The sequence below is a fragment of the Mya arenaria genome, chromosome 14 (assembly GCF_026914265.1).
Source record: "Mya arenaria isolate MELC-2E11 chromosome 14, ASM2691426v1".
NCBI lineage: Eukaryota > Metazoa > Mollusca > Bivalvia > Myida > Myidae > Mya > Mya arenaria.
The window spans coordinates 44,544,657-44,688,835 of NC_069135.1; the positions used below are offsets into that span (position 1 = coordinate 44,544,657).

The following is a 144,179-nucleotide window of genomic DNA, read 5'->3' on the forward strand; positions in this document are numbered from 1 at the left end:
TTATAATGCAGGACCTTTATTACCTGTTGCAATATTAAAAATTGTTTTTTTTCTTCTATTCTTTATTTAATAACATCTTAATCATATTTTGTATAACGTATGAAGTTTTTAAGAAAAATAGCGTTTGCTTCATATAAGCCATCTGCTTCTCTTTAAATCTTATTTACTGTTATGTTCTTCACCGGATAAAAACATACGGAAACAAATCTTATAACGATGCCTGACATTTCAAAAACGATGTTAACATTCCATGAAAGAACAATGCAGGACTAATGGGGATACAGACAACGGATCAAAGTCGTATTTTGTCACAGCGGATGCCTTTTTGACAACGGTGTACGTTGATGGTGCTAATTAATTCTACACAATCAACCACCACGGAGACTTTTTTATGAAAGACAAGGGATAGAGGCCACAGCGTTGTGCTTTGACACTCTTTTAACCGATCATTACAGCAAGATGTTTTATCAAGATTATGTGAGGCAAAGTGAAAATATTATTGACATTGCTTAAATGACGGTGATGGAAATTTGGAAAAGTGAGGCGAAAAGCGATTAATAGACCTAGTTAACATGATTTACCCATCAATCCGACTGTTAAAAGATGTGGATGATTTTTTTTTTGCAAATGAAGGCATTTACGCAGAACAAATAACCTTATATGGTGTTCTCAAGGATGGTCACTGACTTCCACCAGAGCTTAATTCCGGTCACATATGAGATAAAAGTAGACATTGATCGGACATGTCTTGAAACTGAGACAAATATGAAACATATGCATGTAGCAGAACCTAAATATCCAATTTCGTTACAAGCGTGTTTCGTAAAAATCGAGCGTTCCTCTCACAGCTTAGAAAATTTTCAATAACAGTGCCATAAACTGCTATATTGATAATGATAAATATATATAATTTAATATTATATTACATCCATGTTCATTTTTCATTTTTTATATTAATTAAAATAATACTAACATACAAACTATTCAACACAGAGTCAACATCTTAATGTCTTACTTAAATTTAAGATTAAAAAAACAACAAAAAAAACATTTCAATCTCAGTTTAAAAGCCCTCGCGGTTATCGGGTACATTTAATAGTTTTTAAAACTTATATTTAATATTCATTAAATAAATTTAATCCTCGAAAAAGGTATATGAATTTAAAAGAAAAAAAACACAAATCAAATGACTCACCTTGCTTCCAATGTACAACATACACTTTTCATATATATATATAATGTTTCGATCAGTAAAACTTTAACAAAACGATATTGACAAAGAAATTTAACAAACAATTAACGTTGTTTAGTCATTAAACGGTAATTTTTAACGTCACGTTTATTTAAGAAGGTACGAACAACCGGATAATTGTCTCTCGGCCTCGAATTTCAGGTTCTTTCATTATAACCCCGAGGAGCGCCGCTGAGCACCTACAATGCAAAAACAAGCATACAAATCAAGGAGGTGATGCAGTTGGACCATTAAATAGTAGGTTTTGATAATCGAACAAAAACTAGAGACTATTTCCATCATTCATTGATTACATAATCGATACTGATTCATGTTAATTAAAAATTTCTTCTCGCCAACACTTCAACAAAAGTTATGTAAATATTTTCTAAAAAATAACATTCCGGATCATTTGGTGCACAAGAACTACAATTCTAGCCTTGTTGGTCTTGATTTAACACTTATGAACACATCGTTTTGGCCTAGTTAATCAATAAAAATTCATTTTATTGTAAAGATTTTAATGGAAGGGAATATTAAGCAATTTTAACCGATAATCGATTCTCGTTCATCGTAATCGACAAACGACGGTTGTTACGATTTTTGAAGCGATCATCGTTTAGTCGCAATCAAATGAACTGAAAGAAAGTAGTCGTTTTCTTTTTTCCATGTCAGTAACAAATATCTAAGACATGGCAAGTTGATTTTATGCTGAGCACAATATTGCTGGTATGTTTTTGATGTTGAAGACCGAAAGACCAACAGTTCATGGAAACTGCATTTATGACGCTATTTAAATATGATGGTAGAACCTCTGTAAAAGTGTGTTATAAACGAAAAAAACACGTTAAGATACCTGGAACTGTATACATTTGTCTTTAACTTTCACACTCTTTTGCCGGATAGCTTTTGGAAGCGCCTGCTACTTACATGTCTCAAAGAGGTATATATAATCAATTGTGTATGGCCTTATCATTTCTCTATATCCACTTAAAGTGAATACGAAATCTCCTGAATATTACCTTGGATCTGATTGCCGAAGATACCATTTGAGCTTGTAACGCGATTTTGGGCTTTCGGACATAAATTTGCTTTCACTGTTTTATTGGGTATTTGAACTAACTGACATTTCAGGAAGCAATACTGAAAATTACATGAAATTATCACTTAAATTGCGTTAGATACGTGTTTATATGTGAAACAATGTATTGCACATTTTGAATGCTAAATATGACGTCACATACATGTCGTTATTACGAAAGTACATTATTGAAATTACTTGCACAATTTACGATCAATCATTATTGCAACTAGCAAATAATTTATTTATTTTTCCAAACACAGAATCTTTCTGAAACAATAATCCAGATAAAAAGGATGATTCATTTGTGTATTTTTTATCCATTGGGTCATTTTAAAAAACAGACAAAAATGCCTTCAAATTCAGTTAGAACGAAATTCGTGGTTGCTATGGAAACATGATTAAAATACTCCTGATAATGCGTCTAGAAAAAAAACTCGAATACTGAAATATACATAGAAAAATTCACTATTTTTGGCATTTTTCATGAATGATTAATTCATTTGTAATAATTATGTCCGAAGGCCCAAAATTGCACGATGCGGCTCATTTATCATGTCGTTTCACACAATAGGTAGGAAGAAACCCGGCCGTCATTATATAACATGAAGAAGGTTGATTTCAAATCCAAAAAGCTAAATATTTACAATGGTATATACATGAAAAGGAGAAGGCACGCAATAATTGTTTAAACAAGCGTGAAAGAACGAAAGAAAATAATAACTATATAAGTTGTGAAACAGTAAAAATAATATGTGCTTCATTTTTTATTATAGCAGTCAGATTTGAATTTATTACAAAATGTAAGGTTAATTCATTCAGGAATAAAACGTTGTACTGGCTTGCTTCAGAAGATAACATGCTTAGAATTGTGACAGTTTCATGATGTATTAATCAATACCGTTTGGTTTAGCTAACAAACTGTATGAGTATTATCGACTTACATAATCCAAACCATGTAATGACAGTCCAAATTATTGATCGAAAACAAAGATTAGTCTAGGACTTTAAACATGATGGCATTAAAATACAAACACACACTCACTACATTGCGTAAAACAATATCATTGCCTAAATGATAGTTATTGTGTTTTATCAAACGATCGAACAAACAACATTAATACTAAGGCAATACAAGGACTTTCCTAAAAATCATGACGTGTATAGAGGAGGACCACTATTTTGTAATATAGTTATACCTCCTGCTGTACAAAGCAAAATGGGGGCTATATCGGAATCACGCAGGTCGTCACGTCCGTCCGTCCGTCAGTCTATCCGTCCGGTTGAAATCTTCCTCTTTCATAGTCGGATTTAAGAATTAGTTCGCATAAGTTACCTCCATAATATATAGGATGTGTCGCGAATACGACCCTGTGACCATATAGTTAAGGTCAAGGTCGTAGCAATCTTCTTAATTTAGTTTACCTTGCTATTTAAGCCTCACCGATAATTGTTCGCGTCCATATCTGTGCCAAGTAATATAGGATTTTAAAATTATCTGTCGAAGTGACCACAATTATATGAGGGTGACATGATTTATCAAAGAATTGTCTTTAATCATGTGAAATCTGCTGTGTTATGTATTACGTTTAACGTGAACGCTGTGGGTATTTTTCGAGACAAATGTTATGTATATCGATATAAATAATCTAGCTCCCACTTCAATATGACATTCCGTCAGATAACAATCAATTTATGATAGTGTAAATACTGGGCGAAATGTCCCGGAATCAATCAAATGATATCATTAATTTTCAATTATATGACGTTATTGATTGAGACAGTGCGTATGAACATGTCTTTTACCTCATAATCTCTCTTGTCTTGGTCTTGATTAAAAGTTGTCAAAGCCCTTCCTTATTATGACCTCCAATTTCACATTGCATGCTCTCTGTAAATTAGTTGGGATATCAACGTACACTCTTACAAAATGTACTAACTAAACAAAACAAAAGAAATACATTTTTCTATTGCCAAAACCATTCGGATAAAAGAAATTTTTCTTTTTCTAAAGGTTGAAAAATACGTTAATTTTGAAATTCATCAAAAAAGTTTGATATGACATCGAAATTGGAAATGAACTAGGTCATCCTTTACAACATTGGTTTACAACACAACTCAATACAACTTACTTAGAAACATGAAGAAAGGCCACCTGTTGTTTCATCGGTTGACTGTGTTTTCACACAAATATCAGTATCATCTCTTAAAATTTCACAAATTATAATTGTTTTGTGAAATATGTATACTGTCGAAGGTTAAAACAATTCGCACTTAATACCTCCATGGTTTCATGGTGTCAATTCACTCATTCAAAGACGAAAGGCAAATACAAGAGCCAGACGCTCGAACAATGAACACCTGGTGAATATACAGGAAGATACAACCCTGTTAATATTACTATTAGAACCGCCAAGCAAACCTATTATGACTAACTTTCTCCGAAACATGGAAATAATACCTTCTCATATCAACAGAAATATGGTAATTAACAATCTTACGCAAGCTGACGAAGAGGACTAAGAGAAAGTTCGGTATGAGCCAGCGCGAATCATCTCCGGAGCAACACGACTCTGTATATTGAAGCATAACTTTAGTCTCTTAAATAAGGAATCCGGAATTAATAAACGTACTTTTTATAATCAAGTATGTACTTAATGACTAGCAATATCACGACGAGATATTTAAAGCAAAAAACATAAGCGATCGATGTTGTACTATCATGGATGTTAAAACTCGAGACCTGGTCCCAGTATTACAAAGATACTTATATATTTCGTCTCAATCTCAAATAATTTGATAAAATAACAGCATATTATTATTCAAAAAGGATCCGATCATGTTGCTGTGATATTGACCCAAACAAAACAAGGCCAAAACAACAATATTGTCTTTCATAGCAATAACGCATAATTATTGTTACAAAACGGACGAGCCGAGCTGCTTGAATGGGCGTGTTTAAAAGCAGAAGACTTAGGAACAATGAGAGATACACCGTTGGTGTTTATAAACTTCGAAAAGGTTAAAAGAATACAGACTGTACTAGAGGGTATTGCTAAATTGTAAATATTATTTTAATTTATGCCATTTTCGCTCGATGACTCGTATTTGTCATTTATTAATGCAAATTTTTATTTTTACGAAAGGACGGATCGACTACGATGTTCTTGTATGACACAGTTTATATTGGTAGTTTAGATTGAAATCTCAAATCTTAGATAATTAAGTTTGGCCATTGCGACTGTCTTAAACTACGAGACAAACGTTTTCACAATGAAAATACAGGGATAAGCCCTCTAGCCTGATTAAAACTTTCAATAAATATTCTGTGTAAACATAATATAACCATCGAAAACAACTTAAATAACCTTTCAATGTAAACCGTATTTGTTCAAGAAGAATTGGTAACAGGTATGCACTGATTTTGAAAATTATTTAATTTGAAGACAAGTGTTATGCTTAAGGCAAAAAAAATATTTTTATTAAATCATAGTTGACGAAAAGTGTAAATATACGATTTCCATAACGCAGATTATCGGTAAAAATATACTTCGTAGTGTATTGATACCACTGCATCTTCCAAACAGATACAAACACGTTTAATTGCAAGTACATGGCCATTTAAATGAGAGGGACATGTAATAAACCTTAACCCACGTCTTCGCCAAAACGTTACACCAAACAAGGCTGTGTTCTAAACCTTTCACCAAAGACTCGTATTTATTGTCTTCCCTGCTGTGGAATTCGAGTTTTCCTGGATGAATAAACAAGTCATGAAAAAGCTTTGTAAGAAGAATTCGTAACAAGCTGTAACATTGTTTGTTATTAACAGGATCAAAATGACACAAGAAACATGGTCATATTAGAGGTAAATCTTTAAAAAAAAATGATTTAGTATCTGTATTTGAAGATCCATTAATTTACTGGTAACATTTTACTTCGTTATAGGTTTGTCTTAGTTTGTGTTTAACTGTATCAAGTTACTGAAGTTTATTAGCTGCAGAAACGGAAAAAAATAATTTAACTATATACAATATAACTCTTTTCTAAAATGAAAACGTTCTGTATAACTACTGAACAACAAAATGTATGCAATTATTGTAGTATTATGGTTTCAACATTTCGACATGTTCAATGCTGAGTCACAAGTTCTTGTTATACCATATGCTTTGTGTACGTATAACATGATTCTTGTACGTATACCAAACTGCAGATGTACTAAATTTGGTTAACCTCATAATTGATTTACGCCAACCTGTCATCTTATGGTATGAGAAATGGTATGGAAAACTGAATATGGAGAATATTAAGACACATCAAATTTGGCGGTCATTTAAAAAACCCATAGAGCTTGATTAACTTAATAAAGCGGGATATTTAGGATAAGCATAGTGTAACATTTACCTATGCAAAAGGAGAATGTTAGCAACTATAATGGACACTGTGCTTGTTGCAGCCCCTATCACACCAGAAACAGTCAAAGTTGGACCTATTTAGGAGCCTAACCCTAATACTGGTAAAAATAAACTTCTCCCTGATTATTGGTGTACGAAATCCGCACTATTGATATTGCATATATATCTATTTCGAAGAGAGAAGAGCAAACGAAACGAAACTAATGTTATGATGTCGAACTTAGTTATAATAAAAAAGTTCTTACCAAATTTCTTTGAATGCACAAACATCCTTTTCGTCGTAATTTCCTTCGCCAACAAGGGTACTAACATAGCTCCAACCAAATAGTGTAGCATCGTGAACCATATCGCGTGCTTGGAACAAATCAGGCGGCACAGCACGGGTGAATTATTTAAATCTAGTCTTGTCGCTTAGATCGATACTGGTTGACGCGTAATTGATTATAGGACTCTCAAAATAGCAAATATATATAAGGGAAAGTTATCAAATTGCAAAGGGTAAAACGCATACATCAGATATTGCTTTATCACACATTTGTAAGAAATGCAATTATAACGAAATGTGTTTCTTAATAACACACGCTAGGTTTGGTATGTATTTTTATGGAAGGGCGAATACATCTTTATATCTGAACACCATGGTTTTACTTTTTAACAATTCTATAATTATTTCAAAATCAATCAATCGAAAGCCACCTTTAAACAAGCTTACTTTCCGAAGGTGATTCTCTTCAGTACCAATAAAATAACTTGACACATAATGTTTTCTTACGAGATTTGCAAATCAACGCCTCAAACGGCAATAATAGCTTTAATTTTAGACAAGTTTGGAAGATTTGAAGATCTATTATACACATAAAAAATTTACTTTCGTCGATTGTTTCAAGTTAATGAAATAACGGCACTGAGTGTAATGAACAAAAACTTAAATGAGTATGCATAAAAGGGTTTACTGTTTATTGTTTCTGGCATCCAATCCTCTATACAAATTGCACTAATCTTTATTTAACATTATTAATGAACCGCACTAATTCTGAAAGAGCCTCCAAATCTAGGGGAAGCGCTCTTTTCTTTATAACGAGGTGAAAAAAGCATTGTTGGTAACAGTTTTGCAGGGATTTCGCACACTTCATTTTTACAGAAATCTAAATGTCAGGAGTTATTGTTATAGTTGTGATAGTACAGTAAGTTCATGGCCATTTTGAAAAAAAAACAAACACAAATCTTACTCTGTCATTTAAAAATCCGAACACTCTCAACCACTTTGCAGATATAAATGTTCATTTTGTAGAAATCTAGCCTCTGAAATAACAAACGTCCTTTTTTCAAAGTCAATACTAAAACCATATAAAGGCTAGTATACTAAAACAATATAAAGGCTAGTAGAGGAACTTGGCTGTAATATACAATCCATTATAAATTGGTAATGCATACAATGTTGCGACACTCTTTCATGCTTTAAATCGGCTCATGTTTGAAGAAATCTTGACAAGGTCTCACTTTTTGGCGTTACTTGCTTACTTAAGCGTTTGAGTAAACAATGTTTGAAGCACATAATTGCATTAGAAAATAAAATAATAATATACTATATTGTATAGAAAAGAGATCTTTATGAATCAGAATACACTTCCGAATTATGAACAAAGCATGTTTCATTGGATTGAAACTGTTTGTTGTCAGAACACTGCCAACGTTCCTTTATATTAATTTTGTTGCGTTAGGATGTAGAACGGGGCGCCTGCTTTCAACCGCAACTAATCAGGGTCATGGTACACCAAATGACAATATTGAAAGATTTCTAGTGCTGATGGTAAATTACATTAAGCCATATTGTGTTGCAATGCAAACCATTCTTCATCCATTGTGTACACAACGATTTAATCAGACAACAGTGTTCTACCTGCATTTAAAGACGAGTTGTACAATTTTCAGCCATCCATTGTCAAGTTTCGGAAATAGTATCGTATAAAACAGAAAATATGATACTTATTTAATAGTATACGCAGGAACGACTAGAGTATAGGGGAAAGCAAATATGAAAATAAAAAATACACAGATTGGTCCTGCTCCTGTACACGATACTTGATCCTTAGTATGCATTTTTGATACCAAAAATGAAAAGACGACAGCTACTATAATATCGTTTCCAATAAATGCTTGCTACAATTACAATTATTATTATTAGTACCATTCATAACTCAAACTCGATGAATGACATCCATTTAAAGACTTGAATGAATTTGTAGCTTTGTTTGTGAAATAATTATGTTGTAGGAAAAACAGACGTTCATTACATTGGCTATATAATACGATAACATAGAATGTGAAGGGCGTTCATTACATTGGCGAATAATACGCTAACATAGAATGTGAAGGACGTTCATTACATTGGCGAATAATACGATAACATAGAATGTGTAGGAGAGTGATAAGGTTCGCTCATATATTTGAAATTTGAGTGGAATTTTAATATGAACACATGAATAAAGAGCAATTCTGGGTTATCCAAAAATATGTTCTAAAGCAGTAGGGTTAATCTGTTTAAATCATTGAATACTAAGCATCCGTCAATCCCTCCTCGTTTGCCAACCGATAAAAAAATGTTCAATTCAGTATTTCCATCACCGACAGCAAAAAACGTGCGGTCAAAGAGTCTGTGTTTTGTAAAAAAACAAAAAACATGATAATGTATTCCCAAGATAGGAGATTTAAAAGAGATTTCGTATAAGATCTCTATACCATTATAGTGAAGATCTGAAGTCATGATTAATTTAAACATTTCAAGCTAAAGGGTCACATATTGAAGACCAACTTTTGTCCTCTTCTCGGCTTCTTTTTACAATGTTTAAATGAGAAATTTTGGGGGCATTACGCTTCCCATTTCTAGAAAATTGACGTTGACCTTGGGATAAACTACTCCTATAAATAAACTATATGGCAAATGCAATATCAATAATCAGCGCAAATTGCTATAAAAATTTAGGAACATTTCATTTAGACGAAAACATATGTACTTCTATTTCAATTGAGCTCTCTGAACAACTCTTTCGCTTTCGCTTTAATAACATTAAAGCTGAGTTTGAATATTGTAATACAAGGCTTATACTAGAAATGAAACGATATTTATTCTTGCCGCACAGTTCAGCCTTATTTAAATGAAACATTATTTTATTTAAAGGATTAAAGAAAAAAAAAAACACTTTCCAAAACCTCAATTGTTCAAAATGTCGATGCAAATACATCTGAAAAGTATCAAATACATTTATTTGTCTGCAACATCGCATGCATCACATACAACTCATAAACGTTGTCTATGCTAAACCATCGCATGATCCATTAGAGACCAGATTAATGTAGGCTCAGGATGCTACAAGTAAATGACAAAAACATAAAAGTCAATGTCGAGACGTTGCATAATGTGAAGCGTTCTGCTTAATTTATCTGAAATATCTGCATTGCATTATGCATCATTATAAGTTCCTCTTAATTATTCATTGCATTTGTTATCGCTTGATTTATTAGGCTTAATGATTGTTTATCTTTCGTTGTACCATTTATTAAAATATATACTTTTACAATAAAACGGAAGTCTAGCCAAACGATGGATACAGTTTAAAAAATTATTCTCTCATTGTATAATGCATTCTTTATGATTTCAAATACATGTTTTCTCATTGTCTTTACAGTGGTCATGTTTGTACTTCAAAGCAATTCGTGTTTGTTAATTTAGCATATTTGTTTATACCCGTTCACATTCTCAAACATTTTCCATTCTATCTAAAAGTACAATTTACCTAAAGCATCCTTTCTAAATTATGACGTGTATTTCCGCTATTAATGATCAACTGTATTAAATTCACCCTATAAAGTAATGTATGAACACTTTTTGTCTATAAATATATCGTTTGATATTTAATATTTAACAATATACGTCCACGTAGATTTCATTCATGCTAAATAATCTGTATTAAACTATTGAAAGACCTTTTCATGGGGGAATACCTTGTATACCGTAATGACAAGTGAAACCTTGCTTATTTTTATATATAATTAATTATAATAATATCATGAAAACTACGGGATAAGACAAGAAATGCAAATACAAAGCAAATTTAGAGGCACAAGGTAAGGACTTAAACGATTTCAAACTAGACACAAGACTAGACACAACAATCAGAGAATACACGCCTTTACCTCTAAATGAAAGTATAATCGCCTTGAAAAACAATGAAAACTACAGAGACAAGCACAGCAGTCAAAAAATAATAAATGAAACCTGTTAAGAGGCGCAAGACAAGAGCAAAAAATACTGAAACATGAATCTACTATATGCCAAGTGTTATATTAGTATCGGTGGCCTCGTCATGTGAAGGTCTTCCTTCGATTTACTAATTCCTCTTATTGTGACACTCCACATGGGGTTGGTCACACCGCCAGTGTTGAGACCTCCACACCGCTTTAACACAGTTCGAGGGGAGTACGAATGGACATGCTGGACTCGCGACTGATGTTTTGTAATGCTGTTTGGCTGCTCATAGAGCTCGTTGTTATTTAAGAGTCTATGAAAGCATTATGGCGTGACCCCAGTGGCATACATAAATCGAACTGCACATCTGTTCTAAACATTCTTATTCAAGTATGAATTTGGCATAACATCGGAATTATATCGATTCAGTTGACAATGAAAAGCGTCAAGAGTGATTCTATGCTTTAAAAAAGGAAAAAAATAGTAAAGAAGCGCTTATAAAATGTTTGTAATTACTTGTTTAGAATTAAAACACTGACCATCACTGGCTTCATAGCATTTTGCGATTGGTGGTTTCAAATGAAGCCGGTTTAAAAATAAATAAATATAAAAACACTAAAATACTTAATTTTGTTTGAAATAAATAACTCAAATTTCTTGTCTTGCTCTGATAGATATATCTCTTGCTTTTTTCACAGTTAGTACGTTCTTCTTCAAAGATGTTACGTCATAGTATGCGAGAAAGCAATAAGTACAGAATTTAAGTTATGCCTCCGCCATTTATATCATGTGTACGTCTGTAACAGAATATATGTTCTGTACAATTGGTCTAAAAAGGCATCCGTTTAACCAATGTAAATTAAACTACATTTTCATTAATTCAGTTAAATATAATGACTCATGAATTTGCGGAGGAAAAATGAATTTTCTACTATGTAACCTATTAATGAACATGAATATACAGAAAGTTGAGAGACACAATCCAAACCATAGTTGTCCTTTGCCATACAATCAACGAATGATAACGAAGCTAGTATAAAAATAAACAGATATAGGCAAGATGATTAATGAACCTCCAATTTCTTGTCCTAAATTGGCAAAAAGACAAATTTGTTAGCGAAGCTTTTCTCATGAAATTGGAATCTTATAAGAGCAGTTTCCATTACACCAGTTTGTCACTTCAATATGGTCTAAGAGTTCAATATGTACAAACACTTCATAAAAGCGATAGACATGCAGGTCTTACGGCATTTTAAAGTAAAATGTAAGTCTTTGAGTTGCTCTTGTATTTTGGAACACTTTATCGATACTGTCTGAGTCTTAAAAGTTACGCACTTACATGATGATTCTTTCTGGCAATTAGTCAACATAAAAACATGCACAGCTGTGCTGTATAAAGAAATTATATGGCATTATGACGTACCATGTCATTGCTTCCGTTCCGTATTTTTATTAAATATTTGTTCAACATATGTCTAATCTCCTGCTATATGTGCCTAAGGTTATAAACATTTGTTTAAATAGACAAAAATCCACTTCCGTCGAGTTTGACCTTTACAAAACATATATTGTCATAAAATGTCGACAACCATCATTGGCATAATCATGTTTACGGTACATGGAAGAAACTACGTCTAACATAAACAGGCAGTTAACTATTTAAATGTTATTACCATAGTAAAAATCATATTACGCTTAACTACGTACTCAACTGTTAATTAAATTAATTTATACTGGGTACGGTTTCATTATTCAAGGCGATGTTGTTGTATACTAAAATAACAACCTCTTTGTTCCAAAAGGCCTTAACAAGAATCCAAGAACAAATAAAAATAAGAAGTCTTCTTATTTCGTTTTAATTATTCAAATTTCATGTTCATTTTTGTAAAAAGTGATTGATAAATTTTGAATGTCAAAATATTTATTTGAATATGTACATTTATATACATAAAAGAGAGTTTTGGCTTTTCAGATACATAATATGAGCATTTATGATCTACATCACAAAAGGGCACATGTATATTTACACACAATACATAATATACAGCTAGACGATTGGTCCGAAGTATGTGTGTACATCACCTTTTTACAAATACATATGACAATGTGAAAAAAGAAATGCTATGTCTATGTACATAAAGTTTCACTAGTGTATAAACAGGGCGTTAACATCATTTATCCTTACGAATAAGACAGCGTTTGCTTTTTAAAAAATATCTTTTTATCAGTGAAATCAAAACTGACCAAGAACGACGATGAAATTATTATTTAAATATAAACATAACTTGTAAGCTGTTCAACACAACATAAATGTACAAAATAAATGTAAAACAACTGCAGGCGACGGATTTTTTATCAATAAGAAACATAATTTTGGGATATAAAATGCTCAATTTCTTGTTAATTAGTAACATTTTAAAGGAGATGTTGTCAAACTATTACACATAATATTATTGGAAAATTGTATATATAATGTGTTTGTTTATACAAATTTAAAAAGACAATGATAGAAAACATTTACAAATGCGTCATATAATTCGTGAGCAAGGCAATATTGTTAATCTGAACATTACCCTTAATCGCTTCTTTATTATTATGAAATTTTCTAAAGTGCGCTATATGAATTTTTTACCAATTGACACCCTAAGAACTTCAATTGCTGTTTATTGCGGTAGCTTCAGAATATAATATGTTTGTAAAAATGTTAAGCTCAAAGTCATGGACATAGTTGGAAATATTTTAAAAGTGTCTAAATTTCAATACTTGAGAATCATAAATAAGACAATGAGTTTAAAGGATATTGTTTTGTACTTGTTTGTTTTTTTTACAAAATTGTACACATGCTAAAAATACTACGTATTACAAAAGATTCTGAAGCAGGTCTTAAGCTCACGATCAAACGGCAGTTCCACTGCTTCGAAACAAAGTAAGTAGGTCAAAATGTCATAACCAATGTCATCAAGGGAAAAAAATGAAATTTGTTTGCAAAACTCTTCACAAAACAATAAAACTATACACTTTCTACAAATTCCAATGCCTCATAGTAACAAATATTCAAAATACATTTGAAAGGTCATGCTAGAGGTTATCTTTGCAGCCATGTTTTTGACAAATTTGGTTGGTGTTAGCACTTTTGATTACGATAATTTCTTTCAAATTACTTTCAATTTTGACTATCGGTTCCATCGAAGTGTCCTTTAAATTCATTGAAAGAAAGTAGGTTCTGCCTCTGACGGCCATATTTTGTTGGCAAGTCTGGTTTGACATTCATGAAAAAGGGGTCACCTTATGATTATATCCGATGTCCGATACAGATAATTAGTTTCAGTGGAACGGTTTTGTTTAAAGCTTTAAGGGGGAATGCTCCTTATGACAATGCTATTATTACTTAATTATTTTGAATTTATACAATAAATTTTAGTGAAGAATATTTTTTCTATTGAGTCGAAAAGCGGAAAAAGTGGCTCGATCTCTTTTTTCAACGGATAAGATTTTTTTTTGCCATCATGAAGTAATCTCATGATCATTTCTCCAATATGAATCTTAAATGATATTGCTATTGCCACAGCATCAAACTATTTCTGCATGGAATTATTGTTTCAATATTGTAAGGGGCTGATATATGCAAAGCTTTTTTATCAATTTGACAATGTGGTTATAGTGGAGATCTTTGTTTTTTACCTTTTGCTAATATGTGTTATGCGCCAATTATTAATCAACCGAATGTGCTCATGGGGAAGTCGGTACTCATGTTGAAATATGTTTATCACGAATCATGTAGTCTTAAAACATTAAAATTGCTATAGTTCACAATTAGTTATCGGGGTGGGTTAGATTAGATTATTATTATACAATATATGACAGTTTTCATTGAGTGCTATTGTTCTGAAGTTGAAGTGGCTTTATCCACGGTTGGTTTTGGAATGAACGGTTCGTCACAAAAGTCATCATCATCTTCTTCTAAGCTGTCTGAAAATACATCATTTACAGTCTCAATTGTCATAGTTGTAGTAAGTGCCGATGTCGTGATTTTTTGAGCGTCCTTCACATGCCCGTTGTGGGTCTCGTAAGAGGCATAAGACGAGGCGTTGCACAACGCTCCTGGACTGTTAACGCTCGGTATGAAAGGTTTGGCAAAACTTCGCCCGGCTGCCTGTAAACCTGGCGTTGCGCCTTGTCGAACGTTCTTGTGTGGTTGAAAAATCACAATGTAAACCTTTGGTCCAAATAAACACACAAGCGCGACAGTAGCACTTATACTAACACACATACACAATGAAGTCACTTCGATCTGAAAAGTAAACAAATCTACAGTTAATGTGATGTAAAATGGATCAATAATTTAAAACAAAATAAATCGACGATTTTGACGAATTTAAAAAAAAGCATTTATTTTTTCGTAAGCTACAATCGTTGTTTAGAACTATTCTTATTGAAACTAACATTTCTCGCGCCTGTGTGAAAAGCATGCATCTAATGTGTAAAAGAGTATTATTGAATGATGTCGTTACCTTAAAGTCATGATTGGCACCAAAGTATATTGGAATGAATGCTAACCACACGATACACGTGCTGTACATGGTGAATGCTATATACTTGGCCTCATTAAAGTTTTGGGGGATCTTTCTCGTTTTGAATCCAAACACCGTACACAGAATAATAAGAAGCATGTTATATACGAGCGATAGAAGGATTGCTATCTGGCTCGCCTTGCAAGTTAGCACGAGGAAGTCCGTGTAGTGCTTCACGTATAGTGTTTCTGGCTTCTCGAAACCAATCCATGTTAATCCTCCAACTATTTGCACGGATACAAGGCTTAAACAGATACAGATTTGAGACCGCGGACTCGTGTAACTTGGTTTCTTGACCATCGCCTTCACTCCGCGGTTAAATATCCTGTATATTCGATTTGTTTTGACGAGCACCGATGCGTAGATGAGACAAAGAGATATGCCAAGCATGAATCTTTTTACTGTACATAAGATAACAGTCGGTTGTGCAAGAAGTATAAATGTTGTTCCGTATGACATGAAAATCCCACACAAAAGAACATAACAAAGTTCACGGCCCGAAGCCATTATTAAAGGAGTGCGATTAAACTTGATAAACACGTATATAACGTAACCAGCCGCCAACATTCCCAATGATGAAACAGAAACCGGAAGTAGGACCCAGAGAGAGTCCCAGTTGAGATGCATGACAGGAAGGGGAATACATAAGGTCAAATTTCTATTCGGTGTGTAGTCATCTGGGCAATCCTGACAAGTGTACTCATTCTGAAAGATCATAAAACAAAAATGTTACATGAGCGTTATGTGAAACCTAGCATTATATGCACATTCATATCCAATCAATTGATCATGATCATGGCCTGACAAATACAGTTATGAGTAAGTCTCAGTCTAGCTATGTAGCTTAAAATTTAAATATTACTCTGATGCCTGTACAACGTAAAATAAAACCATTGCTCAAAAACCACAACCGTTATAAAGAAGACCATGTAAAGTCTATATATTAATGATGAGGTTGAACATATCCAAAGGAGGTTAAACTCTTGTGTTCGAATAGTTACACATCGTGTTTTTGAAGTATAAGGGCTACCTTTAACATCTGATTTTCCCGGCATCGTATGCAGACCCAGCAACACGTGTCGCTCTCCACAGTGTTATTCTTGATGTATCCAAACGGGCATTCTTCCGAACAAACAGACCTCGGAACGTTGGTAGTGCGGTTTCGGAAAAGTAGTGTGTCGTTGAATATCACCAATCTGAAATTAAAAATTGTTGAGTAGACTTTGAAAAAATCTGTAAACAACATTTCCTTACTATTTAAAAATAAATAAGGCTGTTTTTGCAGAATAATTTTAAATGGTAGTAAAATAAAAGCAAAACTAGATAATTAATTGTGTATTACCCTGGTTGTCTAGATTTCTATACTTTAATATATCTTAATGATTGTTTCAAATTAAACAATGCATAAGCCCGTGCTCATGGACCGTTAACTGTGGTATTTTTGCACTGGTTAATTCAAACGTTTTCCATACATTGGATGTAGTTTGTTCTTGTTTTTCGGGAAAGATAATTTTACCAGACAATATGAACGCGAGTGTGCTTTCGAGGGAGAGATACTCCATACCTATCAATCCACTCGCCCACTCGGACATAGTCGTATCTGTCTCCCGTGAGATGCTGGTATTGGAAAATGTCATACTTGCCCAGCCCGTCTCCTTTTGAATCAAACTTCACCTCATCTCCTCCGATACCTAGGGTAAAACGTAAACAATTGACTATACTACAATAAGAAACCAAAAACTCAAAATCTGAGTTTTGAGCTTATTGAAATAATCTTTGTAAAAATAGATATAATTTTCTTCCATTATATTAAAACCAGCAAGTTTTCCACGTTACAAAACTAAAACGTTTGTACTGTAGAGAAGAACATGAAATGGATATTTATAAAAAGAACAAGATAAATATATATCTTCTGTAAGTTATTGACAATCTTCATCAATAAAAATAGAGACAAACTTACTTTTTCAAACATATGGAGGTCTTAACTGATATAAAGGCTTAAAGAGTAATTGATTCTTATTACACAGATAAAAATAATTTACCAACGAAAGAGACATTGCGGATATAATTCAGCACTTCCTCTCCCGTTATATAGCCAGCCTCGAGGCATTCCCGAGGACCTAGCGGACATGAGTCCGTTAGAAGGCTGTGCACGGCATGGGCGAGGGCATAGACCGAGTCTATCACAAACTGAACCAGGCCTTCCTGCTCGTAGTGGGCCTTGTTGAAAGCTGATATGTCCTCTGTACCTGATATCAAATAAATTTATACGGTTACAATGTCACAACTGCTTGTGTTTTATCAATTCCTTTCTAGTTTTTATAAAGTCTTTGGTCATATAGGGATAGGTTCACAAAGACTCATTTTTGGCTTTGCAAATTTGCAAAAACAAAAAATAACTCAACGTTTGTATTTAAAGAAGTGCTATAAAACTAAAAGCCTTATTATGTAATGCAAATAACACAATCGTTTTGCGTTGTGTTTTTTTGTATAAAAGCAATTATAATTTTTATAAAAATGATAATTATGCAGTTGATGAAAACAGCGTACATTCGCATCTAAATAATGTTTTTAGATATCATATGAACACCTCTCTTATATTCAATTTATTATATATTATTGATATTTTTAATAAGTGACCACAAACTCTGAATGCTGTACACTACTCAAACGCTCGAAAAGGATGTAGTCACTCCGAAATAAATTAACAATAGTTCCAAAAAACCTAAAATATGGTAAAACATTTTAACTCATAGAGTGTGGTTACTATTTTTATTTGTATTTGTTAAGGCTTATGTAAAGCATATATTTCCTACATCGAAGCTGCGGTAGCAAATAATTGAGCTTTTGTAAACCATCCTATTCGAAAAATACATAGAAAACACTTTAATGATAACTTAAAAACCCAAAAACAAAGTTTGAAGACACGGGTGTACGAATCCGATAAAACTTGACATGTATTTCATATTAGCGTAAACTATCCGTCATTAATACAAAAACCGCTACTTGAAAAGATTTAATATTTTTAAGTTATATATAAGTTTTCTCGGAGAGAAATTCTATTAATACACTATACTATTTGAGAAACAAAACAAAATGCTATATAATCATAGTAAAAATATATTACTTCCCTTTAATACATCATATATTAATAGTAACGTCATTATGGTGTCATTCAAAATGTAATTTATGGAAAAATGATATAATGGTGAACCAATTTAAATTCAACGAAAAAAAACAACGATGTTGATATCTTACATGCACTAACACATCATTGCATCTTTATGAAGAAATGCTTACCTAGATATTTCTTGACTCTTTCATCATATAATACTGCTTTTTTATGAAAATTTGCAAATTAACACTATCAGTGCACACGCCTTTTAAGGCAGGTGACAAAAATCACGCTATTTCAAACTACGGTTATTGTAAAGGTTATAATGAATAGTTGTTAAGGAACATGGCATTTCTCTGGTTGGCGTTGACAAATAGTTTAAAATTATTGCAAAATACGACACCTATCATTATTGAGTGCATATGACAATCTTACAGGCTTACCTGTCTTCATATGATGTATATTTTGGTGGGGTTCAAAGCAACGCAGTTGTTTACATTATTTTAGTGAATACACACTCATAATCATTTAACCAACTTAGTGTTCGATATTATATTTTGTCATCTGACCAAGGCTCTGTCCACCTGATTCATATCAATAACGGCTCACTGTTGATTCACCAACATAATTTCTACCGCATATTTAAAAAATACAGTCATCCCATTTGACTAAATATAATTTCGAACACTAACGCACTTTTATGCGTTGGTCTACCTACCAGAGCAGCGTGTTCTGTTCGGCTTGTCTTGCATGGTGCAGTCGAAGATAGACTCCCAATATTCACTGAACCATGGATCAATCTGGGCATGAGGCAACGTAAGACCCAAAAAGTACTCGTCGAAATCTGAAAAAGAGGTGATCGGATATTTTAAAGATATATAAAGAATTATGCACATTTTGTGATGGTGTGAATATTTGCTCCAATGTACTACAGAAACAAATTCTTAAGGTAAATGTAAAATAAAGAAAGTATGGGCTTTCAATGTGTGTGTAGGGGGTGTTACACATTGCATGCAGTATACTCTTAAGATGGTTTGTCTACCGGAGTTCATATTGGAAATAGGCACTTACATAACACCACTAGTATTTTCTCTTATAATAGTTGGAGTGATACGATTGTCCTCAATCAACTAATATTAACGCCTAATCATGGAATGTTAGAAAATCAAGTTTATGTTAAGGATCGTCTTGACATTGTTTGGAAGAACAATGATATGAATACGGTCACATGTTCATGTCTGAGATTGTGTATGTTGATATTTTTCACGAAATAGTTAGGATAAGTTTGCTTTGTAGGTTCTTTTCAGCGCAAAAGTGATTGAACTGATGAAAACCTACAAATATATCATTACTGGACTGGAAAATAACAAAGCTTCAAAATTAACGTTTAGACGAAAACCACATGGGATTATGATTATCCTGTGAGAGTGCAACAAACACAAATGTAATGCATGGAAATTTATGTGGGTGTATTAAAATAACCATTCTGAAACGTGTCCTGCTGTTTTTATGACAAACTAACCGACGCACTTTCATAAAGGACAGCTCTTTATAGTGGTTTTACTACCGAATGACATTTCTTCTTTAATAAATCCTTGTATGTTACTTACTTTTTTCGCGAAGGTGGTTTTTGCAACAAAGCCATCCGTTTGTACGTCGCAAATTTGCAGTGATTTATTTTGCTTTAGACAAACATCATCATAAATAAGAAATATTCATTATTGTCGGGCGAATTCCAGAAATAACGTGGGCATAATTTTTATGGGAATAGCTTTTTTCCAAGGCACGCGTATAAATCACCGTCGCCAATATCTAGTTAATTTACTTTACGATTTTTAATAGCGGTGATATAATTTATTAAACGGCAAACATTTTTGCAATCGTGAATTTTACATAAATAAGTAATAAGAATGGGCACATGGTCGAAAGTGTCAGTTGCTTTCAATAATACAATAAAATCTATATGGACACGCCCTGTAGTCGACACTTAAATTAAACCTGTTTAGAGGCACAAGGACAGAACCAAAACGTCAATGGACTAGAGACACAAACGTATAAACACTTCATACACAACATCGTCAACTTTGATTAAAACCTACGTGAAAATGGTTTTCGAAAAACCATGAATAAACTATCAATGACTAGACAACACATAATTAACGCTATATGCTCGGAACACACTACATCAACACAATGAAAACTATTTGAAAACAGCAATACATTATTAAGATATAAACAAATCGTATTCACCTGCAATAACCCGACGCTTCGGAAGCAGACTAAGCGTCCCTTCTGCGAAAATTTCCTGTCCATACACAGGATGTATCTTGGCACCCCAGCTGTCTGACGCCAAAAACGTCAACTCCATCGTTCTGTTACGACGTCGTAACGTCAAAAGCAGTTTACGACAGTTGTCTTCGTTGACAAACATTACCACAGCTTTTGCCTATTAAATTTAAACAGAAACATCATAATACATATTAGATCATGAAATGTATAAGACATGGCAGCATTTTATGAAATATATACATATATATACATTAACCTGTTGGGTTTTTTGTATATATGCAGCTAAATGAATTTATTGTGTTATAAATTATTCACCAAATGCTTAGGAATACACTCCGTTTGGAAAAATTCCACATTATCAAACTGACTATCCTAATAAATTTAAAACTTCTTATAATAAACAGATTTGCATGTGGTCCCACGGGTTCGACTTATCTGAATAACCTTATGAATAGAGATGAGATCGTCCACAATTTTGTCGAATTCTTCGTCCGTCGCCATCCGTGATATCTTCAACGATTGGGCCACACAGATGCCTGAAGTGAGATCAAAGCGTTCATTTTCAGTATAGTCATGACGCAATGGAAATGTCATGGACACGAAGTTTACACCCACCTTGTTAACAGGCACTTGGGGTACACAGGATCAAAAAGAATTACATCCACCATGTTAAATCTAATGCACTTGGGATATACAGGGTCAAGAAAAATCTTACTTCCACATCCTTTAATAGCAATGGAGATAAAGAGGGACAATCTTATTCAAACGCACTTGTGTTATACAGGGACAAGAAGCTTACCTCCATCTTGTTCAAAGGCACTTGAAGTATACAGGGACAATAAGCTTACCTCCATCTTGTTCAAACGCACTTGCGATATACAGGGACGAGTAGCTTACCCCCATCTTGTTCAAATGTACTTGAGTTATAGAGGGACAAGAAGCTTAGCTCCATCTTGTCCAAAGGCACTTGAGGTATACAGGGTCAAGAAGCTTACCCCCATCTTGTCCAAACGCACTTGAGTTATACAGAGACAAGAAGCTTACCTCCATTTTGTTCAAACGCACTTGAGGTGTAAAGGGACAATAAGCTTGCCTCCATCTTGTTCAAACGCAATTGAGGTATACAGGGGCAGTAAGCTTATCTCCATTTTGTTCAAACGCACTTGAGGAATACAGGGACAAGAAGCTTACCCCCATCTTGTTCAAATGTACTTGAGTCATAGAGGGACAAGAAGCTTACCTCCATATTGTCCAAAGGCACTTGAGGTATACAGGGTCGAAGCTTACCTCCATCTTGTCCAAACGCACTTGAGTTATACAGAGACAAGAAGCTTACCTCCATTTTGTTCAAACGCACTTGAGGTATACAGGGACGAGAAGCTTACCCCCATCTTGGTCAAAGGCACTTGAGGTAAACAGGGACAAGAAGCTTACATCCATCTTGTTAAACAGCACTTGAGGTATAATACAAGACTGCTAATTTCTGATACCTAGTGCCCTATTTCATTCTGCATAGATTGAACGAGTTTACGTCCAAAGAAAATATTTTTAAACATATACTCCAAAAAAGCAGTATACACACTATTGTTTGGCTTTCAGAAAAATGCTATTATAAGTCAATCAATGATATATTTCACATTTTAGTAATTAATAAGCATATATTTTCAAATGATTATGATTAGACGGGGTAACCAAGCACCTTATTTAACATTTTCGTGAATGGCTCAGTGAACTGACAAGCTCATTTGTACACCTCTCCAGAACAGACATTCAACACTTCACCCTCTGCACAAAACGGTCATAAATATTAGGATCACAGGCTAAAATAAATGTATTTTTCACATGTACGAAGAAACGTACATTTACTTTACTTATGGCGGCTCTTTCTGTAAAAAACATACAATCCAACATAAATTATATATTTCTATGTGTAATATGTAATGACGGACGCTATTGGTGTACCTGTATTGTGTTCATTGGAAGACATTTCGTAAAGACGGGCTAGATGAAAGAAATATCGTTTCGAAATATTTGTATACTATTGATATGATACTTTATCAGGACAAAAATAACACCATTATGATTCATCGCCAATTCGCCGGAACATTTCTTTAGCATCCCAGACACGGCATCAAAGAATTGACAGTATTGTTCTGGATTGCATGTAATAGTTCATCCAAGTTATTCTGTAACCGAATTTATTATCAATAACGACGAGAAATGCCCCGTCGCAAATAATATAAGTAACGATTGACGAACTACGACAGAGCAGTGCTTGTCAAGTTGATTCTTTAATGTAATAATTGTGGTTATTTCAGATGTTCCATGTAATAAAAAAAAGTTATTAACGCTCGTGTTACATGATATTTCACATCGGCCCCTGGTACGTAGTACTTGATACAAAGTTATCCATAAATTAATTGATAAAACAATGAAAAACGAAGGGACAATCCCAGTGTCCCAAAACTTATTAAGTAGAAAATGACCCAAGCGATAATGAACAAGAGACACAAAGGTATAAACACCACATATACAAGATATACCACAAACAGACCACATACGCATCAAAACATCATAACCGAGCCTTGCCTTATGACAATTTGAACATTTACTTCACGTGTTCTTATTTTTAGTTTCATTCATTTTGAACATTCCATTCTAGTAACATGTTCTACATAAAGTACCATGTCTATAACTTTCAGAATACGAGTTACAACTTACAACTTGTTTATCCGGTGGATGTCATAGACATTTGCGGTGGATGGGCTAAAACATATACATCGCTAATTAAAAGACAAAAATGCATTAACGATCATTTAAACGCCGTGATTTGTAAATTCAGTTATTCAATACATCAGCTATGGACAAGTTTCCCCGAAACACAAATTCAATTGATTTTAGATCGGAAATCATAGTTCTTATAGTCCCCGTGTAAATCAGACTGTCTCGGAACGACATCTACAAGATTCGAACGGCATGTAAATTTACCAAATTTCAGCAACCTTTTGCCGACATTTCTCCAGGCACTTGTTAAGGCGACATGCTTCGACATGCTTAGGGATTAATATTAAGATATTAGGATAAGATAAGTAGAAACAATTAAGACACTTGACGCCAGTGGTATGACAGTTATTCGTATAACATTAAGCTTATTAACGATTTGAGACATAACTAATCACGACTTGAACATTGTTTTCCTAATGCATGTCAAAATCAAGGTAGAAATAACACGTCCGCCATTCTAAAAAGACGAAACCGATCTTGAATTGTATTCAATATTGGTCTTAATTTGATCTAAGAACTATGTAGCTGATCGGAATTCGTGATGATGAAAGGTGACTAATACAGTGAATGAAGTCAGTGATGTATAGCTTATACTAGTGTTGATTAACTTTATAGGCTCAACCACATGTTTTGAGTTTCACTCTTGTAAAACAGTGTTAAGCTGAATAGCATGTGTAAGTGCCAAATGTAAAGACTTTTAATGATGTATAAGCAACTCGAATACTTGAGTATCATAATTCTTATTCAGATATTTCGGTTATAATAAATCAATGTCATGGCAAGCTATGCTGGCAATTAATAAACACTTACTTGAAATCATAAACATGTTAAACTTCACCCAACCTGTCACCCAAATGTCTATTGAAATAGGGAGACTTCGAATGAGCGTCGGAATGTTCTGCTACTACCAAATACGCACAAAAGGGACTAAACCGCTTACGGAAATGAACTGATTTGATGGATTTCGATGCTTTAAATCATTTCGATCGACGTTCATAAGATCCATGCCTTGCACCTTCTCTATCGTCCTTCGGTTCTGATGTTTCTACTGACATTGATAGTAGATTAATATAGTCCTAAACAGTGTGCAGAGCTTTTCCAGAATGAAGGACTAATTGTATGTGGATCGACGTAACTTTGACATTCCAGCTATCATAGACACGTTTACACGTTAAATTGATTCATCCCAGTTAGTAAATTATATTTTCACATTCCATCTGAATGTAATAAATATATCCCTCCCAAATTCTAGTGAGTCTGATGCTCATTCATAACAAGACATTTATATATCCCGCCAAGTAGTTCTAGACTCTATAAACATCCTTAAAACCGAAAAGGCAACCGTGCCCGATTGTGTTAATAGCTGTGTTTACCGGTTATTGCATTGGAAATATCGCAGCCTCTTCGGGAACACTTCAATTACTCTCTTCGCTCCGGTAAACTACAAACACAATGAACGCTATTTTAAAACAGTCTCTTCTCCACGAAGTTGGTTATAAATATATCCCTCCCAAATTCTAGTGAGTCTGATGCTCATTCATAACAAGACATTTATATATCCCGCCAAGACGTTCTAGACTCTATAAACATCCTTAAAACCGAAAAGGCAACCGTGCCCGATTGCGTTAATAGCTGTGTTTACCGGTAATTGCATTGGAAATATCGCAGCCTCTTCGGGAACACGCTCCGGTAAACTACAAACACAATGAACGCTATTTTAAAACAGTCTCTTCTTCAAGAAGTTGGTAATTACCGTCGAATATCTTCACTGAGCGCTTTAGAAAGAATTATGCACAAATATAACTTCTTTCACCATGATGATTTCCTTACTAATCCTTCAAGTCAGGTTTTATTCCAAAGGACTCTACCGTCAAGCAGCTTGTTTCGATTTATCACTCGATTTTTCTTGCATTAAATCAGGGAAAAGAAGTTAAAGCAGTTGTCTCGAAAGCCTTTTATAGTGTGTGGCACGAAGGTTTTCTTTTCAAGCTTCGAGAAAGTGGCATTTTCGGATCTCTTTTGGTGTGAATAACTGATTATCTTAGTGAAAGAAAGCAGTGCATTGTTCAATCTGGGACCAAGTCAAACACCGAAACAATACCGCCTCTAGGCTCAATTTAAGGTCCCTTAATTTTTCCATATATCAATGATATTGCTCGGGAATATTAATCACCCAAACGTCATTTTTGCGGATAACACTACCTTAAATAGTTTTGTAGATGACCCTTACGATACTGAAAGGGAAAGGATTCACACGTTGGTTTGTATCATTGAGTCCGGCAAAAACAGAGACACTTCTTATCCATCGTAAAACAAAAAGACCGGTATATCCGCCTGTTTTTATAAGTAACGTTCGAAAAGCTGACGTTACATCACACAAAAAATTTTGTGTCTCACTTTCTAGTCAATGCTTATGGCATGACCATATATATCCACTCCGTCAAACAGAAGGCCTGGCAGCGTATCTACTTCATGCGATCCTTTAAATATATCATTGATCTGAAATCTCTGTCATTGCTTTACACAACACTAATTTGGCCTTTGAATATGCAGACATTGTCACGGAAAACTTATTTCTCTAAAAATAAGCGAAAACATAAACCTTTAAAAGAAATATTCGAGATGTTTTACTCTCTTACACTGACGTATTTTTCAACATGTAATACATCACGAGTTGGAGATAGAAACACGTACAATCTTTGAAACCGTATCAACCTTCGAAATATTGTATGTTATTCACAAATACTATCGGCCTCCTTTTTTCAATCTAACATCTCTTCTTGGATTGCTCTATCAGAAGATGTTTGTTCTTCTCCATCGTTGCATTTTTTTCAAGCAAACCCTTATTAAGAAGAGAACTACAGTACCCAAAGCCTATTATAATCGCAAATCTAGTGCTGCTAACACACTACTGCGTATGCACTGTAGCATTTTTTGCCTTATGGGGCATCTTATTCATCATATTACATATTCTTACTATTCAATTAAACATAACGTCCGTTTCACCATTATTACTAGCTTTGCGGAGTTGTAAAACTCTCTTCTCTATTCTATATATTTATTGTTTTGTGCATATATTACGTGTCTGCTTTTTTAAGTAATGTCACCCATACAAAAAATCATGTTACCGTTATTCCCTTTTATGAACACGTGTTTTTACATACACTAATGTACAAAATATGTTGGTGCACGTTGGTGAACGTTGTTTTATTACGAAAAGAAAAAAAAACTTATTTATAACGTACGTATAATGAAAACAATATATTTTAAATTCAAATTTCAAAGACAACGAACTTTTACAGACAAGTTAGTTGATCGGACTTTCTTACCTAAAGAATATTGTTATTTAAAATCGTTTTTCATTATTTATGTTTAGAAAAAAACTCATTCAAATATATTCCGATGACCAATTAAATACAATAAACTTTTGTTTGCTTGGTTTGTCCCCTTAAAACATAATTTTCATACGAACAAATATTTTTTTGTTCTTTAAAGAGACGAAATTATTTGTTTGTTTTTTTCAACTCAAAGAGCGAAGCACAAAATGTCTTACCGAATTTCTTAGCAATCTCTTCGAATGCACTAACGCCTTTTTCGCCGTAATTTCCGTCGTCGGCAAGGGTACTGACATAGTTCCAACCGAATCGGGCGGCAATGTCAACCATAGCGCGTGCTTGAAACGAGTCAGGGGGCACAACTCGTGAGAAGTATTCGAATCGAGACTTGTCACTGAGATCGATACTTGTTGAGGCGTAACTAATTTGAGGAATCTGAAAGACAAAGGTAAAAAATCGTATGGATTGGTGAGAATTGCAATACTTATACAATTTCTTTGATCAGAATGTATTTAAGAAATATAACTCACCACTGAGGGTCATATGACATTACAAGGCCCGGCCAGTCGGCCAACGAAGGTGTATATGGACAGGGGCGTTAGGCGAGGTCCATTCACCTTCGGGGACTGACTGACCGGTCCTTATAATGTCATATGGCCCGAAGTGGTGTGTTATATTTTTTATATTATACCGAACACTTTTCATTACAATTTAATATTTTTAAAGCGATTTAAATGTGTTTTATTGAACAAAGCTAATAATGTTTACTTGCGAAAAGTTTTCGCCGTTGTGAAAATAGCAAGCCGCACTTACCAGTTGTATGACGTCAGCGGTCCATATTATATTTTTGGTCGGTCCGGACCTCGCCAAAAATGTAATATGGACCGCTGACGTCATTAAACTGGATTTTCATCAAAATACAGTGATATACGGACCGATCGAGTTTATATATACAAAGAAGGGACACATCTATGTGAGGTATAATACTCATAAATAACACACTTAAGGTGTGTTGATATTTGTACGGAAGTGCGAATACCTGCAGCATACGTTGGATGATGTAGACATATGTACGAAAGGTTGAATACCTGCAACACACGTTAATTATGGTGGATATTTGTACGGAAGGGTGAATACCTTCAATACATGTTAGGTGTGTTGGTACATTCGTACGGAAGTGTGAATACCTGCAACACACGTTAGATATGGCGGACATTTTTACGAAATGGTGAATACCTGCAACACACGTTAGGTGAGTTGGGACATTAGTACTGAAGGATGAATGCATGCAACACACGCCAGGTGTGGTGGACATTTGAACGGAAGGGTGAATGCCTGCAATACACGTTAGGTGTGTAGGGACATTCGTACGGAAGTGTGAATACCTGCAACATACGTTAGATGTGGTCGACATTTGAACGGAATGGTGAATGCCTGCAATACACGTTAGGTGTGGTGAACATTTGTTCGGAAGGGTGAATACCTGCAACACACGTTAGGTGTGGTGAACATTTGTTCGGAAGGGTGAATGCCTGCAACACACGCCAGGTGTGGTGAACATTTGTTTGGAAGGGTGAATTCCGGCAACACACGTTAGGTGTGTTCGACATTTCTACGGAAGTGTGAATACCTGCAACACACGTTAGGTGTGTTCGACTTTTGTGTGGTAGGATGAATACCTGCAATACACGTTAGGTGTATTAGACATTTGTACGGAAGGTTGAATACCCGCAACACACGTTAGGTGTATTAGACATTTGTACGGAAGGCCGAATACCCGCAATACACGTAAGGTGTGGTGGACATTTGTACGGAAAGGTGAATACCTGCATCACATGCGGGATAGGGTACGTGAAAGTGGATACATTAAATGTCCGCTATGATTTTCAAATATTTGTTGAATACATTTAATGCACTCTTTGGTAAATAAAGGTATGGCAGGTGCAAAACATTTGTTTAATTTCACCAATTTGTATATTTGTGTACATACATTGTTCACACGCTATGTGTAGATATTTGTATTGGACCGTTTATAAATCGCACGCTGAGTGTGGTAAGTAATTGCATTGAAGTGTCATAAATCGCACACAAGGTGTTGTTAATATTTATTTGAGAGGGTTAGTTCATACAGCACACACTAAGTGTCGTAGATATCTGTATGGGAGGTTTTATACGAAACACGCTACGTGTGGTAGATTGCATGGGAGAATCCATATTTCGCACGCTAGGTGTGTTGATATTTGCATGGGAGGATAAATACAAACAATATAAGCTACGTGTATTTGTATTGAAGTTATTATTCTTACCACAAACTGTGTGTAATAGATATTTCTATTGAAGTTAATACATTAACCAAACGTACCATGTGGTTGATACTTTTATTGAAGATTGCATATATTTAACACATGCTAGATGTGGTTGATATTTGTACGGGAGGGTTAGTTCTTACAATTCAAGCTAGGTTTGTGAGGTACTTGTGGGCCAGGGTAAACATATGACACACGTCAGGTGTGGTTGCTATGTGTGTGCGAAGGTGAAGATATTTGTATTGATGGGTTGATTATTGCTCCACACGATATTTGCAGTAGATATTTGTAAGGGATTGTTTATACAAACAACACAATGATTTAAAGGCTTGGAGAGTCTTCATTCTCATATTTAACAATCAATAAATCGAAAATACAAAAACCTCGGAAATGGAATTTCGTATGATAATGACATCAATCCAAAACAATACTTTATTGTATGCTTTTCTAAAGTAAATGCAGTAAGCCCACTTTCCCAAGAACATCTCTTCAAATAACAATGTGAAAAACCACGATGCTTCATTACGGAAACGTGAACGGCATGGAGAAAATTTACGCCACAAATGGATAGAACGGCTGTTATTTTGCAGTCTGGAAGATTTGAAAAAACTAATTGACAGAATTAATTGCGACTTTCCTCTATTGTTACGAGAAAACGAAATAACGAAATGAAGCAGATTTACCCTTAAAAAGCTAATTAGGGTGCATAAAAGGACCTACGAAATTGATTTCTACTGTTCTACCCTCTGACTAAAAATTTGTATTTATCTTTATTAAATACCATTCAAAAAGCACTCTGCTATTAATGACTATTTTAAGCTTCAATGAAGAGTTCTATTTGCCATCAACAATAATAAATTAAAGGTAATGATTTAGCACTGATTTCATACAAAACCAGAATTTCTGAGAACATCTATATGTCAGGGGACTTCTTGCTTTAGTTTTAATATAACAAATATTATATGGGTGACAAGAAAAAGTTTGCAAATATTATTTTCCCCTTTTAAGATCAAAACAGTATGTTTTTCAGCTTCTTTGCAGACTAACATTGATCTGAATATCTGGGCCAGTTGTATAAAACTGGATAAGTAATCTGCAGTTTATCTTCTGGTAAGTTTGCAGATGCAAGCAATTTAATTGTCCAAAGTCATTATTGGATAAATGTTGACAAATCAAAGAACATATCGACTAGCTTTCACCAAACGAAAGAATTACTTGGCTTTATACAATATACTGCTGGCGTTTTTTAATCGATCCTGGACAAATACTAGAAGAGTACTTGACTGTAATATCGAATCCATTACACAATGTGTTACGGATACAAGAAAACTTCATTCGTTCAGCCTTTAAGTCTGCGAATATTTTAGAAATGCCGAAACTAGACAATATCTTATGAAAACATGTTTGATATTAAAGCTCAAAGCGGCAATGAAATATGCAAAAAAATGTTTAGCTCATCTGATCCTTTGATCAATTTAATTTCACCGTGCAACCTTTCTATTCGACAATTGTCTATAAACAACTTGTTAAATCGTTTAAAACTAGATAATACCGTTAACTAGTTTAGTTTGCTTTTGCATACAGACAATTTCTTATTGATATATATCTGGAAAAAAAAGAAAAACACACGAGTGTGTGCATTTGCCCCGCTACGCTCTGATTTAACAAAATCGTCAACGTAGTAACACACTATATAAAACAGAGATAGTTGGGAAGCACAATAAACACCTGAATTATGAACATATCATACCGTTAATTGCTATGAATACGTGTATATATGCTCTGTATTAGAGAATGTATAGGATAAAGGCAGTGTGTGTTGACAATCGCCACTTGTTGATGAACATGCGTTATTGAATTTGTCTTTAAGAATAAGGCTATGAACAAATAAAAACAGATTTACGGATAGAAACTTCCTCTTTATTCCCCAAATAATCTTCATCCTTTAACATTCATTATTAAACAGATATTTCTGTACATGGTACATACTCATTCGTATGCAATATTGACACTTTCCCCGGCTTATCAACCATAAAATTGTAGACAAATAAAATGTTGCATTTCGATTCCCTTTTTTCTATAATCATCAGCTACTGGTGGATATAAAGAAAAGTAAATTAGAAACTTGTTTCCTCTGAAAAAAAAAACAATAAGAAAATAATACAGTTCAATGTATATTATTCTGACAAAGAGAATATGAGTGATGACTCCCATTGGAAGATTCTATAATAATAAAATTCGGCTGTGGAATAAATCATTTGTTGACTACAACAAGCTCAGAATGTAAATGACAACAGCCATCAAAGTCAATGTCGTGACATTGCATAAGCTATGTCCTTAATTCCGTCTAAAATATCTCATATCATTAAGCATTGTTATCATGTCAACTCAAAAATTAATTCGACATATCTCCTCATAATGAGATATGAAGCCTTAATATCAGAAGATTCGCGTTAATACTCTCAATGCAAAAACTTTGTATTGGGAATAGATCTATGACAAGGCTGTTATGCAGTTGTCGTAAATTTGGAATAATGAAATACGGAACCCGGTAAACTTGCATTAACATGTGTCTGAAATTGCTGTCTTAAATACAGAAAAACAGTTTCGACAAACTAATTAGTTGGCTTTTCTACGGAGAAAAATAATTATTTTCTGTTTTAATCTAATATATTGAAACATTGAAAACTTCAGGATAAGCCAAATAGACATACATTTGAAGAAAACCTTGATAAAGTCCTAATAGGCACGAACTTAAGACACATATGTTAGATAGTGAATGATTAGTTATGTTTTACGTATACAAGCTTCACTCATACATAATGATCGCTAATTAAATATTGGATATGACTGTCCTACAGTGAAAGACCACATATCAAAGTGTTGGCTGTGTTTCGATAATAGAAACACTACGCTTAAATAGATTTGCCTTATCTTAGTCAAAGCTTCAATCCTGATCAGTAGTATCCAATCATCAAAATCCATGTAGTTTCACATCTGATGCGTTCTCCTCTATGTCAATAGCGAGAGAGAAAGTAATAAATTCAGACTAAGTAGTACCTTCGTCACAAACATTGATACGCCTGCGACAGATGAGCTGTACGCTACTGTACAAAAGCATGCTTTTTCAACTTCGCTTAACAATTACCAATTGAAAACATTAACATTAACCTAGATAAATGTAATGACGCACGAATTTGGGAATAAAAATAATAGTATGTAAAATCTAACTATATTATTGTTTCGCAATACATTCAGCGATCCCATGAACCTGATTCATAAAGGAACAGATATAGGCTTGCTGATACTTGTCCCCGAATTTAATATAATCTCCAATTATTTGTCCTAAATTGGCAAAACGATGAATCATCTGTTAGCGAGGCTTATCCCTCTTGAATAGAAACTAAGATAAAAAGTTTTCATTTAATACAAAGAAGCCAAAATATAATCCTTATTTCTAAAACACAACATATCGACTTCAATTTCTATTGAAGCCTTCGAACGAAGTAAATGTTGCTTGGTTTTCAAATGATTACACATTTTGTACGCACTTCTTTTTTTAATTTTCATTAGGCTTAAGATGCAGTTTATGTATTTCTTATCGCTGTATAAATAATGCATTACAGCATCGCATACACACCTCAAAAACCAGCGTGCACTTAGATTTACATAAATAAACTTTTATGCGAGATGAAATTTGCATATTAAATAAAGACAAGGAAGTCGGGATTCATCATAATCTATCTTAATCGAAAACAGCCCATCAATTGAGTAAGATCTGTTTTTACAGTATCAGCAGCAATTTGTGTAAAAGAACTGCGATCGAACTTGGTATAGTGATATAAGCACATCTTAGTGTTTTTTAGATCATAGAGTGACGAACAATGTTAATTATGATTATTTCATTAAAAAAAGATAATCCAATCCAATAATATATGTATTGGCGAATAATTGCATTGATTTTTGTATTGGTGTTCTTTTGCGTATGTTTCATTATGTTTATTTATTGGACTATTGCTTGTATCAATGGGTGGGCTACTGTAAAGGATTTACTTATCTTGCCTTTATATGGCCATATGCAGCCTGTGTCATAAACAAAATATTGGTATCGTTTGTTTTTTGGCCTGCCTAAGTTGTTTCAATAGATTTAGGGTATTTGCTGTGGTGGAAATGTTTCCAGTATGATTTTTGAAACATCAAAACTAGGGGCTCACAGATATCAATGCATTAATTTTAAAGCATTGACATCCTTAAAACATTCACGTTAAGTGACAAACTAATTCACATTCACTTTCAATGCAAACACGTTTTAAATCTCTAACCAGGCTATATATTAATCACATGAAATGGCAAATGCCGCAAGTACAACAAACACATGCATGAGTTTATGCAGGGATTAAATTATTTGTCTATTTTAAAGTTATCATTTGCTTCTAAACATCTATAGTTTAAAGCCACCGCAATATGCGTTCACGCACTTCTATTGGACTGGGGTTTTAGACAGTTTTATTTTACTGAAATAAATAGTTTCACAAGTAAGATGTCTTCTCAATTTTCTTTAAGAAATTATTTGTGTATGTGTTCTGGAATATGTATCCTGTATCACAGGTAACTTGTTTTTAGCTCGTCTGCATCACAATTCCTCTTTTGTTACTTGTTTAATAATCCTCAACGTAATCGTATTTCACTGCAGATTGATTTGCCTGTATCTAAGCTCGGTCAGAATGTCTTCGTTTAACTATCAAGGGTTTATATAAGGATTTTTTCCAATACTAATGATATTGTTATACAATCATAGTAACACAAGTATGATCATATGTATGAATATTTATTATCCAGGTTTTTTGGTAGTTATGAATCGATGCCTTACAAATAAACCTTTTAATCGCCGAATACAGCCTGTTTTCAAAATTGCCACTATAGTAAATGTAAAATTGCATCTACAAGGTCGAATGACTAATTGATCTTGCATTTTTAAAATGAATTCAGTTGTTGCTCGAAATTTCATATTGTTTGACAGTTCTTCATTTTACAGAGAAGTGTTGTTTGATTATGATACATTCCTAGCATATTTCAAGGCAATCTGATTGTTAAAGCACTTTTGTTATTGATGTGCAGGTACCAATGTGAAATTAACTTCCCTCTGAAAGGCCAATATAACACTTCCAATGAAACTAAAGGTTGATCGATTTGCACTGATGATGTTTGTCTTCACAAATAAATCTTCGCCACATAAACCCCTCTCATAAAATCTGCACAGAGAGACCCAGGGTTGCTTTTGATATTGCCTTTAGACTAAGTACAGTACATACATAATGATCGATATTTAATCATTGAATGACCGTCTTAAAGGAGAGACATTGTATATCACGATGACGGCCGTGTTTCTGCCTATATCTCATATGAACGGACATGATTAATGAAGAGCGAATTGCCTGTTGATGTTCGTACTACGGTTTAAGACATTTGGTTTGTCTGAATCTAAGAATTTCTTTTAGTGTATATAAACGGAGAAAATTTATAAAATTGTGACTTTAAAAATAGAAATTATTACTTCGTACATTCCCTTTGAAAAATAATCCTCAACAGAACGTAAACAAAGTATTGTAAAATATCTTCCATGCTCAATAAATTTGTCGGTATTTTATCGCTTATTACCATTATCAGTTGGTTACAAAAGTAAAGAAGATGTAGAAGCATTGATGGCCAATAACAACTTGAAGCCGACAAAAAATGCACATTCTGAGACAGAGAATTACACATCGTTTGGATATTATCTCATTTTGCATGGATTACGGGATGTTTCGGGATTATTTGATCCTGATTAAGATACAATTAAAACATAAGGACAAGCCCAGTAGCTTACACTTAATAAGAAGAGTATGTTAAGTCAAAGGGTTAAGGCCCAACAAACACTTAAAGCCACAGTGCCACTTAAAAAATAACCAACGAATTTCCTGGATCACTGACTCACTGTAAGCTAATGAGGTAAAAAGAGGGCGGAACATAGTGCTTTGCAAACACTACCTAAGCAGTTGACGGATTAGACTGGATAAATAAGAAGATAAATACCGTACTGAACATTTTCAAATGACATTTCACGTAAAGAAAATTAAGCTCCTGTTTCCAAAATAGATGTAAAACATATATTTTCGAATGAGAAATTATCAATTTTGTTTATTGAAAAATCACAGATTGGTTCATGTTTTTGCAGAATGCACTTTTTGTGTTTGACGTAAAAAAGTGTGGCAAATTATTAGGAGTGTTAAAACTAAAATGCTTAAAGCTGGAATCCTTAAAAACATATTGATATTTGCTGAAATATCGTTTTTGAAGACCACAATTTTCATATTACTGTCAACAGCTTTGTTGCTCTGGAAGAGGACCACCCATGCATCATTCATACGAGGTTTAATTGAAATTGTCCTAATTGATATGGAAGAGATGTTTTTGGCAGGAAAATGTTGACGACAGACGACCATCGGACGACGACTGACGACGGACAAAAACCCTATCATAATCTCACGCTGAGCTCTTTGCGCTAAATTGAGCTTAAAATACACAACAGTGCTCCGGGGAAAGTCCTGTTTTGATGTCATGTTTTGTCTATGTATGGGTTTTGCATGTGTTAAAGAACTAATGTTGGTTTAGTTTTAAGTGGTCCCTTTTGCGAATTTCTAAGTTTTTGCCATATTTGGGATGTTCAAGAAGACTGAATCAGGCAAGCTTCGACACATTTATATTCTGCTACGTTTTAAAGTTTGTCCTGATCAATTCTCAGCAAGTAATACCATATAAAGTATTTAAACTTGTCTTCGATATTTACACTCTGGAACTCAGTATTTATCTGTCGAAAACAATCTATGAAAATACACGTGTATTTTCCTGGAATTGATACATCTGATCATATCTAGTGTACATGGAATGCCACACTGTCCTTAAGTCGTAATTCTAAAAGCGTGAGAACCAATCGTCCACTGAATCCTATGCCTCTGGAGATTAATTTGTCAATACTGAAAGAGGTGAGGATGCTGGGAAAGCAATAATGATTTACGCCCAAGTTTAATTACATTTATATCAATTGTACATATTTTGCAGATTGTTACCTTATTGCATCATATTTATACAGATCCAAACACAATATAATTAAATTACTTGCCCATTACTTCTTTTTGTCAGATTTAATGAGCAATAATTACTGACTACGAAATCAGAAGTACAACTCCATCAGGCACACTAGGCCTTTAGGGAACATTTTCAATCGTATGCTTTGCATTCATAATGAAAAACATTAATAAAACCAATGGAATCAATCCCTATTAAAATGACTCCTAAGATGATTCTGTTCAACTACTCATCTAACAATTAAATCAAGAATGGTGACAATAAAGCTCTTCCTACATAAATTGTATTGGTCATGGATTACTAGAATTGTTGTACTTATAGACAGATTTTACACGTTGTCTTTTGGCTACTGGCGATCGGTGACGCTACTGATAGCTGTTTATAAAGTGAATTGGTCCCACAACCACAACTGTCGGGGGATTTTGACATTCACTGCTGGTTCGGTGATGGTGTGAAAATTGGTCAAAGACTTAAACTTTCATTACTTGCATATACTAGAAAGATGTAGGTATAACTTAGTGCGATCGCATTCGTAGCCGTAGTAGAAGTACAAACTTTGCCTCAAAACCACAATAAAAGCCCCTTGTCGTCCGATGAACATGTCGAACGACTTCGTTTTAGTTTGGCTTGGAGAAAATACAAAGCCATATATGGTCATGTAGTAAAATTGGAAGACGAAATTAAAGGCGCATGAATAGGAAATGTCTGAAGTCTTGTGCCAACAAAATTTCGTCCCATAATTGGAATGAAATCTTATTTCACACTCGAATAATTACGAGGTGTTTTCGCCTATTTTTTACGCCCATAATTACATTCTTTAAAAGAGGTCATTCGAAGACTACGCAATACTTAAGTAGGCTCAGGATTATTTATTACTGAACTGAATGTATGTAGTTTGAACAGAAACAAAGAATTCAACACGATCTGGTCTCTTTTTCAGAAAGGCGATATTGAGGAAAATAATTTAAAAACTAAGAAAACTCCGACAATTAGATTAAAGAAACAAACAGTTTTGGGTCGTAGTTAATTTCACTTATGATCATCGAAAAGCTTCGCTGCTAGTGAAAATATGTTTTCCTGTGACAATTGTGAAATATATACCATCTTATACTAAATTCAAAAGTATCATCTACGAAATAGTTATTTCAAAGAAATAAAGTTAATAAAATAGCAGTTCAATGTAAGTGCCGTTTGTCTTCCTTGGCTTAAAGTGTACACATATTTATTGGGTTTAAAGCATTCTAGAACAAATATATCTCACCATGTAGTAGTACAAAAGGTTATACATATCCAGTAGAAAGTACTGAGAGATACAAGATGATTTTGTTTAATAAATAACACAGAAATGAACACGCATTTGTTTTTGTCCTGGTGCTGATCAATAGTGACCAGTTACCATTCCTACCTCATATGTCACAGAACATGATTTCTGTTACAATCTGATGCATTCCATTAATAGTCTGCAAGTACAAGATTTACATAGTGTTTTGTTTATATCGCTGTATTGAGTTAGTAACAAGCAGAACAAGGTCTACATAGTGTTTTGTTATATCGCTGTATTGAGTAAAATATCAAGCAGAACAAGATCTACATAGTGTTTTGTTCAGCCGCTGTATTGAGTTAGGTAGCAAGCAGAACAAGGTCTGCATAGTGTTTTGTTCTATGGCTGTATTGAGTAAAATATCAAGCAGAACAAGGTCTACATAGTGTTTTGTTATATCGCTGTATTGAGTAAAATATCAAGCAGAACAAGATCTACATAGTGTTTTGTTCTGCCGCTGTATTGAGTTAGGTAGCAAGCAGAACAAGGTCTACATAGTGTTTTGTTCTGCCGCTGTATTGAGTTAGATAACAAGCAGAACAAGGTCTACATAGTGTTTTGTTCTATGGCTGTATTGAGTTAGGTAGCAAGCAGAACAAGGTCTACATAGTGTTTTGTTCTATCGCTGTATTGAGTTAGGTAACAAGCAGAACAACGTCTACATAGTGTTTTGTTCTATCGCTGTATTGAGTTAGGTAGCAAGCAGAACAAGGTATACATAGTGTTTTGTTCTATCGCTGTATTGAGTTAGGTAGCAAGCAGAACAAGGTCTACATAGTGTTTTGTTCTGCCGCTGTTTTGAGTTAGGTAACAAGCAGAACAAGGTATACATAGTGTTTTATTCTATCGCTGTATTGAGTTAGGTAACAAGCAGAACAACGTCTACGTAGTGTTTTGTTCTATCGCTGTATTGAGTTAGGTAGCAAGCAGAACAACGTCTACATAGTGTTTTATTCTATCGCTGTATTGAGTTAGGTAGCAAGCAGAACAAGGTCTACATAGTGTTTTGTTCTATCGCTGTATTGAGTTAGGTGACAAGCAGAACAAGGTATACATAGTGTTTTGTTCTATCGCTGTATTGAGTTAGGTGACAAGCAGAACAAGGTCTACATAGTGTTTTGTTCTATGGCTGTATTGAGTGAGGTAACAAGCAGAACAACGTCTACATAGTGTTTTGTTTCCGCTGTTTTGAGTTAGGTAACAAGCAGAACAAGGTATACATAGTGTTTTATTCTATCGCTGTATTGAGTTAGGTAACAAGCAGAAACAACGTCTACGTAGTGTTTTGTTCTACGCTGTATTGAGTTAGGTAACAAGCAGAACAATATCTACATAGTGTTTTGTTCCGCCGCTGTATTGAGTTAGGTGACAAGCAGAACAAGGTCTACATGTTGTTTTGTTCTGCCGCTGTATTGAGTTAGGTAACAAGCAGAACAAGGTCTACATAGTGTGTTGTTCTATCGCTGTATTGAGTTAGGTAACAAGGTCAGCCTAGTGTTATGTTCTATCGTTGTATTGAGTCAGCTAACAAGCATAACAAGGTCTACACAGTTTTTTGTTCTATCGTGTATTGAGTCAGCTTACAAGCACAACAAGGTCTACGTAGTGTTTTGTTCTGCCGCTGTAAAAAGTCAGCTTACAACATAACAAGGTCTATGTTATGTTTTGTCGCTGTATTGACACTCCTTTTTCAAAAGCAAAAGCAAAGTAGCTAAGATTTTAATGATGTATTTTTACGATTCAAATAAAGTCAAATCACTGTTTTAATTGGAATTCTTTAATTGTTTCCGTTACGAACCTGAAACTGCATAGCATCCTTCAATGGAAAATGTTTAGATGTTAATAAGTAGTCCCACGTCGGTTTAAGATTGTTAAAAGACTTCAAGAGTTTTGTTTGCTTTCGAGCGGGTCGGGCGGGCGTGGAAGAAAAATGAAATCCAAAACTCGCTCACGTTAAATATCCTCCACTCGGTATTGGATCTATCTACCATTCTTATCTATGGAGTATAGTAATTATCCTTTAATTGCCGTTTCTACCAGAGTTGAAAGTCTGAATTTCAATTAGTCATTTCAAGAATAAAATATAATGAAAGAAAAAGTTTTAAGTTTCATTTCCTAGAAATAAAACAAAAAGAGACCTATTTCCTGAAATTCTAACTACTTGCAGGTAGCATTTGTCATACACTCGTGATTAAGTTTGCATTTTCTGATCAATATTCACCAGGGATGATCGTACTATCTAATGATCGACAGCGCATGTTGTCAGCGTCTCAATCTTTATTTTAATCTTTCAACCTGTTCTTGTTTAATTTAATCTCGACAGGCATATTTACATAGTTTAAGCAAAATCACTACTTAGAAGGGTAGAACAGAATGATATTTATTTATTTATTCCGGATCAAACAACAGTACGAATAAACCTGTATAGTATTTTATTTTTACAACAATTATAACCAAATCTCTACGGGCGCTATATACTCGATTTTATAAAGTGTAATCGTTTGTACTCGTTAAGTCTTACTGCATGTTTATGATAGAACCCCCTTCCAAATGATACTTTCGTACGATCATTTTATTTAGTAAGAATAAAGCAAACGAGTATCTTTTATTTCGAACTAAGTTTTATAATTGGTCACGTAAGACTCAATATTATACTCAAGTTTCAAATTTTGGGGCCGTTTATTACAAACTAGACCGAAAATCGACGAATTACTTTCGAACGTGCGTACGAACATTTCAGCGACTGTTTCATTTGCGCGTTCAAACTTGTTTTCGTACGATCAGTACGTATTCAGGCTTTCTACGTATGTACGTTTCAAGTAGAGGTGTAATGGACGTAAACAATAAAGCATTTCATGGTAGATATAATTTCTTCTGAAATATAAACATGAAAAGCGAAATAAAAACGAGATGTATATTGGTTCATTAAAGAGGTCTGCGCCTTTGTGAGGCAGATCGAAGATAATTCATTTATTATTGAAGGTGTAACCTGGGAAGATGGCATCGACCGGGGAAAATTAAATATGGAATGAAAGAACGGTAAGGTATAAACAAATAGATTAAATACATTAAAGTTAATTTCAGTACTCAATTGGCCAATTATAGATATAATTATCATATTATGTTCATGTTTGTCTTTGCAAACCCAATCTTATATCTATGTAATACATTACAGTATATACCCATTGTATATGTCTACATTAGCGGGATATAATGTACTTATTTACGCTTGGTAAGATTGTTAATCATCGCGTTTAAATATGCTTGTAAATCGAAGTGTTTATCTTGTTATTGTATGTTTGTACCAGCAGGTCACGAACAACTTAAATCAACATGTTAGAAAGTGTTAATTGATTATATGTTAAATGTATTGGTGTCATTAGCGTATCGTTTGAAAGTAATTTGAAGTGATTTTTTCGCGCGTTAGTGTGACTTAATATGATAAAATATACCTGTTTACGGTCGTCGTTCGTTCTACTTACAGAATGGAGATAGAGATTGTAACTGAAATGAAGAATGTTTTAACAATTCTTAAAAGAAATATGAACTATTGGTGGCAGTTATGCTGGTTAAAGAACGCGTGGTGTCCTTCGGACTCCACACACTTTAACCAGCCCAACTGCGTTCATGAACTGCGTTCATATTCCCGATAATGACATCAATCCCGAAATTAATTCCTAAAATATACGCTGTTATTTCGGTATGAAATGGTCGTATCTAAGAAAGCTAGAGACTAAACAATCTGAACAAAGTTTGCATATTTTATCTACGTTATTTCGCAATGAAGCCTTGTGTCGATGTGATTGCATCCGGGCTTGAATCAAGTCTCCCGACTTCTGCGGAAAGCTTCGGATATAAAAATAATATATACACAGATATAATTGACATGGCTAGAAAGTGCATAACACTTTCCCTGCAAACGAAGCTATTTTAATACAAACAAGACTCAAGGACAGTAAAGCTCTTTAGACATGTTTTTTTTGAGAGGATTTTTGTTTCTTTTTTTCTGTTTCTGTTATGCTCAAAATAAAGACAATCCTCAAACTAAGTTGCGTTCATTGGAAAATCACGTAGCTAACACAACTTTGTTCTGTGCAAACTCTCTGCAGACGAACATATTTTTAATTATATTTCATAGTATAATATTACGAACTTACAAATTCATGTTTACACTGATTTCAAGACGTTTTAAACTGCTAGTTCTATATGTGGGAAGAATGTTCCACGATAAAAAGCTAGAATTCTTATAAGAAAAACAATCGATGCAATAACCCAAATCTGGCGTAGAAGTACAAGCAATGCTGCAAGCATACTCAGCGAGTTTTCTTAACTCACAAGCCATCCAGCTTCAAATTCAATAAAGATGTCAAGTAGCCCATGGTCAATAATAGTATTATAGTATAACATATAACAATAATAAAGTCAGTGTCTATTGTTAGAAAAGGAAAAGAAAAACAGACATAAGACTGTGTAGTGAATTCCGAAGTGGTGTTGCCTGCCCTTATAAAAATGGAACTTTGTTTACACTGACCATCCCTATATCACGGTTCTTAATTTGGGCAAGATGAGACTTTTCAAGTCACGCAATATAACGGTTGGTGAACACCCAGTTTACTTAAACAATCCATTCATATATAAATATGTATTCTGTCTAGACATGCTATTCTGAGAAAAATATAATATTCTCTTTGACTGACTTTTGTCATGCTGGCCAAATAGTCCTGAAATGCGAAAGCTTTTAAAGTAATCCACTCCCTGTGTCATCTTCATTTCAATTAACTTGATTGCTTGATATATTTCATGGTTTGCACATGCAACCAACCCACACACATGCGAACTCTTAATAAGGATTCTAACAATTATCCGGATCTTAAGTAACATTCATCCTACGTTTTACTTGAGATGATGATCATATAACTCGTTTAGACGTTGAATGTCTTCAGATAGGACAAAACCACCGTTAGCGGTTGAAATTTCTAATTTAACCAAGCTACACAACGAAACGAATATTTAATTAGCCTAAGCGTGTTCTGCGTTGAATATTCGCATTGTCATTCTAGACAAGCGTACCAATTTGCATGTTATATTTGACGTCATGGACCACATTTAAGCTCTCACATAGATCTAAAGCCCACCAAAACATCCACGAAAATGACATCAAAGACTTTGACTATTCCTATAAAAAACCATACAAGAGAGTTTCTATATCCGGACGAGATTCTTGACGTGTAACTTATTTGAGGTAATCCCGGTATGTCGTCTTAAGTAAGACGTACTCAAGTTAAGCTGTATATTAACATGATAGTTTCTATCGATTTAATAATACTTCAATAAAACAATATATTTTTGCAGCATCGCACTTGCTAAACGCAAAACTTGCCTCCGTGGGTTTTTTAATGTTTTTTAGTAAATATTCGAAATTATAACCAAAGTCAGTTGAAAAATATTATAATTACAAAACGCTTTACTCTTTTAAATGTTTTGTCGAAATTTCTCGGCAAAATATTATAAAAGAGCTGCTGATGTGTTCGAGTACAACGTTTACGTCTGATTAACCTGTTTCTTCAGTCTCCATTGAGGTTAAGAACTACCGAACTCCATTCATCATAATGCATATTATGCATTTTTAAACATACTAGAGTCTTAAATTTTTTTTTGGACAAGTCACTTATAACAGCTATATTATTATGTTTCTTCAAATACAAACTATTTCCTTTTTATTAATATATTCAGTTTTTAAATTTCCATATAAAGGCATCTCAAATACCACAGGGGCAGATGAAGGACATATAAAAGTGGTATAATTATATTTCTTATAAAATTTGAAGGGCCTAAAATGAGAGATGATACTTAATGGAAAAGCATTCAGTGATCAATTATCTGACCTCACGTTTAAAATCTGTGTCTGGAGATATATATGCACTGAAAGCGATTTGATATGTCTCAGGAGCGATGTAATTTTTTATTTGTTAAAAGTTCGTAAACATCCTTGTCGATGAAGGTTGATGCAAACGTGTCGTACATCATAACTGCCAAACGAAACGTTAAATTGTGTAAATGCATTTTAATTCTTCCCAGCTGCCTTATTTGTCAAGTCCGTTACCTTAATTTACGCAAAGGGAACCGTAAAGATCTTATGTGGTTTTAAGATTGTGTCTTCAAAATGTGATAAACATGACAAAAATACATGTGTATCAAGCTTAGATGTAAATAAACCGTTGATAACACAATGTAACGTACAGGGACGAGCCAAGAGACCTATTATGCTCCTTTGAACTTGTTTAAAGGCCCATAAAACACTGAATGAGCGACACTCACTTCCATAACAAACACGAAAGCATTAACATACCATCAGTAAGCAAAGTCTTTTCAGGGGTACGAAAACTTGTGAAACATTAGTTTTGAATAGCCGTTTCGAGGAGTGTTTAACTGCGTACATTTTTAATGTATGAGTTGTACGTGGATACTCTCCTCTGGTAGCTGTAATTATGTCTGACTTTGAATAGGTTTGTGTTTAATATACGCAGCCGAGCGACCACTTTAATATGCACAGCCTGTCGACAAGATTAATATAAGCAGGCGAGCGACCACTTATATATACGCAGCCGGTCGACCACTTAAATATGCGCAGCCAGTTGACAAGATTAATATAAGCAGTCGAGAGACCACTTGAATATACGCAGCTAGTCGACAACATTAGTATAGGCAGGGAGCGACCACTTGAATATACGCAGTTGAGCGACATCTTAATTATACGCAGTCGATCGACACATTTTATAAGAAAAATGCATATTAATAGTCGTCGGATTAGTGTTTACTTATTATTGTCTCTACTGGCACAGCCTTTGTTTCAATCAAGCAATGTGCCCGTTTTTAAACAATAACGGATGATTGATTAGTAACCAAAATACACGTACCGGCGAAGTTTGAAAGCACTTCCATTTCATTGAACAACATCTCATTTGTTAACATTAAATACTGTTTGATGTTGCGTAGAGAAGAATTTAAGAATGAAAAAAATGCACGCGAAGAGGATTCCTATCTAGGCTTCACGATCCTTGTAAGGAAAGATTCACGTATGCACGGTTGGAAAAGGTCGACTACGTTTCTTATAAAATAAACAACACAAATTGGTCGCACGTTATCACTATGTATTCGATGAGGTTCTCATAGATCCGCTTTAGAATAATCCCAAAGAGAAGACAATGTAAAAAGGAGTAGACAAAGTAAAATCAGCATTTTCAGTAAATGTTTGTAAAGCTTCAAAAAACTGAAAATACGGAAAGTAGCCCATATCCTGAAAATATATACCAATGCTAAGATTCACCACCATGTGTTCAAATAAATAAAATAAGTTACACAGAGTTTGAATTTCCGACTTGGTTATATACTCAAAACTGCTATCGAAACAGGTTGGTCAAGCTTTTATCTACAAAACAGTTTGTAGATTTGAGAGATTAAAAAGATTTTTTGAAACTGTGCAATTAAGAATTAAGATGGCCACCTTACTAGACTGCAACAAACATAGCTGGCTGTCAATTATAGAAAAAGAGATTTTAGAAGGAGATTGGCGATTAATGGTTTTATATATATATAGCATCTGACGAAACAATTTTAGCACGAAGTAAATTAATTATTCCGACTAAGAATTGAAATTTAGACAGGGCATTTTCCTGCCATATGGCACCTCACAAACTCTTAAATGATGAGTGGGTTGTGATATATCTGAACATAGAAAAAGGAAAGGTTACTTAAACGTCAATAAATGTCACACGAATGTCACAGGTCGTAGATATTCCTTCGCATGGCATAAATCGTGCTTTTGGGTATATACCAAGTCGCGTGGAGGGAATAAAGAAAATGCTTATGTCTACATGGGGTGTATCGTACTCTGTGGAGTTTTGTGTGTATGGTGTGGTTTGCTTAATGTTTGACATATAACGGAACGTATTGAAGTACCCGCACACGTATATGATAATGTTAGGTGGCAACATAGAGTGTGTAGAATAAGTATTTGAAAATGTAATGGATTCACATTATCATTTCCTTTATATTCTTAGATATAAAAAACAACACAAACCCATCAGGCCATTTCAATACTCCTGACATGGTTGGTGCATTTTTCTGACCATTTCTGTAGATTTTTAAATGGCATGATACATGGTATGTCATGGAAACCTGCACGAAATTGTGCGTTCTTTAGTGTATCTTAGTCAATGATACTGTACTTTGTCTGAGTAGTGCGACTCAGTATGACCGATATTCAACTTGATATTTGTAAGTTGCCCAAGGTAAACTTGAAATTAAGCCAAGCTGAACATATGCTATTTTATCCTTATAGATTTGTCCTTCTTCCGATCCGATTTAACATTCCCTTTCAGATCACAAAATATAAATAACTTTTGAAAATATACGTCACGCACGTATAATGTGAGACAGGGTTCTTATAGTTAGTTGCTTTCGAAAGAACTTGTTTTACAGCTACCTAATGTGTTCAAATGGAAATGGCAGAGGAAAAAGAATACGCCAAAGAATACATGTTAAAACAGGCCTTTGTGGTTGTCAGATGGAATCATTTCACTCATTCTGAGAAGATAGATAATAATATAAGCTCCTAGCTATCTCCGAAATCCTAACGATGATATATTTTCAATATGTGTTGTTTCAACGTATGCACATGAAATAAATAATGATTAATATAATATGATGAATGACATTAATCTCCAGACAGCTTCCGTCATCTTTATCGAACGGTTTGGAGACTTTATACTAGGATAAGATATGAGTTCATAATAAGGTTTGTCATCCTACGAACAATACACATGCAGAGAGCAAACGGGTCCTTAAGCGACAGTTTGAACTTTTTTACATCAACTTTGTCGTGGACTGCTTCGTATCAATCCAGTGAAGCTATGTGTCTGGGACATTACCAAAAAGCGAATTATCTTACAGCATGGCTCATATTTTGTACATGTAATTACTTTTGTAAATTAAAGTCATTATTTCATGTCATAAAATGGGAACCAAATTACAGAATAATATCAGTTAAATTGATATTAAAGACGTGAAATAACTTATTGTTAGTGTGTTTCAAACAAATTGATGTAGTTTTTGACGATAATTATATATTTACTGCTTATTATGTCATAATTTAATTTTATTAAGAATGCAATAGAAATGCGTCGTTTGTTGTATTTGACATGTATAAAATAGGGTGCCAGATTTTTTCCAGCACTTCTTTCTTCAACAAATATTTCAAAATTTATGAACATGAACATTGTGTACAGCGACAGCTGCGTAAGTAATATATTAAACATATAAAATCAATCAATGCAATTGTAAAACCATTTAAACCCCTATAAATCAAGATAAAATTCAACCCTTTCAGGTTTCAGGTCTCCAATCGTTTTAAGTTTCCAAACAAGACACTCCACAGTTTCATAATGAATATTTATGCATGAAATTTCCATGGATTATGGAGAGAGTCATATAGATCATTTGCCCTGGATCTAAATATCTAGACGCACAATATGTATACTTGAAGTTTTCTACTGACAGTTTATACAAACGATTGGCATGGTTGGTCATGTTTAATTTCTTCTAAGTTGTTTTTACTCTGAAATAGCACTAATATTTATAATTATTCATTTCTTTTTACCTTTATATTTACCAGAGTCAATCGTTGTATATCTTGAAAAGTTTTAATTGAAATAAATATCGTTCAGAGCTAACGACAAACTTTAAGCTCATTTACCTTTTGGTAATAATTGTAGCTCTTTTTAGTAGTTTTGTGTCGTTTCTGTCGAGATAATAAGATTAAAGAAGAAAAGTGTGGAAAAAGACAAAAATTGCCAATAATAAGACTGAAAGGAACTACATTTCACGAATATGTCAATTTAAGACCCGAGCGGGAAGTCGGAGGAATTTAGATTGGGGTGATGACAGACCGTCTGGCTGTTTGTTCTATTAAGAGGGGGCCAATAACACATATATTGAAAATTTGGAACGCATACTATTTCGAAGAAGGATAATTGCAAAAGTCAGTATAATACGTAAACAGCGTATTGTATTTTTTCTTATAAAATTAGGTTAATATCAGCGGTAATTTCAAAGTAAAATCTTATCCTTGTTCAAGTTAACATAGCCTTAGTATTTTCATCAAATATCATTAATAATATGTAAAAAAAAATGTTATTAACTTAATGATCAGCCCGAAAGGGCTTACAAAAAGGCAAAAAAGCTTAGTATAAAGCATATATATAAAACGTTATTATCAATATTCAAATTGTTTTTCTATTCCAAATATGTTATGGTTTTAAAGGTTTCACAATGAACCTATGGTTAAATGGAATTTAGGTCCGGCAATTCAAAACGACCCTACCAATCCAGTTGTAACTGACTTTTTGCATTGGTTGGCCGGGTAGATATGAATAATTATTCAAACAAACTGAATATATCGACCCCTCAGTGCATTTTCACTTGTGAATTGACATTGAAATATAATTTTACAAAAACACGTGCTTGCAATTCGACATAAAATAATGTGTTTTGCAGACAACAGTGTTGACCATTTCTTCTTAATCGAACTGGCATTTGAACATCCTCGAAATCTTGTCTCAATAAATTGCATTGCCTAAGTGCATTTTATTAGACAAAATTCAATTTGTCTAGGTATTAACTAAGTTGATCGACATATAATTGGGTACAGAGATAAATTAACAACAGCGATGTTTAACGAAATAAAGTCGATGAGTTTTGCTTGAAATAAATACGTATCACATGACTGCGGTATCCTATCCTGTGATATTTTGTTACTAAGAGCAATACTTAATAGTGCAATGGAGACAGACAATATTATCGAGCCCAGAAGTCAACTAGTTCACTATGTACTTTTAAAGGCACATGTATCAAGACATCCAAGGAGCACATGAGGCATATATTACATTAATCAAAATATCATTAATCAATAGAAATTGGGGTTGATGCCTAAGAACGGTCAGTGATGACATAGTACATTGTAAGACTTATTCAAAATCTCAAACTATTGTCCCTTGTCAATATATTGCAATCAAACAGAACCTTATCTTGTGTATAACGGTTCTTCCTTTTTTGCTTTAGTACATTTTTACTTTATTGTGTATGAAAATGTGTTTAATCTTATTTTCTTTATGCTTTGCTTGTTTGGTTGGAGTATTAAATATATATTCTTCATATATATTTCAGTTCTTCTACCCGTAGATAAAACCCTAACGCCAATCTGGTGACATTAACCTGACACCTGTCTATGGTTTACACTTTGCTATGTTGCAGGTCTTTAACTGTTGTATTAATGTTCCATCTTCTTCAATAACATATTTTGCATGTTTGTATAAAGACTTATGTTCTAAAGCACATGATTCATATAGGCCCCCAGCTTTATTTTCAATCTTAAACCTTATTTACTGTAATGTGCTGCACTTGGTAAAACCATACGGAAACAAATCTATGAACGATGTCTAACATTTCAAAACCGATGTTAACTTTCACAAAAGATCACTGCATGGCCTTTGAGGGTACAGTTAACGGATCAAAGTTGTGTATTGCCACGGCGGAGGGCATTTCGACAACAGCGTACGATGATGGTGTTAATTATTTCGACACAATCAACCACCAGGGAGACATTTTTCATCAAAGACAAGGGCTTAAGGCCACAGCTTTGTTCTTTGACACTCTTGTAAACAATAATTAAAGCATGATGTTTTATCAAGACTTTGTGGGACAGTGTGGCGATATCATAAACATTGCTAAAGTGACGTTGATGAAAGTTTGGAGCTTTGGGGCAAAAAGCGATTAATAGACCTCGTTTACATGTTTTAACCATCAACCCGACTATGGAAAATGTTCTTTGCAAATGAAGGAATAAACGGAGAACACATACTTTATATGACGTTGTCAAGGATCTTCACTGTGTTCCATCAGAGCTTTATTCCGGTCACATATGAGATAAATGTAGTCATTGATTGATACATTTCTTGAAACTCAGTCGGGGAAAAACATATATGCATGGAACAAATGACCTAAATGTCCATTTAATTTCATGAGCATACAACCAAACATCAACAAGCAGTTACGCATTTAATCAAATATTTCTAAACCCAAGGATGTTATGAATTAATGTTTAACAGCGTAACTAGGGCATTTCGGGATCATCGAGCATTCCTGTCACATTTTAGATAATTAACAATAAAATAGCCCTAACTTAACATTTTGAGGATGTTTTATTAATTTTAAAAGAATGTTTTTCATGTTTTACTCGATTTGATTTTTATGGCTGACCCGATAAACAATAATCCACGGCACGCCAATTGTTTTCATTTGTATCAATTATCCTACATCCATGATCATTTTTCATATTTATTAACATAATACATACGTGCAAACTATTTAACTCGAGAGTTAAAATGTTTATGTCTGAACGATTTGTTTCTTAGCGGATCAATATTTAAAATGAGAATCCCAGAGGTCAAAATCCTTTTTCATTGATATAATTCTATAGGGGCCATTATTTTTCATCACCCTATGCTTAGCACAAATCACTGGTATGTTTTGAATGTTGAAACCCGAAACACCAACCATTTAAGGAAATGATCATGGAACCTTTGTTAAGTTGTGTTAAAAGCGAGAAATCACTTTAAATTACCTGGAACTGTATACATGCGTCTTCATTTTTCACACTCGTTTACCGGATAGCTTTTGGAAGCGCCTGCTACTCACATATCTCAAATAGGTATATATGATCAATTGTGTGTGGCCTAATCCGTTCTATATTACCACTAAAAGTGAAAATGTAGTCTCCTGAATATAAAGCTGAGCTCTCTGTTACCAAAGTTACCATTAATCATGTCATTTCACACGAGATATAGAATGAAGCTCGACCATCATCATTATATAACATGAAGAAGGTTTATTTCAATTCCAATATGTCATACGGACCATGAGGAAAACAACAAAAACTGTACATACATTTACAAGATCAATTTTGATGCAAGGCATTAAAGACGTCGCAAATGGTTTTGAAACATGTCTGAAAGGAAGCAGATGCATTAAATCAGGATACCAAGTTTTAAGTACATGCATTATTCAGTTATTGAAAGAAATCGGGGTTTCAGCTTAAAGTCACCACGACCTTGACCTTTGACCAACTGATAAAACAATAGTTAGGGTACTACTCATTGAGGGATCTCTGCCATGTTCGAGGTCTCAAGACCTCAGCGTTTTTCATATATTGATCGGAACGTAATGCCATTCAACGCTTTGGAATGATAACTGCATTTAAATATTTTTTTTGATCAATGCTGATGTTTTGTTCACGATAACTTAAAGCTCTTGTAGATTATCAAGTCAGCACTCATTTTATTATACAATGTTTTGTCTTAAACGACGGTCATTGAAATTAACAGTTAATGCACGAAACCTTTTTTAATTGAACAGAGCATAAGTACAAACGAAATTTCACCGGTCGGCATTTACTGGATAAATATTTAAAATGTCGAAACTGTGTATACAAAATAAATGCGAATAAACATTGGATTTTAAAACACTTTTCCAAGTTGAAGAGTTTGTTTTATGGTGCTCTTAAATCACCCTAACTGTTAGAGATTAGTCTGTTTTATTTGTAGATGGAAAAAGGATCACAATTCCTCATAAACGGTAAGTTGTGTTTACTTTCAAATAATCTTTATTAAACATTTGCATTCTTTTTAAATAAAAAATTCTTAATTCTGACATAAATTACTGGTTCAAAAGTGAGGTACTCGGTTTTGATCAAGGGACTTCCTACTATAGATTTTTAAAGTAGTGTTTGATGTTGAGAGTGAAAGTTCCACTGTTGTTATTTCAATATAAAACACCATAATATTTCACTAGGGCATAGAAGAAGTATACATCTATATTCCCCACAAACCACAAGAGACTGCATTCTTGACTGGTCATAAGGTTCAATTAACAAAGTGATTCTTACAAGAAACATTTCTATACATTTTGTATACGCTTTTACAGCTATTACAAACGAAACAAATACAAACATAACATTGCTTAAGTGATAGTAATTGTGTTTTGTCAAACGATCGAACACACAATATTTATGCTTAGGCAATACAAGGATTTATCCAACAAAAAATGACGTACCATTTGAGTCAAAACCGCCTTATTCTATTTCACATATAAAGGAGGGGCGAGTCACTATTTCGTACTATTGCTATACCCGGCTTAGCAAAGCAGAGTGAGGCTATATTGGAATCAGGCACTTGCAAATGTCCGTTCGCCCGGTTTTCGTAAGGTTCATATCTTTCTAATTCATGGTCGAGTTCAAAATGATTTCGAAGAAGTGAACACCATAGAATGAGGATGTGTCGCGCACAAGACCCATGTTCCTATTTTAAAGGTCAATGTCACAGTAACCTTGCTATTTAAGCCTAAATGATTATAGTTCGTGCCCGGTCCATATCTTTGTCATACATTCCGAAGTAAGCACACAAGTATGAGGATGTATTGCGCACAAGATCGGTATCCATACCTTCAGGTTCATAGTCTTGGCAACCTTCTAAACTTGCTATAGACCGTAAGTTAGTCCCGTTTTTGTCCGGCTATTTCTCATTCATGGTCGGGTTTTATAATTATATGCCATGAGTTGCGATGTGTTCCATAGCACAAAGAATTGTCGTGGCGTACTAGACCCGGGCCCCTACTTTAAAGATCAAGGTCACGTCAACCGTCTGAATTTAGAGTGGTCCCTCGGTCCGTCCAAATTTTTGTCTGGTCAATATCTTTCTCATTCATTGTCAGATTTTAAAATTAATTGGCAGAAGTAACCACCATAGCATAAGAATGTGTCCCCAACAAGACCGTTGTTTCTACCCTTCAGGTCTAGGTCACAGTAAACTTTTGAATTTGGTATGTTTGGCTAAATGAGTTTTAACGATTAACAGTTTGTGTCCGGTCCATATCTTACCAGTCATACAATGTTGGATTTTAAAATTAATTGGCAGAAGTTGTCACCATAGTATACGGACTTATTGCGCAAAAGACTCGTGTCCCTACCGTTGAGTTAAATGTGAAAACATTTTTTTTCTGAAAGTAGTTTGTTAGTCTATAAAAGCATTACTGGTGATAGTTTAAGATGCATAACAGTACCAATAGTATCCAATGTTCATTATGTCTCCACATTATTGACACTAATATAGTACAATTACCTTTAATTAAACAATTTCCACTTGATTTCTTTAGTTGTTCTGTCCGGGCAGTATTTCTGACAATTTGACGAGCGGGGGTATTTATGACATTAAGTGATAGCTCTAGTCTCTTTTGTTTCAGGCATTTAATTCTTGAAGAAATCACATAGCTTTCACTGTAAAAGATGATCGAGGAATATAATGACGGGTTACGATTGATCCGGACATGAGCTAATGTGTCTCGAATTCTCAGTTATATGATCCTGTATTTGTAATTCGATTGATTAGCACTACCTTTCTAAACAAAAAGACCCATTTCACCCCAGGAAATTGTTTACTCTTCTGCGATCGAGAAACAATAAAGGTAAGTGGTAGGATTTCAATAAGCAAAGCAATTTCTCCATAACTCAATTGATTTTATTTCACACAAAATACAAATGGATATTAGAAAATAGATTAACACCAACATCAAAGATGAGGAGAGAAACTGCTCACAGGCCTTTTTCTTGTTCTAAAGTACTCGATGGTATGATTTTATTTTAAATGTCTGTAATTATGTAAAACCCATTATGTTGTTTACTGCGTCTAAAGTGCACACTGATTTCTTTTCGATGCATACGCTTACAGACATAGATAATCTAGCTCAAATATAAATATTCTGTCCGATAAATCTCAATTTATATCAGTGTTAATATTGGGCGAAATATCAAGGAATCAATAAAGTGCAAACTATCATAAGTTCCTAATTATTGGACGTTAATGAATGAAACGATGCGTTTGAATTTATCTTTAACTGCATGCTATTTGGTCAAAGTCAAAGTCGTGCCTTACCTTCTATTTCACATAGCGTGCTCACTGTCAAAACATTTGGCTAAGGATTTATGCGAAAAAAACTATCTGTGCCAGCGAACCTAGAACGAAATAATGTTACTGGTGTAACCCTTAGGTAAATCAACATATCTTTTTCTTTGCAAGATTGAAAAACACGTTTAGAAAATTAGAAGTTTGATATGACATTTTCAATTTGCCTTGACATTAGATAAGCCTTTACAACATTGTTTACAACTCAATTTAACTTATTTAACAAAGCCACCGGTGTTGTGTTTCATCTTTTGACCGGGATTCTTGATTTCACACAAATATCGATATAGAATATACGTTAATAATTTCATTAATCAAATTATGTTTGGTGAAATATGTTTACTGTCAACGACATTACGATTTGCACTCATGGAAGCCCATGGTTTAATAATGAACGTCGTAGTTCACTCCGTCAAAGGCGAAACACATATGAAATAGTCAGATGCTCGAACAAACAACACCATTGACGATTTAACAGGTACAACCATGTCAACCAAATTTGTTAAAATCGCAAAGCAAGCACATTATGAAAACTTTAGTGTTCACAATCGATTCTAACTTTGTTAAGGAAAATATTCTGAATTACTTCTTTCAATCACAAACTGATCGAAATGTACATAACATACGTTTTCTGTACATCTCGGATGTTCCATCTCAGCGGACCGTGAACAGCTTCGTTCGAATGTAGAAAGGAACTGAAATTTCACTGCCCCTTCCCGAACCTTTTTAAATACTGTTTTGTTCCGCGGAGGTACCAAACCAGTGCAAACTGGCTTATGTCTGTGCTATGTTTAAGAGGTCATATCCCCAAGATGTCGATTACTACCGTTCAATATCTATGTTGAGTGTTGAAAGTAAGGTCCTAGAAAGAACACATAGACACATGTTTAACTTCTTACGTCATAGCGACTATTTAACCCCAATTCAGTCATGCTTTTTTCCCAAGCAACCCCACTGTTAATCAGCTTGTATCGATCACTTGTTCTACCTTGCTCTATATGAGGTCGAAGAAGTTATAGCAGTGTTCTGTGACATTCTCATAAAGCCTTAAATCGCTTATGGCTTGAATGTCTTTCTTTCAAGCTTCGGGAAAGTGGCCTTTCTGGTTTCCCATTATAAAGACTTATAATAACCAATTGTCTCATTCAAAGAAACAGTGCGTTGTCATGTTTGGGTATACATCTAAAACGGTTTCAATAGATGCCGGAGTCCCGTAAGGTTCTTTTTTGTACAATTACTCTTCCTTGTCTTTATATATAATATTGTTCGTGAAATTAAATCACTCATACGTCTTTTTGCAGATGATATTAACCTTAAATACCATTGTCGACCACGCTATTTTTGCTGCTCAGCAACTAAATAGGGACGTATAAAAGATCCATCCGTGGGCCGAAACGTAAGCCCAAATTGCTAATGAGGTAACATTGAGGACACCTACCAGTTTTTTCACCAGTCCCCTAATACTTAAAGATATCACCGCATTGCTTTATGCGAGCTGTTACAGTATGTCAGCTCATTTTTTCGGACAAAATACACAGAAATAATCATCGATCCTTCCCGGTTGAACAACGTACTCAAAGCAAATTACGTACAGAATCTACGACTCCGACTCTAGAAATCTGCGTTATTTAGTTTAACAGAACGACCGAAAGGCGACAAACTTCATGATTAAAAAGAAAACAAGTACGTGATTTAACACTAATAAAAAGCTACTCAGTATTATTTTTATTTTTATAGAAGCCAAAAACAATTTCTTGAATGGGCCAATTGGTTAATTAGCCATTATAGAGATTGGCCAACCATGTTCTCCGCCACCGGATTGTTTCGGATAAGAAAAGATTACAGAGGATCGTATTACACTACTTTAAGACTAACGCATGTTACATGTGACGTAGAATATGACATTTTTATATAACTGAATTTTGACATTCACGATCTATAGTTACCTCATCGAAATATTCTATCGTTAACTAACTTATCAAAAGTGCGATGAAATTCCGATTGCCTAGACAAACTCCATACACATAAGAGTTCAGCATAAAAATAAATCCAAAATTACCGCTTTTAGGTGCTGCGGCGTGATTTTATAAGCGCAGGATAAGATATTAAAACTATACAGCACCCCCTGTACTCTCCAGACCTAGCACCATGTGACTTTTGGCTTTTCATAACAATCAATAACGAGTGTAGAGACTCGCGTTTCGACGACGTCAAAGACTTGCTAGTGGTTGTTCGGGTGTGATTCGGGAGAATACCAACAGAAAACTTCAACTACTGCTTTAAAACTTTGGTTCACAGACACGAAGAGTGTGAGAAGTACTCTGGGGAAAATTTTGAGAAATTTTGATTTTGCTTCTGGAAATGAATAAAAGGTATATAGGGCTATGTGTGTTTAACGAATTGTGTACAAATTTTACAAAAAAAATAAGAATGTTACGGCACTTGTCCAGGAACTTTCCTAACACCCATCGTACACCCCTTTTAGAAAAAATATGATTTATATACAACAACTACTAAGCAAACACGTTTTCTGTCAAGTTCTAATAACCGATTAAGCAAATATGCCAGAATGATGTACAATCTGTTATTGGCAAATGTCGTAAACACTGTAAGTTATTTTAAGACACAACGATGAGATAATTGCGGAAATGCATTTTTATAATTCCCTTGAGGTTCTTTATTGACATGTCGTGTGTTTCCGACGTACTACGCTTTAACTTGTATTTACACAAGAGGCCTGTAATGTTGTTAAATGCTTTTACGTTATCTATAATGTGTGACAGACCTGCACACAATACAGTAATTATCAAGACACCGAAACGATACGTTTTTAAAAGGATTAAATATACCATGCAACGTTTCTGCGTTGTAGAGCAAAAGAGAAAACGTTGTATTAGGTGATTCACGCCAAAGAATTGTCCGTGTAATGTCAAGTTTACAAAACTAGACATGAGTGCATGTTGTTTGACATGTCTTTACAGTCAGTGGAACAGGAGGTGGGTTTTTTCAAGAATAAATTCTGATAATGTTTAATTATTCAGATAGACATAAACATGTATTACGGAAATGTTGACTGGGAAACTGTTTTATTTGTGTGACAAGATCGTTTCACAAACGCTTATTACCATCAAAGTGCAAACGACGTTACCTTTAATTGTTTGAAGTATTTACGTGTAACTTTTGATTCCTTGCCAAGAACGATATTTTTCCTGATTGCCCTTCTGAAGATGAAACCGAGTGTCTCCTATTTTTTTCTGTCTGCTTTTTCAACAAAACCTTCTCAATCATTCTTAACCGTCAATAACATTTCCATGAAAGAGCTTTATCAATGTGTATGATTATTAAAAACGTATATATATATTGACGATTTATTCGATTTGATATTTCACACAAATGTGGGCCTTTGTCAAATTATTGTCGTTGTGTATTCAGGTCAGATGTTGCCGTATCGGCTGGCTCTGGAAACATTTTTATTGCTGTGTACTTGCCATGTCAGAGTATGATGTCTCCTTTGGCCTTGGTCATATTGTTATCGGTGTGTATTTAAGTAAGACGTTGACGTATCCCTTGTTCTTGGTCATGGTGCTATCGTTGTGAATTTAGTTTAGAGTTTGGACGTCGCCTTTTTTCTTTTTATATTGATATCGTTATTTTTCTAGGTCATAAGTGGACCTTTCCGTTGAGTTTGGTCATATTGCTATTGTTGTTTATTTGGGTCGGAGGTGGACGTCTCCGATGGCCATGGTGGTATCGATATCGTTGTCTATATAGGCCAGAGGCAGGAGTATCCGTTTCCGTGCTAGCTTCAGCTGGGTTTGAACTATCCATTTCCTCTGAAGTGAAGTTTGCTTTTCACTTTGGAGTTATCTAGGGACTGTAAAATTTAATCAGAGGTGTATATTTTATTTTTTTCTGTAAATATTCATTGAAGAAAATAAATAATAGAAGCTTTACTACTTCATAATGAATTTCTATTTTAACCTGTTATTATTGACTCGCACTTTGATCCACCGCAATGTGCATATATTTTAACATAATTTTATTTTTCATCAGGCATGTCTATGATGTAGAAGATATTTTATGCAGGACATATTCAGCAAGAAATAACACGGATTAATTGAATCCAATGAAAAGCCATCTTTTCTGATGCCACTGGAGTTTGAATTTCCGGAGAAAGTTAACTGTTCCTTTTCTATGTTGTATCTAATATTAATGTTCTGATCCATTTAAAGACGGCAGAAATCAATTTTCAACGGAAAGCAAGGCATTATTTTCAGAAATAAGTCTGACCAAGGGACATTTTGAAAAGGCGTCCTACGGGTTAGTTCCATGATCTGACGTTGGGGGGGGGGGGGATAGGGGAAATACTGCAATCTCTTTCTTAAAACATATCGGATATTTTTACTAGAATTCCTCATGAAATATTTAATAGTTTTTAAAAATTATTCCACCTAAGGAAAGCTAGGCTTTCAGAAATATGTAGCAATTAAAATAATATAACAACAGATGAATGCATATATTTGTTGTTTGTTAAAAATGTGCAGTTTAGGCGAGTATATTTGGATGAGATTTTGAAGTAAATTGATTGATGAAAAAGACATTGAAAACGCCTTAAAGCGGAAACGATTTTTGTAACGTTAACTATACATGTATGCCATCATTATATTTTATCCGTGTTTTACACTGTGTTTGACATAACCTCTGCTTATTGTAAAGCAAAATGACAAGTGCAAGATTTAACACAACATGCCAAACAATCAATGCTTGGTTTACCATGGTTACAACAATCTGTCAATAAGTCTCTCCTGTACTTTCCATGTTGCGGGATATGAAAAGAGTTTCGAATTGTCATGAGATATTCCCGGAAATGAAGATAAAGTTTGAGGATAAAGGACCGCTTTTCTGGAAAAGTACCAGCGAACTTATTATAAATTTAAAGGAAAGTCAGATGTTCATTATAAAAAAAAAAAAAAAAAAATGGGTTTGATTATATGTATTTATATTATATTACAATTATAAAGATTATCATAACTCAATTGATCATGAATATTCCGTTATTTTATGAAAAAAAATCCAATCATGACTATGAAATTCATATAGCAAACAAACATAATAAGTTACTGAAAACGAATAGCATGTACCTCATATATAATTTTTCATGGTCATATGTGTCTGCTGTCTTGTGCGTCTCTCGTTATGCTTAGGTCAATCTGGCATTAAACACGCTCATACATGCTGCTGGGCTCGTCCGTTTGGTAACAATAATATCCAATTGGACTCTTCTTTCCTGATCAAGATGTCTTTTAAACGTTATTTAACGTAATTAAAGTAGCGGTGTTTACAGAAGGGGGATAAATAGTAATAAAAATAATAGCAACTTTTATCGAGTGTGCATTTAAATTATATCTGTAAATGAGAAAAAAGGACGAATCGAATTCGATGTTCATGTGTGGTACAGTTTATATGAGAAGTTTAAAATAAAACCTAAAATCTTAAATTGAAACGTTTGGTTATTGCGACTCCGAGACAAACATCTTTCACAATAAGCCCAGTAGTATAATTGAATCTTTCAAAGAATACTCTGTTAAGAGGCACAAAGTTAAGGCCTAACATAAACCACATGAAGACACACAACGTTCAGAACAAAACAAACAATACAAAACAACATTTAAGCACACAGAGACCACACACGAATCAAAATATCTGTATATGTTAGGGTTACCGCTTTGGAACAGTCAGGAAACAGGATGCACTGGAGGATTTCACTTACGTATGTGCGCACAACCTCACAGAGCAACAGGGATCCAATGGAGGATTAAACTAGTGTACGTGCACACACACAGAGAGAGAGAGATTCTTTATTTCCTCCGATATGAAGAGACATGACACATTATAAACAGAACATAATACAAAGAAACATATTGAACAAAAATTTACATAAATTATATACAACAAACAAATATATCAGACAGGAAGGATAACTATAAATAATACATCTAGTAATTCTGTATGATAACTAAGTACTTATACAGTGAATGAGACATAGTTTTGTAATTTCATTTACATTTCCCCATTCTACGACGTCTTATTGTTAATAATTTGTTTACATATATTATAATTTCTTGTTTATATTTTGAATTTCTACCGAGCTAGCCCAAAATAACCTAAACGACGAAAAGCGAAAGTCTAGGTCATAATCACGGGAGTTATTATTTGTTGTATCCGTATTTATACAGGATCCTAATGTACTTCAGTGCCGCTTTGAAAGCCTTGACTCTAACTGTGTCCTCTATAGATAGCTGCGGAAAACCAGTTAAAAGTTCGATTAATTGCTCATAAATCGTCTCTAGAAGCGCTCGAGATTTTACAAAACATTATTTTGTGCAAAACCATTTGTTCTGTTATTATTTCACATTCTTGGCATTTGGATACAAAACTTCTTGAAAAATATTTACTAATAATCAGCATAGCAGTCCTACAATTTTTCAGCTGGTCTCTATACATGTTACTAAACTGCCACATTAAACAAGGTTCATATTCACAATGGATAGACTTAAATAATCGTAGGTTCACATCGTTTTCCTGTGATATTTTGTATTTGGTTACAACACGATTATTTATAGATTTATTTACAGTAGATCTCCAGCTATCATGACTCGGAAAAATTGCATCCCTTTGGAAGTGTCATAATACATGTATTAGATTATATTTGCCTAAGATTCTGTAAATGTCTGGAATAAATCCTGTTACTGCACTTGGTTCTCTTTCGAATTTGCATAGTCTTAATAGGAATAAGTTTAAGGATTAAAATAGTGTGTTTGCGCACAACCTCACAGAGAAACAAGGATCCACTGGAGGATTAAAACGGATCCACTGTAGGATTAAACTAGTTTGTGTGCGCACAACCTAACACCGAAACTAGGATCCACTGTAGGATTAAACTAGTGTGTGTGCGCACAAGCTCACACAGAAACTAGGATCCACTGTAGGATTAAACTAGTGTGTGTACGCACAACCTAACACAGAAACTAGGATCCTCTGTAGGATTTCACTTACGTGTGTGCGCACAACCTAACATAGAAACAGGGATCCACTGGAGGATTAAACTAGTGAGTGTGTGCACAACCTAACACAGAAACTAGGATCCACTGGAGGATTAAACTAGTGTACGTGCGCACAACCTAACAGAGAAACTAGGATCCACTGTAGGATTAAACTAGTGTACGCGCGCACAACCTAGCACTGAAACTAGGATCCACTGTAGTATTTTATTTAGTATCTTAAAGTATAAACAATGGTATGAGAAACTGAGTATGGTGAATATTCAGACAAATCACCTATGACCGTCATTTAAAATAAAACATAGCTGGATCAGCTAAATATACTGTAATTTTCAGGATAATGATAATGTAAGAGTTACCTTGAAAAGACGAAGTATGTTAGCTACCATAATGGACACTGTGCTCGCTGCAGCCCCGATCACACCAGAAACAGGCTTCAGTTGGACATATTTTGGAGCCTGGCCGTCATTGCATTTGTAATCCGCAAGATCAATGGTCGTCATTTGGGCTTTGATAAAATCCATACATTGTTCTAACGCGTAGGTGTCAAAACTACAAGTATCTAAGATGTGAACTCCAATTTTTAAACCTGGCAGTAAATCTGGGTCTCGGTTAATGCTGTCTACTGCAAACAACATCGCTTCAAGGCGTTGAATGCCCTTTTCACGCTTGATATCGCCGCAATTCACACCGTTCTGACCTTTTTCGTGCATCGGGAAAAGCCCTCCAAATATTATGTCTCCGTCAAGACGAAGTTTCATGTCATCTATTCCAACTGATTGTTGAAAATGAAAGACGACAGTCAACGTGAATAACACACTGACATAATATTCCATCATTTATTACAGCTTTTTGACACAACGTCGAATCAAGTAACTTTTTCTGCTTTCATATGGTCGTTTTCGTAAAATATTGACATCAAATTCTTCCTTGGAATAGAATTGAAAAAAACTGATTGTCTGAAAGTTTCAAGATGCAAAAGCTTAGAACAGTATCGCAGATAACAGCATTAATGGCTCTAGAACACTTCGAATTTAAATTTCCATTGGCAGCGCCAAACAAGGAAAAGCTTTATCTGATATTTATGTCAGAGATGTGAGAGAAAATGCAATTATGGTATCCACTATTTAACAATAAATTTACCGCTTTTTTCCCGTAATAGATATCCAGATGGAAAGACGTATTCCTTTATTCCAGTGACATCCTTAAAAGTCAGATTAAAACAATTCACTTTTAATGATATGCCCAAACAAAATTCACGGATGACTTAAATATCCTTTGAATACATATTTATAAATTTGACCTTGTTTTTTATACTTTCTCTTAATTATATTTTGTATTGAAAATATTTTCAATATGCATGCATAAAACTACATCTGAATATTATGAAATCACCGTCAATTTATTCTCGCAAACTTTTAACTATCTTTTATTTTCCTGGTACACTATTTTCCAAATAATTTGCGTACAACGCGATGTCGATAGGCGAATACAACCATGTGTTTTTTTTTATTGATGCCATACATTTATACTCTAAATCAACGTAAATCCAAACAACAGTGTGTCGATTTACAATTTAATGACATTCCTTTTTGTGATGTTCATTTTCTCGGATCCGCTGCGATTGCGTATAGGCGCATGTCGCGAGTGAAAGTTTCCCAGTGGAAACCACGCTAGCCGGGCGATTTTAGCGCCTCGCTGAGACGATGACAGTCATATTGGAAAGTTGAACAGATCGAAGGTCAGTAAGTTTTCAAGATTGACTGGTAAGGATGGTTCCTCGTTTTGTATGCTCTCCGTTAATTTCTTCGTTAATTTTCGTTTTAAGTTTTACGGCTCATGTTTTTGTCCTTGTAGTTTTCATTGAATTATTTATGTTTAATAAAATGAGCGAACAGCATGACGATATTCAAGGCCCATAAAACGTTGAATGTCTGACATTTACCAACTGATATTACTTTTCCTTGAAGGGAACTGCAACACCAGTACATATCAAAGTTTTGTTTTGTCATTGTGGGTGACACTTTCGACAACGGCGTACTTCGATACATGTACATTTTATAAATTCATTTTGTCACAATTTATTTTGACATTTATTATTTCTTTATTATTACATGAAACAAAATTAGCTTGCATAAAACTGTTATTGATATGTCTATCTATGACCCACTCCATTGCCTTTTTAATGGGTGGTCACTATTTAACATATCTGCAAAATTATGCCATTGTTTATCTGGTAAAAACATGCTTTCCTCTAATGATATTTTATAACCAGATTTATATATCAATTCCAGAAATACGATAGATATATTTTATTCTTGACGTTTGCTTCCGATTACTGCTTTTAATTTACCTAAAAGACAAAACTTCTAAACAGATTGTCTCTTGTGATTTTGACATCTGGGAAATAATTAAATATTCGTGATTTAGTCATTAATTTATATTCATATTTAAATATGTCTTCCACATCGATAAGATCGTGTTTTTATAACTTAACAATCTATTTCAATACAATTTAAACATCATTTTCAATAATTTCAAGGTCATTGGCATAAACAACATCGACTAGTTAATCAGCTTTGTATGATTTATGAGTATGATTTTAATGTATCATGATAGAGAATATTTCTTCCAAAAACATGTTTAAAGCCCTTGATTAAGGTAGATAATTTAAAAAAAAGCATTGTAATTGAAAAATCGTGCATGCCATGTTCTGTTCAAAATAGGAATAATTTACAAGATTATTATTATATGCATATGTAGTAGTATAACAATACACACTGAATGAGATCTCATTAAGATGAGCTACTTCTGTATACGGCCAATGCCCACTTATACCGATTTGCAACGGTTTGAACGGTATTCTAATTTCATGAACAACAAAAGCATATTAATGTAATAAGTTTGATATTATGACATTATCCATTTTATTATTAATGTTATAACTGCAAGACTTATAAAGTGCAAGCCTGAAGTTTAAAACACTTCACCACCGTTAAATAAAGTGTAAGGGTTATACTTTTTATGTAATTCGCTATCAGTATTTATATGAAGAAACAAGTAAAGCAGTTGAAAATTTATTCAAACCAATAAATAGGGCATATTAGAAAAAAGGTTTTCTTTAAAAAAAAAAATTCGTTTCGACGATTTCTTTGTGTGGTATTTTGTGGAATGGTGAACTGTGTGATATTGAATCAGAAAACCCAGCGTGCAATACGGTTTTGATTTCCGGTTTCTATATGTTATGCTTAAATCATGCATTATTTTAAACAGAAAGTTAGGTATGAGAAAGTATTACTTTAGCTACCTGCAAGCGTATGTGTTGTCTTAGTAACATTATCAATCAAAAATAAGGAGAGAAACGAAAACAGAACACTTGCTTAAACGCAAATAAAACATCATCAACAGATGGAAAATAGTAACTAAAAGAAAGTCTTCGAACAAAGGTAGTTAAATTTATTCATTGTCATTTATTGTGACTTCTTCAAAAAAAGAGTATCGCTTAAGCTAGAGTTGAGGGGCGTTGAAACTGTTTCAATTGATATTAATAACCAGCCTCAAACAAACCGAATGAATGTCGTTTGTGCTTCCATAGAAACTTTCTTCCAGATCGTGATGCCTGTTTGATTACGCTAAAGGTGTCCTGGTGTTGTGGCATATCCACTTTTTCACCATGCTCATATTCATCTTTGTTGTCACAATTTGCATAAACCATAATCCATTATTTACTTACTCTAAAGAATATCGATGACATGAATACATTAAAGGAATGTCTTCAATCATGAACAACCTTTATCGGTTGCGACTAGCATTGTATGCTGTGCTTGTTCTAGACGTATTTTTGATTTCGAGACATAAATAATCTCCTACTCCAATATGGTGTTCTGTCATTTATATCAGTGTTAATACTGGGCAAAATGTCCCGGAATCAATCAAGTGCAAAATAAGATTAGTTTCCAATTATGGGATGTATTGATTGAGACGGTACGTAACAATTTGTCTTTGACCGTATGCTATTTTGTCTTTATCTAGATAAAAAAAAATGCCATACACGTACCTTATCTTCTCTGTGCCTTGTATGGACTAAGATTATTGGCTATGGATATAAACGAGCAGGATAATTATTGGTCATAACAAAAAAAGCAAAACAAATATTCCTCTTTTTATTTTCGAGTAGTATTTAGTCGTATCCCTTGCTTTGCCAAGTCGATAATAGTTCATGGTGTTATTCATTTATCCCAAACCTTTTATATCATTTATACACTTCTCGGTGGAAATCCTTTATAAATTGGTTTAAAAACATGGACCCAAACTAATTGTATTGGGTTGTTTGGTAGGTGCGAATTATGAGTGATAAATTGACTTTTTATATGTTACCGTTTGCTGCAGAAGTCAATAAGTATTCTACTCGGAGCCTTTTGTGTGTGTTGGATGTTCTTTTTGATAAAACATTGCTTGAAATGACAAAGATAAATATTTCTGTCTTTCTGCGGGTTTTTTCACTTGCCCTATGTAACCAGGAAACATTCTGCTAAAAAAAAGGAATCATAGATCCTTAATAACTGTACAACGTTCTTTAAGCCAATTAGGATCATCATCCACCAACGTGACTGTCAAATCCACTAATAATTCCGTCAATTCTTTATATTACCCAATCAAGCAAAAATCACAAATCCCAAAAGGATATATATACACGTGTATACTCGACCTTCTTGGACCGTACTCGAAAAGCTTCTTTCTAAATTGCTACATATAAAAAAATACACTGTACTGTATGACAGTATAGATTAATTTGTTTTAACAATTTTTATTCTAATAAAACATGTTCAATAAATACAAGTGATATATGCACAAAACAAAATAAAATAATCACGACATAATTGAAAAGGAGCTTTGCGGCTTTTACTACATCTCGCTTCTTTCACTCTTTCTCGCTGTCTATACTTGTGTTAAAGGTGTTCTGAATTTTATTATGTTTTCACTTGTAAGAATGCGATCGATATTTTAGAAGGTGTATGACAAATGAATGAAGTCGTAAGTATTAATTCGCGATAGGAGAATGAAAGTAGACAAAATGAAAGACACGGAACGAAACAGGGAGAAAGGTGCAGTGCGTGGTGGGGGTGCGTGGACAGATCGGGTCAATCGTGAAATCAAGTATGTTTTAATTTACAGAACATAAAACCGCGGCGTTTAAAGGGACTGTACTCCGTATGATGAAATAGCGAAAAAAAAATAATGTCGAAAACTGACATAATATTGGTATCGATGTGAACAATGCATTGAAACTTACTTACTGAAGTACCACATGGTTTACAATTTATTTATTGTTCGCAGTGTGTTCGGTTTTTTTTTCATTAAAAAATATTACTGGGGATGTCTACCTAGTAGAATTCATTCCTTATGCGTGATTGGCTAGTCGATGTTATCACGTGATATTACCGAGTTAGGTGTATAGCTTAATTATATCACCCTTTAAGATTAAGACTTCGTAGCCCATTGGATACAACGCTGGACTGAAATTTTGGCGACACCGGATCGAACCCGGTCTCCGACGCATTTTTTATTATGGTATTCTTTTTTACAATTGTGATATCAACGAGTAAGACATTTTATTAAATAATTGTCCTGAGATTCGTTACAGAAAAACACTTTTTTGGTGCCAATCTGGTGTACAGTTCCTTTAACTTTGAAGAAAGTATGCTGAAAGTGGTTAAATATCGTTGTGTTTGTCAGGTACGTGGCTTTTCGTAATTTTTCCATTACTGACAATGAACTTGCGTTCACCCTCTTAAGAATGTGGAACTGTTTTTTATTCTTGTTAATGCACCAGTCAATTGTAACCATGTCTCCCCCGCAAGTCCGGTGGTATGCGTGGGATAGTGGGGGAAATGGGTCGTGTTGTAAGGATTGTAGTTGAAGGATGCAAGGGTGGAGAAGAATGACATGCAGATTTTGTAGGTGACAGGAACAAATTGGAAAATAATTGGGTTAACAAGAAATATTAAGAAGGTAAACACAATTTCGGCGATAGTAAGGGACTATTTAATCAACTCGGGATAGAGTGTTATAGGACCTGTTTCTGGTTTCCGTGCCCAGCCTCTTTTCTTCCGATATTTAAGTCCTGTTTAAATATTCAAGTCGAAAAGGGAAACAAGTCGTGTTATAATAAGGTCATTGCCTCAAGCTAACTTTTACTAGGACGCCTTCGTCTGCGAGCGTAAGATTGTCACAAATAGAGATCGAAAAAATAGTGTTGTTATAAAACCTGAAGTGATTTAAGATATATGCGGTTTTTAAATATCGCATGAGGTAAATACATTGCCAGGCCTTTTTTTGACGGACTGAATCTGTCAATGCAATGCGCAGGTACTAGTGTGATGCCTTGATGTTTGTGAGTTGGATCTTCCGTTATACAAACACTACCCATACAGATAAGTGGATGTGTCTATCTGTTTGTCTTTCGAGATGTGAGAAGTGTTTTGGTTGTGGCTTGGGTTAAATGATAAAAGTCACTTTAATGTCACCATTTACTTGCTAAACAACAAACTTCGACAGTGGTGTATAGGGGGGGCAGATGAAAAGACGATTTGGTTATTTTTTCACCATGTCATTAATATAAAAGAGGGGGAGTAAGTGACCAAGAACTGAACCTTGAGGTACTCCGGCAGATATAAAGACCTTTTCAGACATAGAACCAAACAAGACAACGCAGTGTTTTCTTTCAATAAGATAATCAGTAAGCCTTAATACTAGTGAAACGGAACTTGAAAAGAAGGCATTAATTTCATACGCATGTCAAAGACTTTTGAGATGTCGCGGAATACTGCGTAAAGCACGTATCCTCATCTATAGCAAGGCCCAACGAGCACTAGATAGATACAAGCTGAATAAAAGTGGTGTTGTTGGATTATTTTCACCATTTTAGTTGAATATGTACTAACAATCTTAACCACTTCTCATTGTTTACTTAAATATACAGAATACATTTTGACTTATTTATGTGTTTCATCAAAACTTCATTAAAAAGCACACACAACAACTTCACAATAGAAGTTCAACCTACTGGTCCATGAAAACAGGGTCAGAATAGATATGTTTGTTAATCGACGTGCTTACGTTCGAGAATATCAGCCTTGATAATATGTCGATTCTGCACAAATATACAAGTGTTGTTCGGAACATTTCGCGTAAAAGCTTGTATCCTTGTACATTTCAGTGACCCCATACACTGGAGTATATCGTGGTATGAATACGTCATTCATGACCTATAATGCTAAATAGTTTGAAATAGAAACCCATGTAACGTTTTGAAAATTAGGATTTCTGAAACTCGTCACTGTTTCAATTTGATATTATCGCAATGTGAAATAACAAGCAAATACTGATGTTTTGTATGTGTGTTCATAAGGTCCAACAATTCATAGATAGCTTTACTTAAAGTGCATTGCATATTTTTAGTAATAAACTACTGTAAATAAACAGTGGAACTTTGCAATGTTCATATTCAATGTATCACACAACAGCTTTATAGTCTTCGAACGAGTTTATAACTATAGTTTATCTCCTTGAATAAGATAACAAAGTTTTGGCACCGATGATATCATCAGAAAGACTTACTAGTAGTGTCGCGGAGCAAACACCAACCTCCTTCGTTCCTTTCAGTAGAAAATGGGATTGACTCAACCATTACTTGAGTTACGGGACTTGCTGAACATTAATGTTTGTCTCTGGCAGCATGCATTTGTACCGAGTTGCATTTGAATGTAAGTATCTTAAACGGTGTTTTATTGCTAGCTGATGTTAGAATCTTGGCACGCTGGGCACGACACCAATACTATCCCAATACCTTCATAATATTCTCTCAAAAAAAGGGAAGACCTAAAAGTAATAGCAAATATCATATCAAACATATAGAAAACAGAAAACAGTTATATTTGTCTTACATAGATATGTATCTCTGTTTACGAGTTGAAAATGCTCTGTCCACTCACCCCTACCACGCACTATAAAATACGTTGTTCCTGGATGTTCCTCTGACGTTGACAACAAGTCAATGAAATTTACATTCCGTACGTAGGTCACAGTGTCTCGGAAGGCATTACATAAGCCATTGGTGATATCGAATTAATAAATCGACCGTGTCTTCTGACGTTTGGAAATTTCGTTGGGTGTCTGTAGGTGATTGATCACTGTGCCATTAAACAGAATCACAGTGATGGGATCGTCTCTGAAGTTTCCATTGTATCTTTGTAGACTGTCTTATAAGAATTCAGACAATAACCATTTTTCTGCCAAACATTGTCTTGTTTGGGTCTTACGTCGTAAAATTAAATATTTGTCCAGACGTTATTGATTAAGATAGAATCTAATAAATCCTGTTCTTTATTTTCTGTATTAACCTAAAGGGTGTAAAATCTGTTTTCGATGAATTCGTTAAAACTGTATATTTTTATACGACGGAACAATCCAATGTTAAAAGTACAAATTCATTTTAATTCATTCCTGGCTGGTTTGTATTTCGGGCGTATAGTGTTTTTACAATGATTGACACAAGCGCCGTGTATTATTGTTAAATGCTTTTTGAGGTAATCTATATGGCCTTTTGCGTTTTCAGTAGTAACATAACGTAACCAAGTATTGTTTGATATTGTTACATAATTTATACCGTTTCAGATCTTACAAAAAACAACATTTCTTACCGGTCACCATTCTTAAAGATAAGACAGATTGTCCCTTAAATTTATTTACATTTTCCGCTTTTCACAACAAAACAATTAGTTCTGAACGGACCCTAACATTTGTCTGAAAGAGTCTATTCTCATCTGTTTTATGACACCGGATATTAAAGTGTATGGCTTCTTTCTGCCATGAGAATTGACAAAATATTATTTTCTTCACAGAAAATAGGGTCTTGGTCAAATTTCTAACGTTTCGTTTTCAGTATAGAGGTGGACGTCTCCGTTACCATACTCGCTTCAGTCGGAAGGTACATCATCTTCAATTAATAAACGCTCTCTTTGTTTCCAGGCTTTAGTCACTGTCTCTTAAGTGAAGTTTGCTTTTCACTCTAGATTTCTCTAGTGACAGTAGGAATCAATGAATGATGTATGTTTGTTCGACTACTTGTTAATTGTTCACCGAAGAATTGAATGGATAGAAACTGTACCTATTAATACCGATATTCAATTTAAAGGTGTTATTATTGACTTGCACTTGGATCAAATACATTTAACATACCTTTTTACATAACAAAATATATAGTAGTTTTATTATGTAGAAGTTTTAAATACATGAAATTTTAAGTCCAAACAAGAACTGACACGGATTATAATCAATGTAAAGCCATCTTGTCTGAAGCCAAAGGATTTTATATTTCCGGAATGTGTTTCTCTGCATCGTTCTCATCGATGATTTGATCCGTCTTAAGATGGCAAAAATCAATTTGCAACGGACAAGAAGGCACTTTCACCAGAAATAAACCTAAAAAAGTGGCATCTGTAAAAGGTTTCCCAGGGGCGAACCGAGAATTTGACACCTTTTAGTTGGAGATTTAACATGGACATTCCTCTCCCATACACAATCTAAACCCGGACAACGTATCTTTCCCTATACCACTGAACAATCATCGACAATTCGTAATAAACCTGTATGTTCACAAGTTCTTATTAAATGTTCCTTTAAATGTTAATGTCGATGACAGCGCATTAAATTGTAAGGGTTTGCAAATCCGTTTTCTGAGAAAAAAAAATAATTCAACGTTTCTATAAAAAAAACGCCCGTATTAACACCCATTGTTATGTTTAAAATCTACTGTTATAATAATCAAATGCTGGTCTTACCTTGGTCAAACGAATTATATCATTACTTTCTTTAGTACTTTGAATGTTTCTTGACATTTACGAAGAGCATTTGCCTCATACAAAATGCTTTATGATAATATTTATGTGCTTAGCGCTTGACATTCTATGATAACACTGGGAAATGTGCAATGCTTAGAATGGTTAAAAACTTGTATCGGTCCTAAACACCGGGCAAGTTAAGGGATTTTTTTCAAACACAGCTCGTCGCACGCGAACCTCCTTGTACATCAGCTTGGATTTTCAACAAGTTTCAATAAGTCCTTTATAAACTCTAAGAGATACGTTTTTGCTTGGTCTGTTCTTTGATTTAACTTTCATTGCGAGCTTTTGAACAGTTTGATTTACTCTTTCCTGATCAAATGTAACAAAACCACGTTATACAAACAACACAGATAATGATCTTTTTCACAGACTCCAAATACTACTTAAATAGGTTGAAAACCTAGTGGCAAAGAATCTAACATCAATCATGTTTTCAGTTGTGCCTTATGTATAAAACGCTATTTATAAATTAATTTAAACAAATCTAAAATGCATGGCCTTTGCGACTGTAGGGCAAAAGCAAATCAAAGGTAATGTTACTGATAAAACACAAAAATTTGACTTCACAGTTGCGTTTCCCCTTTAATTATACCTTACAGATGATATCATTAGGACATAATCACAATTCTTAACGACGTTCGCGGGATATTGATCGTGTGTCTCTTGAAGGTTATTTACCACATTGAATCGTTGTGTTTCGAGATGAACATCACCTTTTGCAAAAGTTTACGGCAGTTTTAATGAGAGAGAGAGAGAGAGAGAGAGAGAGAGAGAGAGAGAGAGAGAGAGAGAGATCAGACACAGCGCACGTCTATGAATACAAACCGCAAACAAACATGGCTGCGTTTAACGTTTATTTCCATACTCGTAGATAAATGCATACTGTGGAAGTCCAATTTTCCCGAACCAATAAACAAGCCTTGAAGGACCTAGGTACCCGGAAACATTTGTAGTTATGCAAATGCCAGAGAACGGGTATATCTATGATAAAGTGTCTGCGATAGAAGAAAAACAATACCTTCATTTTCTGCATAATTCTAATATAAATTATTTTTTTGGCCGCGTTACGTCTATAGAAAATGACGATTAGTGTTTACTCGTAAAATATGTTCCGTTTTTGTTGTTGTTGCACAAAAAGTGCTGTGACATTTGTGACATATTGTTTTCGTATTAGCTGATCTGTTAATTCAAAAAACATTTTGTTCTAATTTTGCTCAATAAAGTGAATTCTGTTATTTCTGACTTCGTTTCGCTGTAGTAGCCTACCTTGATTTCAATACACAAAAATACGAAACACATTAGAATTCATACGCGCATTTGAAAGATGGCGGTAAATATAAATCAAATTGAAACCGAACAATAAAAAGGAATAATTAAATAGGCAGGTATAAAATAAATGAAATATCTCTTTGTCGGTGAGTAAACATGTATCCGACTCGACCTTCAGTTTTGACGAATCCGTGTTTATACACCGAACTCGGCGTGATTTAGGTCACTAGAAAAGCGTCCTATCATACTATCCCCTATACAGTCGATACCCGTTGGCTCGAATTTGTTTGGCTCGAATTCCTCGTTGGCTCGAATTTGATGTAAAGGGACCGATTTATTTAACTGAAGGTAAACGTTTCCGCTTGGCTCGATTTTTACGAGGCTCGATGTATTTTCGCCGGTCCCTGGGAGTTCGGGCGAACAGGGTTCGACTGTATATCAAAACAAGATTATATATAGAGAAAGAAATATTTCAATCACATAAGACATGTTCTTGTGTATGTTGCGTATAACGTGTGCATTTAAATTGTTCGAGACATATGTCATGTTTTGAAAAATTCATAATCTCCAAAATGGCATTCTGTCACTTATATCAGTGTTTATACGGTGTAAAATGTCCCGGAATCAATCAATGGCAAACCATCATTAATTTCCAATTACGGGACGTTATTGATTGAGACGGTACGTAAGAATTAGCCTTTGATCACATGCTATCTAAATTTGCTAGAATCCAAGTTGCCATTAACACGACTGAACTTCTCCTTTGACGTACATTGGTCGGTGTAAGATAATTGGCTAGAGAACGAGTAGGAAAGTTTTCGATGCTGACATAACAAAAAGATAAGTTATCATTCGATTTAAAACCTAGTTGTTCATAGATTTATCACTTTCTGTTCCAGATTTAAAATATTTCCATGCAGGTTAGAATTTCATAAAACTAATTTAAATAAAACTTGCGCTTCCTCTAACATAATGAACAAAATTGGTTTGCAGTAACTGGACCCAAACTATTTTGGTCGGTAGAAAACTGTCTTGTGATGGATTTACTCTCTAGTGGAGAACAACATACAGAAGTTACATTTTGCAGTGAGTTAGCTGGGTCATTTATAAAACAATGTTGGCAATGTATTCAATAGAGTTTTACATCCTTGTGGGATGCTTTTTGCATGTCCTAGATGACCCAGGAATTTCCGCTAAAAACGCAGAGAAAATCATAGATCCACTTATGTCAAGGAAATTATGCACGTTATCTATTAACGGTCAAAATTCGTGTCCATTAATGTTACAGAAATGACGAAAGACGCTAAACTTCATAATTTAACAAGAAGGGAGAGTGTAATAAAAGGGATAATAGTTGGGGGCTCGTCCCGGATGTTTTTATTTTGTATTTGTAGACAACCAAACATATAATAAAATACGATAATACCCTTTTTTGCTGCACAATATGAGCTCCGTTGGTTCCCTCGTTGTAATAATGTAAATAACTGTTCAGACGGCAGTGATGGGATGCTATTGATTAAGAGAGAATCTAATGAATCCTGGTCTTCGTTGCCCTTAATTACTATGGACATTTTGTCCCTTGCGAAAATGCGTTTGTAGATGTTAAGTGTAGGGTTGAGGAAATCAGAATAAAATAACAATACATTTAGTACGTCCATAATTGGTGCGTCTTAGAGTCAATACAATGTGGGCTCAGATATATCAATGGAGAAACCTCCATCGTTCTGTCAACATATTGTTTTACTAAGAATAACATTCAAAATAAACGAGTAACTATTACACGAAAAAAAATCAAAGAGAATGAAATGATTTAAGAGTTATAAATGACCTGTTATTGTGATATTCGGATTTGAATTCATTTACTCCTGAAGTTGTGTTTCGAGGTTCTGCATATGTTAAATGTAATATAGTTCATACTGTGTACATTTTCGACTACATTGAAATAGAAAAAATAGTGTTCCAAGTTAAACCACTTCGGCTATTAGTGAGATTAAAGAAAAAACTACGGACTGAATAGAAATGTCATATGTATGCGTTCAAACTCAGCATATAAAAATAAGATACAATATTGTTTGTACTAACTGTCACCCCTTTTTAAAAAGTATGAAAATAATATGAATATCATATAACGTAGATAACGCATTGACGCACTGACCTGTCCATCGATTAAAAACATACACATTAAATTTAAATCATTAAGGAATAATATTTATAAGGAGAAAATTTATTTATATTAAATGGCAATTACGATGAACTTCATAATGATATTAATGAGATATTAACTGTGTATTTGTAAATCAAGATTCTGTCGATGACGCATGTTATGCCTGCACAAAAGGTTTTATTAAGACAGCTCAAAAACATATTCCACGAAAAGAAGTAAATATATGGCCAAATGATAAACCGTAGTACGACTCTGATGGGGTGATATTCTTTACCCTCGCAATCGGGTGTAATACATTATGTGAGCTCGGTTCAATTTACATGTACAATATTCTATTTGTACCAACGCTACATGTTAAAATACCTGCATATCGCGGTAAGTTGCATCGCGGCGATATGCCGCGTGCATGTACGCGGTAGCAGCAGATGAACATGGTTATAACGCGCACCACCGCGTTGGCTACCGCGGTATATAACCCCGCCTGTTTTCGCGATGACGCAATCTCGCCCGCGGTGGCAACCCGATATTTGCCAAAAAACACGCTTGGTTGGTAGTGTAGATGCCATAAAGCTCAATAGCGCATGTCAATTTTTAACAAACTCCTCACCAAACACGACAGTGTTCTTTTCAGCCTAGATTCGTTATTTCTTGCCTGCTGTGAAAGTCCTATTTTTCTAAACCAATAAACAGTTACGCCCCAGCATGTACTCGTGTAATTATCATTTGATACTGCATTTTATTCACTACAGACGATAGTAGCATGTATATATCTATCACATATTCAAAGTCGAAGCACTGGTTATTTACACCGTCTTGTATGAATACAAAACTACGAAGAATTTTATTCTTTGTTAATGACAAGATAAGCCTGTCACAAAATGTCATCTTAGGAATCGAGAAACGTGATATAAATAACAGTTTTAACAAATAAAATATGGCCGTAATTGGGTGGTTTAAAACTTGAAATAACGATTTGAACAAGACGCATCTCAAGATGAGAGTAACGTTAGATTTATTGATTAGAAATTTACATACCTGGAAATAAACGGAGAATGTTAGCTACCATAATTGACACTGTGCTTGCTGCAGCCCCTATAACACCAGAAACAGGCTTCAGTTGGACGGATTTTGGAGCCTGGCCGTCATTGCACTTGTAATCCGCAAGGTCAGTGGTCGTCATTTGGGCTTTGATAAAATCCATGCATTGCTCTAACGCGTATGTGTCAAAACTACAAGTATCCAAGATGTGGACGCCAATTTTTAGACCTGGCTAGTATATCAGGGTCACGGTTAATGCGGTCTACTGCAAACTAACATCGCTTCCAGACGTTGAATACCTTTTTCACGCTTAATATCACCACAATTTTCACCTTTCTGTCCTTTTTCGTGCATCGGGAAGATCCCGCCAAAAATAAGGTTTCCGTCAAGACGCAGTTTTATATCATCTATTGCGATAAATTGTTGAAAATGTAAGAAATAAGTCAACGTAGAATAACACACTGGCATAATATTCCATCATTTCATAAAATTCTGACACAAAGTCGAATCAGTAGCCTTTTTGCTTTCATTTATCACTGTTAATCCATGGAAATCAGTGCACGTGAACCCACTAATTGCCTGAAGGTTTATAGCTACAAGACTTTAGAATATTATCGCAGATAACGACATTAGTGAACACATTGAATTTAAATTACCATTGCTAATGCCAAATGGGGAAACGTTCTTTCTCCCTCTCTCGTTCTCTGATATAAATGTTATTGATGTGAGGTTAAAATGAATTAATGATATTCACTCATATTCACAATATTCAGACTATATTTTCTTAATAGATTTCAGAGAATCGGATGAACATATTCCTCTATTCATTGTACTGTTCACCACTTACTAACATAATAATGGAAAACAATGCAGAGTACTTCCATAAGCTTTAAGTATATAAAACATTTAATTTCCTCTTTACTCCATTATTAATTAAACAGGATATAAATACTTCCGAATTATATATCATCGTCAATTTATTCTCGCAATCTTTATACTACGTTCATATCCTGGTACTCTAATTCCAATATTTCTTGCGTGTATTGAAAAGAAAACATCATGATGTTAAGTAAACCCAAAATAAACACTGATATTATTTATTGATGACTTCCGTGTATCATCCGAGTGAACGGTTATCTTAAAACGACAATAGAGTGTCGGATTACAATTTTATGATATTCCTGTACACGGCGTATTAGAGCATGTCGCAAGTGAAGGTTTCTCATCGGAAACCATGCTAACTGGGCGGTTTTATCGCCTCATTGAGAAGATGAACGTGGTATTGGAACGCGAGCATAGATAAATAGACCGAATAGCAGTTAGTGTTTAAAATGTATTGGGTGGGATGTTTCCTATGGTGTGTTTCATCTTCGTTAAACATTTGGCTACTCTGTATGTCCTTATTGAAATGATTAAAACGTCAACGGTATTTCAGGCTGTCAAAACATTTGTTTTCACTTATTAATGTTTTTTCCTCATATTTGGTAGGACTTTCTTCTATTAAGACGTCTAGATGTTATTGATAGCTGATGACTTGGTCCTTATGGAACACTTTACGCGTGTATTATGTTTGCAATCAATTTCATTCAAATAATTAACGAAACACGTTGTTGTTGTTTTTAAAATAAAAATATATGTTATCTAAAGTGGCATACATTTAACAATTACAAACAGACGTTAACATTTCCTACACAATAATGCAGGACCAATGCTGGACAACAAATAACATATCAGATCAAAGTCCTGTATTGTAAGAGGTTTGATGATATTCTATCATCGGCGTACATGGTGCTAATCAATTGCACACAATCGACAATCTAACAACTGCTCATCTGCTGGAGACATGTTTTAGATGGAATTGGAGACAACAATACTGCACTTTGGCAATCATGATAACCATAATTAAAGCAAGATGTTTTTATTCAAATGAGTGTTGTTTACATTGTCATTGACTGACGTTGATGAAAAGGGTGTGGAGCAGTAGGGCGGATGAGGATTAATATACATTTTTACTTGATTTAACCATCACCCGACTACGGAAAAAAGTGAATTAAATAGTCTTCGCATCTGAAGACATATACAGAGAATAGTGACATTGTATGACGTTGTAACGAATACTCCTTATATCCCAGTTACATTTTTGCAGTTAGGTCGTCTTAAACCCCGACTTCATGTAAAATTCACAGACATTAATTGTATAACCACATTATTTTATTATTCATTATAGGCTTAAACAAGAAATCACATCGGTCATTGTAAATAAGTCAATTAACATAAAGGAGTTTCGGAAATGAGATCTTTAGCTCTCTGATTGTTTAAAAATTGAAAATGTTTGTTTTCCCGCGAAGGATTTTTCAAGAAAAGTAAGACAGATCATCTTTTAAGGGTAAAAACGAAGAGTAAAACGTAAAATAGTATACACATTATTCAGGACTTTTTATGTCAAATGGACTTGCCTTGTTTTCCTTTATTGCTTTGAGACCTACATATCAAAATTGTCATTACTGGTCGTGCTAAAGTGCTGACCAATTAGCTGACGTTATCAAAGTAGAGGGATACTGTTGGCCAAATACTGCTGACGTAATAAAGAAGGAAACTCTTATTAGTGAAATGAAAGTAATTCGAAGCTTTTTATGTACCATAATGCACCATTAGTTTGTTAAATATTAGTTTTTTAATGACATTTTATTAATGTTGATATTTTTATATTTCATCAGAGCGTTTAGTTGCAAACCACGAGCAAACTGCAAACTGGGTCGATCATTATTGTCAAAAAGAATATTTTCAAGAGCTCAGTTCTTGTTGGCCATATATATTTACGCCCTGGAATAAATCGAATAATACAGCACATGGCGTTTCATTACATTTTTTGAGATAAAAACATTTCTGTATTGAAAAATAACACGTAGTCAAACAGTGCAATACTCTGTAATAATGGGTTATGATATTCCTTTCAAAGCTGCCATAGGAATAACCCAACAAAAATTCAGCCAAAAAACAATCTCTATAACATGCTATCCTCTGACACTTTACAATTCCAGCTATAAGCATTAACACTTTATAAGGATGCAAATTGTATTATATGTTGAAAGTTCAGTCCTATTACGCTACTAAATTGCCAATAAGACAAAGATGTTATTCAGACTATCTCTTGAGATTATTAGTCTGAAATATCATTTATAAGTTCTGGTTCGTTAATTTAGTTCATATTTTAATCTTCAATCACATTGCATATGTAGTGTACCATATAAATTGTACCAATTTTTTTTTTAACAAATTAAGATGTGCCGCTAGTCTTATACCATTTTAAATACCAGTTTCAGTAAAAATCGAAAAAATCGTCACTGACATTATTGACCAGTTATTTGTCTTTGTATTATATAAGAATCATTTTAATAATTAAAAATTATTCTTCAAAACAACAGTTTAAGGCTTTCGTATTGTATTGCTCGTTTGTTTTAAACAACCAATCAACAAAGATTATGTTCGTAAACAATTTTAAATTTTGTTTGGGGTTTTTAAATAGAAGTTTTACATAACATCGTCGCCATCATGCATTCACAAGAGAGCTACAAGTGTTTACTGAAAGTAAAATAACCCGGAAGCACGTGACATGAACACAGCAGCCTCGGTTTGATTTGGAATGTTCTTTCACAGCGATGTTATGTGATACACTATCAACACCCTTACACCGGTATACTGGTTTCATGAAACACAAAACGATATTAAATTTAGTCAATTGGACATAATGTTATTTTGCCAAAAAAGGTATTACCAAAATGGAAGCCGCATTTCGAAACTCTTAAATAGCTAATTGATTAAGCAGACATATTGATTGCTTTCTAGTGCTTGCTCTTTTGTGTGAGTTTTCTTAAAATAAATGTGTCAAATTTGTCCATTGAATAAGTTTAATCCTCCAAATAGTTTTCAGCATCTTAGAAAGACTTTTTTCCGGAGAAACTGTAGCCTAATGATCCACGGTACATCATACTACATATTTCTATATACCGAGCTCATACCTGTACTAATACATCTTAAAAGAGACTGCTCAATACAATCACTTAATTTACCAATGGTAGCTCCATTCGGGTTCTGTTATTGTTTTGGAATGTATTCCGCATTTTCATGAATGCATCTTCATTTTCTACGCGGAATCCTAGGTAACAAATGTTATAAAACGTACCGGATAACGTCTAGTTTTGAGTGACTGTGCTAATATAAGACCCATGACGACACGATAAAAGCCGTGGAATGTCGCTATGTTGGGTTATCAGCTGTAATTCTTACCTCCAAACGATTTTGTGCACTTAATGTCCACTTCATGCCTCAAACGGCTTATAATCGAAAATTAATACTTTATTTCAAACAATTTTTCGAGAACACCACACATGAATACATAGGTATAACGATATAGAGTTAGGTAATTTCACACATTCCCCTTTAGAAATGTGTACAAAAATAAATCTAATAATTTTAAACAAATACATTGATCAGAAAATAGAAAAAGGTAATTGTGCTCCCGCTGTTCCCAGCTTTCTACATACTATTCAACTAAGTCAATCTAGCAAATACTAAATGAACAATTCAATGTCTACCACTTTAGATATGTTTTATTCGTTCAAACACTTGTCCTAATTTCTTATTTCATAAATATATACATGTATTAATATTTTGTCGGAGAGACTTTCGGACAATTAAAATGAGATATATCGAACTTATATTCATATTTGGAGCTTCCAACAGGGTTGCTTCGTGACTGGGTTACTGTCATAATATTTCATGATAAACGTAATGCTTACATAAACGAAGTATGATCGATTGTTGCGCGTCTGTGCATATCATTACAGCTTTAAGGGTTTTGTTACAGATACATACTTGTTTTAATGACGGTAGCATTACTTAAGGCTTGAAAACATTCTTTGGGATTCCCACACGTTATTGACGTAACGTCTAAGAGTATTGCAAAAAGCTTCAATTTCTGAACCTCGAGAAATCTGATGACGGGCCACTATTGATCCGGACGATATCTAATGAGTCTTGTTGAGTTATTATTTTTCTATCAAAGAGATCCTGTATTACTACTCCAGTGAGCGCTAAGTTCCTCATAAAGATACAAAAATATCAAAAACAGTTGGCGGTTTTTAACAAGGACAACACTGCCTGCGTAGCTCAAACACAAATTACAAATGGATACATGTCAATAGATGTACATTTTAATACCACCAAAGATGAATAGAATGACAGAAACAGTCTACTTAATAAAACGCAAATAAAACATTTTCAACAGATGGAAATGAGAAAATAAAAGAAAGGCACAATGTAGAGTTATTCATTTACTTTAAAGAGCGTTTGATTTGACTGATGATTCTTAAAAATGGTGTATCGCTGCATACGGTGCTTTGAGCGTTGACAGTCGCTCACCTTCCAGTGCTGTCATAAAACAGTTTCAATTAAAACGCGATAACTGTCATATTTATTTGATGCTCGATGACGCCAACAGGAAAGTGTGCTAAATTTCATATTGCATGAACACTAATCCATTTCTGCGATGAGGCCTCTGTCTCATTCTAGACTAAAGCATCTTGAGGTCTTTTTTGTATTTAAAAAATGAGTTCAAGCATATAAAACGAGTTGTTTTGTCTGTTGCATCTAACGTTGTATGCGGGGGTTTTCGAGACATATCTTGTGTTTCGAGACGTCAAAAATCTAGATCCAATGCCTCGGAATCAATCAAGTTCAAAATATAATTAGTTCCCAATGTAAAGACGTTTTTGATTGAGACGGCATGTAAGAACGTGTCTTTGATCGCATGCTAATATGTCTTTGGATTAATTAAATTTTGCCATAAACGTACCTCTTGTTGTGAAATTTGCTCTGTCAGATAATTTCCTAGTCAACAAGAATAACAAATATAGAAATAAATTTATCGTTATGTCAATAACCAAGACGTAAACATTCATATCATGTTCTTTGCTTGGTTGCAAATCATTCTTGCAGTTAGTATTTCATCAAAACCAATTGATATATAAAGTAAACACTTCTCTATGGCATAAGCAACTCCCATTAAAATTGGTTTACAGTAGCTTGACCAAAACTATTTCCATTGGATTGTTTGGTCAGTCGAGAATTATGAGTGGTTGATTAACAATTAAAAAGAGAACAAGAATCAAAAGTTACCTTGAAGGCACTGCAGAAGTCATAAAATATTAGACTCGGGGCATTTTTAGTCAGTTGGATGAAGCATTTCAATATGCTGACGCTATTACGCGATGCTATGCGCAACCCCTGTTTCAGCCAGAAACTCTACTAAAAATTAGCGCTGAAAATATCATCAATTCTTCAAAATTTAACAAGATATTTAAAGTAAATTAAACATAACCCAATTTGACTGCCAAAATGCATGTCCTTTTTTAACAAAAAAGAACAAAATTGGAGAAACTGATAGGGGGCTTTGCAAACGTGGGGTATGTAAATCTATGGCGTGATTCATCATAACAAACATTTTACACAAATTGAAAACAAAATCAATCCTTCAGTCCTTTGTTGTATTATACGCAGCAAAAGACAACTCTGATCTCAATATTCATAAGATCAGTATCATAGTTTTGTTCGATTGGTGAACGAGTAGAATGGTGTAGAGTCAAGAGACACAAGCCGTGTAAAATATGACGTAGACCGGGAGCAGGAATTAATTACAAGCAAATCGTTATATACTCAAATTCCTGTAACTTTTTAACATAAACTGATGTATCAAAAGGGTTCAATTGCCTAAAACGCAAAATAAACAAGAAGTTTCTTTAATAAGGTAGTCGGCTATGGTAAACCGGGATGACTAATGTCCGAATGGTTTTAATGTTTGACATGATATATAGGTTTGTTTGGTTTAATTGTTGTTGGTTAATTCCTGAGTCAGTGTTACTGTTTGGAAGGAATATCATAACCATGGACAGTATTACAGAGTGTTACAATGTTTGACTAAACACTGTTATTAAGAAATGTTTCCATTCCTAAAAAGGTAACAACACGTCATGTGCTGATCAAAATTAATGAAGGGTGTCAATGTGTATGACCAGCAGGAATCAAGCTCTTGCAAACATTCGTTTAGACTATATTGACCGACATTTAAGGTATAAAGCCAGTTTGTTTGTGGCTTGCAACTAAACGCTCTTATAAAATATAAATACATATACGCTTTAATGAAATATCATTATAAAAATAATATTTAACGGTACATAATGAACATAAAACAACTCTTCGTACTACTTTCATTTTATATGTTTGAATTTTGTTCTTAATCTATATGGCAGCAATTGGTCAGCAGTAACCCTTTACTTTTATCAGATAATTGGTCAGCACTTAAACCTGACCCGAAATGACGTTTTTGTTAAGTTGGTATCAACACAAGGAGGAAAACAAAGCAGGGTCGTATTTCACCAAAAACAACAATGTCCAACAAACGATATACTATATTATTTTTAGCGTTTCACTCGTTGTATTAACCATTTAAAGATAATCTGTCTTAGTTTTCTGGAAAAAAAAACGTTCGCAGGAAAATAAAATTCGTGAACTTGCCAACAATCAAGAATCTGAAGAAGTCATATCCGATACTTCGTTATTTTATTTGCCTAATTTTACAATTACCAATAGGATTTCTAGTTTATAAGTTTATAATGACAAATCTTAATTTTGTTAGTTCCTTTTTTGTGAATTTCATAGGAAGACAGTGCTTTCAGACGGTCTAACGTTGGACGCCACGTTATGAATTTAGTTCTCATTTACTTAGGAATGAAGAGTGGTATATACGCATCCATGCTGGATATCTTCAAGTGTAATTGTAAGAGCTAATAGCAGAAAGTACCACATAAATGTTGATTGATTGACCGATAAAGTATGGAAGAACCGTTCTTTGGACTTTTTGAATCCTTCCTTAAAATAAAATTAACCAATTGCGATCGAGTGCAACTTAAGAGCAATATGGTATTTTCTTATTGGAGAAATGATGTTTGGTATAATAAGAAAACGTAAACATCTGAGACCTGGTCCCAATATAACAAAGTCCAGTCTCATTTGACTTCTATTACATAACAGCATATAATTATTCTAAATTGGACATGTATTCCCCTTTTTGATGCGCAATGTCTCATTACGCATTTTCTCATACATCATGCGATTGTTTCTAATAATCAAATAAGGTCATTAATAATGCATAGACCAATTGAGAACAAATCATTATGTATGAGTGTTAGCTCTAGCATTAACTTACTTTAGAATATTGATGAGTTTTTTATCAACATAATTTCTGAGAGAATGCAATTTTAAATGAAGTAAAACATGTCAAGTTTTGAATACTGTTAAGCTGTAATGTACTATATGGTGTTGAAGTTTCGTTTGCGAAATGAATTTAGTAGTTCATGATATTAGGGCCTGCTCTCATCTGCAATTCAAGTTCTGTTTCGGGGTTCTGCATTTTTTTTTAAGTACATGTAGTTGATACCTTGGATATTTCAATTAATTATAATAAAGAAAAAATATTTAAACTGTGTATGCGACATTTCAAAAATATACTACGTTCACCCATTTTGAAACCAAAACATTAAGAGAAAATGTAAGTATTATTCAACTAACACTACGCAAACATTTTTTTAAGTTAAAAAATTCCATTAAATGAGTCCAAAACATAAAGAAAAAAATCCTGTAAAAAACTTAACAAGAAAAGGAACTTAAGTCATGCGAATACAAATATAAGATTGCGGCTGAATTTTAAGATAGATGATGAAAAAATATACAAACACGCCTAAAACCGAGTATCAACTGGGGTGGTATTCATCATTTGTCTTACCTTGAACTACGAAAAAAGTCACAATTTGAACTGCAGTATAAATAGCGTAAGTATCAATGCCATGAATTTAGTTAAATATATATGACCAAAGTAATTGTCACAAATAGTCAATTGATTATCAAAAAATCCCACAAAATCTGCTCGCACAAATTGTCGATGTCTTTATCAACAAAACCGACATCATTTGCTCGCACAAATGTTCAGTGTCTTTGTGAACAAATCCCACATGATCTGCTTTTACAAATTGCAAATGTCTTTGTCAACGAATACACAATAAAGGCATAATCTGTCCACTCGTACAAATGGCCAATGTCTTTGTCAACAAATCCCACATAATCTGTTTGCTCGTGCAAATGGCCAATGTCTTTGTCAACAAAACCCACATAATCTGCTCGTACAAATGGCCAATGACTTGTCAACAAATCCGAAATAATCTGCTCGTACAAATGGCCAATGCCCTTGTCAACAAATCCCACATAATCTGCTCGTACAAATGGCCAATGCGCTTGTCAACAAATTCCACATAATCAGCTCGTAGAAATGGTCCATGTCTTTGTCAACGAATACAGCATAATCTTCTCGTACAAATGGTCAATGTCATTGTCAACAAATCGCACATAATCTACTCGTGAAATGGTCCGTGTCTTTGTCAACAAATCCCAAATAATTTGCTCGTACAAATGGTCAATGTCTTTGTCAATAAAATGCCACCTAATCTGCTCGAATAAATGGCCAAAGCCTTTTATGGTAAAATTACTTGCTATGAAGTGACAGTGACGGTAAACTCAATGAATGGTGTTTGTTCAATTGTCGTTAGACATTTAAATGGATAGTGTATAAATCGTTTTATACCGACAAAACAAATTAACGCAGTTACATTTTACTCGCAGTGGATTTACAGTTTCAAGTTTGGGTATGTTTGAGAAAACTGCATAATGACAAGATATCTAAACCTTTAGGTAAATGTCAAGAAAAAAAGTAGATGTAAGAGCTTTCATAAAAGAGAATATGTGTTCAAAGCCATGGTCTTGTAAGAATAAATCAAATGTCAACTTTACAAAAGACGCACACATAAGCGCACACAATTATTATTGACATTTAATGTACCATTAAATTGATATTGGGCTTACCATGTCTACAATAAATTTATGTCAATAAATTTATTTTGTTTTCTCCATGAGTATGAAAGACATAAAAATATATTCGATTTATCAAGGGATGTTCCCGTGAATGATTTTTTTTTCTAGTTCAGAGGTCCGATTACCTCTGGAAATAACAAAATCAAGATTTTCTTAAGAAACAACGGAAGAGCATTATCTAATTGGTTTATGGAAAGAGATATATATAAATAAGAAGACATTAGAAGACAGGAGAATTATAATTAAAGACATTAAACATTAGATCATGGATAGTCCAATTCATATTATGAAGACTTTTCAAAACAATCTCAACATGTAACTGTAAGATAATTATTGCATGTATATATAGTGTTATTCAGTTGAGTTGAGTGTCTGTTAGGCCTTCAATCGTGTTGGTTGTTGGGCTCGTCCGTTATTATTGACAGCTATAAAACAATCAAATCAGTGAGCAGAAACTTTCTTGCTTGATCTGTTATTCGGCTTTAGTGAACACAGCTATTTTGCTCTTGTATTGTTTGGGGTCTACTTTCCTGATCAAGATGTCGTTCAATGTGTAATAAAATTCGGCTTTAGTGAACACAGCTATTTTGCTCTTGTATTGTTTGGGGTCTACTTTCCTGATCAAGATGTCGTTCAATGTGTAATAAAAGTAACATAAACGTAACATAGGTGACGTGATTTAAGCAATACTTAAACGATTGATTGTTCCTGTTTGTTTTCGTATGCTTTTACAGTTTCTCTTAAAATAATGCGAGAGTATACATCGAGTGTTTATTGTTTGACTTGCATATCCAGTTTTGTTACAGAATATCGTACTTAACAAATTATGATAAGAATTTTGAATCAAATCGCAAATGTAAAACGTTTAGCTATTGCGACTGTGAGGCAAAAGCAATTGCATATTTTTTTTTACTTTAATACAATTCAACTCAAACTGTGACAAATGGACTGTCAGCAGAATTGACAATATTACCGATGTATTTTCACAGATACGTTTCCCTTACAGATGATATGGTTAGGAAATGATTACATTTCTTAACGACGTCTACTGACAATTAAGCATGGGTCTCTTTGAAAATAATTACCACATTGTATCGTTTTGCTTCGTGATTAACAACAGGAACAATGAAAGCTTTTACAAAAAGGTACAAAACCAATGATATGTATATGATAATATATTGGGATATGCCATATTTAATATGTTATTGTATCTAATTCGGCCAACCGAACAACAGCGTTGGGGGAGGGGGCTACACAATTGCTTCTCATCTCAGTCTTTGCATAGAAAATATAGGGAAATAAATCATATCATTAAATAAAAACCATAAAAATCACGAAAAAATATTTATCTTAAAATAGGAAAATCATTCGTGTCCCATTAAACAAATGTTAGGGTTGAGATTGTTTGTCATGGAAATGTATCTCAAGAACATCAAGAACACTTTACAAACAATTTCGTTTTGGTTGTATGTTTTTGTTTTTAGCGGTGCAAACGTAAACTGCGGTCATGAATGTGGGGTGGTCGTGCTTGTCTATTTTATTGCTTGTTTCCTTTCTGTATTCAGCTGTACTAATAACGAAGAGAACCTTACATTTCGTTATAATAATATTAAATAAAATAACAATAAATAATATCAGTCCGAATTCGCACAATTGTGTTTCTTTTGTTACAAAGAAATTTTCATTATATTGTTCACAATAATTACGCGATACCGCTTATTTAACGTTAAATGGCTGACAATAACTAACGTATTAACGCCTGTTTAAACAGTGTCCTCGTCGTTTCATTCTTACTTCAAATGCCACTTCAACGACCTTTACAAACGGTCAATATATAGAATGCTTGAAAAATACAATTGTCTATTTTCAACTCTGAAATATATGGATATTCATGAAGGATATCCGCATTTCATAATACCATCACAGTATACAGATATCGTAGAAACATCAAAAATTGTTACTGTATATGCAATATCCAGATTTCATATCAATTCCGGAACTTTGTTTTTTTTTCTAATTGAGGCCGATGTCGGAAAAGCTTGGCCTCAACATTGATGAATAAATAATTAAAATGTATGTCTTGCTTTGATTGGTATAGTGTTCATGCTTCAATTAATTGCACGTAATATAGTTCAATAATTCAAAGGCAAGAGTAGAAAAGACTAGTATAGAGAGTAGCATAGAGAGTAGCATATATAGGAGCATTCTCGTACTTTCGCTCTGCGACATGGTACGCGTCTTCGTATTTACACATTCCGAGGCTTGCATACATAAGTATAGGCATTCAATTCAATAAGACCATGTTCAAGTGTTTTCTTTTACACTCCATTTATATACGGGCCGTGTTCTTTTTATTTGTACAGATGCGCATATCTAACGGGAGGCGAAAATATACAAAGCGGTGGGATGCAAATTTTATGGATTATTATTTAGTAGTAGTCACAAATCAACAACCATCAACATGTTGACACATTGTTGCATAAAAAATGTTATGTGAAATACTTCATGGAGCCTTTCTTAGATAGGACCATAGAATTATTTATGAACTTAAGATGACAGTTTTACATAATGCAATGTTCTACTTTTAGGATATTATATTTTCCATTAACCGATGTGCTCAACTGCATCATATAAACATAGATTTAAAGAGTGAATTCCAATACTATGCAAGAAATGTATTCCCATGTGTACACAGGCAGTGAAACATATATGAAGTAGTTTATAAACAATGGCCATCCGAATATAAAATACAGTTTTAAATAACTATAAGTTCATAATACAATACAATATTGCAAATACACTTGTACCATCTATCAACGCACCATCCAACGTGTATGGTTATGACATGGTATAGTGCAGATATTCTTATTCTTGACAAAGCAGCTCTAAAACAGCAATAAAGGTAGAATAACTAAACTTATATATGATATTGTTCTAGCTCTAATAAACCTTGTTTTTCATGGAACAGTGAAGTTACAATTCGATTTCGAACATTTATTTCATGTTTCAATTTTTTAAACCTGGCAGTATATCTGGGATTCGGATAATGTTGTCTACCGCAAACAACATCGCTTCCAGGCGTGTAACGTCCTTTTCACGCTTGAAATCGCCGCAATTCACACCGTAATGACCTTTTTCTTGCATCGGGAACAACCCACCAAAAAGTATATCTCCGTCAAGACGAAGTTTAAAATCATCTATTCTACTACTTGATAAAAGTGAAAGACAACCATTAATGCGAATAACACACTGGCATAAAAGCTATTTAAGCCATCTGACACAGTGTGGAATCAAAAAGCCTTTTCAGCTTTTCTACTGTCCTTTTCGTAAAATATTTAAAGCAAAGGATATTTTTCCTAGAAATTGAATTTAAAAAACAAAAACAGTTAATTGACTGAAGGTTTCAAGATGCATTAGTGGCATTAGAGACTCTGAAACACTTTAAATTTTAATTCCCATGCGAAAAAGCTTTATCTGACATTAATGTTTTTAATGTGATGGTAACTGCAATTATGATATTCGCTCTGTTACACGAAATTAACCGCTTATTGAACATTATACATTTCAAGGTTGTAAGACAAATCGTCTTATTCTACTACAGTATTTAAATCAAATGAGTTTGCCATTAACTAAAATTACAATGGAAGAAAAACACAGGTCACTGCCATGCACTTAGGATATAGATTTAATAGCTTATAGTGTTGTTGTTGTTGTTGTTGTTGTTGTTGTTGTTGTTGTTTATTTCCTCTTGATTATGTTTTTGTATCGAAACATATTCAAATATACGTGAATCTACAATAAAATGCATAAATCAAGAAACGAATGGCATGAAATAATCGTTAAACCATTCTCGAAATTGCGTTTCAGTTAAATGAAATCATCGACAACTTAATTCCCGCGAGCCTTTTCATTGAATACATTTTCCTGGTACATTATTTTCCATATCTCTTGCGTGCATTGCTATGTCAACGGACGACGGTAATAATGTCACTATTTGTTAATGCCTTACAACAAGATGTCGAATAACAATTTAATGGCATTCCTTGGCCAAAGAAAGAGTGTCACTTGTTATCAATTTCCATTACGAGCAATACTTAAATATATACGTTGGGAACACATGTATCTCCTTACAATTAATCAATTATAAATATCAACTAGTACAAAAAAACAACATCATGTATAACATACCGTATATAACATGGATAAAAAGAAAAACGAGAGATAATGTCATAATAAACGTTGGGATTGTGGAAAAAGAAGCATATTTGCAAAAGCCTTTAAACCAATTTACTGTTAGCATCGTTGTAAAATGAAGGAAATTGTGAATACAAGTCTCCATTTCTTTCAATTTTAAACAAAGAAGCCGGTTTCTTTCGGAAATAATAACCGACGTTAATGACTTTAAATTACAATTGATTTTGTGTTTCTTGTGAAGTAATCACCGCAGCTCGCTGATTATGGTGGAAATGAACATGCAAAACATGTTTTTATTTACTGCGAACGGAAGACTTTCGAACAATTAAGGAGACAATCCGTGGTTTCATGTTTTATGTCTTAGTAAGACAGCATGCAAGAATATTATAAGTTTCCATCTGATGTATTAGTGTACATGTGTAATGCACAAAGTAAAACACAGGATTAATATTGAAGAGCCTTTGTTTTGGTGTCTTAAGGAGTTAAGCAAGTTTTACGAAGGGATATTTTTTTCAGATATTTGTTGCAATAAAGTACTTCTTCATGGAAAAATATATCGAATTATATTTATATTTGTTTTGAAATAACACCAACATTTATTCATTCAGATAAATTTGAATGCATATGAATAGTCTGTCCTTGTTTAATGACGTTGCGTGTCACTCTTTCGTGACGGTTAGTATCAAATATTAAGCCTTAAAACAACGTCTTATTTAATGGCTTCACAATCGGGCTTGTTCTTGCAATTTCTGTTTTATTATGACTATATAAAACATGATTGTCATATTTCAGCATCGATATCTCCATTTCTAGCGTATTTGACTCACCAAGTAGAGTACGGGCCTACGATAGCTAATTATAAGTATTCAAGAAAATGCTAAGACAGCGAGTGATATAACACAAATGTATTGTATTTCCATTTATTGCCAATTTATCAATTTTGATTGTGTGTGATTTAACAAACCGACGATAAAAACAACAGTAGAAAATGAGAGAGATATTACCACTGATACCACAAATCGCTGCCTCTTTCTTTTTCTATAAATTCATTGTTTTCATTAACTTATTGCATGTGCGTCGATAAGATTACCAATAAGGTATATTCTTGAAAGGGCGATGAAAAAGGGAACGGTTCCCCGTAAGCAGATGTATCGCGGCATCATTTATTCATCCCAAGTTAGTGATTAAGTGTGTTTGACCTGTACAAAAATATTCCACAACAAAGAATGGCTTCACTTCTTTTATCCTTCCCACAGTTGTCTCAAAACGCGAGAGGTTTTCTTTACAGCGCTGTTGTTGGTGATTGAAATTAGATATAAGGACCGTTGCTTTGAACATTTATTTCTAAAGCATGCGGAATATTGGTTTTATACTGTTACCTTTCAGTAAAAGTCAAGGAATGACACTGCAATTTTTTTCGAATTCTAAACATGAATCAATAGTTTCCGAATACGAGTGATTGATAACGCATGTGTCAAATGGGCTAGACACCAGATGGTCCAAAAATCGGCTATTTGTATTTTATCAAAACAAGCGTTGAATTGTCAATGCGCGCTAGTAGAAGGCCGATAATACATCACTTTACATGGTCAAATACTGAACGCAGCAATCTTCTTGCTGTCTCGTCTGTGTTTCTCCGTTTAGAATAGCATATAATGTTTTCCAAGTTTTAATCATATCTGTTTTTCAGTACAGATAATTATACCGACGCTTGTTTAACTTACTGGGATTTACTTTGTAGGTAAATTTCGATTTGAAAAATGCGCAAAAGCTACAAAAAAGCATGTATCTTAAGCGATGTGATACATCAGTAAGTAGGATTCAATGCATTGTACATAACGATAACAATTTAATGCAAGTTTTTGACAATTTCCTTTTTATCTTGTTATTGTAACATCTGCTGTCTAGCCCCTTTAACGTTAGTGATTTTCTTTAACGCAGTTCACTTCAGTCGCGTTAATTAGAAGCTGAAAACAATAAATGTCTTTGTCAGTCTGAGTGAATCACAAATAAAATGTCTAATCTTTAATGTCTTGTCTGGTCTTGTTTTATCTTGAGTAAGCTCCTAGTTACCGCTATTTTAACGTTAGGAACAGTCTGGCATTTCGTTTTCAAGGAAAAGATATTATGATAGAAGTGTTTTGTTCTCTTAATAAATTTGTTTTGTTTGAAAATTTGTTTAGTTTGATGTTTAAAACAAAGCAAAAATGTATGCTTTGTTAATATATCTGTATAATTTGAGATAATTTAGTATAAGACATGTTTGACCTCTTGCTAATACTGTATATGTAAAAATGGTACATACAATGCAGTTACTCTAAAAGGATAAGCATTTCATGGAGAGCTTAGAAAAAAAATCGGGAATTTTAGAAAGTAAATCACATGGCGAGTACCCATTTGACATATAGCCAAATCAAATGCAGTTCACCATATATTATCCACATATCATGCCAAGCGATGGCTATTAGGAAGGTTTGAGTTTTTAAATGAGTTTTTTTAATAGTTCGCAAATTCAGACTTCATATACATGTACACCATATGTAGAGACAGAGGTATAAAGAGCAAGCTTTGTTTGGCAATTTATAGGTATAAATGTAAAATCCCTGTAGACATTTTGTACATTTCTCGAAAAAATCAAAAGCATTGACACATTTTATACAAACTTGACAATCTGGGAGAGCCAGAACGTATGTACATCTTTATTTAAAGTACAATCATATGTGTGTAAGGTAAACATAACAAAATATAGATATGTAGAATGCCATATCATATGTTGAGCATCGAAACCGGTGGATGACATAAGCCAACTGCAATAATTATAATAAAAGAAATTGTCTAGTTTGTAACCCTCATGAAGACGATTTCTCTTTTTACTTGAATGTCGATTGTATGCCGCAATACTAAATTTAATATGATATATTTTGAAGCATATTTTTTAAGAAGATCCAATATGTTTAATTGTATTGAGTTGATGATAAAAAAAAACTGTTAATGATAGAACTTTGTCAATGTTTGTGTATAAAGCGTTTGGATTACGATGTTCTTTTTTTATATATTATAAGTAGAAACATATACTCTTTTCTCTTTTATAGACCTAAGACTAATTTGTATACAGATTATCTATTATGATTTGTAAACTCATGGACATATTGTCGTATGTATAATGCAATACATTTACTAAACTTAACTATCTGGGTCACGGTTAGTTCAATATATTTCAAACAATATTGCTTCCAGGCGTTGAAAGTCCCCTTTACGCTTGATATCGCCGGAATTCGCATCGTTCTGACCTCTGTTTGCTGCAGAAACAACAAACAACTATTGTGTGTCCATCCAGGTTACAGATCATTTATTGATTTCATTCCAATGGATATTTGAAAATGAAAGACAACCAAAAAGGTTATAATTAGGCTTTGGAAACATTCCTTGATTATATTACATACATGTTTTTCTGAATGGAATGTGCCATCAAGACACCCATTCTGTTTTTATATAATTGTTTTTGTAAAAAAAGATGAATAGCTTTTAATTAAGTTCAAAGTAACCAAATAAATATTTGAAGGCTTCAAGATACAAAAGCTTAGAATAGTAGCACATAAAATGTCTTTAATGCCTCCGGGGCATTTTGAACTTTCAATTGGCAACTCCAAATGAGAAAATACGTTATCTGATATTTATCCCTATAATCATGTTATTGATTGAAAAAAAAACAGTTTCACATTACTTTTTACACAAACTTCCGTATTTGATTTCGTCTACGTTGGCAGCAAATCTTCTATATTGTCATTACACGTAAACGTTGCGCACTCTGTTTAAATATATATCGGCCAATATTTACTGGAAAATAATCGCATATTATATCCGCATATTAAATAATATAAGTTTCTGTTTATTTTCAAAAAACTTCCCCAATTTAAAAAAAAATGTTCCTATAAGTGCATGCAACTTAACTACATTACAGTAACATGAAGGCATTGTCAATTAAATTCCAGAAAGGCTTGATAGTGGGCCAGGGCCGCTGAATTAAATTCCCGCAAGGTTTGATCGCGGGCATTGTCCTTGTACTTGATTTAAAATATTTATTACGTGCATTGCTTTGTCAACGGACGAAAATAACAATGTCACTTTTTATTGATGACTTCTAAACCTTCCAACATTGTTTCGAAACGCAGTTTAATGACGTGTCTTGACGCGATGCACATTTCAACGAATCCGTTTCGATTTTCAGATGGAAACCACACTCATTGAAACATTTTAGCACCTGGCTGAAACGATGACAACAGCCCTGGTGTACGGCCAAATAGGTATAGATCAATGGTGAGTACACTGACCAAACCTATCACTATATTTCTGTTGGTAAGGACGACTTTCTTACACTGAGATGTCCAAGCGTTGTTGATAACTGATATCGTCCTTACAAAACGCTACCATCATGTTTAATATTCAATTTCATTTGAATAAACATATATATATGTTTCAATTTCATTCTGATCTTAAGGCTTGGTTGAACTTTGCAACGAAGTTCTTGTTTTATTCAAAAATTTCGTTTACCAAATATCTAACTATTATATTAGTTATACACACCGTTGCGTGTGTAGAAATCTGAATAATTACGTGTTAGGCTAGTGTTGATATAACCGCTGTTCTACAACAATACATTCCACATATCGATAAATAATTTCCATGATTCAGGAAATGAATATGCTTTCAAAAGATATTACCAAAAATGGAAATATATCTGCGCTATCAAAGTGCGTAATCATTATTATTCCATATAATGTTTTGTTTTTATCAAAGCTCACACCTTTATAAAAGATATTCTATTCAGTATCAATACTAGTCCAAATAATTGTACGTTGACGGATTTTTTTAGATTTTTGATATGGCAAATCCTTCACGTACAAATTGTTTAGTATCAAAAGTGGGTAGTTGTTCCGATCAGGATTCCGGGTTAAAGCATATAGCGTCTATAAAATATCATAAAAACAAGAAATATTACCAGATAATGTTATTTTATATTAGTTCCGTACACAAAAAATAAATATCCAACTTATAATTATGAGTTTGACGGCTTTTCTTCATTTCATTCTGTCAAAACATAAGGCGATATATACATGAAGGGCACCTGCAAGGCTTTAGGGCACAGTTTTAATCGCTCGGAACATTTCGGCCATGGCCGAGTTGTTACGATTGTGCAACGAGGTCTATCTCGAAGCTTTGTCGGAGGAGGCTGAGTTATTACGATTGTATCGAGTTGTTCCCCTTCGCATAATTGTTTTCTGTGTCAGTCAACTTTCGTTTTATTGGAAAGGTAAACAACTTGTTATAATGCATTAAATGCATGTTTAGTGCAAAATAACATTTCACTTACATAGCAAAATATGAATATAACTCTTTATGATCAATTTCAACCATAAAATACTTCACTTAAAACAATTTCAATATTTTTAAAACACCCCCGTTTTTTGCACATTCCCTTTTAGACGTTAGGGATTGGAAGAATCCCGTATAACACGTCTATTATTTTAGACTAGTATCAATACATACAACGATTTGACAAATTATTATATCTTATAGCATAAGAAAAGATGATTTTTAACTGGCAAAATTAACCACTAGTCTGTTTGTCACATGTTTAGAATGTAGCTTATGTCAGAAAATTGTAAATAAGTGATATTTATTAGTATGATGGAATTTTACTGTATGTGTATAATATTTATATTGTATGTTAAACTCTTCAGAAATGGAGGAATAAAAGTATATATAAAAGTGCGTTATTATTATTATTCCATATTATGTTGTGTTTTTTTTATTAATTACACGGTGCAATTATGATTGAATTATCATCAGTTGTAAATGTTTTCTTCCGACAATATAAAATATGACAGATGATATCCAAAATATATATGTACACCAGAATATGATATTCACAGTATCATAACACTATCACCTTTACGTGACGTAAAAGCTCACACCTTTATAAAAGATTTTCTATTCAGTATCAATACATACAACGATTTGAACTATGATTCAACGTACATGTATATGACAAATGACAAATGACAACGTCGACTGAAGACAAGAATAGATAATAATAATAAATGGTGAAATAAAAATAGTTCTTTTATGAGCAAATGTTCTTAAACAAAGCCATAAAGTCAGTATTAAACACCTTTGCGAAAAACCTTCTTGTCAGCGCGATAAGTCGAACAAAGGCTCCCTGAAAACGAATGTACCTCGGTAACAAGTATTTGTTCCAAATTAACAATAAATTGGATGTGGCAAATACAAGAATATTCCCGAAGAAACTAAGAAGCCACTTCCCTTTTCTTTCATATATTTCTTGACATGCAAATAGAGGGGATTACCTCGCGATAAATGAACATAAGAATTGTGGTTTTCCGAACATAGTTTTCAAATGTATGCATCATTGGTGATATACTGTTGGTCTTTCATTTGAATTCATGAGCTCACACTGCCTGGTGGTTAGTATTTTTCCTGTCGAGTAGAGAGGTTCAACAGTTCAAAAATACCAGCGATTGAAGATGCAGATGTTTGAGTAAATGAGAATAACCATTTATGTAAAACTAAAAATTGTTAACGAGACTTCTACTCGTTTTAAGCAACTCAAGAGAACAAAGTTCCTTTGAATATGGATTGCATTTGTAATTCGCAAGGTCAGTGGTCGTCATTTGGACTTTAATAAAATCCAAACATTGTTCTAACGCGTAGGTGTCAAAAATACAAGTATTCAGAATATACACGCCAATTTTTTAACCACGCAAAATGTCTGGGTCTCGGATAATGCAAAGTTTCATATCATCTAGTCCGACTGCTTGATAAAAGTGAAAGACAACCATTAATGCGAATAACACACTGGCATAAAAACTATCATTTTATTTAAGCTTTCCTACTGTCCTTTTCGTAAAATATTTCAAGCAAGTGATATTTTTTCTAGAAATTGAATATAAAAAACAACAGTTTATTGACTGAAGGTTTCAAGATGCATTTGTGGCTAAAGAGGCTCTAACACACTTTGAATTTGAATTTCCATTGGCAACGCCAATGAGGAAAAGATTATCTGATACGAGGCTCGTATTAATGTATTTGATGTGAGAGTAACTTCAATTATGATATTAGATCTGTTACACGAAATTAACCGCTTATTGAACATTGTACATTTCAAGGCTGTAATACAAATCGTTTTATTCTACTACCGTATTAGAGAATAAATGTGTTTGCCTTTAACTAAAATTACAACGGAAGAAAAACACAGACTACTTCCATGCCCTTAGAATATAAATTTATTAGTTTATGTTGTTGTTGTTTTATTTCCTCATAACAACGTTTTTGTATTGAAGAATGTTCAAATATACGTGCATGTAAAGAAAAATGCATGAATCAATTAACTAATGGCATGAAACCTTCAATCAATTCTCGAAATTGTGTACTACGTTCATTTTCAGTTAAATGAACTCATCGACAATTTAATTCCCGCGAGCCTTTTTATTGAATTCATTTTCCTGGTACATTATTTCTAATATTTCTTGCATGCATTTCTATGTCAACGAAAGTAATAATGTCTCTATTTATTAATGCCTTACAGCAAGGTGTCGAATAACAATGTAATGGCATTCCTTGACGCGATGTTCATTTTATCGGGTCCGGTGCGATTTAAGTTTCTCCCGCATATTAATGTTGCCACATATCCGTGGGCAAATGACAATCGAGGATTTGCCCCATTTACTGTAGCTCTATATGATGTTGAGGTTAAACACCTCCATTGTAAAATGATCATTTTAAGACAAGATTTAAATGCATCTAGAGCGAGAATTCATTGTATCCCATTTAATTGTGTTCTTTTTGAATGTCTTTCTGACCTTTGGTAGGACTTTCTTTTCTTTAGACATCGAAGCGTTTCTTACAGAACGCACCGATCCTGGTTTCTGTTGGTAATGAATTGTATTTAAAGAAACTAATAACGATTAAAAACAATAGGTCTTTATAATATATGTTATAATGTTATGTTCATCTACCGTTACATGAACAAAAATTGTCATCAAACTCGTAAAGTGATTAAATAGAAAACATCTTTATACTGCATAAGACCTTGCAAAAGTTGTCTCCGTGTTGTCACAGTCAATGTATCGCGCATGTCTATGTTTCTTGAGCCGTTAATTTACGCTGATTTAAAACGAGTTTCCCTAGCAACTAAACGTAGCATCCGATTAAATATAGGCGGCTGTGCGGCATAATTAGTCAAAGCTTAGGAATAACTTTTCTAAGAATTATTAATGTTAGTACATGACGTGTAAAGCGTAGAAAAGATAAATGATATTATTATGTGTATAATGTTATGGCTAAACAGCGACAGTGGCTTTATTGAAAAATAATGTATGTGCACTTATGAGGGAAACCTATTACGATAAAAATGTATTAAATACAACGGACACAACACAATTGTTTCTGTCCATGATCTCCATATCGAGGTTATTGAGGTTTCAAAACTTGCAGTTCGCATTTATATAATGAAACAATAGAAACGTTAAAGTGTAACAAAGATCGTGTTCACTATGTTGAAACGGACACCGGAAATAGCTCAAAAAGTGATAAGTAAACAGACAGTTATGCAGTTGCTTTTCTTTACCAGAGGTAAGATCTTGGTGTGTTAACGCATATATACAGTATCCAGAAATGAAACAAGTGTTTGAAATAATAGCTGAATGCTAAATTTGGCCTATGGTATACTTTAAAGTGCTTACGATTTAGCAGACCTCGGAAAATGTTTCTTCAAATCTGAGATGATCACCTCAAAACTTACAGAATTTCGACGAGTATTGTTATTTTTAGGAAAAATATCGAATAAATGAAAAATCTGAATCGAAGGATTTCACAAGGATAAGCTCAACTATTTTTATTGTAAGAACTGGCAATGTAACTTTTAACCTGTTAAAGATTTGCCCTTAGAAATGTTCACAGTACTGTACTAGGGATAGCCGTATTATGAACTGAGGATAGTTTCAACGTTGAGAAATGTGTCCTGGTAATAACAAGTAAAATATGACAAAAATTGATATACAATATACATGTATGTCTATTTCGAACTTTCAAATAATCTGCAAAAAGTGACAGTACAATTTGATAAAAAATTATTGAGTAAACTTTAGTTAACAATGAGTTTGATCCATGCTCTCCTAAATGAACATATATGTGCAAGCTGCTTAAATATAAAAGTTGGTCACAATACATACTTTCTCAATGAAGTGAACGAGCAGAGCCATTATTCTGTACTAAGTAATAGCAACATCGACCCAAGCTTAGAAAAAAGCTTCACGTGTTCCAAATTTGATCACAATATCACATTCCCTACTGATGACTTTCTGTGTGCAAAAACGTACCTACTTGATTTACAAAGCAATACTATGTATATAAATAGCAAACACCACATAAATTCTACGGCCATATGTTTTGTGTTCCTCAGTAAATCAGATAACCGGCGAATTTCAAATATTTAGATATTTGCGACTCGAACGTTGCTTGTGAAAAACACATGATGGTTAACTAATCGGTATGAATGAAACAGTTTTAAGAACATACAGATACAAAAACAGCAACATTTTTTTTGCCCTCATCCCTCGATATTGACAACATCAAACAAATTCCCGCGAGTACACCGCAAGGGCATCAAAAAGTATAAATATCTCCGTAACAACAAAACCCATCGTATTGATATCTTACACATTACTATATAATGTAATTAAAATGAAATAGCTCGATTCAGTTTTTATTCTTATTTTCAATTTGTTGATTTATGTTTGAAATCGTACCACATAAATGAACATTTGTGAGCGATCATGCAACTTTCGGCGAAAATTGGGCTATTATACAAAAGAGGAGACACATTTCCATCATAGTCGTATATTGCACAGGATCAAGTTATTCGAAACTCTTTGACTTTGATAAATACGTATATAACCATAAAATACAAAAAATTATAGAAAACTTGCCATGTGTCGAAATCAAACGCTTATCGATTAATCCCTTTTTTAGCTATATCCGGTGTCCGTTCCCCCACAATTGTGTTTAAACGTAACAGAATAAACACCATACAAACACTAAACGAAAGATGCACATCCGAACAAGTGAACACACATTTATACAAATATCGAAAATACCGTCTTCGCTTGTGGAAATAATGTAGACATTACCTGTGGTTAAACCATTTTGTAAGCGTTAAATCTCACATTTGTTCAGACATTTATCCATGAAGTGAAATACGTGATCAAACAGACACAAGCAAAGGTCAAAACTATACTGAAATATTAAAGCAATAACTTGTGTATTTAGTATCGGGGCTTCGTCTTGGAACGGTCAATGAAGGTAACTAAGGGATTCACTATGAATCTAAGCATTTCCAAGAATGATAGTTTAGCCTAACATGTTTAAAAATCTAGATGTTTAGGAATTGGGAATTGTTTGACTTCATCAATTAATTCTCCGAATCAAAAGTTTGTATGATCGTTACATCAGTTCGTATAATTTGGTTAATATAAAACTTTCGCTAATTGAAAAAAGTTTAAGCAAATTTAGTGAAAAATGCATCGAATAACTGAATAATTGCTTAGTATTCAAGCAAATGCTAATACAGCGAGTGATATAACAGGAAGTTGGCATCTGTCCATTTATTGCCAACAAAGCATTGAATATGTCTGATATAACAAACCGTTTCATTGCGATAAAAACAATACTAGACAAAGAGAGATATTACCACTACAATTTAAAATCGCTGATTCTTTCTATGTTTAGAATTAGAACAAAAATTAACTAATTGCATGTGAGTCAAGAAGATTACCTATAAGTTATATTCTTAAAAGGTCGATAAGAATGGGAACGGCTGTCCGTAAGCAGATCGATCGCGCCATCATTTATTCATCCAAAGTCAGTTATTAATTGAATGTGGCATGTACAAAAATATTACACAATAAAATATGGCTTTATACTGCTTATATCCTTTCCACAGTTGTCTCGAAATACAAGAAGTATTCTTAACAGCGCTGTAGGTTGTGATTGAAATTAGATATAAGGATTGTTGCTTTGAACATTTATTTCTAAAGTATGCGGAATATTGGTTTTATACTGTTCATCATTCAGTAAAACTCAAGGAATGACACTGCAAATTGTTTCCTATTTTGAAACATCATTCAATAGTTCCCGAACACAAGTGATTGATACGCAAGTGTCAAAGGGGCTAGACACCAGGCCCCAATTTCTCGAAACTTCTTAAGCACAACAGGCTTAAATTGCTTATTTCAGATAGCCAAAATTCATACTTAAATTGAAATGAAAAATGGTTTGTTGTATTTATTATATAAGATAATTCACAAATAATTGAAAAACAAAGATAGTAAGCTTAGCTTAATCCTGTTATAAGGGACTTAAGAAGTTTCGAGAAATTGGGGCGAGATGTTCCAAATATCGGCAAATTAGTATTTCCTCAAAACAAGCCTAGAATTGTCAATGCGAGCTATTTGTTAGTACCGACGCTATTCTTTTAACTTACTGGGAGTTACGTTGTAGACAACCGTAGTAAATTTCGGTTTATACAAATGCGCAAAAACTGCGAAAGATGCATGTGTTGTAAGCGATGTGATACATCAGTAAGTAAGATTCAATGCGTTGTACACAACGATGACAAATTTGACTAGTTTTTGACTCTTTTTTTTGTAGTTGTATCATCTGATGTTTAGTCAATTTAACGTTCACTTCAGTCGCGTTAATTAGGAGCTGACACAATAAATGTCTTTGTCAGTCTGAGTAAATCACAAATAAAATGTATAATCTGTAATGTCTTGTCTAGTCTTGTTTTGCTCCTTGTTACCGTTATTTTTAAAGTTAGCAACGGTATGGCATTTCCTTCGAAGGAAGTGATACTATGATAGAGTTGTTTAGTTCTCAGTTTTTTTTGTTTACAACAAAACAAACATGTATGCTTAATTAGAATATATGTATTTTATCTCTTGGTAATGCATTAAATGCAAAAAATGGTACATACAATGCAATTTATTAAAATAATAAGCAGTTCATGGATAGCTCAAAAACAGTCGGGAATTTCCATCACATGGTAATTAACCATTGTGACATATAGCCAATAAAAAATCAAATTCAATTTACTATATATTATCCTCATATCATGCCAAGCACAAGACAGATAGAGTTTGAATATATTTGAGGTTAAAAGAGCAAAATATATTTGGAATTAAAGACCAAGTGTATAACCTCGGTGGACTTATGCGGTTGTATGTCCATTTCTCGGAAAATACACTTCAGCACTGATCATGTGACAAAATAAATACAAATGGTTAAAGTTTAAAAGTTAAAAGTCTTGGATGATCTTATCTCCATATTCGGAGTGGGTTTAACCAATGGTCTCTTAATGTTAAGCCATTTGTGTGTCATATAATATTACATTGGGTTAATTTATGTTTAAGGGTATAGAATTAGATTTTTTCACATCAAAATGATGCATTGTTTGGACTGACAATGAATCCAAGTTTAAACTTAAAAGTTATTCATCTCAATATCCCTGCATTTCAGTTAAGCATACATTGGCTCATTTCGATAAACTAATGAATCCAGTCCCAAGTCACGGGTCTGAAAAATGAGGTCTTGGTAAAGGTCCAGTCTATCTGGGTCACGGTTAATGCGATATAGCAGGCGTTGAATGCCCGCTTTACGCTTCATATCGCCGCAATTCTCACCGTTCTGACCTTTTTTGCTGCATAAACAACCGCCAACTTGTATGCGTCCGTCTAGGTTACAAATCATTTATTCCAGTGGATTGTTGAAAATAAAAGACAACCAAAAAGGTTATTATTACACTTTGGAAAAAATCCTTGATTATATTACATATTTCTGAATGGAATGTGTCATCAAGTCACCCATTCTGTTTTAATATAATTCTTTTTTGTAAAATATTGAAATGTTTTAAATTTCACATGACTGTTTTCACAAACTTCCGTATTTGATTTCGTCCATGTTGACAGCAACGTTTCCTAAGTCAATAAACGTACACGTTACGCACTCTATTAAAAAGAGTATTCGGCCAATATTTACTGGAAAGTAATCGGATATTATACCGCATATTCAATAATATAAGTTTTCTATTCATTTTCAAAATACTTTCCCAATGAAAAATATGTTCCTATAAGTGCATGGAACATAACTTTTAGAAAACTACACATTACAGTAGAATGAATGCATCGTCAATTTAATTCACACAGGGCTTGATCGCGTGCATTGTCCGTGTACTCTATCTAAAATATCTATTGCGTGCATTGCTATGACAATGGACAAAAATAACAATGTCACTTTTTATTGACGTCTTCTCATCCTTCCAACACTGTTTCGAATCGCAGTGTCTTGACGCATAATGCTCATTTTAACGAATCCGTTTCGATTATCCCGACGGAAACCACACTCATGGAGACATTTTAGCACCTGGCTGAAACGATGACGGCGGCCCTGGTATACGGTCAAATAGATATAGATCAGAGGTAAGTACACTGCGTGTGTGCGTGTGCGTGCGTGCGTGCGTGTGTGCGTGCGTGCGTGCGTGTGCGTGTTCGTGCGTGTGCGCGTTTTAAAGATGACCATGAATGTGTTAATGGTTCTCTATGTGAAAATAAGGTGAGTACACTGACCAAACCTATCACTATATTTCTGTTGGTAGGACGACTTTCTTACATTGAGATGTCCAATCGTTGTTGATAACTGATATCGTCCTTACTTTACGCTAGCATCATGTGTTGAACAGTTAGATCCTTAAGCTGATGATTTATGCTTATTAAATTGGATTTTTCTAGTGACCAAACATAACTAAAGACATCATCAAGATGTACGGAATAATCCGTTAATGAGAAAGATACATTTCTAAGGTTTCTTAATGCTCATAAATCACGTGATATGCAAGGTAAAAATAATTAAGCCCTGTACCTGGAGTGATGCACATCCACAGACACCGCCTGGACACAGAAATGGTAAATTTAAACAATATGTATCAAAGATATATGGTTTGATTTCATTCTAGTATTTAGGTTGGGTTGAGCGATGCTACGAAGTTCTTGTTTCATTCAAAGCTTCTTTTCCCAAATATCAAACAATTATATCAGCTATACACAACGTTGCGTATGTGGAAATATGAATTATTACGCGTTAGGCTCGTGTTGATCTGACCGTTGACCTACATCAATACATTCCACGTATAGATTAGTAATGCCCATGATTCAGGAAATGAATATACTTGAGATTGTCAAAAGATATTACCGAAAATGAAAATATATCTGCGCTATAAAATATCGTAATCATTATTATTCCATATTATGTTGTGTTTTTTATCAATAACACGTTGCGATTATAAGTGAATTATCATCAGTCGTAAATGTTTTCTTCCGACAATGCAAAATATGACAGATGATATCCAAATTGCATATGTACACCAGAATATGATATTCATAGTATCATAACACTGCCATCTTTACGTGACGTAAAGGCTCACACCTTTATATAAGATTTTCTATTCAGTATCAATCAATACATACAACGATTTGAAATGATGATTCAACGTATATGTATATGACAAATGACAAATGACAACGTCGACTGGAGACAAGAATAGATAATAATAATAAATGGTGAAATAAAAATAGTTTTTTTACGAGCATATGTTCTTAAACAAAGCCATAAAGTCAGTATTAAACACATTTGCGAAAAACATTCTTGTCAGTCGGGCAAAGGCTCTCCGAAACCGAATGTATCGCACTCGTTCCAAGTCAACAATAAATTGGATGTGGCCAATACAATAATATTCCCGAATATACGATGAAGTAGCTTCTCTTTTCATTCAAATATTGTCTTTACATGCATATAAAGGGGATTACCTCGCGATTACTGGACTTATATAAAGGTTGTGGTTTTCCAAACCTACTTTCAAGTGTATGCATGACATTGGTTATATACTTTTAATCTTTCATTAAAATGCATGAACTCACACAGCCAATTGGTACGTAGTTTTTCCTGTCGAGAAAAGAGGTTCAAAAGTTCAAAAAGATGAGTGTTTTAAGACGCAGATGTTTGAGTTAATGAGTATCGCCATTCTTGTTAAAATAAAAATGTTAAAGGGACTTCTTTTCCGGTTTTTAGCAACTCAATAGAACAATCTTCCATCTGAAAATAATTTGAGGCGCTCCTAGTACCTCCTATAGCATTTAGATGTGATATATAGTTTGAAATAAGCCGAGTAAGACGTCTTTCTTATGCTTTAAATTTACATTAATATTTACATTAGTGTTAACTTGGAAATAATCGCGACTTTTCGAAAAGTAAATCACCTGTCGACTAACCATGTGGTATATACAGGCAGCCAATGAAAATAAATGGCGGTCCCTTTTATGCACATATCATGCCAAGCTATGGCTTTAAGGAGGGAATGCATTTAAATGAGTTTTAAATTTGTTATGCAATTTTGTCGTTCACATATAAATTCAAATATATTCTACATCGCCGCTTTTAATCAGGCTGATCGAAAATCGATTTAGTGGACAGGGAGGTAATTAAGGTAAAAAGAATATTTGAAAATTCAGAGAAAAGGTGAAATATCATTGAGCTATACTTAAAGTGAATTGTGGAAGAAATAACTATTCTAATGATGGGCTTTCAATAATTGTTTATTGGTCCGGTAAAAAATGGATTTCCAGCAGGCAAGTAATAACTAGTCTGAGATGAAAATAGGAAAATACCGACTTCTCTGCGTCGCTTTCATTTGGCAGTAAAATTACAATACTATGGGTTCCTTTTTTATTTTAAAGACCCGGTAAAATCAATAATCAATTGTAGATTTATTAACGGTTGTCCGTCCTTATAGAAGTTGTATACAGGAGATCGACCTATACACAATTTGGCTCCCTTACCCCATACAGACGACAATGAAAAAACGCTCATTTTTATATCTAGAATGCAGTATTAGAACATGTGTTACACGATTGTTTACGCTAGCATTAAACATTGCATGACACATGCGGAAATGATATAAATAAGGAAATGGCATATTCAATGAAACCGCAGTGCTGGTTAAACACAACGACGCGGTAGAATATTCTACGATCAGGGTCGCGTGATGGCAAAACTTATATGACGATCAAAAATATTCATTTAGAAGAACCCTAGCGGTCATCTACTTCAACAAGAGTGGAGCTGAAATACTTTTGATACTTTTTTATGCGATTTGAATGAGAATGGTGCACATGCTTTATATAAATTATACATTTTAAAATTAATACACATACCTTGAATAAACGGAGAATGTTAGCTACCATAATGGACACTGTGCTCGCTGCAGCCCCTATAACACCAGAAACAGGCTTCAGTTGGACGGATTTTGGAGCCTGGCCGTCATTGCATTTGTAATCCGCAAGGTCAGTGGTCGTCATTTGGGCTTTGATAAAATCCATGCATTGCTCTAACGCGTATGTGTCAAAACTACAAGTATCCAAGATGTGGACGCCAATTTTTAGACCTGGCAGTATATCAGGGTCACGGTTAATGCTGTCTACTGCAAATAACATCGCTTCCAGACGTTGAATGCCCTTTTCACGCTTGATATCACCGCAATTCGCACCATTCTGACCTTTTTCGTGCATCGGGAAGATCCCGCCAAAAATAAGGTTTCCGTCAAGACGCAGTTTTATATCATCTATTGCGATAAATTGTTGAAAATGTAAGAAATAAGTCAACGTGAATAACACACTGGCATAATATTCCATCATTTCATAAAATTCTGACACAAAGTCGAATCAGTAGCCTTTTTGCTTTCATTTATCACTGTTAATCCATGGAAATCAGTGCACGTGAACCCACTAATTGCCTGAAGGTTTATAGTTACAAGACTTTAGAATATTATCGCAGATAACGACATTAGTGAACACATTGAATTTAAATTACCATTGCTAATGCCAAATGGGGAAACGTTCTTTCTCCTTCTCTCGTTCTCTGATATAAATGTTATTGATGTGAGGTTAAAATGAATTAATGATATTCACTCATATTCACAATATTCAGACTATATTTTCTTAATAGATTTCAGAGAATCGGATGAACATATTCCTCTATTCATTGTACTGTTCACCACTTACTAACATAATAATGGAAAACAATGCAGAGTACTTCCATAAGCTTTAGTATATAAAACATTTAATTTCCTCTTTACTCCATTATTAATTAAACAGGATATAAATACTTCCGAATTATATATCATCGTCAATTTATTCTCGCAATCTTTATACTACGTTCATATCCTGGTACTCTAATTCCAATATTTCTTGCGTGTATTGAAAAGAAAACATCATGATGTTAAGTAAACCCAAAATAAACACTGATATTATTTATTGATGACTTCCGTGTATCATCCGAGTGAACGGTTATCTTAAAACGACAATAGAGTGTCGGATTACAATTTTATGATATTCCTGTACACGGCGTATTAGAGCATGTCGCAAGTGAAGGTTTCTCATCGGAAACCATGCTAACTGGGCGGTTTTATCGCCTCATTGAGAAGATGAACGTGGTATTGGAACGCGAGCATAGATAAATAGACCGAATAGGAGTTAGTGTTTAAAATGTATTGGGTGGGATGTTTCCTATGGTGTGTTTCATCTTCGTTAAACATTTGGCTACTCTGTATGTCCTTATTGAAATGATTAAAACGTCAACGGTATTTCAGGCTGTCAAAACATTTGTTTTCACTTATTAATGTTTTTTCCTCATATTTGGTAGGACTTTCTTCTATTAAGACGTCTAGATGTTATTGATAGCTGATGACTTGGTCCTTATGGAACACTTTACGCGTGTATTATGTTTGCAATCAATTTCATTCAAATAATTAACGAAACACGTTGTTGTTGTTGTTTTTAAAATAAAAATATATGTTATCTAAAGTGGCATACATTTAACAATTACAAACAGACGTTAACATTTCCTACACAATAATGCAGGACCAATGTGGACAACAAATAACATATCAGATCAAAGTCCTGTATTGTAAGGGTTTGATGATATTCTATCATCGGCGTACATGGTGCTAATCAATTGCACACATTCGACAATCTAACAACTGCTCATCTGCTGGAGACATGTTTTAGATGGAATTGGAGACAACAATACTGCACTTTGGCAATCATGATAACCATAATTAAAGCAAGATGTTTTTATTCAAATGAGTGTTGTTTACATTGTCATTGACTGACGTTGATGAAAAGGGTGTGGAGCAGTAGGGCGGATGAGGATTAATATACATTTTTACTTGATTTAACCATCACCCGACTACGGGAAAAAGTGAATTAAATGGTCTTCGCATCTGAAGACATACACAGAGAATAGTGACCTTGTATGACGTTGTAACGAATACTCCTTATATCCCAGTTACATTTTTGCAGTTAGGTCGTCTTAAACCCCGACTTCATGTAAAATTCACAGACATTAATTGTATAACCACATTATTTTATTATTTATTATAGGCTTAAACAAGAAATCACATCGGTCATTGTAAATAAGTCAATTAACATAAAGGAGTTTCGGAAATGAGATCTTTAGCTCTCTGATTGTTTAAAAATTGAAAATGTTTGTTTTCCCGCGAAGGATTTTTCAAGAAAAGTAAGACAGATCATCTTTTAAGGGTAAAAACGAAGAGTAAAACGTAAAATAGTATACACATTATTCAGGACTTTTTATGTCAAACGGACTTGCCTTGTTTTCCTTTATTGCTTTGAGACCTACATATCAAAATTGTCATTACTGGTCGTGCTAAAGTGCTGACCAATTAGCTGACGTTATCAAAGTAGAGGGATACTGTTGACCAAATACTGCTGACGTAATAAAGAAGGAAACTCTTATTAGTGAAATGAAAGTAATTCGAAGCTTTTTATGTACCATAATGCACCATTAGTTTGTTAAATATAGTTTTTTAATGACATTTTATTAATGTTGATATTTTTATATTTCATCAGAGCGTTTAGTTGCAAACCACGAGCAAACTGCAAACTGGGTCGATCATTATTGTCAAAAAGAATATTTTCAAGAGCTCAGTTCTTGTTGGCCATATATATTTACGCACTGGAATAAATCGAATAATACAGCACATGGCGTTTCATTACATTTTTTGAGATGAAAACATTTCTGTATTGAAAAATAACACGTAGTCAAACAGTGCAATACTCTGTAATAATGGGTTATGATATTCCTTTCAAAGCTGCCATAGGAATAACCCAACAAAAATTCAGCCAAAAAACAATCTCTATAACATGCTCTCCTCTGACACTTTACAATTCCAGCTATAAGCATTAACACTTTATAAGGATGCAAATTGTATAATATGTTGAAAGTTCAGTCCTATTACGCTACTAAATTGCCAATAAGACAAAGATGCTATTCAGACTATCTCTTGAGATTATTAGTCTGAAATATCATTTATAAGTTCTGGTTCGTTAATTTAGTTCATATTTTAATCTTCAATCACATTGCATATGTAGTGTACCATATAAATTGTACCAATTTTTTTTTTAACAAATTAAGATGTGCCGCTAGTCTTATACAATTTTAAATACCAGTTTCAGTAAAAATCGAAGACATCGTCATTGACATTATTGACCAGTTATTTGCCTTTGTATTATATAAGAATCATTTTAATAATTAAAAATGTTTCTTCAAAACAACAGTTTAAGGCCTTCGTATTGTATTGCTCGTTTGTTTTAAACAACCAATCAACGAAGATTATGAACGTAAACAAACTTGAATTTTGTTGAGGTTTTTTAAATAGAAGTTTTACATAACATCGTCGCCATCATGCATTCACAAGTGAGCTACAAGTGTTTACTGAAAGTAAAATAACCCGGAAGCACGTGACATGAACACAGCAGCCTCGGTTTGATTTGGAATGTTCTTTCACAGCGATGTTATGTGATACACTATCAACACCCTTACACCGGTATACTGGTTTCATGAAACACAAAACGATATTAAATTTAGTCAATTGGACATAATGTTATTTTGCCAAAAAAGGTATTACCAAAATGGAAGCCGCATTTCGAAACTCTTAAATAGCTAATTGATTAAGCAGACATATTGATTGCTTTCTAGTGCTTGCTCTTTTGTGTGAGTTTTCTAAAAATAAATGTGTCAAATTTACCCATTGAATAAGTTTAATCCTCCAGATAGTTTTCAGCATCTTAGAAAGACTTTTTTCCGGAGAAACTGTAGCCTAATGATCCACGGTACATCATACTACATATTTCTATATACCGAGCTCATACCTGTACTAATACATCTTAAAAGAGACTGCTCAATACAATCACTTAATTTACCAATGGTAGCTCCATTCGGGTTCTGTTATTGTTTTGGAATGTATTCCGCATTTTCATGAATACATCTTCATTTTCTACGCGGAATCCTAGGTAACAAATGTTATAAAACGTACCGGATAACGTCTAGTTTTGAGTGACTGTGCTAATATAAGAGCCATGACGACACGATAAAAAGCCGTGGAATGTCGCTAACCAAAAATTGGGTTATCAGCTGTAATTCTTACCTCCAAACGATTTTTTGCACTTAATGTCCACTTCATGCCTCAAACGGCTTATAATCGAAAATTAATACTTTATTTCAAACAATTTTTCGAGAACACCACACATGAATACATAGGTATAACGATATAGAGTTAGGTAATTTCACACATTCCCCTTTTGAAATGTGTACAAAAATAAATCTAATAATTTTAAACAAATACATTGATCAGAAAATAGAAAAAGGTAATTGTGCCCCCGCTGTTCCCAGCTTTCTACATACTATTCAACTAAGTCAATCTACCAAATACTAAATGAACAATTCAATGTCTACCACTTTAGATATGTTTTATTCGTTCAAACACTTCTCCTAATTTCTTATTTCATAAATATATACATGTATTAATATTTTGTCGGAGAGACTTTCGGACAATTAAAATGAGATATATCGAACTTATATTCATATTTGGAGCTTCCAACAGGGTTGCTTCGTGACTGGGTTACTGTCATAATATTTCATGATAAACGTAATGCTTACATAAACGAAGTATGATCGATTGTTGCGCGTCTGTGCATATCATTTCAGCTTTAAGAGTTTTGTTACAGATACATACTTGTTTTAATGACGGTAGCATTACTTAAGGCTTGAAAACATTCTTTGGGATTCCCACACGTTATTGACGTAACGTCTAAGAGTATTGCAAAAAGCTTCAATTTCTGAACCTCGAGAAATCTGATGACGGGCCACTATTGATCCGGACGATATCTAATGAGTCTTGTTGAGTTATTATTTTTCTATCAAAGAGATCCTGTATTACTACTCCAGTGAGCGCTAAGTTCCTCATAAAGATACAAAAATATCAAAAACAGTTGGCGGTTTTTAACAAGGACAACACTGCCTGCGTAGCTCAAACGCAAATTACAAATGGATATATGTCAATAGATGTACATTTTAATACCACCAAAGATGAATAGAATGACAGAAACAGTCTACTTAATAAAACGCAAATAAAACATTTTCAACAGATGGAAATGAGAAAATAAAAGGAAGGCACAATGTAGAGTTATTCATTTACTTTAAAGAGCGTTTGATTTGACTGATGATTCTTAAAAATGGTGTATCGCTGCATACGGTGCTTTGAGCGTTGACAGTAGCTCACCTTCCAGTGCTGTCATAAAACAGTTTCAATTAAAACGCGATAACTGTCATATTTATTTGATGCTCGATGACGCCAACAGGAAAGTGTGCTAAATTTCATATTGCATGAACACTAATCCATTTCTGCGATGAGGCCTCTGTCTCATTCTAGACTAAAGCATCTTGAGGTCTTGTTTGTATTTAAAAAATGAGTTCAAGCATATAAAACGAATTGTTTTGTCTGTTGCATCTAACGTTGTATGCGGGGGTTTTCGAGACATATCTTGTGTTTCGAGACGTCAAAAATCTAGATCCAGTGCCTCGGAATCAATCAAGTTCAAAATATAATTAGTTCCCAATGTAAAGACGTTATTGATTGAGACGGCATGTAAGAACGTGTCTTTGATCGCATGCTAATATGTCTTTGGATTAATTAAATTTTGCCATAAACGTACCTCTTGTTGTGAAATTTGCTCTGTCAGATAATTTCCTAGTCAACAAGAATAACAAATATAGAAATAAATTTATCGTTATGTCAATAACCAAGACGTAAACATTCATATCATGTTCTTTGCTTGGTTGCAAATCATTCTTGCAGTTAGTATTTCATCAAAACCAATTGATATATAAAGTAAACACTTCTCTATGGCATTAGCAACTCCCATTAAAATTGGTTTACAGTAGCTTGACCAAAACTATTTCCATTGGATTGTTTGGTCAGTCGAGAATTATGAGTGGTTGATTAACAATTAAAAAGAGAACAAGAAACAAAAGTTACCTTGAAGGCACTGCAGAAGTCATAAAATATTAGACTCGGGGCATTTTGAGTCAGTTGGATGAAGCATTTCAATATGCTGACGCTATTACGCGATGCTATGCGCAACCCCTGTTTCAGCCAAAAACTCTACTAAAAATTAGCGCGGAAAAAATCATCAATTCTTCAAAATTTAACAAGATATTTAAAGTAAATTAAACATAACCCAATTTGACTGCCAAAATGCATGTCCTCTTTAACAAAAAAGGACAAAATTGGAGAAACTGATAGGGGGCTTTGCAAACGTGGGGGATGTAAATCTATGGCGTGATTCATCTTAACAAACATTTTACACAAATTAAAAACAAAATCAATCCTTCAGTCCTTTGCTGTATTATACGCAGCAAAAGACAACTCTGATCTCAATATTCATAAGATCAGTATCATAGTTTTGTTCGATTGGTGAACGAGTAGAATGGTGTAGAGTCAAGAGACACAATCCGTGTAAAATATGACGTAGACCGGGAGCAGGAATTAATTACAAGCAAATCGTTATATACTCAAATTCCTGTAACTTTTTAACATAAACTGATGTATCAAAAGGGTTCAATAGCCTAAAACTCAAAATAAACAAGAAGTTTCTTTAATAAGGTAGTCGGCTATGGTAAACCGGGATGACTAATGTCCGAATGGTTTAAATGTTTGACATGATATATAGGTTTGTTTGGTTTAATTGTTGTTGGTTAATTCCTGAGTCAGTGTTACTGTTTGGAAGGAATATCATAACCATGGACAGTATTACAGAGTGTTACAATGTTTGACTAACACTGTTATTAAGAAAGGTTTCCATTCCTAAAAAGGTAACAACACGTCATGTGCTGATCAAAATTAATGAAGGGTGTCAATGTGTATGACCAGCAGGAATCAAGCTCTTGCAAACATTCGTTTAGACTATATTGACCGACATTTAAGGTATAAAGCCAGTTTGTTTGTGGCTTGCAACTAAACGCTCTTATAAAATATAAATACATATACGCTTTAATGAAATATCATTATAAAAATAATATTTAACGGTACATAATGAATATAAAACAACTCTTCGTACTACTTTCATTTTATATGTTTGAATTTTGTTCTTAATTTATATGGCAGCAATTGGTCAGCAGTAACCCTTTACTTTTATCAGATAATTGGTCAGCACTTAAACCTGACCCGAAATGACGTTTTTGTTAAGTTGGTATTAACACAAGGAGGAAAACAAAGCAGGGTCGTATTTCACCAAAAACAACAATGTCCAACAAACCATATACTATATTATTTTTAGCGTTTCACTCGTTGTATTAACTATTTAAAGATAATCTGTCTTAGTTTTCTGGAAAAAAAAACGTTCGCAGGAAAATAAAATTCGTGAACTTGCCAACAATCAAGAATCTGAAGAAGTCATATCCGATACTTCGTTATTTTATTTGACTAATTTTACAATTACCAATAGGATTTCTAGTTTATAAGTTTATAATGACAAATCTTAATTTTGTTAGTTCCTTTTTTGTGAATTTCATAGGAAGACAGTGCTTTCAGACGGTCTAACGTTGGACGCCACGTTATGAATTTAGTTCTCATTTACCTAGGAATGAAGAGTGGTATATACGCATCCATGCTGGATATCTTCAAGTGTAATTGTAAGAGCTAATAGCAGAAAGTACCACATAAATGTTGATGGATTGACCGATAAAGTATGGAAGAACCGTTCTTTGGACTTTTTGAATCCTTCCTTAAAATAAAATTAACCAATTGCGATCGAGTGCAACTTAAGAGCAATATGGTATTTTCTTATTGGAGAAATGATGTTTGGTATAATAAGAAAACGTAAACATCTGAGACCTGGTCCCAATATAACAAAGTCCAGTCACATTTGACTTCTATCACATAACAGCATATAATTATTCTAAATTGGACATGTATTCCCCTTTTTGATGCGCGATGTCTCATTGCGCATTTTCTCATACATCATGCGATTGTTTCTAATAATCAAATAAGGTCATTAATAATGCATAGACCAATTGAGAACAAATCATTATGTATGAGTGTTAGCTCTAGCATTAACTTACTTTAGAATATTGATGAGTTTTTTATCAACATAATTTCTGAGAGAATGCAATTTTGAATGAAGTAAAACATGTCAAGTTTTGAATACTGTTAAGCTGTAATGTACTATATGGTGTTGAAGTTTCGTTTGCGAAATGAATTTAGTAGTTCATGATATTAGGGCCTGCTCTCATCTGCAATTCAAGTTTTGTTTCGGGGTTCTGCATTATTTTTTAAGTACATGTAGTTGATACCTTGGATATTTCAATTAATTATAATAAAGAAAAAATATTTAAACTGTGTATGCGACATTTCAAAAATATACTACGTTCACTCATTTTGAAACCAAAACATTAAGAGAAAATGTAAGTATTATTCAACTAACTCTACGCAAACATTTTTTTTAAGTTCAAAAATTCCACTAAATGAGTCCAAAACATAAAGAAAAAAATCATGTAAAAAACTTAACTTAAGTCATGCGAATACAAATATAAGATTGCGGCTGAATTTTAAGATAGATGATGACAAAATATACAAACACGCCTAAAACCGAGTATCAACTGGGGTGGTATTCATCATTTGTCTTACCTTGAACTACGAAAAAAGTCACAATTTGAACTGCAGTATAAATAGGGTAAGTATCAATGCCATGAATTTAGTTAAATATATATGACCAAAGTAATGGTCACAAATAGTCAATTGATTATCAAAAAATCCCACAAAATCTGCTCGCACAAATTGTCGATGTCTTTATCAACAAATCCTACATCATTTGCTCGCACAAATGTTCAGTGTCTTTGTGAACAAATCCCACATGATCTGCTTTTACAAATGGCAAATGTCTTTGTCAACGAATACACAATAAAGGCATAATCTGTCCACTCGTACAAATGGCCAATGTCTTTGTCAACAAATCCCACATAATCTGTTTGCTCGTGCAAATGGCCAATGTCTTTGTCAACAAAACCCACATAATCTGCTCGTACAAATGGCCAATGACTTGTCAACAAATCCGAAATAATCTGCTCGTACAAATGGCCAATGCCCTTGTCAACAAATCCCACATAATCTGCTCGTACAAATGGCCAATGCGCTTGTCAACAAATTCCACATAATCAGCTCGTAGAAATGGTCCATGTCTTTGTCAACGAATACAGCATAATCTTCTCGTACAAATGGTCAATGTCATTGTCAACAAATCGCACATAATCTACTCGTGAAATTGTCCGTGTCTTTGGCAACAAATCCCAAATAATTTGCTCGTACAAATGGTCAATGTCTTTGTCAATAAAATGCTACCTAATCTGCTCGAATAAATGGCCAAAGCCTTTTATGATAAAATTACTTGCTATGAAGTGACAGTGACGGTAAACTCAATGAATGGTGTTTGTTCAATTGTCGTTAGACATTTAAATGGATAGTGTATAAATCGTTTTATACCGACAAAACAAATTAACGCAGTTACATTTTACTCGCAGTGGATTCACAGTTTCAAGTTTGGGTATGTTTGAGAAAACTGCATAATGACAAGATATCTAAACCTTTAGGTAAATGTCAAGAAAAAAAGTAGATGTAAGAGCTTTCATAAAAGAGAATATGTGTTCAAAGCCATGTTCTTGTAAGAATAAATCAAATGTCAACTTTACAAAAGACGCACACATAAGCGCACACAATTATTATTGACATTTAATGTACCATTAAATTGATATTGGGCTTACCATGTCTACAATAAATTTATGTCAATAAATTTATTTTGTTTATTCCATGAGTATGAAAGACATAAAAATATATTCGATTTATCAAGGGATGTTCCCATGAATGATTTTTTTTTTCTAGTTCAGAGGTCCGATTACCTCTGGAAATAACAAAATCAAGATTTTCTTAAGAAACAACGGAAGAGCATTATCTAATTGGTTTAGGGAAAGAGATATATATATAAATAAGAAGACATTAGAAGACAGGAGAATTATAATTAAAGACATTAAACATTAGATCATGGATAGTCCAATTCATATTATGAAGACTTTTCAAAACAATCTCAACATGTAACTGTAAGATAAATATTGCATGTATATATAGTGTTATTCAGTTGAGTTGAGTGTCTGTTAGGCCTTCAATCGTGTTGGTTGTTGGGCTCGTCCGTTATTATTGACAGCTATAAAACAATCAAATCAGTGAGCAGAAACTTTCTTGCTTGATCTGTTATTCGGCTTTAGTGAACACAGCTATTTTGCTCTTGTATTGTTTGGGGTCTACTTTCCTGATCAAGATGTCGTTCAATGTGTAATAAAAGTAACATAAACGTAACATAGGTGACGTGATTTAAGCAATACTTAAACGATTGATTGTTCCTGTTTGTTTTCGTATGCTTTTACAGTTTCTCTTAAAATAATGCGAGAGTATACATCGAGTGTTTATTGTTTGACTTGCATATCCAGTTTTGATACAGAATATCGTACTTAACAAATTATGATAAGAATTTTGAATCAAATCGCAAATGTAAAACGTTTAGCTATTGCGACTGTGAGGCAAAAGCAATTGCATATTTTTTTTTACTTTAATACAATTCAACTCAAACTGTGACAAATGGACTGTCAGCAGAATTGACAATATTACCGATGTATTTTCACAGATACGTTTCCCTTACAGATGATATGGTTAGGAAATGATTACATTTCTTAACGACGTCTACTGACAATTAAGCATGGGTCTCTTTGAAAGTAATTACCACATTGTATCGTTTTGCTTCGTGATTAACATCAGGAAGAATGAAAGCTTTTACAAAAAGGTACAAAACCAATAATATGTTTATGATAATATATTGGGATATGCCATATTTAATATGTTATTGTATCTAATTCGGCCAACCGAACAACAGCGTTGGGGGAGGGGGCTACACAATTGCTTCTCATCTCAGTCTTTGCATAGAAAATATAGGGAAATAAATCATATCATTAAATAAAAACCATAAAAATCACGAAAAAATATTTATCTTAAAATATGAAAATCATTCGTGTCCCATTAAACAAATGTTATGGTTGAGATTGTTTGTCATGGAAATGTATCTGAAGAACACTTTACATACAATTTTGTTTTGGTTGTATGTTTTTGTTTTTAGCGGTGCAAACGTAAACTGCGGTCATGAATGTCGTGCTTGTCTATTTTATTGCTTGTTTCCTTTCTGTATTCAGCTGTACCAATAACGAAGAGAACCTTACATTTCGTTATAATAATATTAAATAAAATAACAATAAATAATATCAGTCCGAATTCGCACAATTGTGTTTCTTTTGTTACAAAGAAATTTTCATTATATTTTTACAATAATTACGCGATACCGCTTATTTAACGTTAAATGGCTGACAATAATTAACGTATTAACGCCTATTAAACAGTGTCCTCGTCGTTTCATTCTTACTTCAAATGCCACTTTAACGACCTTTACAAACGGTAAATATATAGAATGCTTGAAAAATACAATTGTCTATTTTCAACTCTAAAATATATGGATATTCATGAAGGATATCCGCATTTCATAATACCATCACAGTATACAGACATCGTAGAAACATCAAAAATTGTTACTGTATATGCAATATCCAGATTTCATATCAATTCCGGAACTTTGTTTTTTTTCTAATTGAGGCCGATGTGGGGAAAAGCTTGGCCTCAACATTGATGAATAAATAATTAAAATGTCTTGCTTTGATTGGTATAGTGCTCATGCTTCAATTAATTGCACGTAATATAGTTCAATAATTCAAAGGCAAGAGTAGAAAAGACTAGTATAGAGAGTAGTATAGAGAGTAGTATCTATAGGAGCATTCTCGTACTTTCGCTCTGCGACATGGTACGCGTCTTCGTATTTACACATTCCGAGGCTTGCATACATAAGTATAGGCATTCAATTCAACAAGACCATGTTCAAGTGTTTTCTTTTACACTCCATTTATATACGGGCCGTGTTCTTTTTATTTGTACAGATGTGCATATCTAACGGGAGGCGAAAATACACAAAGCGGTGGGATGCAAATTTTATGGATTATTATTTAGTAGTAGTCACAAATCAACAACCATCAACATGTTGACACATTGTTGCATAAAAAATGTTATGTGAAATACTTCATGGAGCCTTTCTTATATATGACCATAGAATTATTTATGAACTTAAGATGACAGTTTTACATAATGCAATGTTCTACTTTTAGGATATTATATTTTCCATTAACCGATGTGCTCAACTGCATCATATAAACATAGATTTAAAGAGTGAATTCCAATACTATGCAAGAAATGTATTCCCATGTGTACACAAGCAGTGAAGCATATATGAGGTAGTTCATAAACAATGGCCATCCGAATATAAAATACAGTTTTAAATAACGATAAGTTCATAATACAATACAATACTGCAAATACACTAGTACCATCTATCAACGCACCATCCAACGTGTATGGTTATGACATGGTATAGTGCAGATATTCTTATTCTTGACAAAGCAGCTCTAAAATAGCAATAAAGGTAGAATAACTAAACTTATATATGATATTGTTCTAGCTCTAATAGACCTTGTTTTTCATGGAACAGTGAAGTTACAATTCTATTTCGAACATTTATTTCATGTTTTAATTTTTTAAACCTGGCAAATATCTGGGATTCGGATAATGTTGTCTACTGCAAACAACATCGCTTCCAGGCGTTGAACGTCCTTTTCACGCTTGAAATCGCCGCAATTCACACCGTAATGACCTTTTTCTTGCATCGGGAACAACCCACCAAAAAGTATATCTCCGTCAAGACGAAGTTTAAAATCATCTATTCCACTACTTGATAAAAGTGAAAGACAACCATTAATGCGAATAACACACTGGCATAAAAGCTATTTAAGCCATCTGACACAGTGTGGAATCAAAAAGCCTTTTCAGCTTTCCTACTGTCCTTTTCGTAAAATATTTAAAGCAAAGGATATTTTTCCTAGAAATTGAATTTAAAAAACAAAAACAGTTAATTGACTGAAGGTTTCAAGAAGCATTAGTGGCATTAGAGACTCTGAAACACTTTAAATTTTAATTCCCATGCGAAAAAGCTTTATCTGACATTAATGTTTTTAATGTGATGGTAACTGCAATTATGATATTCGCTCTGTTACACGAAATTAACCGCTTATTGAACATTATACATTTCAAGGTTGTAAGACAAATCGTCTTATTCTACTACAGTATTTAAATCAAATGAGTTTGCCATTAACTAAAATTACAATGGAAGAAAAACACAGGCCACTGCCATGCACTTAGGATATAGATTTATTAGCTTATAGTGTTGTTGTTGTTGTTGTTGTTGTTGTTGTTGTTGTTGTTGTTGTTGTTGTTTATTTCCTCTTGATTATGTTTTCGTATCGAAACATATTCAAATATACGTGAATCTACAATAAAATGCATAAATCAAGAAACGAATGGCATGAAATAATCGTTAAACCATTCTCGAAACTGCGTTTCAGTTAAATGAAATCATCGACAACTTAATTCCCGCGAGCCTTTTCATTGAATACATTTTCCTGGTACATTATTTTCCATATCTCTTGCGTGCATTGCTATGTCAACGGACGACGGTAATAATGTCTCTATTTGTTAATGCCTTACAACAAGATGTCGAATAACAATTTAATGGCATTCCTTGGCCAAAGAAAGAGTGTCACTTGTTATCAATTTCCATTACGAGCAATACTTAAATATATACGTTGGGAACACATGTATCTCCTTACAATTAATCAATTATAAATATCAACTAGTACAAAAAAAACAACATCATGTATAACATACCGTATATAACATGGATAAAAAGAAAAACGAGAGATAATGTCATAATAAACGTTGGGATTGTGAAAAAAGAAGCATATTTGCAAAAGCCTTTAAACCAATTTACTGTTAGCATCGTTGTAAAATGAAGGAAATTGTGAATACAAGTCTCCATTTCTTTCAATTTTAAACAAAGAAGCCGGTTTCTTTCGGAAATAATAACCGACGTTAATGACTTTAAATTACAATTGATTTTGTGTTTCTTGTGAAGTAATCACCGCAGCTCGCTGATTATGGTGGAAATGAACATGCAAAACATGTTTTTATTTACTGCGAACGGAAGACTTTCGAACAATTAAGGAGACAATCCGTGGTTTCATGTTTTATGTCTTAGTAAGACAGCATGCAAGAATATTATAAGTTTCCATCTGATGTATTAGTGTACATGTGTAATGCACAAAGTAAAACACAGGATTAATGTTGAAGAGCCTTTGTTTTGGTGTCTTAAGGAGTTAAGCAAGTTTTACGAAGGGATATTTTTTTCAGATATTTGTTGCAATAAAGTACTTCTTCATGGAAAAATATATCGAATTATATTTATATTTGTTTTGAAATAACACCAACATTTATTCATTCAGATAAATTTGAATGCATATGAATAGTCTGTCCTTGTTTAATGACGTTGCGTGTCACTCTTTCGTGACGGTTAGTATCAAATATTAAGCCTTAAAACAACGTCTTATTTAATGGCTTCACAATCGGGCTTGTTCTTGCAATTTCTGTTTTATTATGACTATATAAAACATGATTGTCATATTTCAGCATCGATATCTCCATTTCTAGCGTATTTGACTCACCAAGTAGAGTACGGGCCTACGATAGCTAATTATAAGTATTCAAGAAAATGCTAAGACAGCGAGTGATATAACACAAATGTATTGTATTTCCATTTATTGCCAATTTATCAATTTTGATTGTGTGTGATTTAACAAACCGACGATAAAAACAACAGTAGAAAATGAGAGAGATATTACCACTGATACCACAAATCGCTGCCTCTTTCTTTTTCTATAAATTCATTGTTTTCATTAACTTATTGCATGTGCGTCGATAAGATTACCAATAAGGTATATTCTTGAAAGGGCGATGAAAAAGGGAACGGTTCCCCGTAAGCAGATGTATCGCGGCATCATTTATTCATCCCAAGTTAGTTATTAAGTGTGTTTGACCTGTACAAAAATATTCCACAACAAAGAATGGCTTCACTTCTTTTATCCTTCCCACAGTTGTCTCAAAACGCGAGAGGTTTTCTTTACAGCGCTGTTGTTGGTGATTGAAATTAGATATAAGGACCGTTGCTTTGAACATTTATTTCTAAAGCATGCGGAATATTGGTTTTATACTGTTACCTTTCAGTAAAAGTCAAGGAATGACACTGCAATTTTTTTCGAATTCTAAACATGAATCAATAGTTTCCGAATACGAGTGATTGATAACGCATGTGTCAAATGGGCTAGACACCAGATGGTCCAAAAATCGGCTATTTGTATTTTATCAAAACAAGCGTTGAATTGTCAATGCGCGCTAGTAGAAGGCCGATAATACATCACTTTACATGGTCAAATACTGAACGCAGCAATCTTCTTGCTGTCTCGTCTGTGTTTCTCCGTTTAGAATAGCATATAATGTTTTCCAAGTTTTAATCATATCTGTTTTTCAGTACAGATAAATATACCGACGCTTGTTTAACTTACTGGGATTTACTTTGTAAATAAACCTGGTAAATTTCGATTTGAAAAATGCGCAAAAGCTACAAAAAAGCATGTATCTTAAGCGATGTGATACATCAGTAAGTAGGATTCAATGCATTGTACATAACGATAACAATTTAATGCAAGTTTTTGACAATTTCCTTTTTTTCTTGTTATTGTAACATCTGCTGTCTAGCCCCTTTAACGTTAGTGATTTTCTTTAACGCAGTTCACTTCAGTCGCGTTAATTAGAAGCTGAAAACAATAAATGTCTTTGTCAGTCTGAGTGAATCACAAATAAAATGTCTAATCTTTAATGTCTTGTCTGGTCTTGTTTTATCTTGAGTAAGCTCCTAGTTACCGCTATTTTAACGTTAGGAACAGTCTGGCATTTCGTTTTCAAGGAAAAGATATTATGATAGAAGTGTTTTGTTCTCTTAATAAATTTGTTTTGTTTGAAAATTTGTTTAGTTTGATGTTTAAAACAAAGCAAAAATGTATGCTTTGTTAATATATCTGTATAATTTGAGATAATTTAGTATAAGACATGTTTGACCTCTTGCTAATACTGTATATGTAAAAATGGTACATACAATGCAGTTACTCTAAAAGGATAAGCATTTCATGGAGAGCTTAGAAAAAAAATCGGGAATTTTAGAAAGTAAATCACATGGCGAGTACCCATTTGACATATAGCCAAATCAAATGCAGTTCACCATATATTATCCACATATCATGCCAAGCGATGGCTATTAGGAAGGTTTGAGTTTTTAAATGAGTTTTTTTAATAGTTCGCAAATTCAGACTTCATATACATGTACACCATATGTAGAGACAGAGGTATAAAGAGCAAGCTTTGTTTGGCAATTTATAGGTATAAATGTAAAATCCCTGTAGACATTTTGTACATTTCTCGAAAAAATCAAAAGCATTGACACATTTTATACAAACTTGACAATCTGGGAGAGCCAGAACGTATGTACATCTTTATCTAAAGTACAATCATATGTGTGTAAGGTAAACATAACAAAATATAGATATGTAGAATGCCATATCATATGTTGAGCATCGAAACCGGTGGATGACATAAGCCAACTGCAATAATTATAATAAAAGAAATTGTCTAGTTTGTAACCCTCATGAAGACGATTTCTCTTTTTACTTGAATGTCGATTGTATGCCGCAATACTAAATTTAATATGATATATTTTGAAGCATATTTTTTAAGAAGATCCAATATGTTTAATTGTATTGAGTTGATGATAAAAAAAAACTGTTAATGATAGAACTTTGTCAATGTTTGTGTATAAAGCGTTTGGATTACGATGTTCTTTTTTTATATATTATAAGTAGAAACATATACTCTTTTCTCTTTTATAGACCTAAGACTAATTTGTATACAGATTATCTATTATGATTTGTAAACTCATGGACATATTGTCGTATGTATAATGCAATACATTTACTAAACTTAACTATCTGGGTCACGGTTAGTTCAATATATTTCAAACAATATTGCTTCCAGGCGTTGAAAGTCCCCTTTACGCTTGATATCGCCGGAATTCGCATCGTTCTGACCTCTGTTTGCTGCAGAAACAACAAACAACTATTGTGTGTCCATCCAGGTTACAGATCATTTATTGATTTCATTCCAATGGATATTTGAAAATGAAAGACAACCAAAAAGGTTATAATTAGGCTTTGGAAACATTCCTTGATTATATTACATACATGTTTTTCTGAATGGAATGTGCCATCAAGACACCCATTCTGTTTTTATAATTTATATAAAGATGAATAGCTTTTAATTAAGTTCAAAGTAACCAAATAAATATTTGAAGGCTTCAAGATACAAAACCTTAGAATAGTAGCACATAAAATGTCTTTAATGCCTCCGGGGCATTTTGAACTTTCAATTGGCAACTCCAAATGAGAAAATACGTTATCTGATATTTATCCCTATAATCATGTTATTGATTGAAAAAAAAACAGTTTCACATTACTTTTTACACAAACTTCCGTATTTGATTTCGTCTACGTTGGCAGCAAATCTTCAATATTGTCATTACACGTAAACGTTGCGCACTCTGTTTAAATATATATCGGCCAATATTTACTGGAAAATAATCGCATATTATATCCGCATATTAAATAATATAAGTTTCTGTTTATTTTCAAAAAACTTCCCCAATTTAAAAAAAAATGTTCCTATAAGTGCATGCAACTTAACTACATTACAGTAACATGAAGGCATTGTCAATTAAATTCCAGAAAGGCTTGATAGTGGGCCAGGGCCGCTGAATTAAATTCCCGCAAGGTTTGATCGCGGGCATTGTCCTTGTACTTGATTTAAAATATTTATTACGTGCATTGCTTTGTCAACGGACGAAAATAACAATGTCACTTTTTATTGATGACTTCTAAACCTTGCAACATTGTTTCGAAACGCAGTTTAATGACGTGTCTTGACGCGATGCACATTTCAACGAATCCGTTTCGATTTTCCAGATGGAAACCACACTCATTGAAACATTTTAGCACCTGGCTGAAACGATGACAGCAGCCCTGGTGTACGGCCAAATAGGTATAGATCAATGGTGAGTACACTGACCAAACCTATCACTATATTTCTGTTGGTAAGGACGACTTTCTTACACTGAGATGTCCAAGCGTTGTTGATAACTGATATCGTCCTTACAAAACGCTACCATCATGTTTAATATTCAATTTCATTTGAATAAACATATATATATGTTTCAATTTCATTCTGATCTTAAGGCTTGGTTGAACTTTGCAACGAAGTTCTTGTTTTATTCAAAAGTTTCGTTTACCAAATATCTAACTATTATATTAGTTATACACACCGTTGCGTGTGTAGAAATCTGAATAATTACGTGTTAGGCTAGTGTTGATATAACCGCTGTTCTACAACAATACATTCCACATATCGATAAATAATTTCCATGATTCAGGAAATGAATATGCTTTCAAAAGATATTACCAAAAATGGAAATATATCTGCGCTATAAAAGTGCGTAATCATTATTATTCCATATAATGTTTTGTTTTTATCAAAGCTCACACCTTTATAAAAGATATTCTATTCAGTATCAATACTAGTCCAAATAATTGTACGTTGACGGATTTTTTTAGATTTTTGATATGGCAAATCCTTCACGTACAAATTGTTTAGTATCAAAAGTGGGTAGTTGTTCCGATCAGGATTCCGGGTTAAAGCATATAGCGTCTATAAAATATCATAAAAACAAGAAATATTACCAGATAATGTTATTTTATATTAGTTCCGTACACAAAAAATAAATATCCAACTTATAATTATGAGTTTGACGGCTTTTCTTCATTTCATTCTGTCAAAACATAAGGCGATATATACATGAAGGGCACCTGCAAGGCTTTAGGGCACAGTTTTAATCGCTCGGAACATTTCGGCCATGGCCGAGTTGTTACGATTGTGCAACGAGGTCTATCTCGAAGCTTTGTCGGAGGAGGCCGAGTTATTACGATTGTATCGAGTTGTTCCCCTTCGCATAATTGTTTTCTGTGTCAGTCAACTTTCGTTTTATTGGAAAGGTAAACAACTTGTTTTAATGCATTAAATGCTTGTTAAGTGCAAAATAACATTTCACTTACATGATAAAATATGAATATAACTCCATAAAATACTTCACTTAAAACAATTTCAATATTTTTAAAACACCCCCGTTTTTTGCACATTCCCTTTTAGACGTTAGGGATTGGAAGAATCCCGTATAACACGTCTATTATTTTAGACTAGTATCAATACATACAACGATTTGACAAATTATTATATCTTATAGCATAAGAAAAGATGATTTTTAACTGGCAAAATTAACCACTAGTCTGTTTGTCACATGTTTAGAATGTAGCTTATGTCAGAAAATTGTAAATAAGTGATATTTATTAGTATGATGGAATTTTACTGTATGTGTATATATTGTATGTTAAACTCTTCAGAAATGGAGGAATAAAAGTATATATAAAAGTGCGTTATTATTATTATTCCATATTATGTTGTGTTTTTTAATAATTACACGGTGCAATTATGATTGAATTATCATCAGTTGTAAATGTTTTCTTCCGACAATATAAAATATGACAGATGATATCCAAAATATATATGTACACCAGAATATGATATTCACAGTATCATAACACTATCACCTTTACGTGACGTAAAAGCTCACACCTTTATAAAAGATTTTCTATTCAGTATCAATACATACAACGATTTGACCGATGATTCAACGTACATGTATATGACAAATGACAAATGACAACGTCGACTAAAGACAAGAATAGGTAATGATAATAAATGGTGAAATAAAAATAGTTCTTTTATGAGCAAATGTTCTTAAACAAAGCCATAAAGTCAGTATTAAACACCTTTGCGAAAAACCTTCTTGTCAGCGCGATAAGTCGAACAAAGGCTCCCTGAAAACGAATGTACCTCGGTAACAAGTATTTGTTCCAAATTAACAATAAATTGGATGTGGCAAATACAAGAATATTCCCGAAGAAACTAAGAAGCCACTTCCCTTTTCTTTCATATATTTCTTGACATGCAAATAGAGGGGATTACCTCGCGATAAATGAACATAAGAATTGTGGTTTTTCGAACATAGTTTTCAAATGTATGCATCATTGGTGATATACTGTTGGTCTTTCATTTGAATTCATGAGCTCACACTGCCTGGTGGTTAGTATTTTTCCTGTCGAGTAGAGAGGTTCAACAGTTCAAAAATACCAGCGATTGAAGATGCAGATGTTTGAGTAAATGAGAATAACCATTTATGTAAAACTAAAAATTGTTAACGAGACTTCTACTCGTTTTAAGCAACTCAAGAGAACAAAGTTCCTTTGAATATGGATTGCATTTGTAATTCGCAAGGTCAGTGGTCGTCATTTGGACTTTAATAAAATCCAAACATTGTTCTAACGCGTAGGTGTCAAAAATACAAGTATTCAGAATATACACGCCAATTTTTTAACCACGCAAAATGTCTGGGTCTCGGATAATGCAAAGTTTCATATCATCTAGTCCGACTGCTTGATAAAAGTGAAAGACTATTAATGCGAATAACACACTGGCATAAAAACTATCATTTTATTTAAGCTTTCCTACTGTCCTTTTCGTAAAATATTTCAAGCAAGTGATATTTTTTCTAGAAATTGAATATAAAAAACAACAGTTTATTGACTGAAGGTTTCAAGATGCATTTGTGGCTAAAGAGGCTCTAACACACTTTGAATTTGAATTTCCATTGGCAACGCCAATGAGGAAAAGTTTATCTGATACGAGGCTCGTATTAATGTATTTGATGTGAGAGTAACTTCAATTATGATATTAGATCTGTTACACGAAATTTACCGCTTATTGAACATTGTACATTTCAAGGCTGTAATACAAATCGTTTTATTCTACTACCGTATTAGAGAATAAATGTGTTTGCCTTTAACTAAAATTACAACGGAAGAAAAACACAGACTACTTCCATGCCCTTAGAATATAAATTTATTAGTTTATGTTGTTGTTGTTTTATTTCCTCATAACAACGTTTTTGTATTGAAGAATGTTCAAATATACGTGCATGTAAAGAAAAATGCATGAATCAATTAACTAATGGCATGAAACCTTCAATCAATTCTCGAAATTGTGTACTACGTTCATTTTCAGTTAAATGAACTCATCGACAATTTAATTCCCGCGAGCCTTTTTATTGAATTCATTTTCCTGGTACATTATTTCTAATATTTCTTGCATGCATTTCTATGTCAACGAAAGTAATAATGTCTCTATTTATTAATGCCTTACAGCAAGGTGTCGAATAACAATGTAATGGCATTCCTTGACGCGATGTTCATTTTATCGGGTCCGGTGCGATTTAAGTTTCTCCCGCATATTAATGTTGCCACATATCCGTGGGCAAATGACAATCGAGGATTTGCCCCATTTACTGTAGCTCTATATGATGTTGAGGTTAAACACCTCCATTGTAAAATGATCATTTTAAGACAAGATTTAAATGCATCTAGAGCGAGAATTCATTGTATCCCATTTAATTGTGTTCTTTTTGAATGTCTTTCTGACCTTTGGTAGGACTTTCTTTTCTTTAGACATCGAAGCGTTTCTTACAGAACGCACCGATCCTGGTTTCTGTTGGTAATGAATTGTATTTAAAGAAACTAATAACGATTAAAAACAATAGGTCTTTATAATATATGTTATAATGTTATGTTCATCTACCGTTACATGAACAAAAATTGTCATCAAACTCGTAAAGTGATTAAATAGAACACATCTTTATACTGCATAAGACCTTGCAAAAGTTGTCTCCGTGTTGTCACAGTCAATGTATCGCGCATGTCTATGTTTCTTGAGCTGTTAATTTACGCTGATTTAAAACGAGTTTCCCTAGCAACTAAACGTAGCATCCGATTAAATATAGGCGGCTGTGCGGCATAATTAGTCAAAGCTTAGGAATAACTTTTCTAAGAATTATTAATGTTAGTACATGACGTGTAAAGCGTAGAAAAGATAAATGATATTATTATGTGTATAATGTTATGGCTAAACAGCGACAGTGGCTTTATTGAAAAATAATGTATGTGCACTTATGAGGGAAACCTATTACGATAAAAATGTATTAAATACAACGGACACAACACAATTGTTTCTGTCCATGATCTCCATATCGAGGTTATTGAGGTTTCAAAACTTGCAGTTCGCATTTATATAATGAAACAATAGAAATGTTAAAGTGTAACAAAGATCGTGTTCACTATGTTGAAACGGACACCGGAAATAGCTCAAAAAGTGATAAGTAAACAGACAGTTATGCAGTTGCTTTTCTTTACCAGAGGTAAGATCTTGGTGTGTTAACGCATATATACAGTATCCAGAAATGAAACAAGTGTTTGAAATAATAGCTGAATGCTAAATTTGGCCTATGGTATACTTTAAAGTGCTTACGATTTAGCAGACCTCGGAAAATGTTTCTTCAAATCTGAGATGATCACCTCAAAACTTACAGAATTTCGACAAGTATTGTTATTTTTAGGAAAAATATCGAATAAATGAAAAATCTGAATCGAAGGATTTCACAAGGATAAGCTCAACTATTTTTATTGTAAGAACTGGCAATGTAACTTTTAACCTGTTAAAGATTTGCCCTTAGAAATGTTCACAGTACTGTACTAGGGATAGCCGTATTATGAACTGAGGATAGTTTCAACGTTGAGAAATGTGTCCTGGTAATAACAAGTAAAATATGACAAAAATTGATATACAATATACATGTATGTCTATTTCGAACTTTCAAATAATCTGCAAAAAGTGACAGTACAATTTGATAAAAAATTATTGAGTAAACTTTAGTTAACAATGAGTTTGATCCATGCTCTCCTAAATGAACATATATGTGCAAGCTGCTTAAATATAAGAGTTGGTCACAATACATACTTTCTCAATGAAGTGAACGAGCAGAGCCATTATTCTGTACTAAGTAATAGCAACATCGACCCAAGCTTAGAAAAAAGCTTCACGTGTTCCAAATTTGATCACAATATCACATTCCCTACTGATGACTTTCTGTGTGCAAAAACGTACCTACTTGATTTACAAAGCAATACTATGTATATAAATAGCAAACACCACATAAATTCTACGGCCATATGTTTTGTGTTCCTCAGTAAATCAGATAACCGGCGAATTTCAAATATTTAGATATTTGCGACTCGAACGTTGCTTGTGAAAAACACATGATGGTTAACTAATCGGTATGAATGAAACAGTTTTAAGAACATACAGATACAAAAACAGCAACATTTTTTTTGCCCTCATCCCTCGATATTGACAACATCAAACAAATTCCCGCGAGTACACCGCAAGGGCATCAAAAAGTATAAATATCTCCGTAACAACAAAACCCATCGTATTGATATCTTACACATTACTATAGAATGTAATTAAAATGAAATAGCTCGATTCAGTTTTTATTCTTATTTTCAATTTGTTGATTTATGTTTGAAATCGTACCACATAAATGAACATTTGTGAGCGATCATGCAACTTTCGGCGAAAATTGGGCTATTATACAAAAGAGGAGACACATTTCCATCATAGTCGTATATTGCACAGGATCAAGTTATTCGAAACTCTTTGACTTTGATAAATACGTATATAACCATAAAATACAAAAAATTATAGAAAACTTGCCATGTGTCAAAATCAAACGCTTATCGATTAATCCCTTTTTTAGCTATATCCGGTGTCCGTTCCCCCACAATTGTGTTTAAACGTAACAGAATAAACACCATACAAACACTAAACGAAAGATGCACATCCGAACAAGTGAACACACATTTATACAAATATCGAAAATACCGTCTTCGCTTGTGGAAATAATGTAGACATTACCTGTGGTTAAACCATTTTGTAAGCGTTAAATCTCACATTTGTTCAGACATTTATCCATGAAGTGAAATACGTGATCAAACAGACACAAGCAAAGGTCAAAACTATACTGAAATATTAAAGCAATAACTTGTGTATTTAGTATCGGGGCTTCGTCTTGGAACGGTCAATGAAGGTAACTAAGGAATTCACTATGAATCTAAGCATTTCCAAGAATGATAGTTTAGCCTAACATGTTTAAAAATCTAGATGTTTAGGAATTGGGAATTGTTTGACTTCATCAATTAATTCTCCGAATCAAAAGTTTGTATGATCGTTACATCAGTTCGTATAATTTGGTTAATATAAAACTTTCGCTAATTGAAAAAAGTTTAAGCAAATTTAGTGAAAAATGCATCTAATAACTGAATAATTGCTTAGTATTCAAGCAAATGCTAATACAGCGAGTGATATAACAGGAAGTTGGCATCTGTCCATTTATTGCCAACAAAGCATTGAATATGTCTGATATAACAAACCGTTTCATTGCGATAAAAACAATACTAGACAAAGAGAGATATTACCACTATAATTTAAAATCGCTGATTCTTTCTATGTTTAGAATTAGAACAAAAATTAACTAATTGCATGTGAGTCAAGAAGATTACCTATAAGTTATATTCTTAAAAGGTCGATAAGAATGGGAACGGCTCTCCGTAAGCAGATCGATCGCGCCATCATTTATTCATCCAAAGTCAGTTATTAATTGAATGTGGCATGTACAAAAATATTACACAATAAAATATGGCTTTATACTGCTTATATCCTTTCCACAGTTGTCTCGAAATACAAGAAGTATTCTTAACAGCGCTGTAGGTTGTGATTGAAATTAGATATAAGGATTGTTGCTTTGAACATTTATTTCTAAAGTATGCGGAATATTGGTTTTATACTGTTCATCATTCAGTAAAACTCAAGGAATGACACTGCAAATTGTTTCCTATTTTGAAACATCATTCAATAGTTCCCGAACACAAGTGATTGATACGCAAGTGTCAAAGGGGCTAGACACCAGGCCCCAATTTCTCGAAACTTCTTAAGCACAACAGGCTTAAATTGCTTATTTCAGATAGCCAAAATTCATACTTAAATTGAAATGAAAAATGGTTTGTTGTATTTATTATATAAGATAATTCACAAATAATTGAAAAACAAAGATAGTAAGCTTAGCTTAATCCTGTTATAAGGGACTTAAGAAGTTTCGAGAAATTGGGGCCAGATGTTCCAAATATCGGCAAATTAGTATTTCCTCAAAACAAGCCTAGAATTGTCAATGCGAGCTATTTGTTAGTACCGACGCTATTCTTTTAACTTACTGGGAGTTACGTTGTAGACAACCGTAGTAAATTTCGGTTTATACAAATGCGCAAAAACTGCGAAAGATGCATGTGTTGTAAGCGATGTGATACATCAGTAAGTAAGATTCAATGCGTTGTACACAACGATGACAAATTTGACTAGTTTTTGACTCTTTTTTTTTTGTAGTTGTATCATCTGATGTTTAGTCAATTTAACGTTCACTTCAGTCGCGTTAATTAGGAGCTGACACAATAAATGTCTTTGTCAGTCTGAGTAAATCACAAATAAAATGTATAATCTGTAATGTCTTGTCTAGTCTTGTTTTGCTCCTTGTTACCGTTATTTTTAAAGTTAGCAACGGTATGGCATTTCCTTCGAAGGAAGTGATACTATGATAGAGTTGTTTAGTTCTCAGTTTTTTTTTGTTTACAACAAAACAAACATGTATGCTTAATTAGAATATATGTATTTTATCTCTTGGTAATGCATTAAATGCAAAAAATGGTACATACAATGCAATTTATTAAAATAATAAGCAGTTCATGGATAGCTCAAAAACAGTCGGGAATTTCCATCACATGGTAATTAACCATTGTGACATATAGCCAATAAAAAATCAAATTCAATTTACTATATATTATCCTCATATCATGCCAAGCACAAGACAGATAGAGTTTGAATATATTTGAGGTTAAAAGAGCAAAATATATTTGGAATTAAAGACCAAGTGTATAACCTCGGTGGACTTATGCGGTTTTATGTCCATTTCTCGGAAAATACACTTCAGCACTGATCATGTGACAAAATAAATACAAATGGTTAAAGTTTAAAAGTTAAAAGTCTTGGATGATCTTATCTCCATATTCGGAGTGGGTTTAACCAATGGTCTCTTAATGTTAAGCCATTTGTGTGTCATATAATATTACATTGGGTTAATTTATGTTTAAGGGTATAGAATTAGATTTTTTCACATCAAAATGATGCATTGTTTGGACTGACAATGAATCCAAGTTTAAACTTAAAAGTTATTCATCTCAATATCCCTGCATTTCAGTTAAGCATACATTGGCTCATTTCGATAAACTAATGAATCCAGTCCCAAGCCACGGGTCTGAAAAATGAGGTCTTGGTAAAGGTCCAGTCTATCTGGGTCACGGTTAATGCGATATAGCAGGCGTTGAATGCCCGCTTTACGCTTCATATCGCCGCAATTCTCACCGTTCTGACCTTTTTTGCTGCATAAACAACCGCCAACTTGTATGCGTCCGTCTAGGTTACAAATTATTTATTCTAGTGGATTGTTGAAAATAAAAGACAACCAAAAAGGTTATTATTACACTTTGGAAAAAATCCTTGATTATATTACATATTTCTGAATGGAATGTGTCATCAAGTCACCCATTCTGTTTTAATATAATTCTTTTTTGTAAAATATTGAAATGTTTTAAATTTCACATGACTGTTTTCACAAACTTCCGTATTTGATTTCGTCCATGTTGACAGCAACGTTTCCTAAGTCAATAAACGTACACGTTACGCACTCTATTAAAAAGAGTATTCGGCCAATATTTACTGGAAAGTAATCGGATATTATACCGCATATTCAATAATATAAGTTTTCTATTCATTTTCAAAATACTTTCCCAATGAAAAATATGTTCCTATAAGTGCATGGAACATAACTTTTAGAAAACTACACATTACAGTAGAATGAATGCATCGTCAATTTAATTCACACAGGGCTTGATCGCGTGCATTGTCCGTGTACTCTATCTAAAATATCTATTGCGTGCATTGCTATGACAATGGACAAAAACAACAATGTCACTTTTTATTGACGTCTTCTCATCCTTCCAACACTGTTTCGAATCGCAGTGTCTTGACGCATAATGCTCATTTTAACGAATCCGTTTCGATTATCCCGACGGAAATTACACTCATGGAGACATTTTAGCACCTGGCTGAAACGATGACGGCGGCCCTGGTATACGGTCAAATAGATATAGATCAGAGGTAAGAACACTGCGTGTGTGCGTGTGCGTGCGTGCGTGTGTGCGTGCGTGCGTGCGTGTGCGTGTTCGTGCGTGTGCGCGTTTTAAAGATGACCATGAATGTGTTAATGGTTCTCTATGTGAAAATAAGGTGAGTACACTGACCAAACCTATCACTATATTTCTGTTGGTAGGACGACTTTCTTACATTGAGATGTCCAATCGTTGTTGATAACTGATATCGTCCTTACTTTACGCTAGCATCATGTGTTGAACAGTTAGATCCTTAAGCTGATGATTTATGCTTATTAAATTGGATTTTTCTAGTGACCAAACATAACTAAAGACATCATCAAGATGTACGGAATAATCCGTTAATGAGAAAGATACATTTCTAAGGTTTCTTAATGCTCATAAATCACGTGATATGCAAGGTAAAAATAATTAAGCCCTGTACCTGGAGTGATGCACATCCACAGACACCGCCTGGACACAGAAATGGTAAATTTAAACAATATGTATCAAAGATATATGGTTTGATTTCATTCTAGTATTTAGGTTGGGTTGAGCGATGCTACGAAGTTCTTGTTTCATTCAAAGCTTCTTTTCCCAAATATCAAACAATTATATCAGCTATACACAACGTTGCGTATGTGGAAATATGAATAATTACGCGTTAGGCTCGTGTTGATCTGACCGTTGACCTACATCAATACATTCCACGTATAGATTAGTAATGCCCATGATTCAGGAAATGAATATACTTGAGATTGTCAAAAGATATTACCGAAAATGAAAATATATCTGCGCTATAAAATATCGTAATCATTATTATTCCATATTATGTTGTGTTTTTTATCAATAACACGTTGCGATTATAAGTGAATTATCATCAGTCGTAAATGTTTTCTTCCGACAATGCAAAATATGACAGATGATATCCAAATTGCATATGTACACCAGAATATGATATTCATAGTATCATAACACTGCCATCTTTACGTGACGTAAAGGCTCACACCTTTATATAAGATTTTCTATTCAGTATCAATCAATACATACAACGATTTGAAATGATGATTCAACGTATATGTATATGACAAATGACAAATGACAACGTCGACTGGAGACAAGAATAGATAATAATAATAAATGGTGAAATAAAAATAGTTTTTTTACGAGCATATGTTCTTAAACAAAGCCATAAAGTCAGTATTAAACACATTTGCGAAAAACATTCTTGTCAGTCGGGCAAAGGCTCTCCGAAACCGAATGTATCGCACTCGTTCCAAGTCAACAATAAATTGGATGTGGCCAATACAATAATATTCCCGAATATACGATGAAGTAGCTTCTCTTTTCATTCAAATATTGTCTTTACATGCATATAAAGGGGATTACCTCGCGATTACTGGACTTATATAAAGGTTGTGGTTTTCCAAACCTACTTTCAAGTGTATGCATGACATTGGTTATATACTTTTAATCTTTCATTAAAATGCATGAACTCACACAGCCAATTGGTACGTAGTATTTCCTGTCGAGAAAAGAGGTTCAAAAGTTCAAAAAGATGAGTGTTTTAAGACGCAGATGTTTGAGTTAATGAGTATCGCCATTCTTGTTAAAATAAAAATGTTAAAGGGACTTCTTTTCCGGTTTTTAGCAACTCAATAGAACAATCTTCCATCTGAAAATAATTTGAGGCGCTCCTAGTACCTCCTATAGCATTTAGATGTGATATATAGTTTGAAATAAGCCGAGTAAGACGTCTTTCTTATGCTTTAAATTTACATTAATATTTACATTAGTGTTAACTTAGAAATAATCGCGACTTTTCGAAAAGTAAATCACCTGTCGACTAACCATGTGGTATATACAGGCAGCCAATGAAAATAAATGGCGGTCCCTTTTATGCACATATCATGCCAAGCTATGGCTTTAAGGAGGGAATGCATTTAAATGAGTTTTAAATTTGTTATGCAATTTTGTCGTTCACATATAAATTCAAATATATTCTACATCGCCGCTTTTAATCAGGCTGATCGAAAATCGATTTAGTGGACAGGGAGGTAATTAAGGTAAAAAGAATATTTGAAAATTCAGAGAAAAGGTGAAATATCATTGAGCTATACTTAAAGTGAATTGTGGAAGAAATAACTATTCTAATGATGGGCTTTCAATAATTGTTTATTGGTCCGGTAAAAAATGGATTTCCAGCAGGCAAGTAATAACTAGTCTGAGATGAAAATAGGAAAATACCGACTTCTCTGCTTCGCTTTCATTTGGCAGTAAAATTACAATACTATGGGTTCCTTTTTTATTTTAAAGACCCGGTAAAATCAATAATCAATTGTAGATTTATTAACGGTTGTCCGTCCTTATAGAAGTTGTATACAGGAGATCGACCTATACACAATTTGGCTCCCTTACCCCATACAGACGACAATGAAAAAACGCTCATTTTTATATCTAGAATGCAGTATTAGAACATGTGTTACACGATTGTTTACGCTAGCATTAAACATTGCATGACACATGCGGAAATGATATAAATAAGGAAATGGCATATTCAATGAAACCGCAGTGCTGGTTAAACACAACGACGCGGTAGAATATTCTACGATCAGGGTCGCGTGATGGCAAAACTTATATGACGATCAAAAATATTCATTTAGAAGAACCCTAGCGGTCATCTACTTCAACAAGAGTGGAGCTGAAATACTTTTGATACTTTTTTATGCGATTTGAATGAGAATGGTGCACATGCTTTATATAAATTATACATTTTAAAATTAATACACATACCTTGAATAAACGGAGAATGTTAGCTACCATAATGGACACTGTGCTCGCTGCAGCCCCTATAACACCAGAAACAGGCTTCAGTTGGATGTATTTTGGAGCCTGGCCGTCATTGCATTTGTAATCCGCAAGGTCAGTGGTCGTCATTTGGGCTTTGATAAAATCCATGCATTGCTCTAACGCGTATGTGTCAAAACTACAAGTATCCAAGATGTGGACGCCAATTTTTAAACCTGGTAGTATATCAGGGTCACGGTTAATGCGGTCTACTGCAAATAACATCGCTTCCAGACGTTGAATACCTTTTTCACGCTTAATATCACCACAATTTTCACCTTTCTGTCCTTTTTCGTGCATCGGGAAGATCCCGCCAAAAATAAGGTTTCCGTCAAGACGCAGTTTTATATCATCTATTGCGATAAATTGTTGAAAATGTAAGAAATAAGTCAACGTGAATAACACACTGGCATAATATTCCATCATTTCATAAAATTCTGACACAAAGTCGAATCAGTAGCCTTTTTGCTTTCATTTATTATTGTTAATCCACTGAAATCAGTGCACGTGAACCCACTAATTGCCTGAAGGTTTATAGTTGCAAGACTTTAGAATATTATCGCAGATAACGACATTAGTGAACACATTGAATTTAAACTACCATTGCTAATGCCAAATGGGGAAACGTTCTTTCTCCTTCTCTCGTTCTCTGATATAAATGTTATTGATGTGAGGTTAAAATGAATTAATGATATTCACTCATTTTCACAATATTCAGACTATATTTTCTTAATAGATTTCAGAGAATCGGATGAACATATTCCTCTATTCATTGTACTGTTCACCACTTACTAACATAATAATGGAAAACAATGCAGAGTACTTTCATAAGCTTTAAGTATATACAACATTTAATTTCCTCTTTACTCCATTATTAATTAAACAAGATATAAACTACTTCCGAATTATATATCATCGTCAATTTATTCTCGCAATCTTTATACTACGTTCATATCCTGGTACTCTAATTCCAATATTTCTTGCGTGTATTGAAAAGAAAACATCATGATGTTAAGTAAACCCAAAATAAACACTGATATTATTTATTGATGACTTCCGTGTATCATCCGAGTGAACGGTTATCTTAAAACGACAATAGAGTGTCGGATTACAATTTTATGATATTCCTGTACACGGCGTATTAGAGCATGTCGCAAGTGAAGGTTTCTCATCGGAAACCATGCTAACTGGGCGGTTTTATCGCCTCATTGAGAAGATGAACGTGGTATTGGAACGCGAGCATAGATAAATAGACCGAATAGCAGTTAGTGTTTAAAATGTATTGGGTGGGATGTTTCCTTTGGTGTGTTTCATCTTCGTTAAATATTTGGCTACTCTGTATGTCCTTATTGAAATGATTAAAAACGTCAACGGTATTTCAGGCTATCAAAACATTTGTTTTCACTTATTAAAGTTTTTTCCTCATATTTGGTAGGACTTTCTTATATTAAGACGTCTAGATGTTATTGATAGCTGATGACTTGGTCCTTATGGAACACTTTACGCGTGTATTATGTTTGCAATCAATTTCATTCAAATAAGTAACGAAACACGTTGTTGTTGTTGTTGTTGTTGTTGTTGTTTTTAAAATAAAAATATATGTTATCTAAAGTGGCATACATTTAACAATTACAAACAGACGTTAACATTTCCTACACAATAATGCAGGACCAATGTGGACAACAAATAACATATCAGATCAAAGTCCTGTATTGTAAGGGTTTGATGATATTCTATCATCGGCGTACATGGTGCTAATCAATTGCACACATTCGACAATCTAACAACTGCTCATCTGCTGGAGACATGTTTTAGATGGAATTGGAGACAACAATACTGCACTTTGGCAATCATGATAACCATAATTAAAGCAAGATGTTTTTATTCAAATGAGTGATGTTTACATTGTCATTGACTGACGTTGATGAAAAGGGTGTGGAGCAGTAGGGCGGATGAGGATTAAAATACATTTTTACTTGATTTAACCATCACCCGACTACGGGAAAAAGTGAATTAAATAGTCTTCGCATCTGAAGACATACACAGAGAATAGTGACCTTGTATGACGTTGTAACGAATACTCCTTATATCCCAGTTACATTTTTGCAGTTAGGTCGTCTTAAACCCCGACTTCATGTAAAATTCACAGACATTAATTGTATAACCACATTATTTTATTATTCATTATAGGTTTAAACAAGAAATCACATCGGTCATTGTAAATAAGTCAATTAACATAAAGGAGTTTCGGAAATGAGATCTCTGATTGTTTAAAAATTGAAAATGTTTGTTTTCCCGCGAAGGATTTTTCAAGAAAAGTAAGACAGATCATCTTTTAAGGGTAAAAACGAAGAGTAAAACGTAAAATAGTATTCACATTATTCAGGACTTTTTATGTCAAATGGACTTGCCTTGTTTTCCTTTATTGCTTTGAGACCTACATATCAAAATTGTCATTACTGGTCGTGCTAAATAAAGTGCTGACCAATTAGCTGACGTTATCAAAGTAGAGGGATACTGTTGGCCAAATACTGCTGACGTAATAAAGAAGGAAACTCTTATTAGTGAAATGAAAGTAATTCGAAGCTTTTTATGTACCATTATGCACCATTAGTTTGTTAAATATTAGTTTTTTTAATGACATTTTATTAATGTTGATATTTTTATATTTCATCAGAGCGTTTAGTTGCAAACCACGAGCAAACTGCAAACTGGGTCGATCATTATTGTCAAAAAGAATATTTTCAAGAGCTCAGTTCTTGTTGGCCATATATATTTACGCCCTGGAATAAGTCGAATAATACAGCACATGGCGTTTCATTACATTTTTTTGAGATGAAAACATTTCTGTATTGAAAAATAACACGTAGTCAAACAGTGCAATACTCTGTAATAATGGGTTATGATATTCCTTTCAAAGCTGCCATAGGAATAACCCAACAAAAATTCAGCAAAAAAACAATCTCTATAACATGCTATCCTCTGACATTTTACAATTCCAGCTATAAGCATTAACACTTTATAAGGATGCAAATTGTATTATATGTTGAAAGTTCAGTCCTATTACGCTACTAAATTGCCAATAAGACAAAGATGCTATTCAGACTATCTCTTGAGATTATTAGTCTGAAATATCATTTATAAGTTCTGGTTCGTTAATTTAGTTCATATTTTAATCTTCAATCACATTGCATATGTAGTGTACCATATCAATTGTACCATTTTTTTTTTAACAAATTAAGATGTGCCGCTAGTCTTATACCATTTTAAATACCAGTTTCAGTAAAAATCGAAGACATCGTCATTGACATTATTGACCAGTTATTTGTCTTTGTATTATATAAGAATCAGTTTAATAATTAAAAATGTTTCTTCAAAACAACAGTTTAAGGCTTTCGTATTGTATTGCTCGTTTGTATTAAACAACCAGTCAACAAAGATTATGAACGTAAACAAACTAATTTTGTTGGGGTTTTTTAAATAGAAGTTTTACATAACATCGTCGCCATCATGCATTCACAAGAGAGCTACAAGTGTTTACTGAAAGTAAAATAACCCGGAAGCACGTGACATGAACACAGCAGCCTCGGTTTGATTTGGAATGTTCTTTCACAGCGATGTTATGTGATACACTATCAACACCCTTACACCGGTATACTGGTTTCATGAAACACAAAACGATATTAAATTTAGTCAATTGGACATAATGTTATTTTGCCAAAAAAGGTATTACCAAAATGGAAGCCGCATTTCGAAACTCTTAAATAGCTAATTGATTAAGCAGACATATTGATTGCTTTCTAGTGCTTGCTCTTTTGTGTGAGTTTTCTTAAAATAAATGTGTCAAATTTGTCCATTGAATAAGTTTAATCCTCCAAATAGTTTTCAGCATCTTAGAAAGACTTTTTTCCGGAGAAACTGTAGCCTAATGATCCACGGTACATCATACTACATATTTCTATATACCGAGCTCATACCTGTACTAATACATCTTAAAAGAGACTGCTTAATACAATCACTTAATTTACCAATGGTAGCTCCATTCGGGTTCTGTTATTGTTTTGGAATGTATTCCGCATTTTCATGAATACATCTTCATTTTCTACGCGGAATCCTAGGTAACAAATGTTATAAAACGTACCGGATAACGTCTAGTTTTGAGTGACTGTGCTAATATAAGAGCCATGACGACACGATAAAAAGCCGTGGAATGTCGCTATGTTGGGTTATCAGCTGTAATTCTTACCTCCAAACGATTTTGTGCACTTAATGTCCACTTCATGCCTCAAACGGCTTATAATCGAAAATTAATACTTTATTTCAAACAATTTTTCGAGAACACCACACATAAATACATAGGTATAACGATATAGAGTTAGGTAATTTCACACATTCCCCTTTAGAAATGTGTACAAAAATAAATCTAATAATTTTAAACAAATACATTGATCAGAAAATAGAAAAAGGTATTTGTGCTCCCGCTGTTCCCAGCTTTCTACATACTATTCAACTAAGTCAATCTAGCAAATACTAAATGAACAATTCAATGTCTACCACTTTAGATATGTTTTATTCGTTCAAACACTTGTCCTAATTTCTTATTTCATAAATATATACATGTATTAATATTTTGTCGGAGAGACTTTCGGACAATTAAAATGAGATATATCGAACTTATATTCATATTTGGAGCTTCCAACAGGGTTGCTTCGTGACTGGGTTACTGTCATAATATTTCATGATAAACGTAATGCTTACATAAACGAAGTATGATCGATTGTTGCGCGTCTGTGCATATCATTACAGCTTTAAGAGTTTTGTTACAGATACATACTTGTTTTAATGACGGTAGCATTACTTAAGGCTTGAAAACATTCTTTGGGATTCCCACACGTTATTGACGTAACGTCTAAGAGTATTGCAAAAAGCTTCAATTTCTGAACCTCGAGAAATCTGATGACGGGCCACTATTGATCCGGACGATATCTAATGAGTCTTGTTGAGTTATTATTTTCCTATCAAAGAGATCCTGTATTACTACTCCAGTGAGCGCTAAGTTCCTCATAAAGATACAAAAATATCAAAAACAGTTGGCGGTTTTTAACAAGGACAACACTGCCTGCGTAGCTCAAACACAAATTACAAATGGATACATGTCAATAGATGTACATTTTAATACCACCAAAGATGAATAGAATGACAGAAACAGTCTACTTAATAAAACGCAAATAAAACATTTTCAACAGATGGAAATGAGAAAATAAAAGAAAGGCACAATGTAGAGTTATTCATTTACTTTAAAGAGCGTTTGATTTGACTGATGATTCTTAAAAATGGTGTATCGCTGCATACGGTGCTTTGAGCGTTGACAGTAGCTCACCTTCCAGTGCTGTCATAAAACAGTTTCAATTAAAACGCGATAACTGTCATATTTATTTGATGCTCGATGACGCCAACAGGAAAGTGTGCTAAATTTCATATTGCATGAACATTAATCCATTTCTGCGATGAGGCCTCTGTCTCATTCTAGACTAAAGCATCTTGAGGTCTTTTTTGTATTTAAAAAATGAGTTCAAGCATATAAAACGAGTTGTTTTGTCTGTTGCATCTAACGTTGTATGCGGGGGTTTTCGAGACATATCTTGTGTTTCGAGACGTCAAAAATCTAGATCCAATGCCTCGGAATCAATCAAGTTCAAAATATAATTAGTTCCCAATGTAAAGACGTTATTGATTGAGACGGCATGTAAGAACGTGTCTTTGATCGCATGCTAATATGTCTTTGGATTAATTAAATTTTGCCATAAACGTACCTCTTGTTGTGAAATTTGCTCTGTCAGATAATTTCCTAGTCAACAAGAATAACAAATATAGAAATAAATTTATCGTTATGTCAATAACCAAGACGTAAACATTCATATCATGTTCTTTGCTTGGTTGCAAATCATTCTTGCAGTTAGTATTTCATCAAAACCAATTGATATATAAAGTAAACACTTCTCTATGGCATTAGCAACTCCCATTAAAATTGGTTTACAGTAGCTTGACCAAAACTATTTCCATTGGATTGTTTGGTCAGTCGAGAATTATGAGTGGTTGATTAACAATTAAAAAGAGAACAAGAATCAAAAGTTACCTTGAAGGCACTGCAGAAGTCATAAAATATTAGACTCGGGGCATTTTGAGTCAGTTGGATGAAGCATTTCAATATGCTGACGCTATTACGCGATGCTATGCGCAACCCCTGTTTCAGCCAGAAACTCTACTAAAAATTAGCGCTGAAAAAATCATCAATTCTTCAAAATTTAACAAGATATTTAAAGTAAATTAAACATAACCCAATTTGACTGCCAAAATGCATGTCCTTTTTTAACAAAAAAGAACAAAATTGGAGAAACTGATAGGGGGCTTTGGAAACGTGGGGTATGTAAATCTATGGCGTGATTCATCATAACAAACATTTTACACAAATTGAAAACAAAATCAATCCTTCAGTCCTTTGTTGTATTATACGCAGCAAAAGACAACTCTGATCTCAATATTCATAAGATCAGTATCATAGTTTTGTTCGATTGGTGAACGAGTAGAATGGTGTAGAGTCAAGAGACACAAGCCGTGTAAAATATGACGTAGACCGGGAGCAGGAATTAATTACAAGCAAATCGTTATATACTCAAATTCCTGTAACTTTTTAACATAAACTGATGTATCAAAAGGGTTATATTGCCTAAAACGCAAAATAAACAAGAAGTTTCTTTAATAAGGTAGTCGGCTATGGTAAACCGGGATGACTAATGTCCGAATGGTTTTAATGTTTGACATGATATATAGGTTTGTTTGGTTTAATTGTTGTTGGTTAATTCCTGAGTCAGTGTTACTGTTTGGAAGGAATATCATAACCATGGACAGTATTACAGAGTGTTACAATGTTTGACTAAACACTGTTATTAAGAAATGTTTCCATTCCTAAAAAGGTAACAACACCTCATGTGCTGATCAAAATTAATGAAGGGTGTCAATGTGTATGACCAGCAGGAATCAAGCTCTTGCAAACATTCGTTTAGACTATATTGACCGACATTTAAGGTATAAAGCCAGTTTGTTTGTGGCTTGCAACTTAACGCTCTTATAAAATATAAATACATATACGCTTTAATGAAATATCATTATAAAAATAATATTTAACGGTACATAATGAACATAAAACAACTCTTCGTACTACTTTCATTTTATATGTTTGAATTTTGTTCTTAATCTATATGGCAGCAATTGGTCAGCAGTAACCCTTTACTTTTATCAGATAATTGGTCAGCACTTAAACCTGACCCGAAATGACGTTTTTGTTAAGTTGGTATCAACACAAGGAGGAAAACAAAGCAGGGTCGTATTTCACCAAAAACAACAATGTCCAACAAACGATATACTATATTATTTTTAGCGTTTCACTCGTTGTATTTCCATTTAAAGATAATCTGTCTTAGTTTTCTGGAAAAAAAAACGTTCGCAGGAAAATAAAATTCGTGAACTTGCCAACAATCAAGAATCTGAAGAAGTCATATCCGATACTTCGTTATTTTATTTGACTAATTTTACAATTACCAATAGGATTTCTAGTTTATAAGTTTATAATGACAAATCTTAATTTTGTTAGTTCCTTTTTTGTGAATTTCATAGGAAGACAGTGCTTTCAGACGGTCTAACGTTGGACGCCACGTTATGAATTTAGTTCTCATTTACTTAGGAATGAAGAGTGGTATATACGCATCCATGCTGGATATCTTCAAGTGTAATTGTAAGAGCTAATAGCAGAAAGTACCACATAAATGTTGATGGATTGACCGATAAAGTATGGAAGAACCGTTCTTTGGACTTTTTGAATCCTTCCTTAAAATAAAATTAACCAATTGC

The 144,179-nt window shown here is 33.8% G+C and overlaps 1 protein-coding gene across 2 annotated transcripts; it reads right to left on the reverse strand.

Annotated features, from left to right (window-relative positions):
• Window positions 1-12,940: 12,940 nt before the first annotated feature.
• LOC128216934 (metabotropic glutamate receptor 8-like) lies at window positions 12,941-105,903 on the reverse strand. 2 transcript variants are annotated; one of them, XM_052923661.1, is made up of 10 exons: window positions 105,839-105,903; window positions 27,286-27,502; window positions 21,393-21,484; window positions 20,910-21,105; window positions 19,378-19,503; window positions 17,587-17,793; window positions 17,109-17,235; window positions 16,575-16,740; window positions 15,485-16,249; window positions 12,941-15,264 (listed from the first exon to the last, which is right to left on the reverse strand). In XM_052923661.1, the coding sequence occupies exons 1-10, from the start codon at window positions 105,866-105,868 to the stop codon at window positions 14,851-14,853; spliced, it is 2,340 nt and encodes a 779-aa protein (XP_052779621.1). In that variant the 5' UTR covers window positions 105,869-105,903; the 3' UTR covers window positions 12,941-14,850. The 2 variants fall into 2 exon arrangements, with proteins under 2 accessions (XP_052779621.1, XP_052779622.1); XM_052923662.1 differs by lacking the exon at window positions 105,839-105,903 and adding an exon at window positions 61,310-61,702.
• Window positions 105,904-144,179: the final 38,276 nt, after the last annotated feature.

Excerpts from the sequence above, each read along its gene's own strand:
- LOC128216934 (XM_052923662.1), bottom strand. The coding sequence starts at position 61,663 with ATGCACGAAAAAGGTCAGAACGGTGTGAATTGCGGCGATATCAAGCGT. Across the intron at positions 17,794-19,377 it reads GAACAGAACACGCTGCTCTG|GTACAGAGGACATATCAGCT; the intron begins GTAGGTAGACCA and ends ATTTGATATCAG. Across the intron at positions 16,741-17,108 it reads GTGGGCGAGTGGATTGATAG|ATTGGTGATATTCAACGACA; the intron begins GTATGGAGTATC and ends TTTTAATTTCAG.